This window comes from Bos indicus, chromosome 15, assembly GCF_029378745.1.
Source record: "Bos indicus isolate NIAB-ARS_2022 breed Sahiwal x Tharparkar chromosome 15, NIAB-ARS_B.indTharparkar_mat_pri_1.0, whole genome shotgun sequence".
In the NCBI taxonomy this organism is placed as follows: domain Eukaryota; kingdom Metazoa; phylum Chordata; class Mammalia; order Artiodactyla; family Bovidae; genus Bos; species Bos indicus.
In genome coordinates this window covers 30,562,193-30,704,142 of record NC_091774.1, presented here as the reverse complement: position 1 = coordinate 30,704,142, position 141,950 = coordinate 30,562,193, and the positions used below count along the sequence as shown (strand labels likewise).

Below are 141,950 nucleotides of genomic sequence, written 5' to 3'. Positions count from 1 at the left end.
AGACTGTATTTTATGTTTCTTCAGACACCCTACTATCTATTTCCACTCCGAGTACTTGACGGAATCATGGCATCTCAAAGTGGAAAGTGACTCCCTGAAGTTCTCCTGCTCAACTTCTCATCCATGCAGCATTCCCTTTTGCATCAGCCCAGCTGCAAGAATATATTCCCTTGGTCACCTCCAGTAAGGGAGAGCTCAGTACCACTTAAGTCACCTATTCCAGCATTGGATGGGCAATTCCATTAGAATAAGAGCTTTTCAATATTCTAGAACAGCTTGGGGGTGGGGGTGTGAGAGGAGGGAAAGGTGATGCAAAATAGAATGTAGGGTCATATAGGCTGAAATCTTTTATGCAAAAAGAAATATAGCACCTTCTATTTGTGGGAAACCTGAGAAAGCAAGGTTAGAGCCTTCTGGTGCTATAGAGAGGAAGCAGAAATGATCCCCCACTTTTGCAGGAGCAGGCGACAGAAGCACAGAGAACCAGTCGCCGCTGGTTACAGAGTGAAGAACAGGAGCAATGGAGCCTAAACCCAAGCTTTGGGCTCCCATGGGCTTTCTAGACCCTTGCCACCCAGCAATGAGGCCTGGGGTGGCGTGTATGCCACGTGCACTCAGATGGCCTGTTCTCAGCACTTAGAGCTGTTGAAACGTGCTGCCCACCCCACCTGGGACTACTGAGCACTGGAAATGTAACCAGTGTGAAATGAGATGTGCTCAAGGTATAAAATCTGCCACAGATTTTGAAAAGAAGAGTGTAGAATATCTAATTAATATTTTTAAATATTGAAATGATACTGTTGGGTTACATATATTATTTTTAAAAAAAGAAGAACTGCTTAAGTTGTGGCATGCCAAAATGGAACTAAGACACACACATAGAACATGAACTCCTTGTTAGTGTTAAGGGGTCCAGAGAATCAGTGGCCCAGGAATTTAGGAAAGAGAAAGCTCACTGCAGTGTGAGGAAGGGGTTAGGGAGGGGTGATGAGGTGGCCATGGAAGAATCAGAGGTGGACAGATGTTAAGAGAAAGAGACCCACATGGTGGGGAAGTGGGGTGCACTGGCAGACCAGCATGGTTGGGGAGAGAGGTTCCTTGTGAAGACAGTAGAAAATTCACCAGGGCAAGAATGATAGCTCCCAACAGAAGCCCATCCAAGGTCCTGTCTTTATGTCAGGATCCCAATCCAAACTTCACTCTCTGTGGCCTCTTTTCTCAAAACTGGGTCAATAAATTAATCACTGAAAAGTATTACCACCTGCCAGGCACTCTGTTGTGTGTTAGGGGCACAGCAGTGAACAAGATCTTCTTCTCCATTCCTGTCTTCAAGGAGTTTACAGTTGGGACATCAAACAGGCAGAGCGTGACCTCTGCAAACCCAGTTCCAGCACCTGTAGTCCTGGAAACATGTCCATGAGTCCCCCCACTGAAGGGTCAGCCCAACCCCAGCACTCCATTGCATTTGCTGACCAGTCCTAGGCAGTCAAGCTTTCTGAGAGTCCAGTCATGAAAAACCAGTTCACCCAGTATCTTCAGGCCCCAGTTCTGGATCTTCTGGGAGCTCTGAGCATTGGCACCCATAAGCACTCAACCCACAGGCCTGGTGGGGGCACCAAAGGGCATGAAGGGCCGTACTGCCTTCGCAGCCCTGCCATGAGCCCTGTCCAAGGTGCTGAATTTACTGAGCTTCTCCAAAGGGGGAAAACACTGCTTTGACTCTACTATCCAATCAGACATTCCTCAAGAAAATGGGGTATGGACTTTAGCTTATGTTCTCAGATCTGCCAGACTTGAATTCTCAGTCCTGTCTCTCCATCTCTCAGCCAAGTTCACTGAAAGACAAAGTTGCAGAAGGTAGGAAGATGAGGCCCAGGCCCAGCCCTCTCCCAAACCTTCCAGCCTGACCCAGAGGAAGCCAACAGATGCAGGAACAAAGCATTCCTTGGCTTTCCTGAGTTGGATTCTGTCACCCATTAACATGACTCATTGACTCTCCCCTGAACAAGAGGAAGTGACTATCCTAGTGTCATCCCACAGATAAGAAATTGGGCTTAGAGTTCTGCACATATACTGATACAACATGTGCACAATTAGTGTATATTCAATGGCCCTTCCTGACTCCACTCCCCTCCCCCCCCACACACACACATACATGGACACAAAGAAAAGAACTAAGAAAACAGTCCACTGGATGGAGACTGCCTCAGTGTAAAAGGCTCTGTCACATTGCTGGCCCCGTCAGTAGGCTTTTTGGCAGCCCATTCCAGTCATTATGACAAGGGCCATCACTCAAGGAAGGAGCTAGATGAAGCTGCTCAGAGGTGGAAATAGGGAGGAGCCATCCTCATGCCTTAAATCTCCTTCACCAAAGTCCTTGATCCCTCTTTACCCTTTGCCCTGCAGTTCTGAACATCTAGTGACTGTCCCTGCTTCCAGAGAATAAAAGTACAGCAGGAAAAATAGAAGCTAGATAGGAAAGCAGACAGTAGAGCAGGATCCAAGGAAGGTTAGCTTTGTATGACCTTGAATAAGTCATTTTTCCTCTGGGCCTGCATCTCACCCTTTCTAGGAAAGTGAATGATTGCAGAGGTCCCTGACAGCCTCGACATTGAAGGCTCCAGGGTTACATGGGTTTGTCCTCTGGAGCCTGGCATGCTGACAACATGCACATCAGAGCCAACATGAACAACATATGTGCCAAAGGATGGCAATTGTGTCTGTGGGAAATCAGCCTGGCACTGCCCTCTATGGGGACATGGAAAGAACACAGCCCTCCCCTGCATCCCAGGACAGCCCACAGGATCTCTCTATGTGCATTGTTAAGTAACAAATGCAAGAGCCTGGCACGGTGCCTGACCCATTGCAGCTACTGCAGAAGGGCCCAATTCCCCTTCCTTCCCCTCTCATGCCTGGAATGTTTATCTATTTTCTTAGAGGATGGTGACGACAGGGGGAAATTGGAAAAAGGAGGGGGGTGAACAAGGTCAGGGAGGCTGGGAGAGTGAGGGGGACAGCAGCTGCCATCATTAATTACCTTTCTTGGCAACCTGCATCTTGTGAATCAGCATCTGTGATACTGATAAAGGCTTCTGGAGGGATGGTGGTGACATAGTCACAGACAGGATGTGATTGCCTGGGGGAGGAGGAGGTAGGAGTGAGTCTTGCTTTCAGGGTTTAATCTCAGTTGGATACACACACACACATTGCCATTCTGCAGGCTGCAGAGCCCCCTCCTCCTGCTGCCACCCCATCTGTGCTCAGGCTGCAGCCCCTCTGTCTACTCCCCTTGGCCAAGCAGGACAAGGAAGGCAACTGCTACTTAGTATTTTACACGTAAGAATTCCAGGAAGCCAGTCCCATCAGAGGGGCAAGGACTGTGCAATGAGGCAACCTGGCATAGTGGAAAGTGCAAGAGATGGCCTAGGACACATGCGTCCCCTCCCAATCCTCACATGGAGCCTGCTGGCTGAATGAGAGGCCTTTGGTTGATTCCCAGTAAACCTTGCCACCAACTAGCTGTGTGACCTCACACAACTCACGTCTCCTCTCTGGGCCTTGGTTCCATCATCTGTGCGATGTTTGGGTTGGATTACAAGATCCCCAAAGCCCCCGCTGGCTCCAGCAGCCTGTAATCCTCTGATTCTATAAGCTATGTGTGTGTCCCAGCAGATGGCCAAAGGCAATAGTCATTGGTTGAGCCGGTTCCCACCAATTCCCTGTAAGAAATGAGCACATAGAGCAAATGCTCTTTTTGGTTCCTATCCATGTGGCAGTCACTGTTTATAATTAAAATTTTGAATTATCAACTGTTTTCATTATAAGCAAGAAAGGGGAGCACAGAGCAGAACAGAATTGCAGGTGGGGTCTGTGCAACCCTTTTGTTCTATACCTACCACTTTTTCCTATCTTTAAATATCCAATTTCTCTCTCTCAGTAAAATATTGTGATAGGCACAATTCTAAGGTAGCCCCAAGATTCCTTCCTCCTCTTGCACACACCCTATGTAATTCTCTTCCCTGCAGTGTGGGTGGGATTCATGAAGATGATGGAGTGAAGTAATTAAGGTCTCAAATCACTTCATTTTGAGTTAATTAAGTGGAAGGTTATCCTGAATGGGCCTGACTTAACCAGTGAAAGCCCTTAAACAGGGACTGGCCCTTCCTGAGCAAGGACAGTCTCCTGGTGACCTTAAAGAATGTAGCTGCCATGTGGTAAGCGAGCCTATGAGACCACTACAGGGCAGCAAACTGGGTGCTTCTAGGCGTCAAGAGAGGTCCCTGGATCGCAGCCAGCAAGAGAATGGGACTCCAATTCTACAGCTGCAAGGCACTGAATTCTGCCAACAACCACGTGAACTTAGAAGAAGATCTCACTCCACAAAGAGATCCAGGTGAGCCGACACCTAAATTTCATCTTTGTGAGGCCCTGAGAGGGGAACTAGTTAAGTTGGCCCTGGACTCCTGACTCACAGAATCTGGGACATGATAAAATGCATGTTGTTTTAAGCTGGTAGTTTAGTGATGATTTGTTACCCAGCAATTGAAAATGAATACAAATATCTAATAAATAAAACTCCACTCACTAACACTACTTAATAGGATTTTGCCTGTATCTGACTCTAATGCCAAGCAAGTGTGGCTCACCTTCTCTGCTATTTGAGAATTGATTAAGACCTTCCCTCTGACCCCAGTCACTGAGACTAGGCTGCAAAGATGGCTATGCTACCCAGGGAGATGCTGCCTTCTCCCAGATGAAGGCTATGACATCTGTCCAGTGCAGTGCCAGCACAGGATGGCAGAGACCACCCCAGGGGACAAGTGCCCTTCTATTTCTCCCAGCCAATCTGGTGATAGCATGCAAATGACTCTGTTAGCTCCCAGGGCAATTGATTGGCCATGCCATGTGTTATGTAAATTGCCTCTAGGAGGATGTCCACTTCCACCTCCCATAACATAGCACCTTGGCACCTGGTCCTGATGCCTGCCCTCTGTACTTCCTCCTCCTGTGTGCTCCCTCCTGCCCCGTGGGATACCAGTGCTCACTGCCTTTGCCTGGCACTTCTGCCTTACTGCAGCAGATGCCTTATCCAAAGTGACACCAGAGGGCAGAAGGACAGAGAACCCAGCAGAGGGTTTGGAATGTGCCATACCAAGACTCAGGGGATGAGAGTAGAGCAGAGGTTCCACCCCCCTTATCCAAGTGCCCCTCCCACCCTCCTCTTACCCCCATTACAGATGCCTTACTCCTTCCCTGATCTGCACAGGTTGAGGTTGAGCCAGGAGAACTTCTGGAAATGAGTAAGTCCTGTGGTGCAGTCCCAGGGCCCAGAGTCTCTTGATTTTCCCCATGCTTTTGCCTCAACATGCCAAAATGGCAGCTTCCCCCAAGTCACGGAATAGAAGTCCCTGTTGATTAATTCTTTCCCTGAAAAGTGCCCCCCTGAACTTCTCTGTTTCCCTATCTTCCTTCCTTCATGCCCCTGTCCCTACTTCCCCTTGGAGCAAGCAGGAGGTGAGAAATGGGGCCATGGTAGAGTTTCTAAGACTCCTCCCAGAAGAGCTTGAAAGACCCCTACAGTTTGTCATTTTATTAAAAGCAAAGAAATAGTCCCTGTCTATAGAAACTTGAGAAACATAGGAATAGAGAGAAAAGAAACTGGCTCATCAAGAAGCCATTGGCTCTGAAAAAGGACTTGCTGTGTTTGATTTAGTCCTTGGGGCTTGTTGGTACATATCTACAAAGGCCCATCCTCCAAGGCTGAGTTCCTGAACACTCAAAATTCACAACCATTCACTCTAGTGCTTCTGGGTCCATGCTGCTGCTGCTGCTAAGTCGCTTCAGTTGTGTCCAACTCTGTGTAACCCCATAGACGGCAGCCCACCATGCTCCTCCGTCCCTGGGATTCTCCAGGCAAGAACACTGGAGTGGGTTGCCATTTCCTTCTCCATTGCATGAAAGTGAAGTCGCTCAGTCGCGTCCGACTCGTAGCGACCCCATGGACTGCAGCCTACCAGGCTCCTCCATCCATGGGATTTTCTAGGCAAGAGTACTGGAGTGGCTTGCCATTAGACCAAGTAACCCCTCCTCTGAACAGAGCAGACCTTTTGCCTCTCCTACCTCTGTATAGGCTGGGTCGGAGCCTCTCCAAGTATGGGGCTTGTCCGAGCTGCAGGTTCTTGGCCTTCAGCTGCATGCACACTGAAGTTTGAGACCCACTGTCTAGTCTCTTTGCCAGCATTACTCATATCCTGGTACCAGGTGGATACCCAGGGAGAAAACTATGTAGGAACAAGATTATATTCTGGTTCATTTATTGGATTATGTGGTACGTACTGGGCACTTTACTTAATCTCTCCAAGACTCAGTTTATGCAGCTATAAAATGGGAACACCCATGTTGCAGTATTCTTACAAAGATTAAAATGACATTTACTTATTCCACCATTACGAATTAAGCCCATATTCTGTACCAAGTACAAAAATAAAATGAGAGTCTCTGTCTTTCTAGAATTTAATCTTGTAGGCAGAGACGGCTTAGATATAATACCAAAATGCATGATCCATAACAAAGGATATTAAAAAATTAGGCTTTAGCAAAATTAATAACTTTTATTCTTTGGAAGACACTAAGAGAATGAAAAGACAAACCAGAGACTGGAATAAAACATTTGTAAATCACATATATGATAAAGCACTTGTATCTAGAGTTTAAAAAGTACATTGCACTATTCAATAATAAACAACCAATTTGGAAACAACAACCCAATTTTGGAAAATGGATGTAAAATATTTAAACAGACAGTTTACCACAGAAGATCTACAAATGTCAAAGAAGAACAAGAATAATTCCTTAATATTAATTCATCATTGAAAGTGAAAGTGAAGTTGCTCAGTCGTGTCCAGCTCTTTGCGACCCCATGAACTGCAGCCCACCAGGCTCCTCCGCCCATGGGATTTTCCAGGCAATAGTACTGGAGTGGATTGCCATTAGGGAAATGCAAATTAAAACCACCATGGACAACTACTACATAGCTGTTAAAGTAGCTACAAATAAAAAGATTGACCACACCAATTTTTGTCAAGAATGTAGAAGAACTTAACTGTCATTCACTGCTGTTGGGAATGTGAAATGGTATAACTTTTTTAAAAGTTAAATATGATCCAGCCCTTTTGTTCTTGGGTATTTACAAAAGAGAAACAACTAGCACATAAATGTTCATGCAGCTGAATTTATAACAGCCAATCCCTGAAAACAACTCAAAAGTCCATCAACAGGTGAACAGATGAACTAATGGTGGCTGCCCTGTACAATGGTGTGTTACTCAGCAGTACAAAGGGATAAACCATTGATTCATGCAACATGGATAATTCTCTAAATCATCATGCTTTGTGAAAAAAGCCAGACTTTCCCCCCAAAAGAGTACATCCTATATGATTCCGTTTATATGAGATTCTTAAAAATGAAAACTAATCCACAGTGACAAAAGGCAGATCGGTGGTTGTCACCGGGTAGGAGAGAAAAGATTGGGAAGGAGAGGAGGAAGGAATTTCAAAGATACAAGAAACTCTGGGGATGATGGATACATTGACTATCTTGACAATAGTTATGGCTTCACCCATGTTACATATGTCAAAATGTATCCACTGAACATTATATCTCAGTAAAGCTGCTTTTTTAAAAATATAGTGGTAGGATGGAATATCTCATGGCTGCTAGAGATTAGCAATCACAGAAGGCTTCTCTGAGGAGGTGGTATTAAGCTGAAATCGAGTGATGAGAAGCAGCAGCAGAGCAGAGAGGTCTGGGGAAGAGCATTGTAGGCAGATGGACCAGAGCACACAGAAGCCTTGGGAGGCAGGAAGACTGGCTTGTTTGAGGAGGAGACTGGTACACTGTTGGGGAGGGGGCAAGTGATGCAAAGTAGGATCAGACAGGCAGGTAGGTCCCAAGTTAGGGAGAGCTTCATAGGTCAGGTAGAGAACTGCGGATTTGTATATGAGAAGTCAGATCACAAACAAAAGAGTGACATGACTCCCATTTTTAAAGCTAATCTATTTTGTACTAAAGGCATGTATTACCTAGTAAAGCTAAAATATATACTTAGAACAAAATCATTTTTGCTGTTACATGGAAGCTGGATTGCAAAAGGGGCCCCATTAAAAGGCAGCTGCAGCCGCCAAATGAGAGGAAGCTTGGACTAGTGTGGTGGCCATGTACATGGGGAGGATGCCTTTGGTCTGTACCCTGGAGCTCTGGTCTAGACCTTATCTGTGGGGGCAGGCGGTGGGTAGATATCAAAGGGAGTCGGTGTGAGCTGTTGGCCCTCGGGGCCCATTAGCTCTCTGATTTCCACAGACCTCCCCCATCGTCTTCTGCCCCCGGGCAGCCCCACAGCATCTGGTACAAACCTTGGCATTGCTCTGGCATGTCTTACAATGGTTGGTATGTGTCTGGCCCAGGAACTCTTCTTCCAACCTCTGCACCCAGTACAGTGCCTGGCACAAGGCTAGCACACAGCAAACACTTGTGGAATAAATAAATGAAAGAACAAATGTCTAATCAGCAAATTCGCTCATGAGAGTGGAGCGAGGAAAACACTGCAACCTGCCCTGGCCTTGGTGTCAGACCTTGTCCCCCACCCCCTGCCCCACCCATCCCAGCTTCTACCCCCACCTTCTCCAGCTGCTTCCCCGCTCTCACTCCCCAGGAGCAGCAATCACGTGGCCAGGCCGCTGGGCAGTCAGTGCTGGCCAACTCCTGCCAGCCAGCAGCAGGGCCTGACCTAGTTTGGAGCCGGCCGAGGTAGATGAGCCAGCGTGAAGAAGCTCCTCAGGGCTTAGCATGCTGAGCTCAGAGGCTGGAGTCAGCTTTGAATGTCAGATATTTGGACAGAGCAGTGTCCAGGGGGCTATCTGAGAATGAGGTGGGGGACCCGTCCAGAGGAGCCTCTTTGGAGATGCTACTCTTTTCCTGGGACCCCAGTCTTGGGTTTTCAACCCCTTTTAGGGGGTCCGGATTGTGGGCTCCGAGACTTGACTCTCCTTGTCCCATGGGGAGGACTGGGGGACACTGGGAAGGAACAGGGGGTGGAGACAACTCCTTGAGCACTTCTTCCGTGGTCCTTGTCATTGATCAACTGACTAACCCAAGCATGTTCTGAACAGTTTTTAAATGTCAGCAATGTAGGCCAAGCATAGAGCTACTGTTGAGGGTCCCGAGGTGATAAAGACATTGTCCCAGCCCTCAGTCACTCACTGTCAAGAGTCAGGCAGAGACAACAACCAATCCACATGCAGACAGATGCAGTTACAATGGAGATGTGCCCAACTGGGCAGCGTTCCAGGGGGAGCAGAGGCCAGGGGAGGCCTCTCAGTGGAGGTGGGTCTTAAAAAGAGATGCGAAGGATTGGTAGACTCTTTCTAGGTGGTGAGGTCAGTCCTGGCAGGGGTCAGCCTTTGGGATGTTTGCAGCCTGATGGATGCAATGGAGGCATAAAGGTGGTAAGGCTGCAGGCAGAGCATGGGGAAGACTTAAGACGGTGGGGCGGAGTAGTGGGGAGCACATGTGTGATGAAGCTGGAAGGGAAGGCTCAGGCCAGACCTTTAGGGGACAGTCAGGAAGGTCAGGGGAGGAGGGGAGGATGCGGCCAGCCCCAGTGCTCTGGGGCCCAGCTTGTGCCTTTTATCCCCAACTCCTCACTCCTTAGGCTGGATACCTGCAAAGCCACGTGCCCCCCAAGCAGTTCCTTCCTCAGGGATGTGGACCTGTGCCCTCTCTGCTCTCCCTTCACTGCCCATGACCCCCTCCCCATCCTCAACCTACTGCTGGGTACAGAGGGAATGGTTGAGAGTGGCAGACACAAAGCTGAAGATGGGCAAGGCAGAAGGGAAGCAGCACTGGGGGCGAGGGGCTATAGGTCTCCCTGGAAGCTCATCAGGGTACTCTCTTGGGAGAGGTAAGGTCTGAGGATCTCCTGCATCACAGGTTACCGCTGCATCCAAGAGTCTGTAGGGTACCATATCTGGGCCAAGCCCACAGAGAGGGGCTGTGGGGTCCTCAAAGCCTGGATGCTGCCCATCAAACCAGGAGCTAGGAAAAGAGCCTGCCCCTGAGGAAGGTTAGATGGAACTATTGAGGGAACAAGGCTCCCTGTCCCTTGCTGAACACTCAGACCCTAAAATGTGGCATCTCCCAAAGGCTGGGCACCCAGAAGCCCCTAACTGTATCCCAAGGGGTCAGGAATGCCACCAAGCAAGGCACCCAGGAGAAGGAAGGGAAAGAGGGCCAGGCAGCTGATCCCTTGGCTGGCAGGAGTAGGTCCTGAGTGCCTGCCTAATGTGGTGTGACACCCAGGACCCCATGGCAGCATAAATATCCATGTCATGGTAACTGAATCTGACATCTGCTCCTTGGCGCTCCTGGTGTGTGCCTTCCCCAGCCAACTCTACCCTCAGACACACCAGGGGCAGGGCCAGGCCAGGGAGGGCCCCAAGCCCCACTGTTATCACAACAGGCTTCCTCTGCAGGGCAAGCCTGCCCCTACACCAGCATGGAGGTGGATAGAAGGGGATGCTCCCTGGCCTGTGAGTCAGCTAGGATGAAACAACAGTTTAGGAGTGGAAGAGGGGCTGGGAGAAGACAGATGCGTTGGTACATCTGATGCAGGTGAATAAAGGCAGTTTGGTGTGACGGAAAGAGCCCTAGAAGTAAGACATCCAGGTCTCATCCTAGCTAGGACACTCACTTGGTCAAGTCTCTTAACCTCCCTGAATCTCAGCACCTTCATTGATAAAAGGGAGAGCAATATTTCTATTACAGAGGGATCTTGCAGAAAACAAAGTGGATACATATGGGGGAGCTCATTGAAAGGAAAATGCTGAGCAAAGATCAATCAAGGTTAAGGAAAGATGAAGCTAGATCCATTGGCAGTGAGTGCAGGGTGGGCCACCAGGCTAGGCAGGAAAGTCAAGTTCTCCCTCTTGGAAACAGAGGTGATCTTCTGCATGGGTCTGGCTCCACCCATTGCCCCAGGAAATCCTCAGGAATCAAGATTCTGAGGGTTCACCCTACCCAAGTCTTAATCAACTACCCCTTCCCACAGTCTGAAGATCAGACTGGGGACCCCCAAGAACACAGATAACCCCATCTGAGCTCACTCACCCTGGGCTTTCTGATGGGCAGCTTTAGAATCCACCTTGACCTTCAAAAACCCATGAGTTACATTGTATCAAGTGGGACAAAGTAAGAAGATATATCCCATAGTAACAGTAGCAATGTGCATGTGTGTGCATGTTCAGTCAGGCAGTTGTGTCCCAGTCTTTGCAACCCCAGGGGCTGTAGCCCATCAGGATGCTTCCTCTGTCCATGGGATTTCCCAGGCAAGAATACTGAAGTGGGTGGGTTTCCACTTCCTCCTCCAGGGGATTTTCCTGACCCATGGATGGAACCCACGTCTCCTGCATCTCCTGCCTTCGCAGGTGGTTTCTTTACCAATGAACCACCAGGGAAGCCCCAAGAGTAGCAATAGCTTCTAGCATTTGAACGGTATGGTGGAATTTACAAAGCAACTCCACTGTAATGACCTGCTTTTTAAACCTTACTGCCACCCTAGGAAGCAGGTGCGAAGTTATTATCCCCATTTGCAAGTGAGGATACTGAGGCTCTAACTCACACAGCTGTGTGGCGACAGAGCCAGGCTCTGAGCTGCTTCTCTCTCCTGACACCACACCACCAGCCAGGTGACATCACCTGAGTACCCACCACTGTGCAGGCGCTGTGAGGGCCACTGGTGATCTAAGTGCCACATGGGACCCTCAAAACCAGAGACAAAAACCATGGAGGACAGAATTCCATGACTTCACATCAGGAAGCTTTGTGGTATCTGACCCAAGCTCCTCACTCCATAGATGGAGAAAGGAAGACAGAAGTTTCTAGAACAAGGGATGGCAGACCTTTTCTATAAAACACAAGGGTAAATATTTTAGGCTCTGCAGCCACAGATGTCTCTGCAGCATATGATTCTTTGAGTTGTTTTTTTTTTTTAAGCAATTCACCCCTTAAAAAATGTAGAAACTGTTTTTAGCTTGAGGGCTATACAAAATAGCCCAGCTGTAGGCAGGATTGGACCCACAGGCTATAGTTGGCCAGTCCCTGTTCTAAGAGATCCTACAACCAGTTGCTTCCTGAGCTGGGTTTCATTCAACGAAACAATTTTTTGAGCACCTGCTAAGTTCCAAGCCCTATGCCAGGAGCTGGAGGTACAGAGAATGATGTCATATAGTCTGTGCCTTCAGGTTGCCTACAGCTGGTGGGGAGGTAGACAGGTGAGGAAATAAGGTCACCTCAAGGCCTGATGGGAGGCTATACAGGATAAGATGCTCAGAGCAGACTGAAACCCGCCACATCTTCCTGGAGTCACCCGGCTGCCACCCCTCACGATGGCAGACATCACAGTGTATTTTAATCTCTATTTACTTCTCTCTGCCCCTCCTCCTAGTCTGTATATTACTTGGGAACAATGACCTGTATCCATCCATGGTGTCCACCCTGCCAGCCCAGCACCCAGGACAATGCCTGGCAGTAGTAAGCACGCACTATGTGCTGAATGAATGAATGAGTAGTAGTAACTACAGAGCTACAGCTCTGGTGCTAGGGTGGGGTGGCTGGTGAGACTGAGGAGCGTTCACCCTGTCCCCCACAATTGTTGAACAAAGCAAGTTGATTGAGCCTAGAAATCCACCCCCGGGCACCAGCAGCCTTCTGTTCTGCTCTATCTGCATCCCCCTGGTCCTGTCTGCAACTCTGGCCCAATGCTGATTCACAGCAGCCGCTAATCACACCCCAGTCAAACATGCTTAATTAAGCCCCAGTTATCCACAGCCTCCTAGCAAGAGGAAAGGATGGGACTCCAGTTGCATGCCAGGCCAGAGGGGGCTAGGCTGGGCGTGGGAGCTGGCGGGGAGAGGCATGCAGGGGACAGTCAGCCGTTTTCTGCGGTTCTGCAGTAGCAATGGTCATGATAATAAAAACGGTGCAGCCCTCCAGACTGTGCTATGTCAGGCATGGCTCTCATACTTCCTGTGTGTTAACTGAAGCCTCCTCAGAGCAATCATGACATCGGTACTATTATCAGCTCCATTATACAGGTGAGCAGATTGAGGCTCAGAGAGGCTCTGTGACTTGTCCAAAGTCATACATACTAGTAAGTAACAGAGTTGCAAGGACTCTCCTTTTCCTGTTTTCCACTGCCCTGGGGGAGGTAGTCTTCAGGAAGAGGAAGGGCAGCCATGTCCAGAGCCCCCACCTCACTGCCCAGTGGCCTGGGCTCCTCTGGATAGTAAGGCTACCCTGACTCACACAAGGAGACGCAATTCCACTTTAAACTCAACCCACATATATCATATACCTACTATGTGCCGGCTCCTGGAGACAGGAGCTGGAGAGTCTGGAGTCTGGAGACAGGAGCTGGAGAGCTGGAGTCTGTCCTGGAGACAGACAGCGTCCCGCCCCCAAAAAGCTTGCAAACCCATTGGGTGGGCAATGTCCAACTGCGGGAGCCAGGCTACATGTACAACAATAAATATACATCCTCGTGCATGAAACTGGTGAAGAAAAGTAGCACCTACTGAATACCTCCTGGTATCAGACCCCAGAGATATCACATCCTTTACTTTTCTATCATAACCTATAATCATATATGTATTGGTGTGATTACTTATTAAATATTATTAGTGCTATTGGTGTGATGGATTATTCCACACTATACCATGTACTCCATGGTACTAGCCAAGTGTCCCAGCATCAGACACAGTGCCTAGTGTAAAGTTGGCACTCAATAAGCATTTTTAAATAAGTGAATGAGTGAAACATAGTTCCTGCCCTCACGGAACTTGCATTCTAGCCAGGGAAGTGGAGCTGTGAACCCATGGTTGCAGTGCAGTGGGATGGATGCAGGATAGGAATAAGAAGACAAAGGGGTATGGGAGCAGGAAGAACAGACACACTTGGAGCAGGGGAACTAGCAAGGTATCCCACAAAGGGAGATGCGAAAGCCCTGTGTTTTTAAAAAATATTTATTACTTTTATTTTTGGCTGTGCTGGGTCTTCATCACTGCGTGCAGGCTTTCTCTAGCTGCAGCGAACAGGGGCTGCTCTCTAGTTGCAGTGTATGGGCTTCTCATTGCGGGGGCCTCTCTGGTTGTGGAGCACAGGCTCTCGGCGTGCAGACTCAGTAGTTGTGGCACAGGGCCTCAGTTGCCCCTCGGCATGTGGGATCTTCCCAGACCAGAGATCAAACCGGTGTCCCTTGCATTGCAAGGTGGATTCTTAACCACTGTACCACCAGGGAAGCCCCCTGAAGCCTGGTCTTGAAGAAAGAGCCAGAGCTTCCCAGGGAGCTGGAGGAGAGGGAGGCAAGGTGGGGAGGTCCTTAGAGCTGAGAGCACAGCCTGGGAAAGACAGAGGTATGACCCATCAGCTTTGTTAGAGAAACTCCCAGTGGCTTCGTGAGGCTGAATTATGGGTAGGGTGTGAGTGAGAGGGAGACAAGAGACACAGCTGGGGAGGGGAATGGACCAGATCTCAGATGGTTTTGCTGCTGTGCCAAGGAGGTCGGACCTTATTCCTTAAGCAGTAAGGATTCTGGCAGGATTTAAGCAGTGGAATATGTGGTTCAATTCATTTTAGAAAATGGCCCTGGCAGGGTGTGGAGGATGTTCTGGATGGTGAGCTTGGGGGCAGGCAGCCCAGTCTCAGCCCAGAGACTGGAGAAGGACTGTGAGGGTTTAAAGTGACAGAAACAGTGGGTCTGGGCAGGGAGGCGCAAGGCATAAAAGTGAGACCAAATGAACGGACTGAGTGACCATTTGAGGAAAGAGGTCACTTAAGCTCTTAGAGTCTCAGCCTCCTCCTCCATCAAATGAGGATAAGATGATCTACCCAACAGGGTCATTGTGAGCTTTCTCGGAGCAAAGACTAAAGGCTCACACGGGGTCTGGCAGGCGGTAGAAAGCTTTCTCCTCTTTGTACCTCGCTGTTCCTTTGTGCCACGTTTTAGGCTTTTGCAGCAGAGTTCGAGGGAATGCACAATCCTGGGATAGGAGGGAGGCAGCCCTGGGCTCTGGCAGCACCGGGGCACGTGCCCCGGCAGAGGGATGGGGTGGCTTGCCCAGAACAAGGCAGCCATGGCCGTAGGCCTCCAGGTCCCAGGCCAGTCAACCCAATCGGACCTGCTGCTGGTACACAGGCTTTTCTCTGCAGGGAATACTCAGCACAGTCACTCATGTACCCTGTTCAGCTCACAGAAAGCAGCAACCACACCAGGCCTTTCAAGCAGAGGCATTTAAATTAGGGATTTAGTTGTACAGCTGGAGAATAGGTCAAAGTGAAAGTGTTAGTTGCTCAGTTGTGTCCAACTCTTTGCAACCCATGGACTGTAGCCCACCAGGCTCCTCTATCCATGGGATTCTCCAGGCAAGAGTACTGGAGTGGGTTGCCATTTCCTTCTCCAGGGGATCTTCCCAACACAGATATCGAACCTGGGTCTCCTGCATTGCAGGCAGACTCTTTACTGTCTGAGTAGGACAACCCAGAGATCAGCAAGAAACCACCACCTTCCTAGCACTGGATAGAGGGGGCAGTGTTTCAGGAGCCCAGGAGCCAAGGCCTCCAAGCAGAAACTGAACCAGCTGCTGGCCTGCCAGAAGGAGCTGGGCCATGCAAGAAGGGGTTTTTCCACAGGAGCCAAAGAAGAGACACGGATGTCACAGAGATCTGGCTGGAAACAGAGTAAGGGGCAAAATATCCTGGCTTTCCCCCTCCTCCCATGCTCTACCTTACTCCAGCACTTCCGATTGGCTGAACCCATCCAGAAACCAGCAGTTAAAGGTACATGGGAAATGTAGCTCCTTATGCCACAATTTAGGGCAGAGAAAGGCTGGACATGGGTCTGGGAACAACAAGGAAATGACCAGCATGCTCATTCATTTCTTCACTCACTCCACTTCACTTCACTCACCCAGTAGACATTTATTGAGCAGTAGGTGCTGGGGATTGAGGTGCATGCATACTCAGTCGTGTCCTACTCTTTGTGACCCCAGGCACTGTAGCCCGCCAGGCTCCTCTGGCCATGGAATTTTCCAGGCAAGAATGCTAAAGTGAGTTGCCATTTCCTTCTCCAGGGGATATTTCCAACCAAGGGATCGAACCCATGTCTCCTGCATTGGCAGGCAGGTTCTTTAGCACTGAGCCACCTGGGAATCCCTAGGTGCTGGGGAGATAATGATAAACAAGAATTCTGTGTCCTGCAACACCTGGATTGCACCCTTTTACAGCCCATACCCCACTGGCCATGGGTACCTGCTCAGCTAGGCTGCAGGATGGGGTTGGTGTGGAGTTTCTGGAATCCCTGGGAAGCTTCCAGTGTGCAGAAAAGATGGATCCAGGCTCTGCTTAGGCTCTGGATCTGGAGGAGCAAGAATCTCAGCCGACTCTGCCTCCTCCCCAGCTGAAAGCTCACAGCTCAGAATGCAATGTCTCCAAAAAGGAAAGAAAACCCTTAAATCCCACTGTTTGTCTTTGGAGCCTGGGAAGCAAGGATCTAATGAACATGAAACGTGCAGGCCGCTCAGAAGTTGCCTTTGAAACCTCCCCAGGCCGGCTTTGTCAAGGAGCGGCATTGCCTTTCAAAGCTGCCTGGCTCCAAACTCCTCTCTCCTTCCTCGGTAGCACGCAGTGGCTAATTAGCTGGAGATGTTAAATGCTCCTAAATTCACCGGAGAAGTCCCCATGCATCCGAGGAACTCGTAGCTGGGCTGGCGAGCTGAGTACTTCCACTCCCCCTACTCTCTCCCACAGGCAGTCCCCGCCCCTGCCAGCCTGGGTCCTCCAGGGTCTCCTCCATGCCTGGGCTCGCCCTCCCCACTCCTTTGCATTGGCCTGTGTCAAACACGACCTCTGTTTCCTGAAGTCTTATCTTCTGGAATCTGCCTCTTCCAAGAAGCCTCCCCAGATGTACCGCACACACGATGACCAGCCACGCCCTGAGTTTTCACCCTCAGGGGGCCCTTACCTTCACCCTTCTTCATGGGGGCAGGCCAGACTGCGCTCACTGCCTACCACTCAGCACAGTGCTCCTGCAGGAAAGAGCTCCAACCCACCCCAGGCAGGGGAGAGGCCACAAGGGAAGCGCATTCAGGGCTTCCCCACATACATGTCCACAGACTGGTCATCTGGCCAAGAGTCAACCTGACCTCATGGTACTTTCTGAGACTTTGAAAAGGATAGGCTCCTCTCTGGGCCTCTGTTCGTCGTCTACAACGAGGGGTTGTACTAGCCCAGTGCTTCTCAAACTGCAGCTGCCATAGAATCATTGGAGGGTTTAAGCGTAAATCGCTGGGCCCACCCCAGATCTCTGACTCAGCAGGATTGGGGTGGGGACTCCTGAGAACCTGCATTGCTAATAAGTCTCCAACTGTTGCTGCTGCTTCTGGTCCAAGGCCCATACTGGAGAAGCAGTGGGCTGGATGGATGGGTTTTAAGCTATATTTATCAAAGCTCCCTGGGGCTTCAGGAAGCTCGCTCGCTCAAGAGACAGTAGGAGTGGGAATGGGGGTGGGGGACGCTGAGTAGGCTGGCCCCCAGACCCCAGCCCCAGAAGTCCGACTCTAACCAGTGGTGTTTGTTTGTATGCCCAGGTAAGGTTTAGCCAGAATCAAGTTTTCATGCTTTAAGTGAAATGTTTGGAACTTGCCGACTAGACTAGTGATCAATGTGGCCCCTTCCAGCTGCGATGTTCCAGGCCCCTGTATTCACTCCACACCTCTCCTGGGCTTCTCTCACCTCTTTTTTTCTTGTTTACAGTCAAAGGGATTGGGGAGCACAGTAGGAACGAGACTGTAGATTCAGGTCTTTACTCTTGCGGGGGATGTGGGGATGAGCAGCGAGGCTGGGATCTCGAGGTCATTGTCATGGGGGGGTGCATTTCAACACAGAGATGCACCTCAAAGTGATGTGAGTGTGTGCACATGTGTGCAAGTGTGTGCATGCATGTGCATACATTTATATGCACATTCACAAGCCCACAAGCACACACACACATGCTCCTCTACTTACAACCCCCACCCTGAAAAGGAGCCTGGGGCCAGTTCCTGGAAAACACAGTGGAGCTGCTTTCGGATGGGGTACGGTGGTGCATGCGTGTATCTGCATGTTTGCATGGATGATGCCTGTGCATACAAACGAGCTACAGAGAGAGATGGGAAATGATCAGGGTGTGGACAGATTTTAAACAAAGCAGAGGTCTCCTAGAATCTCAGCCTTCCACAACTACACTGAAGACCATCAGTTCCAAACCCCTTGCATATCCGATAAGGAAACTGAGGTTCTTCTAGAGCTAGAACCAGGGTTTCCTGGCTCCTGGGTCAGTGCTCTGCACCCCACCCCACCCCCACCTACACGGTCTGCAAGGACGTCAAGCCTCTCTCAGGCACCAGGATGATGTCAGCTGAAACCAATGAAACTTCGTGGCAAATGGACAAAAATGTTCACCAAAAGGATTCCAAGGCAAACAAATCCCTTCCCAGCCCTGCCTGCCCCCACCCACATCACCATCCTTGGCCAGCTGCTCCCAGAGATGCCATTTCCAGGGGGCGACTGCCCAACCCTGCCGTGGGGCTGGGAGAGCCTTCGAGGAGAGCACAGAGGAGGAAAACACGGGAAGAAACCACCCAGGCCTTTGAAAGATTCATGGGGTTCTCTGGAACTCAGAGTTGTGTGTGGATTGGAGAGACATTAAAGATCAGCAGACAAGCAGCTAAGAAGCAGAGGAACAGAAAGAGGGTGTGTAAGTGTGTGTCTGTGTGCATGCGTGTAACGAAGACACACAACAGATTATCAGACTGTGCATATGTGTTTGTGCAAACCCAAGAGAAATCAACAGACAGCAGCACGTTCTGCAGGCTGAGGAGGAACACATATGCAAGCAGGCTCGCACACACACACCCACACACACACATAGACTGGATGTGTGTGGGGCTGGGAACAGGGGAGCTGGGGTGAGGCCAGGAGGTGAAGAGCTGTTGGAGCGAGCCAGCATGCAGGCCGTTTGTGTCCGCAATGAAGTGTGTGACACAGGATGTCAGGGCACGTCTGTACATGTGGACAGGGTGGAGCCCGCCCCAGGGACCCGGTGAGGGAGCGGGGAGGGCGGGCAGCCCACAGCACCCGACGCCCTGCACACACGTGCCCTCATACTTCTGGGGGCCAGGCAGCCCCCACATGGTGTCCCCTTCCCTGGGACCCTGCGACGGCCCCCCTCAGCTGTTGTGAATGTCCTCTCCACCTTCGCCTCCCTTTGCACCCCAGCCCTCGGCGGGGGAGTTCCCTCCTTCCGCCCCAGGAGTTAATGTCCCCGGAAAATGATAGTCTCCAGTCTGGGACAAGTCTCTGCTCTCTGCCAGCAACCATGAAATCCCTGCCCACACCCAACCCACCCCCCACTCCCACCCGCTTCTGTCTCCCAGCAGGGCAGCACAGACCTCCAGTTACACAACCTCGACTTCAGATCTTATCTCTGCCTCTTATACTGTGTGACCTTGAGCAGTATTTAGGCCTTTCTAAGTTCTAGTTTCTTCTGTTTAGAAGAGGGGAAAAAAGAATAGTGCTCTTGTGAGGATTACATGAGATAACCCATGTGAAGCCCCTTGCCTTGTGCCAACCACAAAGTACCTTCCCTTTCTAGCTTCTTAATGTATGCTCCCAGGGGTAAGGGTTTTGTTTCAAAGCCACAGGGACTTCCCAAGCAGCCCCAACACCTTGAAACCCTAAACCTGGAAGTGACCTTAGAAGTCATGTGGTCTAAGCACCTCATCCCTTGTCGTAAGTGAAAACATGAGGCTTAAAGACATGTAACTTACATCAATAATGGAACTGAGACCAGAACACAGATCCTCTGCTTGACAACCACCAACTTTCAGCTTTCTCCCTTTAGCCAGAGCCAGAGGATATTCACAGTGATGTTCTTGGAAGGTTTACACCCCCTTGGTTTGGAGGTGAGACTGAGCCCTGAGGTATGAGCTGGGACAGAGGATGAAGAGGGAGGGCTCTGCAGGACAGAGCCACGTCCCCCTCAAGTCCTTAGCAATTCAGCTCTGGCCCCAAACTTGCAATCCCCATTAGCAAAGCCAAAGCTCTGGAAAGAATTGGATCCCCTCAGCATTTCCCTCACTCCCACTTAGAAGAAGCTTTCATGATCTGTCTCATGTGGTCCCTTGAGGGGTTAACTGCCCCCATCCATTGTAAGTAATCAAAGGGTTTCTTCTACCTACACCTCCTTGAAAGGTCATGGCAGGCTTCTCCACTTCTTAATATTTCTGTAGCACAGACCCACAATGCCAGGCAGCTGCCTCTCTCTCCAGACCCCTGTTAGGTAAATTAAAGTGGAGAAAGTCTTGTCGGAGAGCAGGCCTCTAACGTGATTCTGACCTGCCTGGACACTCTCTGGATTCCATGCCTGCCTGCAAGTGCAGCAAGTTAGGCAACACTTTAGATAAGAAAGGGAATGCGTGTGTTGTAAGCCACTTCAGTCGTGTCCGACTCTGCTCGACCGCATGGACTGTAGCCCGCCAGGTTCCTCTGTCCATGGGATTCTCCAGGCAAGAATACTGGAGTGAGTTGCCATGCCTTTCTCCAGGGGATCTTCCCAGCCCAGGGGTCAAACCTGTGTCTCTTATGTCTCCTGCACTGGCGGGTGGGAGTGGATCTTAGAACTCTTGAGCCACTGAGGGTCTGGCCAAGCCCATGGGGTCTAATGAAACCCTATGATTCATGAGGTGAAACACACAACATCATTGTAAGAGAAGAGAAGAGGAGTAAAGTCGCTCAGTTGTGTCCGACTTTTTGCGACCCCGTGGACTGTAGCCCACCAGGCTCCTCCATCCATGGGATTCTCCAGGCAAGAGTACTGGAGTGGGTTGCCATTTCCTTCTCCAGGGGCTCTTCCCAACCCAGGGATCGAACCCAGGTCTCCTGCATTGCAGGCAGACACTTTAACCTCTGAGCCACCAGGGAAGCCCAAGAAGCCCTTCATTGTAAGAAGGTTCAAGTAAAACCAGAGCTACATTTTTCACACAAACTGATGATGATGTCACTTTGTAGCCTGAGATTATAAGCAGGGAGCCCCCAAAACTGCAATTTGAAGTCTCACCCGTGGGGTGGACACCCCGCCTGGGACCTCTTCCCAACTGGGACTCCAGATTGCTGTTAATGAGGGGCTTCCCAGGACACTGTTTAAGTCTGGATGTTGGTTGGCCCTATTTGGTAATGTATGTGCTGTTACTTTTCACTACTGTTTCTACATTTTTCTTCTTTTAATGACTGTATGTTGAAGTTAAGTCAATTAATCCTCTATTAAATATTGAAACTGTTTATTGTGTGTGATGAGTGGTTTCTTTTGTTAAGGAATCCTTTGAACCTGAAACGAAAGTAAAACTTTCCACACAACAGCCCCACATCTGTCTCTTTATCTGGCTCTGTGTTCTTATCATTCTTCAGTCATGATAAGGACCCCCAGAGCGGAGGAAGACAGGATGAGGCTGAAACACAGCCCCTCCCTGGAGGACAGGAGGCCCAGGGGAGGAGCTGAAGGCTGGTTCCCAAGAGGACAGCAGCAGTCATGCTCCTTGTGTTTGCTCATCACCCAGGACGGGAAGGTTCCTGGGAGAGGCTAGTGCACGGGCAGGAGGTGAGTGCAGCAAGCTGAGGTCTGTCCACAAGAAGAGCAAGGCATGCCGGAAACTAAGCAAGGGGGAAGGGGAATGCTGAAGGAGGTGCGGGGGGGATGGATGTGGCAGAAACCAGGGAAAGGAGTACAGCTGGGGAACCCACGTGGCAGGAACTTGGAACCAAAAAGTAGAAGCACTGCCAGATTCACCTTCCTCACCCCCTCCTGCAGTGACAAAGCAGTCCCCCACCCCCACCCCAACAGCAGGAGGGACACAGGAGCCCTGGGAGGAGGCGGAGGTCAGGACAGGAAATTCAGGTTCCTGAGCCCAGGTCTGTTCTTGCACTTCCTTAATCCTAGAGAGAGGCAGCCAGGAACCAGGGCAAGTTAGAGACTCCTGAGTGCACAGTCACTGCCTACCCTTCAGCAGCTGGCTGGGGAGAGGTTGAGCAATGGAAAGGAGATTTCCTCCAAGGAGTCTTTGCAGGCCATTTGTGTCCTACTCATCAGGACCATGTAGCCTAATCTTCAGCGTCACACCACTCACTCCCTTCTCCAAAACTCATTTGTCCAAATGTAGTACACATGACAAACATCTAACGTGTTTCATTCATTCTTTCCTTTAGAGAAGTAGGTAGTCGTCCTTGGAAGCAAGGACTCTGGAGCCAAACTGCCTGGCTTGATCAGCTGATGGCTGTGTGATCTTGGGCAAGTAACTCAACCCCTTTGTACCTTCATTTCCTCACCTGCAAAATAGGGATAATATTAATAACTACCTTATAGGAACACTGTGAGGTTTAAACAGGTCAATAAATGTCAAGAACTTAGGATAATGGCCAATACATAATAAAAGCTAAATAAGTACTAATTGTACTTATTTAGTACAAGTGTATTTAGTACAAAGTATTATTTATTCAAGCATCAAAAAGTCATTGAGCACTGACTGTGTACTAGATGTTAGTCTGAACTCTGGACTCCTATGATGAGCCATCCAGACGTGATCCCTACCCTCAGGAGACTACATTTTAGTGGGAAAGACAAACATTCAATAATCACTAATAAAATTTACATATTTACAAATTGTGATAAGAGCTGTTAAAGACAAAGATAGAGAGCTATGAGAGCACATAGGGGACTAACAAATTTGCTATCTGGGGTCTGATGTTCCTCTCATTCTTCCCTGCTCATTCTGACCATCCTGGGTTGGGGGGTGGTGCCATCGCCATTGGCAGGCACCCATTAAGGACAAAGGTCATCTGTGCCCTTCACGGTTCTGGCCACAATCATGCCCAGCACTCATTCTCTGCGTGAGAAGCCCAGGTAGGCTGAGAACCCATCACCCTGCCTGTCACCACCACTACCCCATTTCTGGACCTGCTTCTGAGCAGAGCCAAAGTCCTGCTCTGGGTGCTCACGGTGTCCAGTCAAGAGCAATTGCTCAGAAGGTCATGACTATCAGTCAGGGGTCCTACCCGCTAGAGAAGACTCTTGAAAGTCCCTTGGACAGCAAGGAGATCAAACCAGTCAATTCTAAAGGAAATAAACGCTGAATATTTATTGGAAGGACTGATGCTGAAGCTGAAGCTCCAGTATTTTGGTCACCTGATGTGAAGAGTCAACTCACAAAAGACCCTGATGCTGGGAAAGATTGAAGACAAAAGGAGAAGAGGGTGACAGATGAGATGGACATGAACTTGGGCAAACTCCGGGAGATAGTGAGGGACAGGAAGGCCTGGCATGCTGCAGTCCATGGGGGTCGCAAAGAGTCAAACATGACTTAGCCACTGAACAACACCTGCTCCCTTAGAAACTGTCCTAAATCTAATATCTAGTCAGGAAGATGAAGCCAAGTATTGTGCTAGGAACATTACAATTCATTTAGCAAATGTATTTCAGTTGTCTCTTTTAATTATCACAACAACTTCATGAAGTTGGTATTATTATTATTAGATCTATTTTACAGAAAAGGAAACTGAGGCTCTGAAAGGTTAAATCACTTTCCCAAGGTCACACAGCTTATTCATTGGAACAGCTAGGACCCTGACCTAAGTCTGCTTGACTCCAGATCTGAAGTCTTTAAAAAGCATAGTATGATTTTTTCAATAGCATGAGTAATAATACAATAGCTAACACTTATATAACATTTTCTATGTGATAGGTACCCTTTTATACACTGAATGTCATTACATCATTTAACCCTCACAATAACCCTATGAGGAAGATACTATGGTTATTCTCATTTTACAGGCGAGGAAACCAAGGCCCAGAGAGCTTAAGCTGTGTGCCCAGGTCCATTTAGATGAGTCATAAAGTCAAGTCAATCATGATGAGGGTCGCAGAATGGTGGAGTGTAACGAGCTTAGCAGCCTTACGCAGAGCCTGAGGGAGGAAGGGATGAGCTCACGGCTGCGGTGGAGCTGCTGCTACCTGGGCAGAGCCTGTATCTCTGCCCCCTGCAGCCTCTCTCACCCACCTGCCTCCAAGGATGCATGTCTAGGCTTCCCTTGGGACCTGGCTGTCTCCTCCCCTCTCCTTGGTTCACCCGTGTGAGCCAGGACGTGTATACCACCCCATCCAACTCTGTCTCCCTTCTGTGCACGGGACTGACCACCTGGGCCTGGGTCCCCATCACAAGGCTCTATCAGCAACTCAGTCCGGTGAGGCTGCGAGTCCAGGGCCGCTCTGCCCATAGTGATGGAAGAAGCAGAGCAGGTCAGCTGATGGCGGGCTCAGAGGCCTCAGGGCAGGATGGCCCCTCCACACCACTCTGGTCTCTTCCTCCAGAAGGTGACCTCAACCCAGTGCAATGGGCCTATACTAAAAAAACAAACCCCAGGCAGAGCAGGGGCAAAGGGTGCCCCGTGCAATGTCACAGCTCCCAGCCTGAGGAATTTCAGACAACCGGGTTTCCTATTCCTGGGTACCCCTTCCTCCATTCCAGCTAAGTCTCTGTCCTTCTCAGGCCCTTCAGGGCCAGCCCTCCCCCCGGAGAACAGGTTCACCTCCATCCTCATCACAGGATGAGCATGGGGTGATGAACCAGGGAGAGGAGAGGGCATGGATTAAAGGTACCAAGGACCTGGGGAGCTGGAGAATTCTTTTTACTTTTGTCCTTGCATCTGTGGCACCATCCTGCCAGTACCACCAGGGCCACGGGGCCCTCCTTCTTGGCTCTGCATGGCTTCTGGGAGCTCAGCCTCCTGAAGACGGAAGGGCTTGACTGGGGTTACCCCCATGGGAAAAGGGGAGCCCTGTCAGCAGGAGGGCCAGGTGATGTGGGAGCACAGAGGGAGGGGAGCAGGGGCAGGGCGGCAAACTGCCCGCAGCCCCACAAAGCCACTTGCTGCTGTTTCTCCCTCCTCCGGCCCCCAGCTTGAGTCTCCAGAGGTCTTGTGTGGAGGACAGAGCAGAGATGAAGAGGAAGGAGCCGCTGCGTGAGGCAGAGAGGACCCCATGGACTAGCTACTGACTTGAATGGCCCCCATGGACAGGAAAGCAGGGCCTGTGTGGGTTGGGGTGGGAGCTGCAGATCCTATTGAGGACCTGCCCTCCCTCCAAGTGGCTTAGAAACATCTAGATGAAGCCTTGCGCTGAGCTGGCATGTTTCTACCTCCCAGCTGGACCACAAAATAGGAGGAAACATCCATAAAGTACCCGAGCCGCCTCTGAGGCCCCAAGCCCTGCCAAGGGGCTGCTGATTCCCCTCTAATTGATCTTAATTTCCATGATTTGCAGGTCCCAGGCTTACCAAGGGCCCATTCCCCACCGTGATGGACGGCAGGAATTGTCAGCCTGGTGAGCTGGCTCCCAGGGGCTCTGGGCCAGTAGAGCAGAGTCCTTCGGGGTGCAGGACAACCCAGGCCTTCACCTGAGCCCACTCTTGCCGGGTCACTGCCGATCTGCGTGATGCCTCTGCGCAAAGGAGAAAAGAGGTGCCTCTTTCTCCAAATAGACACAGGCCCCACCCCGGTGTATGGCCGTGAGAAGGGCACAGGCTGGATTTCAGCCCCTGTCCACCTCTTAACTAAGAATCCTTGCACAGTGTACAACCTGCCCACCCGCACAGAGCTATTAGACTTCAGGGAGTACCCCCACTGAAGGAGCCTAATAGACAAGTCTTAACCTCTCATTTCACAAGTGAGGAAGTACAGACCCAGGAAGGAAGGGTCATTCAGCCAAGGTCACACACCAGGCTGGAGGCAGACCCAAGACCAAAGATCCAGGCATCCCAACTCCCAGTCTAGGGCTTCTCCCTCCCCCTACTCTATCCAGTTCTCACTCTTGAGGACAGATGGCAGAGCCGAAACAGCAGGAGAGCTCCTGAGAGCAGCGCCTGGGGAAGCCTTCTTGCACTAATTAGAGGAGAAGTGATAACCTCATCCCAAACTCTGTCTAGACATAAAATTGAACATAAAACTCTCTGAACCGTGTACCACCTAACCCTTGGCTGGTGTGCAACGTGAATATAGCTCTTCCCCAGTTATTCTCTGTCTACAACCTCATCTATCCTAGGCTACTTCACTGTCTGGGTGTCCCTGAATGTCTGTTTAGGCTAGTACATCTGTCTTAGCATGGGAACTCCCAAATGAATTTCTTGCTTCTGGAGAACTCCTATACACATACAAGGTCTCAGAAGATGACTTTTTATTTAGACCAAGGTGAAGGCAGTGGTGATAGAGGAGGAAAGGAGGAAGGGGGTTGGCAGAAGAAGAGAAAGAAAAGGATGAAGAGCAGTCCCTAATGCATTAGTTCCTTGTCCTGGGATTCCAGTTGCCTGTCATATGACTGAGCTGTGCTTCAGGGAAATGGTGGTGAGGATACACACCCCTGTGTGTGCACAGTGCACTCTCTCTCTTGCTCTCTCTCATTCCCTGGGTGCTGCCTGCAGTATAACATGGTGATTAACCTCAGCTGGAGCCAAACTTCCTGGTTCTGAATCCTGGCTTTGCCACTACCTGGCTATGAAATTTCAGGCAGAGGACTTAACTTTCCTGTGTCTCAGTTTCTTCCTCGGTAAAATGGGCTAACGACAAACATGACCTCAAAGAATTTTCTGAAGATTATAAGGGCGAATTTATGGGCAACGCTTAATGCAGTGCCTGATTGATAGCAGGTATGCAGTAAACATTGACTGTAACATATATATTGGGGTGCTGTTTCTTGACACCTTGTCTTGGCCCTGTTTTCCTACAGTGTTAGGTGGGCAGGGGTGGGAGGAGGAGATTGTCCAGGCTGCCTAGAACAATTCCCAACTCAGTATTCCAGTTGTCTAAGCAGAGATGGACTTCCTTAAGAAGTAGTGAGCTCCCTGTCACCAGGAACAATCAAGTGGAATCCAGATGAACATTTGGCATGGATGTGGCAGAAGTAGGGTGGGGGTGGAGGGGTCTCTTCCAAAGTCCCTTCCAAGCTCAAAAGACTATGAATATAAGAATAAATGTGCATCTCCTGGCACCCACATGGGCACAGCCTTGCATACAAATGAGGGCATACATTCAAGGGTGCACTCTCCACACTGACTTTGGGGACCAGAAAGAAGTATCTTACACCAGGCAAGCCAGCATCCCCAGCCAGCCCCTCCCCTAGCACCTGACCTACTCCTGTGTACACACAGCAGCCAGGTGGCAGGCAGGACCTTTCAGGGAGGCGCTGAGTGGGATTTCAACAAATCTGTTTCCTACCACTCCCAGTTGTCTTTTTACAGGCACCCACTGCCAACCTCCCCGCCCCTACAGCAGGCCAGCTCCAAGGGAGCGCGTGGGAGCAGGTGGCCAGGCATGGGACAAGGTAACTGGGTGTTGATTTTACCTCTGATGTAGGTGGACTGATTGGGAAGCTAGGGCAGTCCTGGGAACTCTGGCCTCTAAAGCACCAGGGTGTATAGAATTTGGATGCTGCAAGAGGTAGTTCAGTTCAGTTCAGTCGCTCAGTCACGTCCAACTCTTTGGAACCCCGTGGACTGCAGCACGCCAGGCCTCCCTGTCCACCACCAACTCCCGGAGTTTACTGAGTCGGTGATGCCGTCCAACCATCTCATCCTCTGTTGTCCCCTTCTCCTCCCGCTTTCAATCTTTCTCAGCATCAGGGTCTTTTCCAATGAGTCGACTCTTCGCATGAGGTGGCCAAAGTATTGGAGTTTCTGCTTTAGCATCAGTCCTTCCAATGAACACCCAGGACTGATCTCCTTTAGGATGGACTGGTTGGATCTCCTTGCAGTCCAAGGGACTCTCAACAGTTTTCTCCAACACCACAAAATTTGGATGCTACAAGAGGTAAGGACTTCCCTATTGCAGAAGGAATGAAGAAAGAATTTGTAGGAGGGTCAGATTAGAATTGGAAAAGACCCTGATGCTAGGAAAGATTGAGGGCAGGAGGAGAAGGGGGCAACAGAGGATGAAATGGTTGGATGGCATCAGTGAGTTTGAGCAAACTCCAGGAGACAGTAAAGGAGAGGGAAGCTGGTGTGCTGCAGTCCATGGGTCGCAAAGAGTCAGACACGACTGAGTGACTAAACAACAACAGATTAGCAACCCCCCTTCCAGCCAAACCTATTCTTACCCCTTCCTTGTTCTGACTAGCACCCCACCTCACACAGTCCCCCAACACTTCCCCTGGGTGCTGTGTGCCATCCATTAGCCATTCTGTGCAGAGGGCCAAGTGCAGATAAATCAGAGCAGCAGCACATTCAAACCTTCCTATCAGCCCAGGATGCACTGCTGTATATTATTTGTCTGCAGCAGCTGCAATAGTTCTTCCTTCCTAACAATCCTGGCTTCGCCTGGTATTAAAAAGGGCCCCTAAGTGCCAGGAACAGTTTGCTAGGAGAGGAGACCACACACTGGGGGGAATGAGGAACTGGGTCAGCCTGTGATGAACCTTTTGCTCCCGCCCTGGTCCTAAGGTAGATGCAAAAATTAGGTGGGGGAAGGGAGGGAGGAGAAGGCAGAGCAGGAGGGGGACAAGGAGCCTCCCAAGGATGCAGAGAGCGTTCCCTGAGGACCAGTGCACCAGTCTCCACTCTCCAGGAGGCGGAGTGGATGTGTGTGTGCACGTGTGTGTGTGTCTGCTGCACATCCCCTCCACCTTCCCTGCCACAACCCAGCTACTCTTCCCAATCAACGGCCTCTTTGTGGCTGAGAAGGTATGGGTAGGGTGTGGGTGGGGGGAAGCCACATTATATGCGCCTGGGAGCACACGACCCCAGCTTGCTACCCTCGGGTCCAGGGCTCCCAAGAAGGGTCTCCATACCTCTGGACTTACAAGATAAGGCAGTCAGGGGCAGTGGCTGGAGTTTCCCTGTCTTCCGGAGGCAGTCGTCTGTCCCACAGTCCCGGGAAGACGAGCTCTCCCTGGGCCCACGCCCGCTAGGTGGCGCTGGGCAGTCGTGCTCCTCCCATCCCCCCAGGCCACCCCAGCAGCTTTGAAAGCCCCAGGACGCCTGGAGGTGAGCAGGGGTGGCTGGTGCATCAAGGTGGGGCAGGGAGAGAGGAGCCCCATTCCCTCTCTCATTTATTCATGTCCAAGGAATTTATAAGGCCTCAGTCCTCAGGAACTGAGGATGCCCTTCTGTCTCTTTTAAATTGAAGCATAGCTGATTTACAATATGGTGCTAGTTTCAGGTATACAAACAAGTGATTTAGTCATACACATATATATGTCGGAGAAGGCAATGGCACCCCACTCTAGTACTTTTGCCTGGAAAATCCCATGGACGGAGGAGCCTGGTAGGCTGCAGTCCATGGGGTCGCTAGAGTCGGACACGACTGAGCGACTTCACTTTCACTTTTCACTTTCATGCATTGGAGAAGGAAATGGCAACCCACTCCAGTGTTCTTGCCTGGAGAATCCCAGGGACAGGGAAGCCTGGTGGGCTGCCGTCTATGGAGTCGCACAGAGTCAGACACGACTGAAGCAACTTAGCAGCAGCAGCAGCATATTATGTCTGCCTGCTCAGTGGCTCAGTCATATCTGACTCTCTGTGACCCCCTGGCCTGTAGCCTACCAGGCTCCTCTGTCCATGGGGTTTCCCAGGCAAGAATACTGGAGTGGGTTGCCATTTCCTACTGCAGGGGACTTTCCTGACCCAGGGATCAAACTCAAGTCTCTTGGGCCTTGGCAGGCAGGTTCTTTACCACTGCACCACCTGGGAAGATTCTTTACCGCTGCACCAATCTGAATATACTTCAGATTCTTTTCGTTTATAGGTTATTACAAGGTACTGAATATAGTTCCCTGTGCTACACAGTAAGTCCTTGTTTATCTGGTTTATACACTAGTATACAATAGTATGTATCTGTTAACCCCAGCTCCAAATGTATCCCTCCCCACCCTTTCCCTTTTGGTAACTATAAGTTTGTCCTTACCTCTGTGAGTGAGTTTCTGTTTTGTAAATAAGTTTCCATTGTGTCATTTTTTTTTTTTTAGATTCCGCATACAAGTGATATTTGTGATATGTGATATTTGTCTTTGATTTATTTCAGACTTAGTATGATAATCTTTAGGTCCATCCATGTTACTGAAAATAATATAATTTCACCATTTTATGACTGAATAATATTCCATTGTATGTGTGCATATATATATATATATATATATATATTTCCACATCTTTGTCCATCATCTGTCAATGGTGCATGTCCTGCTCTTGAAGTTCTAAATGCCCCACTCCTCCAGAAGCCCACAACTTCAGAGAGACAAGAGATCCAGGAAATGTGAATCCGAGGTAATCTGTGCCAAAGGCCAAACGGAAGTACAGCCCGTGATCTGAGTTCAGAAACAGCTGTGGGAGGAGACAGAACAGAGCTCTGGCAGGGGTTATCTTGACCATTCTGCTCTGGGCCAATCAGATGGGTGAGAGTCATCCATCCCTTCCAGGGCCAAGCACGGCACTAGACCCTGAGCATCTGACTGTGACCGGGTAACACAGTGCCTGTCCTCAGAAAGTGTGCAGATGTGTGAGGGAAAGAAACTCCAGGCAGATAAGCACACAAATAAGTAACTGCCATACATGATCAGGTGTGTGCTCCCAGGTGGCACTAGTGGTAAAGAACTTGCCTGCCAATGCAGGAGATGTAAGAGATGCTGGTTTGATCCCTGAGTTGGAAAGATCTCCTGCAGAAGGTCAGGGCAACCCACTCCAGTACTCTTGCCTGGAGAAGCCCCATGGACAGAGGAGCCTGGCGGGCTACAGTCCACAGGATCGCACAGAGTCAGACACAACTGAAGTGACTTGGCACGCACACACCTGTACAAGTGTATAGAGACTTAGGGGGGAAGATTACACTCTTACCCTGGGATGCCCACTCCAGTCCCAACCAGGGTTGGAAGCAGAAAGTTTACATTATAAAGAACATAAGGCCACTCCCTCTTAGCAGACAGAGGAAGCAGTTGCCTAACATCCAAAGCACAATCAAGGCTAGGGTGACGGTTTTCCTCTGGGTAAACTGGGAGAAAAACCAGTGTTTACTGTGTGCTTAGTTCCAGGTACCAGCCTGGTTGATGGCTCCTCATTTAGTCTTCACTTCACTCTGTGCAGTGGATGTTAAGCCCACTTTACAGAAAAAGAGGCTGAGGCTCAGGAAGGTTAAGGAACTGGCCCAATTTGCCAAGAGCCAGTCTGAGGAGCTAGGATTGAAATCCATAGCTACCAGGGTCCTAATTCCAGTCTTCTGCTGTAACTCGCTGCCTCTGGGGCCATGTCTGGATGCCCAGCTGGGGGCCAACAAAAAGAGTGCAGGGGAGGGGAGAGAGAGAGAAAGAAAGAAAAAGGAGCCTGGCAGGCTAGGACGTCACCAGATCAGGGCTCTTGTCACCACCTCCGGTTCACATAGCCAGCCCTTTCGCAGCATCCTGACCAAACCACCACCCGCTTAACATTCCGCTCAGTCTCCATTCCGTTCCGACTCCAAATGTTTATCAACACATGCTGTAATGTAATCAGCTCCTGGGAAAATACACACCAGGTAATGGATGCTGACAAGAGTGTCAAACAGATGTCCCCTCCCTGTCCCTCCCTCCCTCCCTCCCAGCCAGAGCCGGCACACCCAGGAGGCTGGGGAACGCCTCTTGTCACACTAACCCTCCAGCCCCGGCAAGGGAGGCCCTCCTTCCACAGTGGGGCACGGTGCCGGGGGCTCACACACCTCATCTCATCTCATCCTCATGGCAGCACCTTAAGGGTGGTCTTATGGTGCCCATTTTACAGATGCAAAAACTAAGGCAGGAACTAAGATGATGAGGCCAGAGTGAAGCAACAGCACCATCGGAAGCACAAGAAGGGAGAATCATTCTGTCTGTTCATTCACCAGGAGGCCACCTCCCCTGTGGAGCACGGGCCTTTGAAGAAAGCTGTCTCATCACTTTCAAAGTTCTTGGATCCGAGACCTCAGGGCCTGGCTTCCATGGACTTGACAGGCCAGGTGTCAGGCTGGTGGTTTGTTCTCCGTTTCTGTCCCAGCCAGGTTGGGGAGGATGCTGCACGGGTCCTAAAGGCTTAGGACAGGGCAAAAGAGACAGGCTTGGGCTGCAATGTGGCAGGAGAGAGGGGTCTGAGGGAGGCCAAGGTGGCTGCTTTGTCCTTTTCGTCTCCCTTTCTCCTAGAACCAGAGCTCAAGGACCCAAGGGCCAGCTCAGACAGAGGTGAGAGGAAGTGCGTGGAGCTGGGGACAGCCCCCCCACCCCACCCAGGACCTCTGGGCCCTCCGGGATCAGCTGTCCGTGGCTGGATAATCCTAAAGGAAATCAGCATTTGCTTTTCCCTCCAACACAGCCCTTACAGATGCTCCTTTCATCTGACAGGAGTTGTAAACGAGATTTTATGGGATTTCTAATGAAGACGGTTTCCCTTTATCAGCCTCCAATTCCCACTCCTCAGCATGGGTCATCTCCAGAAAGTGTTCCAACCAGGAATCCAGAATCTAGCACCAGGCCCCCTGCCCCGCCTCCAACCCCCCACCCTGAGTACTGCTTTCCACAGCCACAGCTAGAAGCTGTCAAACAGGCCTCAGAGGCCATGGGAAGCTCAGCTCGACGGAGAAGTCAGAGCTGGGTTCCAGGCTGCCTCCCAGATGGTGTATTTAACCTCTCTAGCTTCTGCTTCTTCAACCGTAAACCTGGGGTAATAATGCCTGTTCCACCCACATCCCTCACCAGGCCGCTGTGAGGATCATATGAGATTATAGCCCTGAAAGGCCTTTGAAAAATATAAAGCAATCACCCAGCCTGGTTTGGCTATTATTATTATTGCTGTTGTGATTGTGTGTAGGTGCAGCTGGGAAAGTCGATTATGGCAACTTGTGTGTCTCTGAGAGAGAGCTTGTTTGTGGGCACAGGGGTGTATGTACTGGGTTCGTGGAAAGATGGAGTTCTTGTGTCAGCATCTGCCTTTAAAGATGCCTACAGGCAAAGTATGTGGCTGTGAGTGTATCGATACATGGGCACTCATTCAAGTGTCTTAGTATAATATCACATCAAATGTAGCAATATAACAATCCTACGTGCCAGGCGTCTCGATGAACACTTGAGGTGGAGGTTGGGCCCATGTAGGTGTACAGGCATTGACGTGAGGCTGGGTATGCAGCAGCTGTGACATCTGCGTGTCAGTGCTGGGCGAGTGTCATGTAATGTGTACCTATTCATTTCATGCACATAGCAGGGAATCTCTCTGTGTGCTCGCCTGAGTTTCAGGGAATCTGAGTGTGTGTACACAAGTATGGGTGTGGACATACATGCTTATGGGTACACAGCCATGCTTGCACACCCAGATACACCTCCCTGTACCTGGGTCGATGGTGTTAACTGTGATTTACCACCTGGGCTGAGGGAGCCCCCCGCATGCCCTGAGCTCATTGTCATGCAGCCATCAAGCCCACACACCCATTGTGGTGACAGCAGTGTGTCTGGGAGGGGGCCACCACACTACTCTCTGGAGACCCGGTCTGTGCCAGGCAGGAGGGCCCCTGCCAGCGGAAGGTACAGATTGACTATACCATGCTTGAAGCCACAGCAGGACTCAGCAGATGGACCAGACTTGGGAGGGATGGAGGAGGAAGACAGCTGGGACTGTAGGCCCAGAAGACATGGCTGTAACAGGCCAGACCCAGTGCCTGGCCCAGAGCAACATCTTGCCATAGTAGGGGTGGGATGCTGAATGGGCTTCCCTGGTGGCTCAGACAGTAAAGACTCTGCCTGCAATGCAGTAGACCCCAGTTCGATTCCTGCGTCAGGAAGATCCCCTGGAGAAGGGATAGGCTACCCACTCCAATATTCTTGGGCTTCCCTGGTGGCTCAGAGAGTAAGAATCCTCCCGCTGCAGGAGACCTGGGTTCGATCCCTGGGTTGGGAAGATCCCCTGGAGGAGGGTATGTCAACCCACTCCAGTATTCTTGCCTGGAGAATCCCCATGGACAGAGGAGCCTAGTGGGCTACAGTCCATGGGGTTGCAAAGAGTCAGACATGGCCGTGTGTCTAAGCACAGGTAAGTGGCCAGGTGTGAAACCTCCTTGCTTTCTCTATTGCACCCACCATGGCTCCTCACTGACCTCAGGATTAAGTCCAAACTTCAGTGTTCAAGGCCCACACCAGCTGGGCACACACCTCCCAGCCTCACCCCGCCCCAGCCCTCCTCCCCTTGCACTGCACCCACCAGACTGAACTCTCAGTCCTTGGATGCACCCAGCCCCCTGGGCCATCTAACTGCCTTTCCTTCTGTCTGATTTCTCCAGGGTATCTCTGGCTAGCCTGTCCTCACCCCTCGGGGCTCAGTCACCTCCACAGGAAAGCTTCCCTAACTCTTCCTGACCTCTTAGATTAGGGAAGGGTTCCCATTCACCAGACACTCCCCTGGGGGCCTAGATTTCCTTATCTTCCCACTTCCTAGTAGAGCCATTCTTTCGCATTAGACTTTGGCCCCAGCCTCAATGGGGTGTGAACATGTACGTGGCTTTATTCCAATGCCTAGCATGGTACCTGATCATAGGTGGTGCATAAATACTTAGTGAATGGATTATTGTTAAAAGCCTTTGAGAGAGAGTGCTTGCCTCAGCGCTCCATGTCTATACATCACAATGTGTATATAATGTGTGTATAAACATGCTCCTGGGCTTTCAGATCTCAAGGCCGGGGAGAATCATCCCTTCCCCTACGGCCTCCCCCATCCCACCCCACCAATCAGCATCATCACCATCATCCCCAGTTGGGTTGAAGATGGTAGAGTTTACAAAGTGCTTTTACAAAGGTCTTGGCAGTCATCAGCATCCTTTTACACACGACGAAACTGAGCACAGAGAGATTAAAGTGCCTCATTCACAGGGGACCAGCTCACTCTGGTTTGCCCAGATCTCTCCTAGTTTTAGCACTGACAGTGTCCTGGGGACCCCCTCAGTCGTACGTAGGCAGAACACGACAGCTGGTCACGCTTCTTGTCTAGGATGTAAACCTAGGGCTCCTGACTCCAAATCACGTGACTGTTCCCTGACTGCCTCCTGAGGGTCCTTAGAATTCAATGGCCTGCCCTTTGGATGTCCCCTCCAAGCCACTTGGCACTGTCCTGGAGCACCTCTTCTCAGAAGCAGGTGCTCAAGGAGTGCAGGGCATTAATATTAACCTAAATCAAATACAATTGAGAGAGAGGCTTATTTCTGGAGGAAAAGCACTTCATGTAACATAGAAAAAATTAAATCTATTATTAAAATAACTTCATAATGATATTAAAGCAAATTTTTAGAATAAAAAAAACTTCACTAAAAAAGTTTTCATTTCTCCATATTGCCTTTGCATTTTTCTCTCGCTCGGTGTGGATTTTTTACAGAACTGAAAAGTGCAATCATCATGTTTGTTCCTTTCTTCACTTCACATTACAGAACTCGTGTTTAGATTTGCTTCCTTCTGAATCTTCCACGTCACTAACACCCATTAGCCTAGATCACAGGGAGTCTGGGCTCAGGGCTGCCTCCTTCCTGAAAAACCCCTTTCTCAGCAGGGCTTGCTAGCTCAGGGCCCCAGCTGGGCTTCTGCAGGTTGCCATGTAAACACCGTCTTTGTGCACGTGTGCTGTTTGCAGGGCAGAAGGACACAGCGTTCATCTGATCCTGAAAAGATCAGCACCCTTGAGAAGAACACTCAGACTCACATCCACTCCCAGGGCGAGTGTCCACCATGCACTTTCTCTGCAGGGCTTGGGCTGACCCAGGAACTCTGCTCCTCCCTCTGTTCCATTTCTTGGCTTCCATATGGCTCTCAAAAAAAAAAAAAAAAAAAAAAAAAACAGGTTCCTCTCAATGAGTAGTCCCTCCTGATAATTATCCTGACCCCAGATCTAAAGGGGCCTAGAGAATACTATGAACAGAGGAGCCTGGCAGGCTACAGTCCATGGGGTCGCAAAAAGTTGGACATGACTGAGCAACTGAGACTTTCTTTTTTCAGATCTAAAGGCACTGTCGAATGGGAAAAGACTGTGGGTGGGAGGTTGAGTGCCTTCTTCCTTTCCGTAAGTCTTTTTCCCTCTCACGTCTTTCTGTATCAGGAACGCTCCAGGCTGGAGTTCACCCATCCTCTTCCCGTCTCTTGGTCCATGCAGATCCTCACCGAAGCTCTCTTCTCAGCACCACAATTGAGTTTGAAGTATTCCCACCCCAAATCAGGAATGATCCTGCTGTCACATCCAGAATTCCTTAGGATTTTGGATGTGCTGATTCAGAGGAGCACTTGGATTTGCCTTCGGGAGTTCCATCTTTCTAGAGAATTGGGTGGTTCAAGAGGGAACTGGGGCCTTTCAGTCATCACTCAGAGCTCCAGCCCCAGAGCCACGGAGATCTTTGGGAAACCATGGCCCGAGAGGATAGCAGCCTGTTAGCCATCGAGGTACCACTTTGACTCAGTAGATCATGGAATCCGGGGGCAGCTGCTTTCAGCTGATCTGTCGTCTTCTAGAGCAATGGCGGCCGTGGCAATAGACAGGCTCTGCAGGGATCTCTGTAAGAATAACTATAATTAGATACTGCTAAGCACTGTGGGATACAGAGGCACCATCATAATCACCACAGCTACCAGGGTGATGATAACAGTAATTAAATGCTGTGGTTTTCCCAACCACCGCCCCCCCCCCCCCCGGGAGCACTGCCTGGGGTGAGGCTGGCCTGTCAGGTTAGGGAAGGGGGCACCCATGCCAGAGGCTCCTGTCTGGAGCTGGCTGGGGCTTGAGCCACACACTTCCTCCATGAGATTCCTCCTCCTCCTCTGTCTCCCCCTGCCCTCAGCCTCAAATGACACCAGATTGGGGACCGCGGTCACAGGACAGGGGGACTCCCATTCAGCTTTTCACTGTAATGTAGGTTCATCTCGTCATCTCAACAGATTTCAGGGGGTTGGGGGATCTTGGGGACTTCTTAATGGGACTCCCCTCACATCAAAGTGAGGTTTATTAGCCAATTACTGAAAGATAGAGAGGGGCCTGGGAGATGGATAGGAGGGCAAGTCTTTACTGTATTGACTTTGGGCCTCTCCCAAGCCCCACAGCTGTTTCTCTGCAAGAGTCCATGGAAGCCAAGGAAGGGCGGTAGGGACAGTTTCCTGGGGAGGGCAACTTCCTCTTTTCTCTGTCTAGTCCTCACCCTCAGCCGTTGAGAAGGTGGTAAAAGTGAGCCCGAGGGCCAGTTCTTTGAGGTGTTGTCATTCCAGGAGTCACTGAGTCTCAGAGTCAGGACAGAAGGTGGAATTCATCCAATCCCTCCCCACCCAGGGCAACAGTCCCATGCAGGGCACCCCTGATAAATGGACCTGGGGCTTCAGTCTGAGAAGGGATGGGGTGTTGGTTCCGTTGTTCCATTGATGGGGTTCCCTAAATAGTCTTCCTTAGACTGAGTTGAAATCTACTTCCCTGACTGCATGCGCCCACTAGCCATGATCCTTCTCAGTGAACACACGCAGGATAGGCTGCTCCTTTCCCCTTCAGGGTTTTGGAAGCTTGCTAGTCACACCTCCCTTCCACCTCCTTCTCCTTTATGAGATCCGAGGCCACCTTCCAGCCTCTCTCTCTGGTGAACTCCAACTTCTACTTTACTGCCATGACCTTATTATTAACTTCCCTGCTTTCTACTCCCGAAACTTCCATCTTCACTGCTCTCTTCACCTTCCCTCCAGGGTCAGAGAAAGATGAGTCCTCTCCTTTGCAAGACTGACCCTCCTCCACCTTAGTCCCACCAGACATGCCTCTTGCGGGACCTGCCCACGGAAGCACACCTCCTTTTGCTTCTCACACATGTTTTGCCAATCCTCGCCATCCACTAGCTCTTTCCTCCTGCCTCAAGATGCTCAGGAACTTTTGATTTCCCATCACCAAGGAGGAAACGAGCCCCTCGGTCTCTGTAGTTCTAATCCTCTCCAAGCTTCTAATCCATTTCACTGATTCCATTCACCACCAAACTTGTTAAGAGCAGGGTGGACACAGCAGCCTCTGCTTTTTCACCTTCCACCCCCTTCTCCTCCCACTTTGATATGGGTTCTGCTCTACCCCCCACACCATTCTCCCAAAGGTCACCAGTCTTTTTGCCACTGTATCCAATGACCTCCTCTGATTCCCACCTGCTCTCTGCAGCGTCAGACGCTGTTGGCAACCTCCTCTGTTAAATTCTCTCCTCACTTGGCTTCCATGACAACCCTCTCTCCTTGCTTCCCTCCTCCCTCACTGACCAATCCTCATCTGTCTGTCCTACCCACATTATTGCCAGATTCATCTCCTGGAAGCACAGTTCCGACAGCTCTATGCAACACATAATATACAAGGTAATAATATGTCTAGGGTTCAAACTTTTAAAGCAGCAGAATCCATTAACAAGAAGCTTTCTCAGAAGCCTAATATTTAAAGAGCATGATAACAGTATGCTGGGACTTCCCTGGTGGTCCAGTGGTTAAGAATCTGCCTTCCAATGCAGGGGACATGAGTTCAATCCCTGGTCAAGGAACTAAGATCTCACGTGCTGTGTGGCAACTAAGCCTGAGTGTCACAACTAGAGAGAAGCTTGCAAGCTGCAACCAAATAAGCCTGCATGCCACAACTAAGACCCAATAATAAATAAATAAATGTCATGATGTACAGAAAGAAAGAATGAAATGAAACAGTATGCTCTTTAAACATGGTTCCTATTGAAGCAGGGAATGGAGATTCTGGGAAATTCTAGGGCTTTCAAACCACAGTTGGAAAGCCACTGAAAAAGTTAAATTCCTCAGTCTTCAGAGGAGAAAACAGGCTCAGAGAGGAGAAGTGATTGGTAGAAAGTGGCACAGGATGTTAGTCAATCAACACATTTTCACTTAGTGCCTACTGAGTGCCAGGAGCATTCTAGGTGCCAACAATAAAGCTGGGACAAGACCCAGGTAGTCCTGCCCTGGAGGGGCTGACAGCCCAGTGGGGTGTGAACCACGTATCATAAACTACTGAAGTGATCACAAGTATGCAAAGGAAACTGAGGGAGCATTTAGGAAGGGACTCGCCTGGTCTGAAGGGCAGAGTGAACCACGCTGGGGAAGGGGCACATGTAAACTGAGCCCTAAAGGACACATTAGCAGCTGGTCAAAAGAAGCGGAAGAGCCTTGGAGCAGATGGAGCAGCGCAGGTGAAGGCTGAGGAAGCTAGTCTGGTGGCCAGAATCTCAGCAAAGCCCAGCAGCTCTGACTCAACACCCTGGAGCAGCATGACAGTGGATGAGAGTGCAGCCCCACCAGCCTCCCGGAGACTTGACACTAATCTCAGAGGCTGACTGGCCAAGGAAGTGTTTTCAGGCATTGGGGCCTAATAATCTGTATTAGAAGACAATTCGATGCTAAATGCAACATAGTATTGCACATTAGTGGAGGAACAAGACATCTGTAGTTGAGTTAATAGTATTATACCAATGCTTATGCCTTAGTTTTGACAAATGTACCACAGTTATGTAAAATGTTTATATTAGAGGAAGCTGGATGAAGGACATATGAGAGCTCTGTACCATTTTTGCAACTCTTCTGTAAATCCAAAACTATTTTAAAATAAAAAAGCCTTAAAAAAATATATATCCCTCTGGCACCATGGCAGAGAGCAGCAAAACTGGATGTGGGGAGAGAGGTTATAGTAATAATGATGACTAACACTGAAACTGTCCTTCCTGTTCACTAGGCATTGTTCCAAGCACTTAATGTGTTTAACTCATTTAATCCTCCCAACTCCATGAGGTAAGTACTTTATTTCCCTTTATTTTACACATGAGGAAGCTGAGAACAGACAGGTTAAGTCAGTGGCCCAAGGACACACAGCTGCTGAGTGGCAGAGCTGGGAGTTTAAGGATTCAAATCCAGGCAGTCTAGCTCCAGAGTCCCATGTGTTTGACCATTACATTGTACCCCCTCCCCTCAGTGTGCACTGGCTATACTGCCCGAGGACACTGTAAGGATCAGGGAGAAACCATGAGCATGCAGACTAGGGTGATAACAATAGAAATGGAGCCCAGTCACTAGACTTAAGACAGATATTGGAGACACACTCAGCTTCTGCTTTTGAATTGGAATATGCTAGTTGGAGAGGGGCTTCCCACATGGCCCTAGTGGTAAAGAACCTGCCTGCCAATGTAGGAGATGTAAGAGACATGGGTTCGATCCCTGGGTCAGGAAGATCCCCTGGAAGAGGGCATGGCAACCCATTCCAGTGTTCTTGCCTGGAGAATCCCATGGACTGAGGAACCTGGTGGGCTACAGTCCATGGGGTCGCAAAGAGCTGGACACAGAGTAAAGTGACTTAGCACGCACACACACCAACACTCACAGTTGGAGAAAAGGGAAGAAGCAAGAATGACTCCTGGGCTTCCTTCCAGCTAAACAATAAGGAACAGAAACTTGGTCCTGCGTTTCTTCCCACCACTGAGGGAAGCACTCCAGACCTTTCACAGTCTGTGTGTAGGGACAACCTACCTGTCACTTTCTCTTATCATCTTCAAAATACAAAGCAAACTGGACCACCTGCTGCTCCCAAACAGGCCCCGACCTCCCCCACCTCCATGTTCTTGTACAAGCTGTTTCCTCCAGCAAAATTCTCTCCTCCATCTCCCTGGGTCCAAATCTGATCCACCCTTCAGGGCCACCTCCTCCAGGAAGCCTTCCGTGCTCTCCACAATGAGAAGCATTCAGACTCTCCTCTGGATGCTGACATTTTTTTCCTTTGGTTCTCTTTGGCAGCATGCAACCTCCATCCTATAATATAGTTATTTGGGTAGGGACTTGGCTCTTGCTCACTTTGGTATCCTCACTTCACAGTATAGTAGAAGCTCAAAAAGATATCTCTTCAGTGAATCACCTATCTGAGTAAACAAGCTCTATCTTATTTCCCTTCACCCCTTCCTGGCTCCATTTTCTATCTACTGAAACCTACCACACACACACACACACACATACACACGCACTGCTGTTGGTGCTTTGACTATTTCATATTGGTGCTTTGACTGTTTCAGGGACTGGTTTAATCCACCTCCATCTTCTCCACCCAACCCATCCCTAGGCACCCATTCCAACATCCAGACACACTCTCTCTGGAAGCCCATTTAAGCGCAGGAGAAAAAAAAAAAAAAAAGCCTCACCCAAGAATGGAGAGATGGAAGAAAACAAGCAGGAAACTAGTGGGCATTGGTCCATCTGGAATTGCCCCTTTAACGTACGGGGTCCAGCTCCTATAACGTGGTCCTGTCCTGGAGGAGCTGACAGTCCAACGGTGAGTGAATCAAGTATTCAGAGGCAGAGTCTGAAAACATTGCAATGAACTCAATCCAGCCCTGTTCCTCAAAGTACTTAGGGCCAGACTGGACTACAACAAGCCAAGTTGATAAGACATTCCTCAGCTAAAACCCTCCTGGTGCCTACCCAGGGTTCACTGCAGGTCTCTCCTTTCCCCAAGTTTGGTCTCAGGCTACAGCTTAATGCCCCTCTCCTCCAGCACATGGCTCTGTCTGATAGATGACTCACTCAGTCCCTGTGTCCCTTCCACAGAGAAGCCTTCCCTGATCCCCACCCCAGGCTGAACAGGGCACTTTCTCTGAGACCCATTAAATCATGTGTGCACATCTCTGGGACACACCGCACACATTAAAAACTTGTTTATAACATCTGCTTCTGTCTGTATCGCCTCTCTGTCCCCTAACTAGATTGAGTGCTCTTAGGGCAATGACCAAGTCTCTGTATCCCCAAGCCTAATGTGATGTTTGGTACAAGAAAGCCCAATTACATTTGTTCAGTGTAAAAGATGTATTGAGGAGTGTGAATGCTCAGAGGAGCGCTTTAGTCTGCGGACTTCAGCAAGAAACCCAGAGACAGTCCAGGGCCAGATTCCAAACAGCCGGAAAGTGGTGCCCTTATTGCCCATCCTCCTGCCCCTCCTACTCCCAGGAACTAGAATTTACATTTTATCAGGATTGGGCCACTTCCCCTCTGCTTCTGCCTGCTGGGCAAAGGGCAGCAATGGGCAAAGGGAGCATTGTCTGGTCAGGCATCTGGGAAGAAATTTCTTCTCCTTAGTGGGACACTGTCTCCTCCGGGGGTGAGGATGGGGTCCAGAGGGAAGGAGCAGAGGGCAGGCATTGGGCTGCCAAGGACGGGAGGGCTCAGCCGCCTTGGCTGGAAGCCAACCGCACCCGGATGTGGTGGGTGGCCAACGGGATCTGGCGGAGAGTCCCTGCTTCTCGTGTACACTAACTGGATGGGTCCCTTTCTCGGGTACCCTGCAAATCGGTCAAAACAGAGGTTCCCCCCGCCCCCCAAGTGGGTACAGGTCGATTTCTTGCTCTATTTAGCGAGGGGAGAGGGTCTCAGTGTTTGGAAAAGGAACTGCTGAAGGGAGAGCGGGTTAGAAAAGATCAGAATCCTCAGGGGCCCCATCTCACCCCGCGAATGCGCCCACCACCGACTCCCGGAAGGTCCCCGCATAGCTGCCTCCCCGTAGAGTGTTCACATGATGCAGAGGCGTGAGAGCTCTGGTTACTGAGTTCGACTCCGAGGCCTGCCACTTTTCTGCTTGTGCCCCTAGGGAAATCGCCCTAGCCTTCCCCGGGCCTTTGTTTCCTCATCTGTAAAACGGGGCCAGGGCTGGAGGAGAGGGCCTGGAGAAGCCCTATTCAGCTCGGACACTGCGGGATCCCGGATTCTCCATACTGCACGCCCGCTCCTCCACAGCCTCCCTCCCCACCACCCCCTTCTCCGCGCACTCCGCCCACCCACCCCGTCTTAACTCCGCCCCCACCGAGCGGCTTCTCCCCCGACGCCGGCCGCTAGGGGTCACTGCCTCCCTTTGTCAGCGACTGAGAGGGGCGGCTAGCCCTCCGGCCCTCTCCCCGGCGGAAAGGCGACCGGGGGGCATCTCCCGAGCCAGTGGGCCTGAGCGCGACCCCCACGGCCCTCGCCGGGGATCCCGCCTCTGCCCTGGGCGGAGGGTGTACGGGGCGGGGCGGGGCGGAGGCCGGGGCCGGGCGCCGGCCGCGCGTGGGCAGCCAGGAGGGGGTTAATGCTAACCCCTCCCCCTCGGGCTGACATCACGGGGAGAGCGGCTGAGAGGCTGGAGCTCGGCGAGTGAGAGAAAGAGAGGGAGAGGAGCGAGCGCGGCTCGACTCGGCGCCCGGGCAGCTCCACATTGTTGCGGATCGCCGGGACGCGGCAGAGCGAGCGGCCGCGGCGCGGCGGGGGACGCGGCGCCCCCCGATCGGTCGCCTGGCGCTTAGCCGCGCCGCCCGATCGCCCCGGCTTGCCGAGTCGCGCGCCCAGCTGCCTGGGCCCCGAGCCCACCGCGCCGCCCGCCCGCCGCCCTCGCTCGTCCCGCCGCCCTCAGAGGACGGCCGGCCATGGACGCCTGCAAGTTGGAGCCGAGCGGGAGGGTGTGAGCGCGCCGGGGGCCGGGAGCCCGCGCCGGGCAGCCGGGCGCGCCGGGGGTGGGTCCCTCTCCCCTGCCCGGCTCTGCGTGGAAGAAGAGGGCGGGGACCGGCACCGGGAGAAGAGCGGAGGAGGAGAAGGGGCATGACTCGTGCAACTTGCGGCGGGCATCTGCCGAGCCTCTGAGCCGGCGGCGGCCCGGGGCCCGGATTGCGGCCGCGCGGATCCCACCCAGCCCTCCCCGCCCCGGCCGACGGCTGAGGCTGACCTGGATCCTCCGAGCGCCCGCCGGCCGGCAGGGATCGCCTTCGTCTTCCGGGCTGCTTTCTGGAGCGCGAGGAGCGCTCTCCTCGCGGCTCCTCTCGCTGGACCCCCGGCCCCCGATGGCTCGGATGGGGCTTGCGGGCGCCGCTGGACGCTGGTGGGGACTCGCTCTCGGCTTGACCGCCTTCTTCCTCCCAGGTAAGCGCGTTCCGCCCCCTGCCTCCCCACCCCCCAAGCCCCCATCCAATGTCTCCCCAGGGCTGGGAGCTGGATGGCGGGCACGTCTGGGTTGTAGGGAGTGAAAGGAGCCAGAAAAGTTGGGTCACGGCTTAGGTAAGGGGGGTGCGGGTGGTTCGGCGGAGAGAGAGGCTGAGGAGCCCAACAGCCTGCCCTGCGGGAAAGCAATCGGATGCACGTTTCTGTGTAGCAAGAAAGCACTTTCTCCGCGCAGTTTTTCACACAAAAAATAATAATATGTAATAGCGTTCTATTTATTTAATAACCAGCTCTCAGCTCGGGAAGCAGTTTGGAAACACTGAATGTTACATAAATGCAAAATAATCACCGTAATCACCGTCTCGGGGTAGGAGACAACAGCCCCAGGGGGAGGGCGTCAGTCTCGGAGCTGGTGGGCTGTGGGCTTGGCGGATGGAAGTGGGGCTTCGGATTTTTTTCCTCCAGCCCTTTCGCCAAGAGATTTCGGGCGCTCCGGCCCCCTCCCGCACCACGTCGCCCCCCTACCCGCGCGGGGAGCAGGCTCCTGCGGCAGAGGCGGCTTCTCGCTCACCTGCGGTTCTTTTCCGGGAGGGTGAGGCCCGGCGGCGCGCTATCGCAATCTCCCCGCCTAGCGCGGAGCTGGGCTTTGCCTTGGAACTCCGGTCCCAGTTTGGGGGGCTCTCCCGCAGGAGGCGCCGCGGGCTTCGTGCCAGCCAGGTGGCTGCGTGACCCACTTTCCCGAGGATGCTCGCGTGTCCTTCCTTGAGATGCTGGCGGCCGAGGGGTTAACCCGACGCCCGACCCCCGGGGTGGCCCCCGGTGGCCCCTCTGACGGATGGGGTAGGGGCGGAGGCTGGGACCGGTCCGGGCGTATTGTGCTGGGGAATGAACTGGAAAATGCGTTTAGGAGGCAAATCCGACCGAGTCCCCGCGGCTGGATTTAACCCTTTGTGTCCCTGGGGAAGCTGCCCAGCTCCCACAGTGGCTGGGGACACCGGCGCGGGTGGGGCGGAGATTGGGGGAGTTCCTCCAGCCTTCGTGGAAGAAACCTGAGACGACCTCCCGCCCTAGCTAGGTGGGGGTGGGGGGGAGGAGTTGGGGAGGGCGGGGTAGGGTGGGGGCTCGGTTGAAGCACGTGGCCCTGGCCTTAGGTGGTAAAAGAAGGTGTGAGAGTGCAGAGACCAGCTCTGCGTGGGGCAAGAATGTTGGGTCTGGACTCCGCTCGCTGCTAGCGGAGGGGATATGGAGGAGATATGTTCGATGCCGCAGACACAAACGGCAGTTTGTTGCCTAGACGTGGGGCTGGGGTGCGCTCCTGGAAGGCGGGAGCCTGGCCTCATTCACTTCTATACCCCGTCTGCCGCCAGCTCCCGGCCAGGGCTCAGCAAATGTCTCGGAATGGCCCATGGCTCCAAAGTGGTTTGTGAAAGGCGCACCAGGGTCCCAGCCCTGCAGCCTGCAGGTGCTGCCCTGCTAGGTCGGTGGGGGTAAATTCCAGGGCACACAGGTGTCACTGCCCATTTCAAAGGTGCATGATTGAGTCCCTCGCAGCAAGGGTGGTTCCGGTGAGAATGAAAGGTCTTCATCTTACACTGGACCTCCTGGGAAACCAACGGGAGATGCTGGAAGCTCGGGTTCTAACATTTGTCTGACCACCGGGGTTCTGGAACCCTTCAATTCCATATTGCCCACACTCAGAACCCAGCAAAAGGCCAACTTTCCTGGGGCCTGACTAGTCCAGCATACTAGGGGTTAATCTAATCCTGGGTCAGACAAAGAGCAGGAAGATTTGGGGAGGGGGAGTGAACTCACCCCCTTCCTTTTGTCACTCTCTCTCCCAGCTTTGTGATGCTGTCCCTGTAGTTAATTCCATCTTTGGAGGGGTGGAGGCCTGCGCTGCTCCATCCCACTTGGGGAGTGGGGGCAGGGAGGTGATCCTCTCACCTGGTTCAAGTGTAGACACCGGCACCCCCAACCAAAACTCCAGATTGAGGGAGTGGGATGCAGATAAGGAATCACAGCTCAGATGGGCACTTCATAAGCATTCCTTGGTTGATCCTAATTGTCATGGCTGGGTAGCATCAGCGGGGCAGCCAGAGTTCCCTGACCAGCCAGCCTCCTCTACCTGGTGCCCACGCCCCTGGTGCCTCTGTGAAAAGACAGGTGGATGTGGTGGTGCCCACATGACACTTGGACAGAGGCTGGGGGAAGTCACCCTCCAAAACCCATCTACCGTCACCCTCAGGCAATCTCCTTCTCCCTGGGGACCTGCCAGCCTGATTCTCTTTTCTGGGTTCCTCTGGGCTGTGGCAAGGAGTATAGAGGGATGAGGAGAGGAGCCTGATGAGATGGGAGAGGGGACCTCCCACCCCGGGGGTGTGTGTGGTGGCTCCCTGACTTCAAAACACTCCGAATCTGGCTCTTAGTGTGTAAACACAGAAGTGTGTTTTCAACAACACAGACTTTACCAGGCAGGGTGGTGAAGCCCCATCAGCCTCTGAGATGAGTCTGGGGTTTCTGCCTGATCACTCAGAGGAGAGAGCCAGTGGGACCCGGGAGCTGCATCCGAGAGGAATAGGGGGAGCCCAGGAGAGGAGGCAGAGAATCTGCCTTAGAAGCAGGTGTGCTGAGCTGGTGTCCCACCTACACCACACCCTCCCTAATTGGCTTCCCCAAACCTTTTGTCTGGGAAGAGAACACACACCCCAGGTGTCGTGCACACCCTTGGAAGACCTGTCAGGCCACAGCAGCACCCTCTTCTCTGCAGCCTATGCAGAACTCGCCGTCATGATGGTTTTCTTTGAAACCCAGGGAGTCAGAACTGTTGAGTTATCTTCCTGTCTCCCCATCACTCACAGACAGTGGTGTGTCCAGGCTTGCTGGGCAGGACATTATGGCAAAACTGATTCCGCTGGCTTGGGGTTTGCAAGCGAGTATAAGCAAGAATCCCAGTGCCCATGTCAGAGAAGTATCTCCGAATCAGATTCAAGGCCAAATAGTCAAGGCTGGAAGGGAGGAGGAGGAGATATTTCAGTGCCTGGGCCCAGCACCTGGGGCTGAGTGGTCTAGAAGGTGTTTCTGAGCCTGACTCTCTGTGTTTATGGGACAGGCAGCCCCTGGTTGCCTGATGCTGGCCGAGACTATGATGTCCATTCCCTTCTCGGCCGTTCAATTTTGCACAATGAATCCACCTCGTTGGCCTGATCCGGGACCCAGTTGTATGCTGCCAGGATGGTCTCGGGCCAGAACCCTAGTGCTGATGACTGAGCAAGTGGGCCAGGCTGGGGAGGGTGGGGGACCGGGGGGCAGCCCCAGTTGCTGTGCCTCTGGTAACTGCCATTGTTTAGCAGCTGACTAATGTTCATTGTTCAGCACAAACAGAAAATACCCAAGGGAGGTGTAAATTTACCTTCAATTTTCCTGATTGTATCTTTCCTTGTTAACCTGGTAAATCAAATGGCTCCTACCTGCTGTGGGGACAGAAAGGGTATCTATATATATTTACCTGTTTTGCTGATTTTTTTTTTTTTTTTTTTTTTTTTTAACTTTGAATGTCAGCCTGTGGGCCCGGCTAGAAGGAGTAATAGCCAGCTCTGGGACTTAGGCTATAACGTTTCTGATAATTTGCTTACGGCCTCACCATCAGTATAGAGTGGGTGCACACACATGTGTGCAAGACTGTGTGCTTGTGTTGACCATCTACAATTCACTGTGCACATACAGAGCCACGGGGAGTAGGACAAGGAAGTGTGTGCACTGGGATTGTGGGTCACCGTGGGACAGGGGCATAAATATACATCAAATGCATCATCACCTGCAATTGATTTCTTATGGCTTCTGACTGGGATTTTGTGAGAGGCCTGTGTTTATATCAGAGTGTCAGTGAGGGTAACTTTGGAGGAGACCTAGGATTTGCCCTTAGCCAGCTCCTTCTAAGACTGAGCTACCACATCCTTTGGGGGTAAGAAGCCTGGACACCCCTTTCTTTTTCTGCTCTGCCCTTGACCTCAGGCTGGGCCTCTGCATCCTCAGAGGAAGATGCTCACCTGGAGAGATTTTCCTCTGCTTCTCAGGATTCCCGGGCAGCCAGGAGGGGCCGCAGGAAATAGGTTTTCAGCTACTACTTTGGCGTCTCTGCTTTCTGCATGAATACTTGAGGAAAAGGGTCATCTGGGGAAAGGTGATGTACTCTGGGCATTTAAAAAGGAGCTCTGAGTCCTCGGCTCTGAAAAACCCTGTAGAACCATACGTGTGGCCAGTTCAGCAGCATACATGTGCCTGGAGCACCCCAGTTCACAGAGCAGAAAGCAGTAGCCCCCTTGTTGGAAAGGCAAGTGGGAATGAAGGGCAAGCATTGGGGAAGAGGGCAGTCCTGGGAGCCCAGGTCCCCATGCCCAAGTCAGGCTGGCAAGTGTTTCTGCCCTGTGGTGTCCGCCCCTCTCCATAGAGACCACGTCTGTAGAGCCAGCAGCAGATGTGCTGGCTGGGGCTGGAGGTAACTTAAGATCTGAGCAGGGATCACCTTGCACAGGGAAAGCCCTGAGCTGGAGATAACACTCCTTAGCCTAGTTAACCCTTTAAGCTCTGGATTCTCCTGTGCTGTTTGGAACTGGAAAATAGGGAGAGGGGAAAGATGGGTGAAAACACATCAGACCTAGTATCTGAACCCTGACAAGGAACGATTAACTCACTGCCACAGGAGAAACCTAAGGACACAGAGAAAGCCTTCCTGATCACAGACTGTATGTAGGCTGTTCAGGGCAATAGGTAATCCCAAGGGTTATCCTGAGGTGGGGGAGGGGCAGTAGGTATGTATTCTCAGAGGCTCATGAGATCTGTGCCTTTCACAGTCTTTTAGGGGCAGAGCAGCTGTGGTCCCAGGGCCCAGTTCAGAGGGAGCAGCAGATAGCTCAGTCCCTCTCCCCACAACCTGGAGATCACCCCATCTTGACTGCCCAGCAAAGTGAGAAAGCAAAGCGAGACCAGCTGGACTGTATTTGAATCCCAGCTCTACCAATTGCTAGCTGGGTGGGCCTGGTTAAATTGCTTTGTAGGCCTCAGTTTTCCCATCTGTAAAATGGGTTTCTGCTACTACGCTTTCAAAGGTTTGTGAAAATTAGAGCAACAGTAATGTATGAAAAGTGTTCAGTGCATTGCCCAGCTCGTGGTAAATGTGCAGTAGTGGCAGCTATTCCTGTGTTCTATGCCTTTCCTCTGAGTGGTCCTGGCTCCCTCTGTGTCTGCCAGCTGGGTACTGCCAACTGCACACTCTCTTGAGAAAGAGCCACTCATTTGCCTGCCCACTGCTGACCTCGCTTCCCCACCTGGAAATGATGGCAAGGGCTGCAGCAGCCGTGGGGGACTCAGGTGGCCTGGCTGGGTGCAGGCACCTACCTGAGCCCAGCCTGGTCGTGCACTGCACGAGCAGCAGGTGCTGTGTGGCCTCTGTTCTGCAGCCTGTTGCCAAGGGCTCTCCCCAGCACCCGCCTCACTCCCTGGCTACAACCCAGCTGGGCACTGCGGCCCATCTGGAACACTGGCTGGGGTGGCAGCCTGAGGCTGGCATGGAGAACCCGGGACTCAGCCCCTGCAAACTTCTACGGGCCACAGGCCCCTCTCCCAGCAGTCCATGCACCAGCTCTTCAGGCAAGATGGTTAGCCGGAGAGGTAGAGATCCCTCCCGAGGTCATGCCCTTCTCACTGACAGAAAGTCCTTCAGTTTCTCCTGCTGCAGATTGAATGCTTTCACCAATAATAATAAAGATATTTGTGATACTCTTTTCAGCTCATAATTTCAGCTGATCCACTCAATAACCCCACGTAAAGGGTATCAGTAGTTCTCCCATTTTACAGGTGAGAAAAGTGAGGTGTAGATCTAGTACCTTGCTGCCCATCTCAGATTAGACACCAGGTTTTCTGACTCCAAATCCAGTAGATGAGGAAAGATGAGATGGACTGGGATGGACAGATGCAGAAGAGGCTGAGCCAGATCATGATAGAATGTGTCCAGGGGGGTGGTCATTTGCTTTGCTGGCAACCACCAGCTTGTACTGTCCCCCACCTGGTGAAGCGAGGTATACATGGAGATAGAGGTTAGAGGGCGGCCCTGCTGGAGCTTCCCACAGTTCACGTTGACACAAAGCACAAGATGCCCAATAACAGAACAGCTAGGGGAATGGGACAAAGGGAGCATATCCTTCCAAATGCTAGAGCATCACTCCCAGGATCTGACCCGAAACGTGGGCATGGCCCCAAGGTGTGAGCACAGAGCTCCAAGACACAGGCAGGCACACTGCCAGTGTGCTGGCAATGCTCAGAAAGCTTTGTGGACTTGACTGGAGCAGTGGAGGACAGGAGGGGCTGAGATTTGGTAGGCAGAGTTGAGTCCCTCTCCTGGGCTACCCCCACCCCTCTCTGGTCCATGCAGATCCCGGTTTCATTCCCAGTTTATGAGGAGTCTCATTACCTAGCCACAGACAATAAAACCCGCCCGGCCACTCTGGCCCGGATCTCATTAGAGGACATTAGTTCCGCTGGCTTGGTGGCCCCACTGGGACACAGCTGCAGGCGTGGCCCAGGCAGCAAAACAGGCCAGTGGCTGTGGGCACAGGAATGTCCCATTGGGAGTTGAGTTTGATCTATGGGCTTGAGTAGGGTCCTCCCTCCCCACCGCCATCCGTGCATTCTTGGAATGCATGTTCCCCAAAGCTGGAAACATGGGGTCCCTCCTGCCCACTTGGACGCTCAGTTCTATCCCCCCTCCACTGCCCCCTCCCTTCAGGAGATAAGGACACAGTTCCTTCCAGAACGGGGCAGGGGAGTCCACCTTCTGAGAAACTCAGCAAAACACTGTCATTCCATGGAAGAGGGCCTTTGGGGACAGGGACAACAAGCCCACTCACAGCCACAGGTCTGGGGACAACCTGGAGAGACACGTCTGAATCGTAGCCCACCTTTCTGTCCGAAAAGTGGGGATAGAGACCTCGGGGCCCCATGTCAGAAGCATTTTTCATCCCCTATAGATGCAGTTTCACCATCTGGCGGCCTTGGGGTGGTGGAGGGTGGGAGGGGGAGCTTCCTGGTCCCACTCCTCTCCCCGAGGTAGATTAACTGGCCCACAATGGCTGTGATGGAGCCCTGGTTGCATCTTGGGGTTCTTCCCACCAAAGACAGGATTATTCCTTTCTTAGCAAATTCTGGTGCCTGTTGACAGCCAGCTTCTCTACCCTCCCCTCCCCTTCTGCTTTATCTCCCTTCCCACCTGCAGACCAGCCCTTCACCAAAACATCGCCAGGGCCCAGTGGATGTAGCCATGAAAAACAAGATGAGGGCAAAGAAAACCTTGCCCCGTCTTAGTGCCTCAGTCTTCTAGAGGAAAGAGAGTGCCAGGCCGGAGTAACTGGTTTTTAGTGCTCCATGCAGGGGTCACGCAGGCCAGCCCACACTTCATTCAGGTCAGGAGCGCCCGCCAAATGAGTCAGCAGAGATGGGAGCGCCGATCTGTTTGGGCAAATGTCGGCAAGTCAGCCCTGTTCTGGAGAAAAGGGGGCTGGAGACTTGTACCAGCCCCTGGTGGATGCTCCCCTGTAAGGCCCTTCAGCTTGTTTGGAATTTGAGCCCCAAGTGGGATTGGTCGGCTGCCCCCATGGGGTCCATTCTCTGGCCCCTGAGCAGCACCCCAGGTATCCCCTCCCTTAGTCCTGGTCTCTCTTGGGGAAATGCTCTCAGCTGCTGGGACAAAGCGAGTAGACAAGGTGCCTCAGAGCCAAGCCGGCCTTGCTGCAGCTTGATGAGGGTCCCACTGCAGGAGAGGCTGGAAGCAGTATCCTCACTCGGGGGACCGCTGCAGCAGCCCCTGGCTCACCTCTGTCCCCGACTCCTGACTCTCCAGCTCCAAACTGCCTGTACTGCCTCTTGGATGAATATACTTAATCCGTGCCTGAAAAGGAGGCTCACAAGCATAGAAGCACCTGATGGCTGCCCCCTCCCTGGCTCAGCTCCAGCCGCCACTCCCAGCCAGCCACACAGCCTGTGCACTTTCTCACCTCAGTGCCTTTGCACGCGCCATCCCCCCACCCCTCCCCTAGTTCCCATATCCAAGAACTGAAGTTGAGAGTATTTCTATCATGAAGCCCCCCGCTGGAGATGACCTCTTTCACTCAGAGAACCACCCCCTTGTTGCAGCACCTCATCCATGCCACCCATGGCAATAGCCACTCTACATCTTGCTATTAGTTATTTGGGCCTGGGTTTATCTTCATAAGACTGAGAGCTCCAAACGGACAGGGTCCATTGCTGAGAGGGCTTGGACTCCCCAGGGCATTGCACAGGGTGGGCCACTCTGTGGGCTGATTACACGGTAGGCGGATACTTCATTACATCGTCCAATGTTAGGTGGATACATCATTGTTTGGACAGTGATGATGGTAACAACAGCAAACTGTTATCAAGACTTTTTAGACACTCAGACACTATTACGAACATCTTACCCATAATAACTTATTCAATCTCCATAACAATACTTACTTCTTGTGGAGGATTATTCTCCTCATTTTTAACATACGAACAAATGAGGCCCGAGCGGAGGTTAGGTAACTGGCCTCTGGTCGCAAAGCTATTTAGTGGCAGAGCCAGGATTTGGATCTGGGAAATCAGGCCCAGTGTCCATGATCCTTACTAAGCCTGGGGTAACATAGGACCTTGCTTCCAGAATGCCTATCACCCCTATGTAGCATCGTAGAGCCTACCCACCTGCTCCCTTTGATGATGCAGGAATGACCTGGGGCCTTCCTGGAGCGTTGGGGGCTTATTAATGCTCATCATCAGAAATTTTCAGCGGTTGTTACTACTTTACCTCCTGGATCCCCTGTAAGTACTAGAAGTGCAGTTGTTACACTCCTGGTGCATCCTGCCAGTCACTGTTGTGTCTTGGGAGTGCTAACGTGCCTCTGCTGGAGGGAGATGTCTTGACATTATTGCTCTTTCATCCCCTGAGCCTTTGAGCATCACTGATGCCATCTGAGGGCCTCCCACCATGTTTCCCTGTGAGACCAGAGGAAGGTATAATAGCGCCCCTTGGAGAATCTGCCTGGAATTGCCCCCAGCAGGTGTTTCCAGGCTGGTTCCACATCCTGGGTGGGTCCACGGCTCAGCAAACTGATCCCATGCCAGCGCCTATCCTAAGCTTCTGGAAGGTCCCCCTCTCTATTGCCCTCACCCAGAGATCCCAAAAGATGGCAAGGGAGGGGCCCCTACCTGGGGAGCGGGGCAGGGAGAGGATTTAGGGTGTTCACCTGTGCCAGCTGCTTTGATCTCCTGGGATGAAAGGGCCTGGTGCTTCCTATGCCCCAGGCAGGTTCAGGATGGGGAACCAGGGGACAGAGGCATTGGCCACCACCTCACAGCTGGGGTAGCGAACTTCCCAGGAAGGACGATCATGGGAGCAGAAAAATCAACACCCTTTCCCAGTGTTGTGGCCGAGGACCAAGAGTGGAGTCCAGATGGCCCACCTGTGGACTGTCCTCTCGAGGGTCACCTGGGGCCAGTGCCCTGCCCCACACCCTGACCCTGCAGGTCACCACGTGCTCTCAGGCCTCACAAACTCCCTTGCTTAATTAGGAAGGTAACTCGGCTGCAAAACAGTCATCTGATACATTTCGACGCCAAAGAGAAATTCCTCCCAGACTCTCTGCTGTTCTAGATTATCCATGCTCCGTTAGCTTGAATTACAGAGTGGCCTCTGTGGCCCAGACCCAGGCCAGAGCTGCGGGATCGGTTCCTGGGACTGGAATCTGCCCCCTACCCTCCCTGGGAAGGACTTGGAAGTGATAGGGGGAAGGGGGCCTTAAGACCTGTATGACCTCCATGCAGACCTAAGGATTGACTCATCAGCATGAAGGAGCCAGCTCTGCCCTGCGCCTTCCTTCCCTGGGGCCTGCGATGCCCACGGGTGCTTTTGAGTCAAGCCACTTGGATGCTCCTCTTGTGTCCCCTCTGGGCCAGGCCTCCTTTGAGGGCTTTAAGTCAGTGGCAGAAGCTTCTGCAGTGGCTCCTGAGTGAAAAATTGGAGCAGGGGCAGGGACAGGCTTCTCCTCGAGTGTAAATGAGACCAGAGCAGAGCAGCCACACTGCACTGTAGATTATTTTATGATGATTGCCCACCTCCCCCACCCCCAAACAACCTGATCTCATTGGCCTAGATTGCTGCATCTCTCAGAATGATGGATGGGCCACCTCTCACTTCCCAGGCAGGGTGGTCAGCCTTGCTACCGAGACACCGCCTCCCCAGCCCCTTGCCAGATTTATTCCCTGTGTTTGTGGTGCCCAGAGAGTAATCAGCATCCTGGGCCGGCTGCGCACTCTGATTATCTCTGCTCGGTTGATGGATGAGCCTTTGGGGAACTTAGATGACAGCCCCCGGCCCCTGCTCCCCTGTGCCCACCCCCGCCTGGGCCTCAGCACCCTTCCCAACCCTCGTCACCTCCCAGGAGTCAGATAGTGGGCCTCCAGGTTGGATCTGAAGCGGGGGGCAGGGGGTGGGGGGTGGAGGGGGTGGAGTGGGGGTGGGTGGGTGGTGTTAGTCATGGGAGGAGGGAAGGCAACACCGTTTGGCCCCCACCTCTCAGCACTGCTGTGGGATAACTGGGAAGGGTGTTGGTGGCTCCCCTTCCCTCCTGGGAGCTTGGGACAGGGGACAGACAATGCCACCAGGGAGCTTCTCTGCAGGTCACCCCTCCACACACACATACACCCCAGCTCTGCGTAGAAACACCCTTGCTAGGAAAGAGCTCCATTATCCTCTCCTGTCTCCATCACACCATTACTCCTGCCCCCTCGGCACTTGTGTACACAGTTTGCACGTAATGATAATTTGTGCTGGTTTCTGTGTTTCTTTACAAGTGTTTTTATGTCTTCTGTGTGTGTATGAGAGGTTTATGGCTTGTGTGTGTGCGTGTGCCCGCACATGAGGTCATGTGCTTTGTGTGTGTGTGTGTGTGTGTGTGTGTGTGTGTGTGTGTGTCTGCTCCCGATCAGCCTCTGATAGCCATCTTCTCCCCCGTGGAGGTGGGGGGCTCTCATCTAGCTCCCTGTTGGGAGAAGGGCAGAATCTGGATCCTGAGGGTGAGGGGAAGAAGGGGGGAAGGGCAGGCAATCAAAGATGATGACTGCTGAGGCAGCGTTTTGCACTGCCCCCCAGCCGCCACTTGGAGAATGCAGAAGGTCAATCTTAGATAATTGTTTTGTCTATAGGATCACAAACAACTGGTTGGACTATTTTTTTCCCAGCAAATTGACTGAACCCACTGGTTGTTTTGGAGCCAAGTGGTCTCTGCCTTTTGTTGCTCACACGTGGCCAAGTATATATCTGTGTCTTGTCTTCGCTAAACTTGAGTTTTCTCCACTGGAAAATGGGGGTGCGATCCTGGGAGGTTTAGAAGAGCTAAACAATGCCTGTAACGTGATTAGCACAGTGCCTGGTACAGAGCAAGTCTTTACACCACTTGGCTGTTATTAGCTGCTGCCTGCCCAAGGACCCTGGGTCTGGAGGGAGGTCCCTTCCCCAGGGCTGGAAGCCAGGCCCAGGAGCCTCCCAGCAGTTCATGACCCAGCACGCTGGCAGGGGGAGGGGATCCCTTGCAGCGTTGCTATGACCTCTCTAGGGTGATCAATTCAGGAAGGGTCAAGTATTCAGGCCCCTGGGCTCCTGGAACACCACCCACATGGTCACCTGGGAAGGTATCTGGTGACCCATGCCATCCTGTGCTCCCTTCTTAAAGGGTTGTTGTTGTTTAAGTCGCTAAGTCATGTCTGACTCTTTGTGACCCGGTGGACTGTTGCCCACCAGGCTCCTCTGTCCATGGGATTTCCCAGGCAAGAATACTGAAGCAGGTTGCCATTGCCTTCTCCAGGGGATCTTCCCAACCCAAAGATCAAACCCACTTCTCCTGCATTGGAAGTCAGGTTCTTTACCACTGAGCCACCAGGAAAGCTCTTCTTAGAGGGTAGTTAGAAGCAACAGTTACATGCTCTCAACCAAGCTACTCCAGGTGCAGGAGTCTAGCTGCCCTGAGAGCCCAGAGCCAGCACTTATGGGGCTCCCACTGCCCTGGGTATACAATGGGAGAGGGGTGGTGGATCTGTTCCTACACCCATTCAACCTCGTGTGCACTCGTGCCTCCTGGAGCTTCTAGTCCAGCATGGGACAGCACCCACCCTCTGACCTCCCAACACAGCAGGTGACACCTCAGGGTGCCACCTCTTCATGCCCATAGGGCAGGCGCCTGACTGGGAGATGGCGGAGGAGCTGGGCCTCATGTGGTTATTACCGAAGCCTGTCCTCTCCCTAAACTCTCCCTCTTGGGACATGAAGGGACAGAGGTGACTAGGCAGGAGGTTGAGTGCTCCTTCACCCTTCAAGCCAGGTTACACATCTGAGCCCACTTGTTCCCTCCCAGCCCCAAGTCTGGAAAGAGCCTTCCAGCCGGACTCTCAGCTGAGGGTACCCACTGCCCTGCAGGGGAAGGGAAGACCAGAAGGGTAGGTCACAGAATACCCAGAGTCTCGGCATTAGAAGGGGAGTCAAATAATATAACACCCAGTCACTTCTTAAAACCCCTCAAACACATCCGACCTGTAGGTTGATCATCCAGCTTCAGCATGGATACCTGCAGTGACAGGGAGCTCACCACCCCACATGGAAGCCAATACAGCTGTGACTACCCCAAATTCTTCCTTATGCTGAGCTGAAATCTGTTTCCCTGAAGCCCCCACCAGTTACTCCTGTTTCTACCCCAGTGGAATTGTGTGGAACACATTTGATTCTGCACAGGGGGTCCTTCAGGCATTTAAAGACAGCCTCTGGCACCCAGGGTCTTCTCTCCCATGAGCTCATCCAGCCAAGTCTGACACCCCCTCCATCTCAGATGCTTTCCTGGGAAGCAAGTTGTCTAGATCCCCAGTAACAGGTGTGATGCTCCAAACACAGGCTTCCTGACCCAGGGATTTCAGCCTAGGAGTCCCCAGCCACAGCCACTGTCCCAGGGCCAAAAGGAGGCGAAGTGGATTGGCTGCCTTCACCCTTCCCCACCTCCTCCAAACCCCTTCCCCACCTCCACCCCACCCCTTCCCCACCTCCACCTCACCCGTTCCCAACCCCTGTTTTCCTTTGGATTAACGATAAATTGCAGTGAGAGATCCGTTTATCTCCTGTGGGAATTAAGGAATTAAGCTGGTGAGGGGCCTGCGAGAGGGACCATATTGCAGAGATTCAGGGCATAAGGAGGACAGTGGGGAGGGCAGGGGACCCTCTGCCTGCAGTCGCTTCACCAGGAGGCAGTGCAGGCAGCCCCCAAATTCTCCCAGCAGCCTGTGTCCTCGTGGGCATGGGTGGGGACCGGTTGGAATGGGTGTGGTCACTGGTGCACAGAAGGATGCCACCAGTGGGATGACCTCCCTGCAGCTTCTTCTGTCGCCTGGCGCTTCATGCCATGGTGCAGCCGCTCTATGGCATGTCCCAGGGCTGGGAGAGCAAGCCACGGCATGTGGTAGGGTGTGGCACCTCACCATCTGACCTTGTGATGTACAGTCTGCGATACAGATTCTGCAGCCGCAAGTCCACCACCCCACCCCCAACAGGCAGTCCATCAGTTCCGACCAGGCACTGATCACCCCCTACCGCCCCACCCTACAGACCATTGTGGGTTTCTTAGTGGTGAATTCCCGGGACCAGTGTTGAAATGAGTCTTTGGCCACTGGAGAGTCTGAGCTTCCCTTTATCCTAAGGATAAACCAGAAATCTCCTTCCTGAACCCCCAGAGGAGGTTAATCAGGACCCATTCCCCCAAGACTCCACCCTATTCATCTCCAGTACCCCGTCCCTGGAACCCAGGAGGCATGGCTTGGAGACCCTTCTCCCCCTTCTCACAGGCTTACTGCTCCTTGCCAACTGCCCTACTCCCTCCTGCATGAGACCCTGGTCCCCTCACCAAACCCTGCAGCTCAGCAGGGGGAGATAAGGCGCTGAGCTACCCTTGGAGTGTGGAAGTGAGGAGGTGGGAAGTGAAGAGGGGATGGCTTCTCCCCCCGGCTGCCCCCTAGGTCACCCAGTCATGTCCCCAAATAACAGTTACAATTACTGTCATCCCTCTCTCTCCAGACACCCCACCAGAGCAGGGAGTAGGAGTTGATATTCAATGGCAGCGACCACCAGGAAGGGCAGGGAGAGATAAAAAGCAAGGCTGGGCTGGAGATAGCCTGCGGGGGGGTGGGACAGCAGGCAGTGTGGAGGTGGGGAGTCCCAGAGGTGCTTGGGATGCAACCCTGGTGAAGGGGGAAAGCCAGAAATTGGGCCCTCCAATCCAAGAGTCTAGCTGGTTAATAATTAGTAACTTGGGTTAATAAATGATTAGTGTTTTCTTCCCACTTTCAGTTCCCCCACCTCCAACCTGGAGATCCTTCTAGGCTCTTCCCTGGGCCTCTGAAAAGAAGCCCCACCTTCCCCACCCCCACACCCCCCACCCCCCGCCCCCGCCTGGTTTCTGGTCTCTTAAGCCAGCATGGTGTTTAATCTCCAAGAGAGCTTAGGGACTGACTGCAGGCCTGCCCCACAGGCCCTTTGGATGCACCTAGATATTTCCTTCTGGGAGGGCAGGCCCTTGGACCACCCCAGAGCATCCCTGTAATCACTCTCCTTGGTGCCCGCTGACTCACTTGGTTGGCCCCGTTCCGCTGGCCAGATGGGGTCCTGGGGTGATCCTGTGGGTAGCTCTTCCCTAATCCTTTAGGTGAGGTCAGTTAGTCAACAGATGCTCTTTGAGCATCTTTTAAGTACCAGGTACCTCTTGGCAAGAAAAAGTACTTTTAGCCATTTAAATGGAGGTTAAAGACTTGATTCAAAGGCTGGTGTGTTGGGGGGTGGAATGGGATGGGGAGAAGGGAGGCGCATGTCCTTGGGGTTTGGCCTTTGGGTGGCATTTTTGATTTGTAATTGCTGGAAAACTTCCCATTGGCAGTTTGTGCAGATTTCCAAGCCTTCTCCTGGACTCTCGGTGCCAGCCCATCCTGGTGGCTCTCAGAACATTTCTTTTGTAAGCTGTGTGGCCAGGGGAGCAGGAGCCAGTGAGGACAGGGCGGGATATGAACAAGGCAATGGGCTGGCGCCAGGGACCTTGGAGCCTCCCCTGCCCGTTTCAGTCCTTGGCAAGAGCTGGGGCTAAGCCAAGTCATGAGCTACTGTCTGAAAACAGGTGTTTGCCCGCTCTGAGCATTACTTAAGTGATTAAAGTCCACACAGGGTTGCGAGGAAGACACCTGGGCCCTAACCTAGGGGAGGCTTCCCTGGGGATATGACCTTGATGCTAAGACCTGGAGTCCAAGTGGCAGTGGTGAGGAAACACCAGGATAGAGTGACCAGGGCAGCCTGAGAGGCCACCCGTGACTGGAGCCTTCTGGCATGTCTTCGGGATGGGGGGCCATGGAAGGGGCTGGGAAGGCTGTGGGGAGGATTTGGGGCCTCAGAGAACAGTCTCCTCTACCTGCTGTGTCCACTTTCAGCCTGCCCTGTACCCCGTGTCAGCTCCTTGGACTGCCAGCTGGACAGTCCCAGCCTTCTATTCCCAGGATGCAGCCCTCACTGGGCTCTCGCCATTTCTGTGCTCGGAACCCCAATTCTGCCTTCACTAGAGCTGGGCCCTTTCTCCTCCGTCCTCTGCGTCTGATTTGTTGTCAGCTCTTACTGGTCCCATTTCTACAGGACCCCCATCCCCACCCCAGTCTCAACACTGCCACCCTCTGAGACATGCGAGTGCGGGGGGCTCTCCCTATTCCCTTGTGGCCTGCACACACAGAGCAAGGAGATACTGGGGCACATCACACTCCTGCTCTGCCTGAAACCCTCATGCCTGCCCCCTCCCCTGCCAGTGCTGCTTCTTAAGCACACACTCTGTGACTGAGGCCAGGGCTCTCACCCGCAGTTGGCACTGTTGACGTCCTGGGCCAGGTGATTCCATGCATAATAGAATGTTCAGCACCATCTCTGGCTTCCATCCAGGTAGATGCCAGTGGCGTCCTCCCACCATCTCCCTCCATGGGACAGTAAAAAATGTCCTCAGATATTGCTAAATGTTCCCTGGGACAAAGATACCCCCAGTTAGGAACCACTGGCCTAGGCTTTTGCTGTAGCCAGAAGATACTTTTCAAAGCTATCTCCCCCAGCCTGCCATGGGCACATTCAAGGTTCCATGTCTTCAATCTTCCTAACCCAGGGATCGAACCCAAGTCTCCTGCATTGCAGGCAGATGCTTTACCCTCTGAGCCACCAGGGAAGCCCATTCAAGGTTCCAGCAGGAATTAACTGCTCCCTCTCAGCTCCTCCTCCTCCTGCTCCTGCTGCTGGGTCAGTCCAAAGCCCCCCATGTGAAAATTGCTGTGAAATGCTTGGTTGCCAAAGGGCCCCATCCCCTGAGTTCTTTGCCAGCCTCTGGGACTGCATTGTCTGGAACTTTCTCTCTGCCCCTCACCCTAGACCCTGAGTCTTTGAAGGGGAGGACTGAACCTTACAATGTCTTCAGGCTCCAGCTCAGTGCTTTGAACACAGTAGGTGCTCCATAAATGTGCAGTACACCAAGGGGAGCTGCTGGCTTGCCCTCCTTCTCAAGCCCAGTAAGCTCTGAGAATTCCTTCCTCTGTATACCTCTCTGTTTTCCTGGCCCTTCGTCTAACCCTATAACCAAGGCAGGAGAAAAGGGCAACAGAGGACGAGATGGTTAGATAGAATCACTGATTCAATGGACATGAACTTGAGCAAGCTCAGGGAGATGGTGAGAGACAGGGAGGCCTGGCATGCTGCAGTCTATGGAGTTGGAAAGAGTTGGACATGACTTGGTGACTGAACAGCAACAACATAACCAAGATGCTAAAACTTCTGATATTTCCCTCTCTCCTGACACTTCCCATACTCCCCTCGTGCTGTTTGCTGCAAACAAAAGCATCTTTTTCCCACTAAGTCAACATTTACTAAGTACCTTCCGTGCACGGAGCCCTGGGGAGCAGGGGACTCTGATTTTCATGTGTGTGTGAAGGTGTTCCTGGCTATGTGGTTTCCCAGCGTGTGAGCTGGTGCATCACTAGGCATGTTTGTGTTTGAGTGCAAGTTTGTGGGGGGTCTGCTCCTCCACTAGCTGCTGCACCCTGGGCTCACCCCCTCTACTCACCATCCCTCACCTTTCATTCCTCCCGGCCTTTGATCACACTGTCTTCTCTATTTAGGGGTCCTACTTCACTGCCTGGCAAAGTCCCACTCATCCTTCAAGGCCCTTTCTTCTCTAAACACCCCTCCCCAAGTTCATCATTTCCTCCCTGTTACTGTCATGGCACTTGTAAACATTCCTGCCATGGCACCTGATCGCAATATTAGTCCATCGTCCCTTGACCCCAGGACCATATCACTCTTTTACTCGTGTGTGTGTGTGTGTGTGTGTGTGAAAGAGAGTGTGTATATAATTCCTTCTCTCAGTCACTTGATAGATTCTTAATACATGTTTATTAAGTAAATTGAAATAAATTGCTTATTTCATCTCCTAAAGCATTTTCCTTGTACGGTTCTAAGAATGTGTCTCTGATTAATGACTTTGCTTAACCTTTTTGCGTGTGCCCTATGTGTTTCTGTGCCTGCAAACATGCACAAACACACACGTCTGTATGTATACAGCAATGTTTAATTGCACATGTGTGCTTGGTCATATACACAGGCAGGCATGTGTTTCGTTTCGGTGTTTCTGTAGGTTTAAATGTGTGTTCCCCCCAATGCAGCCACTCTCCAAGCCGCTCACATTTGGGAACTGAGAGAGTGAGGGTGAAGGAGACAGGGGATGACTCCCTCCAGGTGGGTTTCTCCGCCCCTTCTGAGAGGCTCCTTCCAGAATTCCCTTCTGACCCTGCCCCTGGTCTGCTGAAAGTGACCAGGGACTTCCTGTCCATCCTGTGGCAGCCCAGCATGGGCAGGTGGGGTTGGAGGGCAGAGCCTTCTGTGGCCCAGTCACATCACACCCCCTTTCTGATCCATCTCTGCCCTGTTTAATTGGAATTTGGCTAGTGGAGACCATCTGTTCTATTCCGTCCTGTTTCCATGACAACCAAGTGGCTTGAGACTGAGGTTTGTGGTTAGAGAAGTGGCCTGGGGGATGCTGGGAAAAATCAGCGAGGTCCTCCCCCTCAGACCGGCTCCACCTCGCCTTTTCCTCTCTGCCCTGCCCTCACCCCCAAGCCCAGAGTAAAAATAAAGTGATTGCTTGCCAGGGCATGAAGTCCCCCAGCAACGCTCTGCCCGCCCGGCCGGCCTGCTCTCTCCCAGGCTGCTCTGGGCTCCCCACACACGGCTCCCTCCTGCTTCCATTCATAAGCTCCGGCTAGAGAGATAGCCCTGCCCTTTTACCCACATATGGGGCTGAAAGGGAAATCTAGGGGCTTGAAAGTCTGTAGCTTTTGCGTGTGCTTTTCAGTCTCAGCCACCCTTGCCTCCAAACCGCTGCCTCACCCCATCCAGGCATCCTAAAATGTCCTGCAACCAGGGATCAAACACAGGCACCCCCCCTCCAAATTTACAAGCATCAGAACATTCAACCCCCTTTGATGGCCAGTACATTTCCCCTCCCTGGCCCGTGAGGGAACCTCAGTCCCCATGAACCTTCCAGATGACAGGACTTTGAGAATAGAATCCCTTACTTCCCTCCCAAGGGGATGGGTGCTCCCTCAGCCACCTTAGAAACACTCAGGGCCCCCACACAAAGGACTCTGTTAGAGCCCATGTGCCCAGGGCTCTCCCATCCCCCCACCCCCCCAACCCTGATGAGTGGGGTGGCCCCAGCAAGTGCATGGCAGACAGAAAATCTCTAAGCCTAGTGCGGATGGGGGTGGGGGGATGGCCCCAGGGTTCCCAGGAGCTCAGACAGGCTCTGACACACGGGGATGGGGGGTGAGGCTTTCTTCTCTCCTATTTCTGGACAGATAGTTCTGTTTTCACGGTGTTATTTTCTGCCCTAATTTCCCCGTCTGCAGCAAAGCTGCTTCCGTGCCTGCTCTATTCCCAGGGGACCCGCCTGTCTTCAAAACTCAGAGGTGTGGCTTGTCAGGTGCCCTGTCTGCCACTCTGGTCCCAGGTGTAACGTGCTGGGCCAGCACAGCTCCTGGATGCGGGGCGGGCACACGGGGTGGGAGCCTGTCCAGAGGTGGAGTCCCAGGGTCTCTAGTGCCCCCCAACCCCAGCACAATCAGCCCAGGGCAGGAAAGGAAGAGACCTCAGCAAGTCGATGCTTAGAGAAGCAGGGCTGAGCCAGGGACCCCCACGTTTGGGGGATGCTGCAGTCCTGCAGAGGTCTAGTTGCCAGCCTTCCTCTATCCAAGTGAGGTCTAGCTCCCTGCCACGCATCATTCCTCATGTGCCTCATCTTTTATTATTGAGATGTAATTCACCTACCATAAAATTCACCCTCTTAAAGTGTATGATGCGGTGGGGTTAGTATATTCACAAAGTTGTGCAGCCATCACCACTCCCTAACACAGAACAATTTTGTCACCCCAAAAAGAAGCCCTGTGCCCATGTGCCATTCCCCATGATCCCAGCCACCCCCCAACCCCTTTAAATCACTGTCTACTTCTGTGTCTGGATTCACCTGTTCACCACAGTTAGTGTAAGCAGAAGCACACTCGGGGTGGCCTTTGTGGTGGCGCCCTGCACTGAGCAGCTCTCATGCCTCTTTCCATGTCACCCCCCGGCTTCAGCAGCACCAGTGGCTCTCAGTTGCGGCTGACTGGAGGGCAGACCCTTGTCTGGAACAGAGCCGTCTATAAACTGGTGCTCACTTCCCTTTCCTGTCACCTCTGCAGCACACAGCCAGCGCCCACAGCCAGGCTTTTAAAGATCCTCTTCCCTCATCCCGTTCCCTCTTCTCTCTCTGAGGGGCTCCTGCTTATCCTGTAAGACCCAGCTAAACAATCTCACTTCTTCCATGATCCTCCACCATCCTCAGAATCGCTCCTCGTATGAGCTCCTGTGGATTTTGGTTCATACTTTAAAAAACAAACAAACAAAACACAGCGCTTATCACTCAGTAATTATTTGTTTTCATGTCTGGTCTCCTGCTTGGCAGAAAGCGAAGGAGAACTAAAGAGCCACCTGATGAAAGTGGAAGAGGAGAGTGAAAAAGTTGGCTTAAAACTCAACATTCAGAAAACGAAGATCATGGCATCTGGTACCATCACTTCATAGCAAATAGATGGGGAAACAATGGAAACAGTGAGAGACTATATTTGGGGGCTCCAAAATCACTGCAGATGGCAACTGCAGCCATTAAATTAAAAGATGCTTGCTCCTTGGAAGAAATGCTATGACCAACCTAGACAGCATATTGAAAAGCAGGGACATTACTTTGCCAACAAAGGTCTGTCTAGTCAAAGCTATGGTTTTTCCAGTGGTCATGTATGGATGTGAGAGTTGGACTATAAAGAAAGCTGAGCACTGAAGAATTGATGCTTTTGAACTGTGGTGTTGGAGAAGACTCTTGAGAGTCACTTGGACTGCAAGGAGATCCAACCAGTCCATCCTAAAGGAAATCAGTCCTGAATATTCATTGGAAGGACTGATGTTGAAGCTGAAATTCCAATACTTTGGCCACCTGATGTGAAGAACTGACTCCTTGGTAAAGACCCTGATGCTGGGAAAGATTGAAGCCAAGAGGAGAATGGGCTGACAGAGGATGAGATGGTTGAATGGCATCACTGACTCGATGGACATGAGTTTGAATAAGCTCCAGGAGTTGGTGATGGACAGGAAAGCCTGGCATGCTGCAGTCCATAGGGTTGCAAAGAGCTGGACACAACTGAGTGACTGAACTGAACTGGTCCCCTGCTAGACTGAACTTGCACAGAAAAAGAAAATGTCTTATTCTCCTCTCTTATCCTTCTACCTTCCTGCCTCTTGCCACTATCACCATGGCAGTGAACTAGCACAGAGCTTGGCACACACGATGTGCTCGGTAACGCTTCACAGGCACATAAGGGCCAGTGCCTAAAATATCCTGGAGGAGAGAACCTGGTGCAGGAAGAGGGAGGGCAGCATGAGGCTTAGGCTGGTGGGGTGAGTAGGAACCCCATTGCCCAGGAATATTTGTGACAAGGTAAGGATGGTAGCCTTTACACCTGTGTCTGATGAAAACCTCCCCATCCTTCAAGGGTCCCTTCAGGATGGAGGAACTCTCCCTGACCACCTCAGCCTGCAGGGGTATCAGTGGTCCTATGGTCCTGGTCAGACAGAAACTACTAGATAGAAATTCAGTTCAGTCACTCAGTTGTGTCCAACTCTTTGCAACCCCATGGATTGCAGCGTGCCAAGCTTCCCTGTCCTTCACCAACTCCTGGAGCTTACTCAAACTCATGTCCATTGAGTCGGTGATGCCATCCAGCCATCTCTTCCTCTGTTGTCCCCTTCTCCTCCTGCCCTCAATCTTTCCCAGCATCAGGGTCTTTTGAAATGAGTCAGCTCTTTGCATCAGGTGGCCAAAGTATTGGAGTTTCAGCTTCAACATCAGTCCTTCCAATGAACACCCAGGACTGATTTCCTTTAGGATGGACTGGTTGGATCTCCTTGCAGTCCAAGGGACTCAAGAGTCTTCTCCAACACTATAGTTCAAAAGCATCAATTCTTCAGTGATCAGCTTTCTTTATGGTCCAACTCTCACATCCATACATGACTACTGGAAAAACCATAGCTTTGACTATGCAGACCTTTGTCAGTTAAGGAATGTCTCTGCTTTCTAATATGCTGTCTAGGTTTGTCATAGTAGATGTAAATTACTAGAAGGCAAATGATGATTCTAAAACCTCTCGCTCCTCACCAGTGTCATGGGAAAGAATTGAAAGTCCTCTCCTTTTTTTTTTTGCCAAACCACGGGGCATGGGGAGTCTATAGCTCCCCAGCCAGGGACTGAACCTCTGCCCGATGCAGTGGAAGCACAGGGTCCTAGCCACTGGACTGCCAGGGAAGTCCCTTGAGGGTCCTCTCTGACCTTCTCTCCTCCTATAGATATTATTGGTCAAGTGAGTATAAAAGCGGGATCATAATAGTATGGAACTTCGAGAGTTTAACTGAGGATTAAATGAGAGGGGACAAACAAATGCTCTGAAAGGTCTGGGGTGGGGGAGCGCATTTATTTATTCTCAAGGGTGCTATCAGCACAGATTAACTGAGAGAAGGAAGTGGAGGCCCAGGGTCTCTGGTTTGAAGGAATCATTAAGGCCCCTTCTCTTTGCTTGTCTTTTATGCCCTTTCCAAGAGATTAGAAACCTTGATGGAGCAGTTCCATGCTGTTTATTATTATTTGAAATAGGCTGGAAAGCAATCAGAATTGGATTTTCTTGAAGGGAGGGTGGTGAAAGAGACAAATTAAGCCTTCACCCCTACTCCGAGGGTTGGGTTTGTAGGAAAAAGAGAATGGGCTGGACTTGGGGGGGGTCCCTTCCAGGGGGGATCCCTCCCTCTTCTTGGACACCAGCAACTGAGGGAAGACGGTCCTTCCTGCTGCTGAGGGAACAATGAGGGGCTGGTAGCCGAGGTGGGCTGGGACCTAGCAAGACTCACAGCCTTCTCCACAGGGAGTCACCAGAGCCGCTGGCCCTCCTCACGGTGGGATCTAGTTCCCAAGGAGGGTGCCAGGCAGACCTTCTGCCCCTGCAAAAACAAAGCTGCCTAATTGCCTTTTAATCTGGGGATGTCGGTCTGCTGGTGTCAGTACTGAATTGTAAGGGGAGATAGTATCTTTCCCTTTGAGTGAGAAGTTATTTGATCTCTGCGTCAGAGGAAGGCCTGTGCCCAGGGAAGAGGTGGGACGGAAGGGAAGGTGGAAGGAGAGAGAAGAGTGAGGGCCTGGCTCCCGGCCGACCTGAGGCTTTATTTCTCCCCATAACAATCATAAATAAAGGGAAACAAGCATCGCTCTTGTCTTGGCTGAAGGCCATTGTTTGGTGCAGGCTTCCTCCTCACCCCTGCCCCTCCTGGCCTCCGTTTCAGGCCCAGGAAGGGGAAGACAGCTTGTCTACAAGAAGAGGGAGTGGGCTGCCAGCTGTCTCACCTGGAGAGGTGGGAGGGGGGCTCCCAACACCTGAGTGCACCCCACCCCGCCCCACACTGCCTCTGGTCTCAGCTCTCCCCATCTTTGCAGAGGCCCCTAAGAGGTCTCAGGTGATTGCAGGAGGCTCCTAACCAGTGCCTCAGCCTGCGCGCCCTACTGAATCAGCAACCTTGCCCTAATTCATGTGTCCCCCCAGCCCCTCCCGCTCATACTCCCCAGCAGCTCCCATCTCGCTTGGAAGGGAGGCCTGGGCCCTCCATCATCCAGCCCCTGCACCTCTCCTCTCCAGACACGCCCGCCAAGCTTACCAGACCCATGCCCACCTCAGGGTCTTTGCAACTCTCCTCCCACCTGAAATGCTCTTCTCCCAGCTGGCCACACGGTCGGTCGGTGGGCTTGCCTCCTTGGTTCTTTCCTCAGCTGCCCCCTGTCTCAGTGAGGCCTTCACTGGCCACCGTTTATCTCAACTTAAGCAGCCGTCGCATACACCCACACAGATACACCCACACTGTCACCTTGAAAGTCCTTTCGCCACAACCTGCTCCAAGAGCTGTCCCTGACCTGTGTATCCCTGCCCCTCTGACAGTGCCCCGCTTCCTGCAGGGTTTTATAGCGTCTACAGAGTGCTTGCGCCTTATTCTCCCAGCATCCTCTGCGGGTCAAGGTGGTGTATCATTGAGGGTTCTGAGAGGCCCAGGACTCACTGGAGAACCCCACTTGTGAGTGGCAGGCTCTCAGCCAGAGCCATGCACATTCTTCATAGAAGCTTCTGCTGGGCTGCGTGGAAGAAGATCCGAGCCCTCCCCCAGCCTCAGGCCTAACAAGTGGCCTAGGAAGCAGGCTGTCTGTCCTGGGAGCGGCTCAGCGCCTGCTGCCCCAGGACCCAGCTCATCTGGGTTCCCTCCTGCCTCCTCCCCTCACTCTCTGGTGTGCGCACAGGCCCAAATGGTCCTTCTGCCATTTTTCTGCACCTATCTGCCTGGCTGGAGAGACCTTCCTGGGAGGGGACAGCGTGGCCTGTCTCCACCCCAGGGAGGAAAGTCAGGCACCCTCTGAGCCTTCACTGTGCTTAGTACTCGAAGTTATAGATGGAGAGGCGGACGCTGGGAGGGCCCCGGGGGACCTCTTCCTAGGCTCAGGTCAGCTCTCTGCCTCCAGAAGCCCTTCTCTCTCAGCTCTGGGCTCTCTGCATCTCAAGAAACACTGGGGGAGCCCTGGGAAAGACCCAGGAGGAGGAGGGAGGGAGACAGCCAGCCCTGCACAAGCAGGGACATAGGGACACCCTCTGTGTGGCCTTGGGTAAGGCACTCCTCCCACCACAGATCCACATCCCTGGTGCTAAGGTGGGTCCTTGAGCTGGGCGCTTGACAGGCTCATGGGAGCAGGTTCCTGACGGATCTGAGCCCAGAGGGTTGAAAAGAGTGGTGACTGGTCCTGGAGAAGAGGCACAGTGGAGTAGAGTGGACAGTCTGGAAGGACCGAGCACGCATTAGATTAAGCTGGCAGCAGGCTACCTTGCATCGTGTGTAATTGATCCTTTGGGAATCTTACTTGGAGCGTTAAAGGCAGGAGTTACTTTGGCAATAATGCAGGGTGACAGGAATCAAATTTGGAAGTCTCACCGGAAGTGGCTTTGTTGACGTGGGCTGTGAACTTTCAGGGAAAGAGCACCAGCCTCTGGTATAAGAGTCCTGCTCAGCCACTTGCTGGCTGAGTCACCCAGGGCACTCTCTGACCTCAGTTTCCCCACCTGTACAAGAGGGTTGAGCTTCCCTAATGGCTCAGCGGTAAAGAACCCATCTGCTAATGCAGGAAATGCAGGTCAATCCCTGGGTCCAGAAGACCCCCAGAGAAGGAAATGGTGACCCACTCCAGTATTCTTGCCTGGAGAATTTTCTGGACAGAGGAGCCTGGTAGGCTACAGTCCATGGGGTCACAAAGGGTCTGACACAACTTAAAGACTAACCCACCACCACCACAGCAAGAGGGTTAGACTAGGTGTCCCTGTGAGTCCCTGCTGGCCCATACTCGGTGGCCAGTGAACCAGTGTGTGCGACCAGTGACTGGACTTCACCACTTGGGGAAGTCCATGGCACTCAGAGACCGAGAAGGGCTTGGGAGGATGTGGTGCTGGGGATACCCAGAGGCCAGCTGGTCCCTGAGCCCTGGAGATGTCCAAATGCCTTTTCTATCAGACGTCTCTCTGTCCCTTTGGCAGCTGGCATGAAGGCCCTTCCTGACTACCGTTGGGCCTCAGAATAGAGCCAGGCAGGACCAGGCCCCCTCTGTCTCTGCCAGAATTTCTCAAACCTGCTGGGTCCCAGACTCTTTCCACTGGGGTGGGGGAAGTTCAGCACCTTGGCTCCCTCTGTTCATGTCAGGCATCGGTCAGCTCTCGATGACCAATCACTGAGGCCCACACGCAGGTCTTGGCAGGTCCAGCCTTGAGCAGTTGGGTGCCATCTGTGTTCTCATGGAGCGTATGGTCTAGTGGGAAACAGACAGTGAACAGGTCACTGTGGATGTGGAAGTGGCCAAATGGGATGGCCCAGCTGGAGCACACAGAAAGGGGGGACCTGAAGGATGAACACCAGAGAAAGGGGAAAAGAGGAGGGAAGAACACATGTGGGGGCCCTGCATCTAGAGCAGGCGTAGTGCCCTGGGGGACCAGTCGGCATGATGGGCAGCAGCACCGCGCCAGGCTCTGCTCTCAGGGCTCTGCTTATAGAAATCCATTTCATCTTCCCAACAACCTATGAGGAAGTCAGTGGCATTTGCTCCTTGTATGATCTGCTGATCATACATGAATGTCTTCTGCTTTGTTAAACACCCACACAGAGGATGACCTCCCTGAGGACACATTACCGTGTTTTTTTGTCCTCACAGTAGCCAAATCCCCTTGTCAGTTGCTGAGTTCCCCCTCCCCAGCCTTTTAACGGCAAGTGTTGTGTCTTTGGGGCTTCCCAGGTAGCTCAGTGGTAAAGAACCCACCTACCAACACAGGAGACGTGAGTTCGATCCCTGGGTGAGGAAGATCCCCTGGAGGAGGAAATGGCAATCCACTCCAGCATTCTTGACTGGAAAATCCCATGGACCAAGGAGCCTGGTGGGCTACAGTCCATCGGGTCGCAGAGAGTCAGACATGAATTAGCGACTGCTAGCAGCAGCTCTATCTTTATAGATGTATACAAGTACAATCCAGAAAGCATGTAATCACACAGCGAGCCAGAGGCAGAGCTGAGATTTGAACCCAGGATCCTGAAGCCAGAGCCTCTCTGCTGTTCAACTCGAGAGAACCTGGGGTCCCCAGCAGATGCCCCTGATGAGGTAGGACAAGAACGGGGGCTGGTGGCAGGCCCAGCCCAGCCAGAATCAAAAGGGAAGACACGTTTTCTCTCAGCACAGAGCTGGCTCTGCAGTCTACAGACAGCCTCTTTTCCCCAACCCAGGACTGGCCTGGATGAGGTCTGGCAGAGGCTGACCCTCTCCCAGGCTCTGTATCAGAAGGCATGGGGAAATGCCCTTGCTGTTTAGTGAAAGGGATCAAGAGGAAACAGCAGGAAGAATTTCCCAGCTGTCATGAGCGTACACTATGAAAACAGGCAGCTGAGGGAGGTGGAGGCCCCTGGTGGAGAAGGTCAGTGTCTTGGTCACTCAGAGCTGCGGAAGAGAGGAGTGGAGGCAGGGGAGGTATGGGATGACCCCTCCCGCTGGGTCTCGGCTCGGCTGGAAGGTGAGATGATGTCAGACAAGTTGCAGGCGCTGTCCCACAGAAAGAGGCTATCCGCCGTCACCAAGCTGGTGCCACCCCCTTTCCGGGGACCCTGTCTGCCCCAGTCCTGCCATTGGACTTCATTAAATTGCATTTTCCCAGAGCAGGGCAGGCCGGTGACAGAATGAGTCAACGCCAGCTTGCTACAACTGTCGCCCCTGGAGCCGGCGGGCACGGAGGGAGATAATTGGGAGTGGTTTGACAGCTTAATGTCTGGGGTTGGCTTCCCGGAGCATTGAAGGGGCGGGGCGGGGTGGGCGCGGGCAGCCCGCCCTGAGGAGGCGGCAGGGTGATGGGGCTGCGTCCATTCAGACTGACCCCACCAGCCAGCACCTTTCCCCTCCATTTCCCTAGCAGCAGCTTGTTGGGCAGGAAAATAAAGCACAGGGAAGGAAATTAGATCTGGAGAATAAATGAGGCTTTCTTTATTAATTTGTCAGAACTAATTAACGTCTCGCCCAGATTCATCTCCTCTCTAGCTGCCCCCCTGAGCAGGAGGGAGGGAGGAGTCTGGGAGAGGCCAGATCTGGGCTTCAGGGTCCTATTCTAGGGGCTTCAGGCTGAAAGGCACCCCATCAAGTTCTCTGGTCCACTTACTTGGGGTGCTGAGTCCCACTGTGGGTGATAAAGCTCAGGGGGTGGAGCCCCAGAAAAACCCCCTGCACCAGGTCTCAGCTACTTCCCCTCTCTGAGCTTCTACCAGTTCATCTGAGAAACTGAGTCAGCGCCTCAGGGCTGTTGGGAGGATATGAAGCAGCCAGTACCTTCCTGGTGCAAAGTCAGCTCTCCATGTCACTCTGGGAGACGGAACTTAAGTACAGTACTGGAAGGAACTCCCGAGTTCCTTCATTTTCACAAAGTCATTTTTAGTTTGACCCTAACAGCAACCTCAAGAGGTGTTAACAAACAGTTAATTGGTGTTCCCATGTCACAGATGTCCAAAAGGGAGCACAGAGTGGTTAAGAACTTTATGGAAACCACCCAGTGAATTGCTGCAGACACAGGACTAGAACTCAGCTGGGGACCTGCTCTGCTTGCCGACCTGTCTCATCCCCCCACTCCCACCCCTGACCTCTGCAGAGACCTGACTCACCGCCGGAGTCTCACTTACTAATAGCTGCCTCACTTCCTGGGTTTGAGCTCAAGGTCTTCAGCCCAGGAGCCCCCCACTCCTGCCAGGGAGCTCCTTCAGGCTGGCCCTCGACTTGGGTGAGAGCTGGCATTTGTCTGACAGAGTTGAGTGCCTTCCCTTGCCTCCCGTCCCCATCCCAGAACTGGGCCCAGCCCTGCCGTTTCAGAGAATAACCAGCTCTGAGAAATGCCTCTCCACAACCAGGCAGAGGAGAAGCCCTTGAGTACCAGCCACGCCTGGGTTGCAAAATCCAGTCTGTTCTCTCGCCTGCCATGCTGTGGTCGCGTCCTAGACATTCCGTTTCTGCCAATCGGCAGCTCCCTGGGGCCTGGGAACATGTGGAGTGAATGCCTCCCACCCCGTAGCATCTCCCCTGCGGCCCCGGAGCTTGCTGCCTTCTGCACATGGAACGGGGTGGGAGCTGGCTATGGAGCAGAGACTCCCTGACTGGCCGGGCCAGGGTGAGGGTCGGCGTGGGGGCGTGTCGGGCGGTGGGTACCTGAAGGAAGCATGGAATGTCCAGCTCCTGTGTTTGAACTGAGGAAACTGAGGCCTCGAAAAGAAAGTCACAAGTTTCACGGGCTCATGGCAGCACCGGGGTCCGCCCCTGGGTTTCTCCTGACCCCCAGCCCCGGCTCTTTCAGGAGCTAGGTGTTAGCGCTTGGTAAATGGCATCACAAAAAGATGAATGTATTACATCAGGGACCCTCAGAGCCAAGAACAGGCTGAGGGCTGGTGGCAGTGGGACACGGCAGCATGCCTGAGGTTGGGGGGTGAGGGGACATCTGCCCTGTGGGCCAGACCACAGGGCCCGGGTCCAAGGGCAAGGTCACTACCACTACCCCCTCTGGGCCTCCTGGCAGAGCTCTCAGGAGCAGCCTCACCCCTGCAGGGCACACGGCCACGCTCCCTGCCCTTAGATCATGGCCCCACAGTAGCCAGACACCTCTGTCACAGCAGCACCGGTCTCTGCAGAGCTTGTCCATTTGCTGCCCTCAGCTGACCCACCAGTGCCGGCATTGTGGTGGTTGGAATTCCCACTGTACAGACGGGAACAGAGATTCAGAGAGGAGCTGGGTTTCCCCGTCTTCGTGAGCCTGAAAAGCAGTGTCTTCATTCTGCCTTGAGAGGAGGAGGTTTCATCCACGCCCCCCTGCCCACCGACTGGTGGTCCGAGCATCTGTGAGCCTCAGTTTCCCTGCCTATCTCCCAACACCTGCTCTGGAAGGCAGTGCCCAGGCCCCGTGAGTCCACTAATGTCTTTCCAAAGGCCTTACGCCAGGCCCCTGCCACTGTCCCTCACACATATGTGAGTGGCGAGGGAGCCCAGAGAGGTGTCAGAAAGGGCCCTAGCAGCCCTCCCCGTGACTCCAGCCCCGAGGCCCGAGGTGCCAGAGTGCAGGGGTGTGGCGGGCAGCTGGACAGGGGCCTCTGCTCTCCAGGACTTGGGCTGGGCCCTGACCGCGCTGGGTGCGGCCTGCCTGGGGTGGTGGGAGAAGGACGCGGGGAGAGGGCGGGGCTGGCGGAGTTGGCGTTGGCCGGCCGGACCTGGGAAGGAGTCCCAGAGTTCCCGTGAGGACACAGAACTTCCTTAGGCTCCCGGCATGGAGTTTGGGAAAAGCCCCTGAGCCCAAGTCGAACCTCTGGCCCCTCTGGTCCTGCTTTCTTCTGCATCTTGAGAGCCCACGGTGTGAGTACAGGTCGGTGCTGGCACCCCACCCCCCCGACCTCAGAGGCCCCTTACCCTCTGTGGGAGCATCCTCCAAGCTCTCCTGGGTCCCCAGCCCAGTCACCCTAGGACTCCAAGGCCAAGCTATGCACCAAACTGAAGATGCCAATTTGGAGGGGGGGAAATAACTGAGTCATCTGAGATCTGTCATAGAGCATTAGGACTGCCCATTCTTCTGCAGAAGGGCACGGGGCAGCTTCTAGAATCCAGACGAATGGGAGTAACCTTGGTCTTTGGGGAGGGTCTAGAGTCTACTTTGGGGTGCTAGAAAGAGCCTGCTGCAACCCCAGGGGACAATTTCAGCCTATCGGCTCTGTCTGTGACCCTAAAGTACCTACAGACCAGCGGCTGCCTCCTGAGCAATTACTCTTTGTCACACTATCCACAAACATACATTATTTTATTGAATCCTTGTAGCCCATTTTGTGATAAGATATTAATCATTTTACAGATAAGGAAACTGAGGCTCATGAGGACTCACCACCAGTGAGTGGAAGAGCTCAAGCCAGGTCTGTCTGCTTCCTGCATCCCCTCCCTACCTCTCATGTTCTCTCCTTAAGAGGAGGACCTGCCTGATCTCCAGCTCTGGTCCCAGATCCAGCAGGCCCCAGCCACTGAGGGACAGAGTATACTTCCTCCGTAGTAAGAGGGATTAAGGACAGACTTCACAAAGAACTTCCCTGTCAACAAAGTGTCGAGTACATTTTAGCAGTTTCCCAGGGAAAATGTAGGACCTCCTCGAATGAAGACCTTGAAAGAATGGGAAGAAATTTATTGGGTCACCTGGGCAGAGTTTTGGCGGGGGTCAAGGTTTGTCAGTGCAGAGGGTAGTTGACCTCTGACCTCTGGTTGGGCAGTTCAGAAGTTCAGGCTTCCGCCTCTGTCTGCTGACTGCCCTCTGCTGCTGCCACCTGGCCCAGAGGGTCAGGCATGGATGTCACCTTTCCCAGGACATGCTTTCTTGCCCAAGTCCACTTGGAGCCCTTGCCAACCGGCGCCTGAGGCGGCAGGCGGGGATGGGCAGGGTAGGGCCTGGGTAGGTGTGGCACTCAGCTAAACGGAACCCGTTTAGTTCCATGGGGAGAGCTCAGCCACTCCAAAACGCCGGTCTCTGCTCCTTTTCCCTCCCCTGCTCCCAGAACTGGGCTGGCAGGGGCCATGGACTGGGCACGTTACCAAAGGCTTCAGCCTCCGATGCCCGCCCTGTCCTTTGGGAAAGTCCATTGTATTAATTTCAGCAAATCTGCAGAAAACCTCTGCATGTCAGCCAGTGAGTTGAGCACTGCCCTCCTAGAAAGCTGGAATCTAGTCTTGGGAGAGGTTCTAATTGAACAGATAGAAAAACAGAGGGCGGTCTCATTCTGAAAGTGCACAGAAACCAGCAGACAGCAGCTCAGTTCTGGACCCGCCACTTTTTGGCAATGCAACTTGGCAAATTTCTCAACCACTGGACCTCAGTTTCCTCCTCTGTAAAATGGGTATGTCAATACTTGCTCCAAAGGACAAAAGTGAGAATGATATGAGATCCTAGGTGGAAAATACTTCCCAGTACAAAGGAGGGGTTCAGTCAGTATTGGAGGAAATAACTTGCTGCAAGAATCCTGGGAGGCAGGAAGCAAATACCAGTATTTATTTTCAGGTGTGAGGGAGTCTGCAAAGGAGGGGGACTGGGCCTCATGAAAACTTAGGGACACATGCAATCTGTCTAATCACTTGGAGAATGAAAAGTTGCCGGGAAATGCCAACCATTCTGATGGGACGAGGGCTGAAGCAAAGATGAAGAGACACAGCAAGGCAGGTCATGTAAAATAAAATGCATATTTTTAATTGCTTAAGTTCACATCTCATAAAAGAAAAAAAAAAAAAAAAAAGCACAAGCCCTGGCCATCCCCTGCTTTCTCTGCTGTGAGTCAAGAACCAGTTCCCACCAGTCTGTCCTGGGTTCAAAGCGTCTCCCCGCCCTAATTCTCACCCCAACTTCCAACCCCCTACGACTACTGTAGGTGACGAGGCCCTTCCCCTGAGCAGCGTGGGCACTGCCCCTCCCCAGGCCACCCCCTGCCCGCTGCGGATGGCAGCACCCAGTTGTCAGGCCTGATGGGAGAATGGGCGGGGGTAGGGGGCGGTAGAGATGGAAGATAGGAGATAAAGGCAGCTTCCCCCACCTCTGCCTGCTAGCCTCCTGTTGATTGTAGCTCACTGTCAAAGTGAAGTGGCACAGCTATCTCACTATCAGGCCTCACCAGATTCTTCCCCAGACAATGGCGGCTAGATGTTGCTTCCTACCTGGCCCTCCAGCCAGCAGTCCTGCTCCCCGGGCCTGTCCGAGCCTGTAACAGGGAAGCAGGCACCTTGGGCCAAACCCCACTGAGCCAGCTCTGTTTCCTTCCCACCCTAGAAACCCACCCTTCCCCTGGTTCCTGCCAGTTCCTAGTCCGAGTGTCTTCCGAGATGGGACAGACCTCCCAGCCCCCTGCCTGTCCCTCTGTTTTTCCCTTGGTTCTCCCCTCCTCCCTGTCTCCTCCCCCTTCCCCTCGCCCTGACTCACTGCCTCACTTCCCACTCAAGCTGTTCTCTGGGACGTGTTGGGACAGGGCACCTGGGTTCTGGTCCTACAGGCTCCAACTCTGCCTGCTCTCAGTGGGGGTGGGGCACGTGGGGAGGATCTGCTTTGACCTGCTTCTTCAGGCTTCCTCCCCGCTCCATCCCCACCCTGAGGGGGCAGGCTGGGGGTGAACTCCAGAACACCTCCCGACTGCAGCCTTAAGGGGCCCAGCCTAGAGCCACCGAGGGGAATAGGGGGGACGCCCACCTTCACCTTGATCTGGGCCAGCCTAGGTCTCTGAAAACAGGTCATGGGATTCCAGCCTGCCCACCAATGACTCCTACCCAGACGCCTTCACTCAGCCAGGCACTGTGTCTATGCCATTTCTCTTCCTCATCCCTTTGGGACCCAGATAATAAAAGGAACATCAAGAGACTTGGATTCACTCTCTGCTCTCAGTTAATTTATTGTACTCATGCATGCATGTGCATGCTAAGTCGCTTCAGTCATGTCTGACTCTTTGCGACACTATGGACTATAGCCCACCAGGCTCCTCTGTCCATGTTATTCTCCAGGCAAGAATACTAGAGTGGGTTGCTGTGCCCTCCTCCAGGGGATCTTCCTGACCCAGGGATCGAACTCAAGTCTCTTACATCTCCTGCATTGGCAGGCAGGTTCTTTACCACTAGCACCACCTGGGAAGCCCAATTTATTGTATAGCCTCAAGGAATCACCTCACCCTTCTGGGTCTCAATTTCAACATCTACTAAATGGGCAGCACCTTCCTCTGGATCATTCCAGAATCTAGGATCATCAGGGGTCTGGAATGGGTCTGAATGGGTCTGAAAGCAAAGTGATAGGATTAGCCCTGGCAGGCTGAACTGGATTGCAAAGGAAGGGTGGGGGGCAGGGGGGCCAGTTATACAGTTTGATGTTGTTTACAGGGCCTCTGAAGAGCTCCAGTACCACAGTCCTTTATGTCTCCGCACAGAAAGAATTCGGTGAGAGGCAAAGTGATAGATAAGGAATGATTCATTAGAATAGGATACTTGTAAGGCTTATAAGCAGGCAGGCAAGATGATGCCTCACTCAAAAACTTAGTGGACTACAGCTTTATAATCAAAGGAAAAGTGGGGAGGGAGAGAAGAACTGTCATTCTTAAGTGGATGTCATGCTTCTAGCATCGGCTCCTCCAAGTTGGGCAGGGGAGTTTTCTTGTCCTTACCTGGTCAAGCTGGGTCCACAGATTGTTGTTGTTTATGTGTGCAGAGAGGATGAGGTGGTTCCATAGCATCATTAACTCAAAGGACACGAATTTGAGCAAACTCCGGGAGAGAGTGGAGGACAGGGAAGCCCGGTGTGCTGCAGACCATGGGGTGCAAAGAACTGGACATGACTTAGCAGCTGAACAACGACAACAATGTATGCAGAGAGCATGTCCTACGGATCATTAATTTACTGAGTTCACTGGCAGCGTGTGGGTCTCGTGTCACCATTGTTTTATTGTTTGGAGGGCAGGTCTTGTGCGTCTGTTGCATGGTTTTTTCCTAAGCAAGCCTGCCTTGTTTTGCGGTTAAGCAAACCTGCTCTCTCGAGTAATCATTAACTTTCAGGGGTCTTCCACACTTTTTCTATTTACAGTCCCCTAGTGGGATGAACTATTTAATCACCTACTTTGTCCTTTAACTCTGTCCCTACCAGGGGGCCTCCCACCCTCCCACTGGGGCCTGGATTTCGGTGCATCTCTCACATACGGGGCCTCTCGGCCTTTCTCTTAAAGAGAATTCTTCCTTTTTATACATAATCATGGCATTCTCCAGGGGTTCTGCTCCTCCTTTGATCATGAGCTCCCTAAGAATTCTTGATTAAAAGATCTTGGTGACCAGAGCAGTCAGCAGAGCACCCTGTCCCAGAGTCTGTTGTCTGAGATTTGATGCTAGCCGGGCTCACAGCTCATGAAGCAAATGCAGATGGGGGTCCTGCTTTATGCGGGTGCAGGGGCTTCAGAGTGACTCAGAGATAACCAGTACTGCCTCCCCCTCCCCAGGGAGAGCAGGTGCTATGGGCCCTGGGGCACCGGGGACCTGGCTGTTGCCAGTGTTGGGGACACTGGAGAGCTGGAGAAGGAGCTGGGAATACAGGCAGGGACAGATTGTGGAGGCTGATAAGCAGCTCAGATTTGCTCTAGATTTCCCCCGAGGCAGTGGAGGATAGGGGGAGACCAGCGTGCCGAGATCTGCTTTGTGTTCAGATCCACTTGTGGATTAGACAGACCACTTCACCAGCCTGAGCCTGTTTCCCAGTGTGAATGGGAAGACTTTGGGAGGAATTTTGTGAGGATGAGATGAGATTCACCGCCTAACAATACCTCTTAGGTAGTGAGCAGTCACTAAAGGCGGGCTGTTTTTAGTGTAATCTGTGCCAGGACTCCAAATTAGAAATGCCAGAGGCCTAAATTCCCAACGGAGCTGCAATAAGCATCACAAGGGCTCCCCAAGTGGCGCTGGTGGTAAAGAACGCACCTGCCAAAGCAGGAGACATAAGAGACAGGTTTGATCCCTGAGTCAGAAAGATCCCCTGGAGGAGGGCATGGCCACCCACTCCAGTAGTCTTGCCTGGGAAATCCAATAGACAGAGGAGCCTGGTGGGCCACAGTCCATGGGGTCACACAGAGTTGGACATGACTGAGCGACTGAGCACGAGGATCAGAAGGTCAAGGGCTCTACTCTAGGAAATCAGAGGAAGGTATAATGAGGTGACTGATGTGGTGGGGGGGCCTGGGAAGGGCGGAGCAGCTGGAGAGAAGGGTTCAGCTGGCAGGTGGATGCTGGGGGCCCTCTACACAGAGGCATCACCAAGGCTACAGAGGCGCGTGGGCCCACATAGAATGGACCGAACAACCACTGCCAGGCAGCTGGCCTCTCCCCTCCCATCACCTCATGCTCCTTCCTCCAGCCTTCTCCCTCCCCAGAAACAAAACATCCAGGTCACCGTGAGGTTCCAGGGGCAAGTGTCTTATCCACCTCACCATCCTCCCATCACGTCCAGATGAGGCTGGTGAGTGTGAGCCAAGTAGGAAAGACACAGGAGATGCCTTAAGAGGTGGCTGGGGAGACGCCCACCCAGCCTTTTCCATATGAACCAGAGGGGAGAGAGAACCCAGCTAGAGGAGATGCGAAGGTGGCAGCCTTCCACTGACGCCCACCACTCTTTCTACACCTGACTGCCTCCTGGCTTGATGAGCTGTTTGCTTATCTAAGGACCCAGAGGCAGGGCCCTTGTAACCACAACAAGAGAAACACCCACAGTACATCGCTATGGGCTGGTGTCTGGCTGATAACCGTCCCCAGGTGCTCTCACGGCCATTGTCACAGTATTGAGCTCAGGCTGCTAAAGTCACACCTTCCCACTGCTCTTCCAGGGCCCAGCTTTGTCAATTCCTCCTTCCCCCAGTCCCACCAACTTCTTGGCCACTTCAGATAAGTTGCTCTTCTCCATACCTCCCTTTCCTCACCTATAACTGGGGAGGTTAGGCCAGATGGTCCCCAGTGAAGGGACCCACCACAGCTGAAGGACTCTCAGACTGGTCCTTCCTCCCTGTGTCTGTCTGAATTCTCTGTCCCTTTGACTTTCTTTCTATTTATACACAAAATTCACCCACAACATTTCAGTTTTCCAATAGCATCATTAATTACCCCAGTAATTAAACTCAATTAGCTAGTGTAGGGGCCTTTCTGAGTGAGGAGCCATTAGCCAGGGTAAAAATGCATGGGAATGAGAGAGAAAGAAAATCCACCCTTTCCCAGCATTAAAAATGAAAGCCTGAGACGGCACAGCAGAGCAGAGGGCCCCAATTAAAACTGGGGCCTCACTCATTAAGCTAATTTGACCTGCCATCCCACCCAGCAGCCTCTGATGGGAAGCCCGCAGGAGGAGCTGGCTGAGAGATGTGTCCAAGCTTCTTGCTCATCTTGGGGACTGAGCTGGGCCCCCCAGCACCCCCTCCAGCTGCCTGCTTGGGAAAGGACATGAAGAGTCTGCCCATTTTTCATTAGCACCTGCTGCCCACTTCTTGGGCTTCAGGGCAGAGAATAACCCAGAGTGGGTAGGGCTCAGCTGGGGGGTGGTGCAGGACGCATGGGAGGAGCAGAGATGAAAAACGGGAAGGAAAAGAAAAACTCTGCATTTCTGGGGCCTTGGGAAAAGCCCAAGTTAGCAGTCACTCTCCTCTCTGGGCCCAACGCTGGGGAGACCCCACCGCCACCCCAGGATGGCTGTGAAGACTGAGATTATATATGTCAATGCCTGACACATCACAGGTGCTTAATTAATGGTGACCAGCATTAGCTCTTTGCAGGCCTGGTCCTCCCGGCCCCACAGCTGCAGAGGCAATGGAGGAAGAGGTGGCCACCAGCCTTTCACAGGTAGGGAGTCCCAGGGACAGAAAGAGGAAGATCCACAGCCAGAGATCAGACTGGAAGTCAAGTATCTTAGCTCCTGGACTGGGAGGAAAAGAGTGCAGGGGAAGAATGTGTTTGAAGTGCGTGGAATTATCCCTTTGGCCAGAGCTGCCCTGGGCCTAGCCGGCCCTGTGGTCCGGACAGCAGTGGGATTGGGGGTTCAGCCTCACCCAGAGCCTGGAGGAGAGGAGGAGAGGAGATGGCGTCTGCCCTCCCAGCCCCATCACCGTGGCTGCCAGCAGGCAAGGGCCCCATGTGTCATGTGTGCCCTTGCCCATTATTCTGGGCCTCGGTATCTGTGTGCTGGCCGCTGGTCTCTTCATGCAGCGGGGAGGAGGAGGCCACGAGCAGCCGGTGTAGTGGCGAGGAGCCTCTGGAGCCAGACTGCCACACCAAACAGGCTTCACCCACCGTATGACCTTGGGCAGGTTACTTGACCTCCCTCTTTCCTCATCTCTAAGAGATAACAATTGTATGGAGCTACCGGAGTTGTGAGGATTAAGTGAGTTAATATCTGTAAACATTCAGACCTGGGCCTGGCACAGACGGGTAATATACATGTGTTACCTGCTCTTGCTCTTGGCGGGGAACGTCGTGCTTTTGTCCTTTCGGTCCTCGGGAGGTGGGGAGCACACGGGACCCCAGGCTTCAGCTGCTAAGGGAGGGGCTCAGTCTTGGAGAGGCAGCAGGTCAGAGCAACACCCTTCCCAGACTTAGCAGAATGTGGGGGCCGGCCCCTTCCCCATGCGCATACCTGCTCCCTCCGGGGGCCCCTGCTGGGCTTTCAGGGACCACGCCTGGCAGAGCTGTGGGCAGGGCAAGGAGGGCATGGGAATGGGAAGGAGAGGGAGGGAGGGAAAGGGAAGGGAGGCAGGTGGCCGCAGAGGCTGGGCTGCATCCTCGCAGCTGGGCACCGTGCCCTGCCGCCTACGTGCTCGCTTTCTCCACAAGGCAGGACGAGAAGCAGGTCCCGGCATGCCAGCCCCTACCCAGCGACTCCTGAAACCCCAACAAGTCTGAGCTGGAAGTGGGACTGGGCGAGGTTCCTGATAGATTCATGTTGGGCAGAGGGATGGCAGGGAAGACAGGTGGGGAGAATGGGAAGGAAGACCCCACACACACACTCTAAACTCTGGCATTGCCAATAGCAGGGGAGAGTGCACAGGGCTGGGGTGGGGGGGCAATGACCAGGGCTTGGTGCTTTCTCCTCCTTCCTCTCAAGGCCCCTCTCACCCCACCTGCCTGCTAGGGTGGAGAAAGGATGGGCTATGACAGTGGCAGGGACCTGTCCTCTCAGCGTTTTGCCAAGAAGAGGGAGATGACTTCAGTGCGGCCAGGAAAAGGAGCTAAAGAGAAGGGCAAGGGAAGGCAGATGGCAGCCCAGTGCTGGGAGCACTGCAGGGCAAGCAGGAGGAATCCCAAGACCCTGGGACCACGGAGGTCATTTTACACAGAGGCCCTCACTCCATCCTTACTCCAGCCGAAGGGGTGTATGCGCTTAAGCCCATTTTACGGGTAAAAGATGCTGGGCTTCGGGAAGGTTGTAGGACACGATCGTAGGTCCCTCTGCTGGTGACCGCTGATGCTAAAATTGCAGCAGGAAAAATTGGGTAGCATGTATCACTCCTTTCAGCCTCCTGGGTGCTGGGGAAAGGACCAACCCAGGGACTGGGTGTATCCACAAGGTCCTGGGCCATGGGGTGGCGTGGGGAGAAAACAGAATGAGCCACCAGTCAGACACAGACCCACCCCACAGGGAGGCCTTCAAGCTCAGCTGGCCTCCCCCTGAAACTCAATTGTCAGTTTAGAAGACCCCCCTTTCTTTGGCCACCCCAAGGGGGAACTATTGGGTAGGAAGAAAACCATGAGCCGTGACTGCCTGCCTTCCTGGACACCACAGAACTGAGACTGAGTTCAGACCTGAGGTTAGAATCACATGTAGGATTCTGCTTCATTCTGTGGTTAAAACCAGGAAGAGGTTAGCACACGTGTTAGGGTTGTGACCCAGGTCTTGTGGTCTAGGTTGGCACCGACATGGAGACTTGGCTGGGGCTGGTATTGGGGTTCACGTTGGTGGTTGAGGAGGATGCTATTCTGGGTTAACCCTGAGGTGGGTACGATAAATTTGGGGTTTCACAGCTAAGGGGTATTATCAGAGAGGATGAGGATCCAGCACCGACGGCTTACGTTTGGAGGAGAAATGGTCGCTTTCACTTGAGCCTTGGACTGGGGAGAGGAGCAGTGTTGAGGGTGGTAGCTGAACCAGATCAGGTTGAGTGTAGGGATATGAAAAAGGGAGGGTGTCTGAATGTAATGGAAGGACCATTAAAAGACTCTCCCTTCCCTTTGCCCGAAGCTCTGCTCACCTGTCCCATCCTGTGACCCAGGCCATCTCAGGTGTCATCCAGCATGCTACCCAGACCTCAGCCTGAATTCCTGAAGTATCAAGAAGTCTCTCCTCTGTGGGGATTGGGTTCTCCCATGAAACAAGGGAGCACAAGGACTGGGCTTCTCCTTCTCCTCTCTACCCCAGCAGGTCCTTAGATGCTTCCTGGCCTGCCTCGAGCCACCCTCTCTTCCGCTCCCCCGCTGGAGACCCTTTGGGGAAGCTCCTGAGACAACACTACCTGCAGGTCAATCAGAGAGAAACTGCAACCCGGGCATTCGCTGGTTCCCTGCTTCCTGCCTCCCTGTCTTGTCTGCACACTAGACCCTGCCCAGTAAGGAAGTTTAAGGCTGCCCAGAGTGGGTCAGGTCAAGTCTTCTCCCTGCCCGCCTGGAGCCTGGGAGCAGATCTCATAGGCTGGCAGGAAAGTCTCTTGGGGGGATGAAGGCAATTCTGAACCAGGAGGTGTGGAAAGAGAGGCTGACCTGCTGGAGTCTGGGGCCAGGTTGCGGCAACCAGACATCCAGGAGTGATTATTCAGGGAGGGGCCCTCCTGCTGCACCCAAGACCCTTTCCCTGAACCCAAGGCCAGGTTCAGGGGAGGCCCCATCAGAACACCCTATTCCCATCCCCTGCCCCCATGATCTGCAGAAAGTGTCCCAGGAGACCCCCCTCCCAAGACCTGGTTCCGTCCTTGTACCCATGAGTACAGTGAGGGGGCCCCTCGTGCCCTACCTGGAAACGTTACATCTGAGCTAAACCTCGGACTGCAATGTGGCTATAGTATCATTCATTTGGTCTGAACCACTACTTCCTGCCCAGAGATGAAATAGCAGGTTTGGTGGTGCCTGCAGTAGCCACCCTTCCCTTCTCAGGCCCCTTTTCCTTTTAAGGCTCATCAGAAGCAGGTGGAGGGGAAGAAGTTGCCCTGGGCCCTGATTTCTGACCCTCACACCTTGTCCATGAGTCCAGGGTCGCCACTGTGTCTTGGCCACAAAGCGTCTTCCTAGGGGCTACTGCATTTCAGCGCTAGACGGTTGAGATCCAGGACTTCCTGCGGGGCAGGGTCAAGAGCCCATCTTCCCTGCCCCCACCCCAGCATGCTTCCCAGGACCCTCACCACTGCACAGGCAGGGCGAGTCCAGAACAGTCCTGCCCCCTTGTTGGGCGTGTAGCCCTGGAATAAGTGGACATGGCCTCCTGAGTGGCAGGGCCACCGCCTCCTCACTGTCCCGTGAGCAGCAGTGCCCCAGCCCCCACCCTGCAGCCTGAATGGGTGAACCCTCTCACTCCAGCCCTAGAGTCCCTCCCAGCAGGAAGAATTCTGACCCTAAAGCCTTTCCTAAGAGGAGCCCCCGGAGACGGGGGCTGGGGGGTGGGGTAGGACTCAGAGCTGCCCGCCCACGTGGAGGAGCCTGGGGTGTGGACAGAGATGCTGGGAGCCACAAATGCCAGCCCAGGGTGGGACAGGCACAAGGGCTGGTGCTGGAGGGTCTAAATGCCACAGGGAGGGGTGGTGAGTGTGTGTGTATGTGTGTGTGTGTATGTGTGTGTACGTAAGTGTGTATGTGTGTGTGTACATGTGTGTATGTGTACATAAGCGTGTGTGTGTACATAAGTGTGTGTGTGTACATGTGTGCGTGTGTACGTAAGCGTGTGTGTGTATACGTAAGCGTGTGTGTACATGTGTGTGCGTGTGTACATGTGTGCATGTGTGTGTGTATACGTAAGTGTGTACATGAGCTCATCTCCTGAGCCCTCGAGGCTGAACAACCTGCATGGCAGCACTCAGGCTGCCTGCGTTAAAAGGAGAGACAGAGGCGAGCCAGGCCTGGGGTGAGAAGAGCAAACAGCAAAATGTAATGACTTTAATATGAAAGAATTTGCCACTAATTAAGCACAAACACTCCACTAATGCAGAGAACACATGTTGTGGATTTCACTTAAGCAGGAATCAAATGAGGTGAAAATCCTTCTGAAATGATAGCAGTTTACCCGCCGAAGGAGGATGCTGCCGACCACGTTCCTGCTCTTAGAAACACAGCCCTCTTGTCTCCATGGCCTCTCTGCACATGTCCCCCTGTCTGCATCTCTTTCCCCGACTCTCCCTTCTCCATGCTTTCCTGTCCTCTTAGGACCGCGTGCCGCTCTGTCACCCACGTTCTGACAGCAAACAGCAGTCGGATCCAAACTCCCTGGGCCTCTGGTTCTCTCCACCTATGCCCCCAAACATGTACCTCCTCTCCAGACTGGAGCCTAAAGTTCTCTGCCCCGGACAGATGCGGACACATCCCCTCCAGAGTGCCCCCAGCCCTGTCCCCCTGCCCCTGCTCGCCCAGCAGGCTCTGCCCTGGACATCCATCCCACACTCCAGCACCCCTGCCTGAGCTCCATGCCCCTTCCCCTAAGCGAGTGGTCTTAACTGGAGGCAGGTTTGCCCCTCAGGGAACACTTGGCAATGTCTTGGGATGTTTTTGGCTGTCACACCTGAGGGCAGCTGCTACTGCATGGAGCAGATAGAGGCTAGTGATGCTGCTAAATGCCCTAACGGTGCACAGAACAGCCAGCACCACCAGGTGTTATCAGCCCCCAAGTGTCAGCAGTGTCGACGCTGAGGGCCCAGGCTCTGGGACAATGGTCTTGCCACGACAGGGACCCACTCAGGGATGGGCTGGTAGAGCTGGGATGGAACCAGCCACCCGACTGCTCCGCAGCTCCTCTCCCCAAGACCACAATACTGACAATAATACAACCGTTTGTGTAGTCACACACTGTGCTAAGAGCTGATGTGAACTCTTTAATTTTCAAATCCACCCCAGGAGACAGTCCTATATGCTTCCCCCTCCTTTTTTTATTTTTATTTTATTTATTTATGGTTTATTTATTTTTTTGCTGCACTGGGTCTTCTTAGTTGCCCTGCGACATGTGGGATCTTAGTTCCTCAACCAGGAATCGAACCCACAGCCCCTGCAATGGAAGGCAGATTCTTAACCACTGGACCCCCAAAGAAGTCCTGAGTTTATGTGTGAGAAAACTGAAGCACAGAGTGGTTGATGCAACTTGCTCGGTCACCCAGCAAATAAGGAGCAGACAGAAGCCTGGGTCTATCTGAGTCCAAAGTCAGTGCTCATGGACGAGTGAACTACTTGTATACTCCACCCCCATATCCTCTTAACCCCTCCCCTATCAGTCTCCCTAACCCTGCCCTTTTAGAATGAACCTTCCCTGAAGCTAGCAGTATAAACCCACCTGACTGCCTTCCCTCCCCGCACAGGCCCAGCCCCCAGCCACTGGGGCAGGCAGCTGCCTAGAGCTAGACAGGGCTTGTGCAGAGCTTGGCAGAGCTGGGCCCTGGGGTGGTCCGAAAGGCCTTTCCCGGTAAGAGGCAGACCAAGAGACCTCTACTTCTATTCAGGTGGTGACCATTGGCATGGAAGCCAAGGGCTGGCCCAATGCATCTGTCACCCCTTAGCTTTTAGAAGGTTCTCCTTGGGAGGCCTGGGGATTCTCCCTGTGTTTTATCGCAGCCCCCAGCCTCTCCCACCCCCACACTAGCCTTCCAAGGAGGCTGCTGCCTACACTTCCCAAGATGTGTCATTAAAAACACACTTGCTGAGGGGAATCCAGGCTGCCATGTGTCTGCTGGGAGACGTGTCGTCTGCAGCAACTGGGGTGGAGAGGGCTGGTGTCAGCCGCAGAGAAGGGACCTGTCCGAATGCCGGCCTGAGAGCCAGGTGGTTCCAGGTCCTTGGAGCCTGAAAAAGCCTGGCCAGGTGGGGAGAAATCCAGGCTGTAGAGGAAGTGGTGTGGAGCTGGGGAGCATGCCGGCTTAGCAGGGCTGAGACCTGGGGAGCAGGCCCTTGGGGCCTCAGGGCCATAGGTCACTGGGGTGAGAAGAACATTTTTCACCTTATGGTCTGGAGTGAGGAAGGAAGTGGGACTGGGTGCTAGGAACTGGGGCTGAGGACAGAGGGAAGAATCTGGAAGTGGCAAGCAGGGAGCAAGCAGAGGACGTGGGGTTGAGGGACCTATGAGAGGTCAGACAGACCTGCACTCTTTATGGTGTGGCTTCCTGGTTGCCTCTAGAAGGAGGAGATTCACACCCTCACCTGCGTCCCTTCTGGGCAGATGCAAGGCCTCACCTTCTGCCTCTGTCCTCCGCCCCTACCTGGCCACACCATACTGTGTCTTCCCATACAGGCCCCGCCCCTCAGCTAAAGTAGAATTTGCAGGAAGCCGCAGTCAGACCTGAGAAATGGCGAAGCCTGGCCCGGGACCCTAGCTGGCTCACAGTCTTCTCCAGCAACCCCTTGAGGCCCCTTATGCTTTCTAGACCCCAGGCACAGGGCTGAAGTCCTGGTCTTTCCACTCAGTAGGGGAAATACCATGACCGGTGAAAGCTGAGATTCTAGGGCCCTCAGGGTGCAGGAACACCTCACTCGTGGGATCTGGGGGAGAAGGCTTCCCCAGAAGTCATGGCTAAGGGCTTTCAGGAAGGATGAAGAGGTGTGGGCAGGTAGTAGGGCATGTGTTCTGTTTGTTTTTTATTTATTTGACTGCATCAAGTCTTAGTTGCACATTACATTATCTTTAGTTGTGGCATCAAAACTCTTGGGTTTCCCTGATAGCTCAGTTGGTAAAGGATCCGTCTGCAATGGCTCACTTTCCAGGAAGATTCACTGGAGAAGGGATAGACTACTCACTTCAGTATTCTTGGGCTTCCCTTGTGGCTCAGCTGGTAAAGAATCCGCCCGCAATGCAGGAGACCTGGGTTCGATCGCTGGGTTGGAAAGATCCCCTGGAAAAGGGAAAGGCCACCCACTCCAGTATTCTGGCCTGGAGAATTCCATGGACTGTATAGTCCACGGGGTTACAAAGAGTTGGACACTACTGAATGACTTCCACTTTCACTTTTGAAAACTCTTAGTTGAGGCATGTGGGATCTAGTTCCCTGACCAGGGATTAAACCCGGGCCCCCTGCCTTGGGAGCGGGGAGACTTAGCCACTGGACTACCAGGGAAGTCCCTAGGGCATGTGTTTAACAGAGGGAAGAACATGGCAGGGAACTGGTGCTCTTGTCCCACGTGGTGGGAGAGAAAGAGCAGGAGGAGGCTGCTGGAGGCTGGAATGCCCAGGATGAGACCCAGAGCCCAAAAGGACTTTGGACTTGATCTTCAGGGCTGCAGGAAGCCATGGAAGGATTTTAAACCATGATTTTATGTTTTAAAGAGCGGAAAATGGGTTAAACGGGCAAGCCTGGAGGCAGGTATGTATCTGTGTCACAACAGTACAGTAGGCAGCGTGGGAGGTGACTGTGGCCTGCCCCAGGGGCAAGGCCTGGGGAGAAGGGGTCAAGGCAACCGGATGAGATAGCAGGTGCTGGGTTCAAAGGAAAGGGGTTGGGGCTTACTTAACTGGGATTTCCCAGCCCAGGAATGTTGAGAAAATAAGGAAGTGAGACTCTGCTGGAGGTGGAGAGGCAGGGAAGGGGCTGAACTGGGGTGAGGAGATTTAGGAGAAGTCTGGATTGGGGCCAGAGGGGATGGAGAACAAGGATGAAATCAAAGGCATTTAGGAACTAGTATCAACTGAGCTTGGTGATTATGTGTCCCTGGAAGAGCCCTGTGCACCCCAGCTCTGCTGTTGTGCAGCCTGGATGTTCCTGGCTTGCCACTTAATCAGTCTTCCTGGAAGAGCTGGGCAGTATACAGAGGTAGAGCAGCTGCTGGGTAGAGAAGTTCCAGAGGCTGATCCAAGGCCAAGTGCAGAGCTGGGGCAGAGAGAGCTGGACAGGTGACATCCAAAGTCGAGTCCTCCAGGGTCAGGGGGTCCAACTCTTATTTTACAGAAAAGGAAACTGAGGTCAGAAAAGTAAACCGCCCTACCTAAGGCCATACAGAATAAAGGTGCCAAGTAATGGGGACCAGAGCCTGCCTCTCCCAACGTCCAGTTAGGAACCCTCTCTTCCCACCACCTGGTCAGAGAAGAGGTGGCAGGTACACGATGAGCAGAAGAGAGAGGACCGAGAGGTGGACCCTGGAGGCTGGCGATGGAAGGAGGGGACAGAACTGAGAGAGGCTCCTGTTCCCGGGATGCTGAGGGGAGTCAGGAGCCGCTTGGGACCAGGCTGCCCTGGGCTTTGGGGATGGGCAGCTAGCATGAATCAGGCCTGTAGGAGAGCCGTCCAGGTGTCCCTGGGCACTTGCTCCTCAGAGGGAGAAGGCAAAGCCTCGCTCCCAGGTTCATCCCTGTCCCCCAACCCGTCCTGCTGGGTTTCAGGGAGAGATAGGACTTGCTGGAGCAGCCCCCACCACCACCACTCCCCCGGGGCTTCCACACTGCCAGAGAGCAGGGCTGGCCCAGCCTGCCTGGAAGATCCTGGGCTCCCATTCCGGCTCCTTCTGGGGCTTTTCCCAGGCTGCCGCGCCCCCTCCTCTCCCACGCACTGTGCTGACCCGCCCGAGGCGCCAGGCGCCAGCTCCACAGCCCATCATTAGCCAGCCCTGTGTGGGGAGTTGAGGGTTGGGGGGTGCATCAGCCAAGAAGAAAACATCGGCAGTTTCTGTGACCCCAAATGAGGGTGGAGGCGCCTGGATTCGGACAGTAGCAATTAGCCACCGACTGTGGGATCATGGGATGTTATCACCTCTGCTGGCAAGGTGGATGTGGAGGGGACTCAAGGACCCAGGACAGCCTGAGGCCACCCCAGGAGGCACTGCTCCCAGAGAGAAGCCCACCAGACAAAGGCCACGTGCTGCAGGAGGCAAGGGAAGCCTTCGTGCTGAGCTAACAGGGGCGTGGGGCAGACTTGGGCCCTCACACCCCCAGACCAGGTGAGGGGTGCTAGGGGTTGCAGGCACAAGAGCTGGGCCAGCTGCTGTTCATTTTCCTCGCCAAGCCCTCTGCCCTCGTCACCCTGGGCCCCATCCTAGATGTAGCAGGGAGACTGGAGGCTGGAGGTGTAGCCTGGGCTCTTGGAAAGTTCCTGAACCAACAGGGAAACATGCCCAGGGTGTAGATGCAAGATAGGACAAGTTCAAAGGACTTCAGTGAGAGCCTTGCTCATGCGGGTTCCTGCTGACAGAACGACTGCGTCCAGGTGACACTGATTGGCAAGACTTTCCCAGAGAAGATGACCCCAGAATGGGGCTTGCTTTCACATCTCCCCCTCTGCCTCACCAGCCTGTCCTCCAGGAGGCCAGGTTGTGACACGAGAAAGAGAAGAGCCAGCCAGCCAGCCAGCCCTGGGAGCTGACATTTGGAAAATGTAGCAGGGCTGGGAGGAGGGCACCTATAACCTTTAGGTCACTGTGCTGACTCAGCAAGGTTTCATCTGGCGGCCCTTCCCCACCCCCCACAGTGGGTGAGTCATCCCCACTTACCACTTAGCTGGTTTCTCACCGGATGTCCTGTTCCTTTCTGCCAGTTCCAGGGCAGGGAGCAAGGGAGCATCCCTGGAAAGCCCTAGAGATGGATCCCAAAGGATGCTGGTTTCAGAGAGGCCTTGTTGGGAAGCCCAGCGTCTCTACCCAGGCCTGCCACTTCTGCCCACCCGACTGAGGGCACCAGGGCAGAGACTCTGGAAAAGAGTGGGGAACAGAAGAAGAGGCAGTCCATGTCCGAATGCTCTGAATGCCCCTCCCCGGCCTTCACCCACCACACGGGCCCAGTCCCACCTGCTAAGCTAGGGAGAAGAGGGGTCTGAGGTTTCAAAGCTTAGGAGGAGAAACTGGTCCAGGTGGTATGGGTAGGAAAGCGCCTCTCCCCGCTCCCTCTACCTGTCCGCGTGCACACGCACACACACACACTCTGAGACACACCCAACTGCGTGGGAACCTGTGGCCCCAGCCTTGGATTAGCTCAATGGCAGGCAGGGCAGGGCCTTGGGGAGCAGGTTTGTCGGCCACAACTGAAGAGCCTTTGTGTTTTGTTGCTGAGCTGGGGCTTTTGCAGGTCCATGACGTCTCGGAGGCCGGCCCGACGCCTGCCTTGTTGGCTCAGCACTTCTGAGAAGCCATGAAGGAGGCCCAAACTGCCCAGTCTCAGCACCAGTGGGGAAACTGAGGCACAGATGCAGACCTGGATCCCAGACCCTAGACTCATATGATGACCAGGGACAAAATAAGCAGTGCTCAAGGTCGGAAAAGCAACGGACTCATTCTTTGACATCCCCTGGATGCAAGAACCCCTCTGCCGAGGACACGGGCACTCTCCCCCCTCACTCCCCACCTCCCTGGCTTTTCCCTGCTCTGCACATAGCAGCCCCCTGCAGGTGCCCCCAACCTGGGTTCCTGAAAGTCCCTGTTCCTAACCTAGCACCTGACACCCAGTCACTGGACTCCAACAGGGCCTCCATCCCTGCCCCCAGTCCCTTGACCTACCTGCCCACCAAGCCCAGTGTAGGCTAGCCCACAGGCCCTGTGATCGCAGCACTGTAACTGGTGTTTGTGTGCCAGTGGAGACGCTGAGGTTACACTACAGGAGGGACACCACCGAGAAAGTTAGCTGAGAACCTGGGTTTATTTTTACGGCAGAGTGCCAAGACACTGGGGCGGGTGCTACTGTCTGTATCCCTGCGTGAGTGACCCAGCCACTCTGGACCTTCATCTCCTATGTAAACGATGCGTTGCATGGTCCTTTGAGCTCCACCGTGGTACCTTTTTGGTGGTCCTGATTCCCACATCTGGGGCAGCCTCTACTTCTCATGTACACACTACTGTCTTTAAAATGGATAACCAACAGGGACCTACTGTATGGCACAGGGAACGTTGTTCGATGTTAGGTGGCAGGCTGGATGGGCAGGGAATCAGGGGAAGAATGGATACCTGTATACGTATGGCTGAATCCCTCCGCTGTTCACCAGAAACTATCACAACATTGTTAATCGGCTGCATCCCAACACAAAATAAAAAGTTCATAGAAGAAAAGAAGGGAGCCTGTGGGGAAGAAGGGATAGTGCCTTCTGCCCACCAGACAGCTGAAGAACCTGCCCTAGCTGTTCAGGGAACCAGACAGAGTCTGTAGGGTATTCTGCCGGCATCAGCCATGACATGATCAGCTCAACCCAAGGCCAAACCCGGCTCCTTCCCTCTCCCACAAGGACTGTGGTCTGTTTAGAGACAGTGGGGATACAATAGAAAACATGCTAAACACACATGTCAGGAAACAGAAAAGGGTGCAGACTCAAGTAATATGCAGTTGGGCAATAGAATAGAGGTGTCGGCTGAGTGAGAGGTGATGAGAGTCCAGAAGGGCTTCCTGGAAGAGGGGAACTAGGGGCACCCCAGATGATGCCTAATACTCGGTAGGGGTCCAATAAGCATTTGTTGAGTGAAGTTCCAGGAAGGGAGGCCTCCTTCTTCATAAATGAGAAATGATGATGATGGTGATGGTGATGAAACCCAGAGAAGGCTTCCGACCCACCTCTTCTGCACAGGCCCCACCTGTTCCTAGGCCCCACCCCCATCTAGCCCTTTCTTCTCCCTTTTGGTGGTGCCTGCAGCTATCAGAGTCGCTGGGGTGGGGTGTGCCCCCTCTCTGAAAACCTCCCAATCCACCCAATCTAAAGAACGAGGGATATTCTACCCCACCTGCATCCCGCGGATGGGGTGGGGGAGCAGATTGGGTTCTGAGTCCCTGAGTCTAGTGTGGGGGGAAGGTAAGGGAGGGTCTTCAACCCTTATCAGTCTTCCCAGCCCCTCCCAATTTCACACCTCTGGGATCCTTGTCCTCAGTGGCCCCAAACCCCGAACTCCAAGGGTTCCCCTTATGCCCTACCTGACCCTGCTAACAATAGCAGTTCTAGGTACTTTCACTGAAAGCATTTTTACTGCAAACATTTGGCCACATGACGAATTGGCTATGAGGCAATTTTGCCGTGAAAGATGAAATAACTGGTTGACAGTTTGGTTTCATCTGGTTGAGATGCTTTTCTTCCAGTTAGTGATATTACTGGTGGCTTTATTGAGCTGACAGAAGATAACAGTTTGCCCTAAGAGTTAGTTTTATGTTTTTAAACACACTACATTGGAAAAGAAAGAGGCCAAGGAGAAAGAGGCCAAGGAGAAAGAGGCCAAGAGCCTCCAAGGCACAGAGTTGAGCCTGTATTTCCCATAAAACTTTTCTGAGTCTATCAGCAGACATGAGATGATGTGCTAAGAACACACTACAGTGTGGAGGCTTTCCCAATGCGACTCAAGGGTCAGTTACAAACACGTACCCTAATGTTTGGAAACTGATGCCTCTCTCAATGAAGGAAGAAACTTCAGTAAAAAAAGAAAAAGTTCAATGCCAGATGAGGAGATGAATCAACAAGCAAAAAAAAAGTATAAAATACTATGAATGAAAGACTTGGTAGGCAAGTGCTTACTGCTTACACAAGGACAACCCACAAAACAAAATCAATTCTCAGTACAGTATTGCCATGCATTCACACACACCTTCTCCGGTGGCTCAGTGGTAAAGAACCCACCTGCCAATGCAGGAGACGCGGGTTCGAGCCCTAGAGAAGGAAATGGCAACCCACTCCAATATTCTGGCCTGGGAAATCCCATGGACGGAGGAGCCTGTCCATGAGGTCGCAAAAGAGTCAGACGCAACTTAGCGACTAAACAACAATTTTCTTTCTCCTTTCTCCTGTTTCACTATGTCCTTTTTCATGTCTCTCTTATTTTTTTATTATTTTATCTTTTTCAGCAAAATTGCCTTAAGGACAATTAGTTACTCAGCAAAAATGTGGCAAAGATGGTTAAGGTGGAAATAGCGGACAAAGTTAACAGTGGGCCGTGGGCAGAGAGGCCCAAGTCAGGATGCCCCTGCCAGCTCCTTGGAAGTCCTCCCACCTGCCTGTCTGCTCATCACCGAGTAGAGGGGCAAGGGCCCAGGCCACCCACTTAAGTGTCCAGTGAGCGGGCACTCAGGCACCTTCCTCACTGCCCCACCTGCTGTGGGGTTGCTTCTGGGGGAGTCACACAGGACAGGAGGCAGCAGCCTCATCCCGAAACCTCAGCCTAGTGAGGCGATAATGGGTGAGAGGCAGCACCCCTGGGGCACCTGAGCCCCTTGCAGCGGCCTCCGCTCCCCATGCCCAGGCCGCTGTCCGCCTTCTCCCCTCCTGGCACTCTGCAGGTCGCTGCTGAAAATGTGATAAATGAATGTCAGTCTGTGTCCAGGCGCTGAACACCACGTGGCCCCTCACCCCAGACGGTGGAAGGAGCAGGGTTGCTGCGGGCTTGGCAGGCTGTGTCCTACTCTAGGCCCCACCATGCCCTGGCACCAATCCCAGGATGGATCCTGGTGTCTACACGCCTCCTGCCCCCACCATCCCCACCCTGCCTACCCGCCTCCCCCGGTGGCCAGAGCCCTCCCAACTGGCTTTTCCTGTTCCCAGCTTTGTGTGGTGAAAGTTCCCCAATTATACCCACATTATCTCAGCTGCTGGGCAGCCTCCAGCAGGCTTGGGGAGTGGAGGCTGGGCGTTGGGGGAGGGAGCACCCACTTACTCTGCTGGGAGGGCCTAGGGCTTAGGTCCTTGCCAACTGGCCAGTCAGCAGGAGTACCAGGCTGACTGGCCCACTGACCTCACTGTGGGACGGTGTCTGGGGTGGGGCACAACTGGGCTGGGCTGTGGCTCAGAGAATCATAGACAGTGGAGGCCAGAAGGGACCAAGGAGATGGTGAAGTCCAGTCTGCTCCCTCCGGTGGGAGGAGAATAGGGCTCAGAAAGGGGAAGTGACCTGCCAAGGTGCCAAGGCAAGCTCTAGACGGAGGTGGACTAGAAGCCAGCACCCCCAGCCCGCTGCTCAGTGTCACCTCCACAATTCCCCACCAACCCACAGTGTTCTCTGCTGGGGACACATCAGAACCCCACAGACTGGCCAAGGGGACAGCTGGAGAGATGGCATGATGGCATCCCAGGTGGACCTTGAAGGGCTGTGTGGATGTGAGCGGATGCAGAGGAGGGGAGCATAGGGAAGCTTTCAGTATGTGGCAACGGCCTGGCTTTGAGGGCCAAAGATATGTTTACTCAGCAGGCATGTCCTGAGTGCCGGCTGTGTGCCAAACATGGGAATACCGCTCTGACCTAGAGAGACCAGGCTGGTACCTTCTTAGGGGAGGTGTGAAGGGCAGCATCCTTCACTGACCATAGTCATAGGAGCCTTCAGAGGAATATGCTCTGCTCCCACCTCCATCATGCAGAGGCGAGTGTACCCCAAGTTCCCACTCTGGAAAGCAGACTCCCTTGGGGGCCCATTTAGGCCCTCCCCTGCCTCGGGGTCAGTCCAGGGCCTGATGTTGATCTTAACTGATGGTGCTCAATAAAGTAACTGAGTGAAATAAGAAAGCAAGGATGGCTGATGACAGAACTCAGGAGTGAGCCCACTGGAGGGCATGGCAGGCCCAGGTAGATTAGGGGACTGAGCCAAGTTCAGAGTTAAGGAAAAGCTCAGACAAAAGCCATTCGAGAGGGAACAAAGCAAAATCGGCAGGGAGACTAGAGGGCGTTCATTCATCCACTCAATGCCACTGATCACTCCTGCCTGCAAGTCTCTCCTCTCCATCTTCCACTGCCATTTGTCTGGCCACAAATGTTTACTGAGCACCTACTATGACCAGAGGCTGGGCCCGGCAGGGGGGATACAGGGATGGAAAAGACTCAGAGGCTGCTCTGGGAAGGTCATCATCTGGCAGAGGAGAAGCCAGAGGTGTAAACAACCACATTCCCAGGCAGCAAAGAGCCACAATAGGGTTGAGAGGATTGGGGAAGTTTCCCGAAGGAGGTGGCCTGAGTGGGACAGCTATAGGTGGAAAAGGGCCTGGGCCTTCTGGGGAACTGCAGGAACAGGAGTCTAGACGTGTAGCATCAGGCACTCCCTGGGGGCCCAGTGGTTAGGACTCTGTGTTCTTACTGCCAAGGGCCCCAATTTGATCTCACACGTCTCACTGTGTGGCCCCCCTCCCCCCCAAAATTAGATGTGTAGTTTCTATAGCTCTGTGCTCCTTGGAGGCTGGGACTGAATCCCTCATTGATGTGACTCCAGTGCTGATAGCAGATTCAAAAAGTGGCACAAAAACAGGAGGAGGGGGGAAGGAAACTCAGAAACATGGCATATTCCGTGGAACGGTCCGGTCGGATGTGGCTGGAAAGCCTCATGTACAGAGGGATGTGGACAGAATGGCAGGGCCCAGATGATGAGGACGCCAAATGCCAAGTTATGACAGCCAGACGTGACTGAGAAGGTGAACGTGAGCCAGAGAGGCTGAGCCTCATGCAGTGCCTGCCTCTCTCAGCCCGGTTGGGTAGGGGGGCCAAGCCAGTGCACTCCAGGGCCCAGGCACTCAGCCCTTTGTGGGGAGAAGACAGTGAGGGTGGCCTTACTGATGGGGCCCCTGGGGCTCCCCTAGTGCTTCCTGCCTCCTGACATGTACTCATCCATCATAGCATTTGGTTCTCTTAGCAATCTGTGAGCTACAGAGGACTGGATTATCCACCCCGTTTATCAGACGAGGGAGCTGAGGCCCAGAAAGGTGAAGAAGCTGGTGGCTCCTCAGCTGGTCCTCTGCCCAAAAAGCAGCACATTCAACCCTCATCAAAAATAAGGGTGCGGAGGGATATTTACTGCCATGGAGCAACATTGATAATATATCACTCAGTGAAAATACAGCTTAAGGAATAGTATGTACAGTATGACTCTGATTTTGTTTAAAAAAAAAACATGGTTACCAAGATATATGGAGAAGAATGTAAAAGAGGTTGTGCGTGCATGCTAAGTCACTTTAATCGTGTCTGACTCTGCAGCACTATGGACTATAGCCCGCCAGGCTTCTCTGTCTATGGGATTCTCCAGGCAAGCATACTGGAGTGTGTTGCCATTATCTTCTCCAGGGGATCTTCCCAACCCAGGATCTAACCCGCATCTCTTCTGTGTCCTGCACTGACCAGCGGGTTCTTTCACCACTAGCGCTGCCTGAAAAGCCCGAACAAGAGGTTACTTCCCGTCAGGTGATCAGTGATACGTCCGAGTGGTGAAATCATCGGTTGTCATTTTCTTCTCAGGATTTTTCAATATCCCCCACAGTTCTTCTAAAAACAGATAATTATTATTTTTATAGTCAGAATTTGTAAAATAATGACTGCTGGAAAATAAAAGACCAGCACACAGGGAGTCAGGGTAGGGGCTCTGGCTGACCCTGACCACCCTCTGCCCTCTCTCTCGACCAGGCGCCCAGGCCCAGATGGTCCAGGTGAACGACTCCATGTACGGTTTCATCGGCACGGACGTGGTGCTTCACTGCAGCTTCGCCAACCCGCTGCCGGGCGTGAAGATCACCCAGGTCACATGGCAGAAAGCCACCAATGGCTCCAAGCAGAACGTGGCCATCTACAACCCAGCCATGGGCGTCTCGGTGCTGGCCCCATACCGCGAGCGCGTGGAGTTCCTGCGGCCCTCCTTCACAGATGGTACCATCCGCCTCTCCCGCCTGGAGCTGGAGGACGAGGGCGTCTACATCTGCGAGTTTGCCACCTTCCCTGCGGGCAACAGAGAGAGCCAGCTCAATCTCACTGTGATGGGTAAGCTGACCTGACCGTGCCTCTCTGCTTGGGCACGTCCTGGGGGCTGGGCCATCTTCAGTGGATGCAGAGGTTCTCCTTGGGTTGGCATGCTCCCAAGCTCTGGACGTGGTACCTTCAGTCCCTTCTCGCCACGCTGTCCCCATTCACTAGGGATGGGGGCTGGCCTTAGCTGTGGGCAGAGTTGAGGATCAGTATTCAGGTTGAAGCCCCACTGTGGGGCACTTTCCGGGTGGCCAGGAAGCAGGAAGACACCATGGTAGGAGAGCATGCCAAGACTCCAGGAAGACTTGTGCTTGACAAAAGCTCATACAAAGAACAGAGCAGGAAGGCCATGGGTGAGACCCAAGGAGGTCCCTGTGAGAAGTGCTGGGAGGGGCCTTGGTGAAGCACAGCTGAGAGGCAAGCATGCCCAGGGTGACCTTGAAGCAAGGCCTGGCAGGCGCCTGCCCTCCCAGCCTGTGCGTCCTTGATAAGGCAGCAGAGCCAGACCCATGGCGCTCTCTTGTTCCCGGCAGCCAAACCCACCAACTGGATAGAGGGCACCCATGCAGTGCTTCGAGCCAGGAAGGGGCAGGATGAAAAGGTCCTGGTGGCCACCTGCACGTCAGCCAATGGGAAGCCTCCCAGTGTGGTGTCCTGGGAAACGCGGCTGAAGGGCGAGGCGGAGTACCAGGAGATCCGGAACCCCAACGGCACGGTGACCGTCATCAGCCGCTACCGCCTGGTGCCCAGCCGAGAAGCCCACCGGCAGTCCCTGGCCTGCATAGTCAACTACCACATGGACCGCTTCTGGGAAAGCCTCACCCTCAACGTGCAGTGTGAGTGCGGCAGGGCGTTGGGGGCGGGGCCTCCGGGCGGGGGCGGAGCGCGTACTGTTCCCTCCCACCACCCACCCACCCCCGCCCCTCCCCCACCAGCCCTCCCTGCTTTTCTTCCCACCTCCTGCCGCTCTCCCCGCCCCTTCTTCCCTCACCGGTTTATGCCTCCTTCCTCTTTCCTCTTTTCCTTCCACCTCCCTTTCTGGGGGCACTTTGTCTTCCCGTCCTCTCTTGCCCTGTCTTCTCGCTTTGCCCGTCCTCTCCCCGCTGCCTTGTTCCCCTGCTGCTTCTGCTCTGAGGGTCTGTGACCTCCCAACCCCTGTCACTCTTCCCCCGTCCTCTGGCTTTTTCCTTGTCTTTTCCCCTTCTGAGGGTCATCACCCTCTGAGGCTCCCCACCCCCCCACCTACAGGACCGCCCCAAGTCCTGTTCTCCTGACCTCACCCTTTACAAACATCACCCCTTGTCTCACAGACGAGCCCGAGGTGACCATCGAGGGGTTTGATGGCAACTGGTACCTGCAGCGGATGGATGTGAAGCTCACGTGCAAAGCCGATGCCAACCCCCCAGCCACTGAGTACCACTGGACCACGTAAGTGCTGCGGGGCTGGCTGGTCGCCTTGCAAGGAACCTTGCTGCACCCACTCCACCTCCAGAAACCTTGGGCAGGGAGGAAATGAAGGTCTAGATTCAGGTTTCTCCGTGAAAAGGAGAGAGGCCGTGAGAGACACACACACACACATACACCCTCCCATGTTTGACTGCATCAGGGTCAGCAGGACATACCGTTCTGCCAGGGGTCTTCCCTCGTGATCTGCCTCCTTTCTGCTCCCTAATCAAGAACGTTGTCATTCTCCTTTGGTGATTCAGTCTGAGTCACTCCCATCCCAGCCCCCAGTATTTATTTTTATCGAGGTATCCCCAGGGAGGCTGGCTTTCTGGAGCATCTCAGATCTCTCTTTGTTCCTTTTCCTTTTCTCCAGCACCCCCAGATTCTCAGGGAGAGGCAGCAGTCAGCCCAGAATGCCTGTGTTCATGGAGTGCTTGCCCCAAGGCCAATCCCATTCTTGGCTTTGTGGTTTTGGGGCTTAAACCTTTCAGGGTTTAGTCTCCCCCTCCAGCCAGCTGTGACAGCCCGAGCCAAGGTTCTTCCCAGAGAACAGCTGGATGGAACACACAGAAGGAGAAGGGCATGGGGAAGCCAAGAAGTAGGTTGGCTTGAGTGGCCAGAGGATGGCTGCCCAGACTGTGTCTGCGTTCTTTTTCCAGGAAGTACAGGGCACTGGCACACCCTAGCTGTTTGTTACCATCCACTTCCTGGGACCAGGAGTGGCTCTGAAGGTGTGAGTGGGCAGGGCCTCCCTGCCAGTTTCAGTTCTGGGTCCAAAAGTTTTGTGGCACTGAGGATCAAGAGGAAGGAAAAGGGTCTTCTGGGTACAGGAAACTTCTGGAACTCTCTCGGCATAAAAAAGACTTGTGACATGCCCAGCAAGGAAAGGAGATGGTGAAATGGAACACAGTTCCTAAACACGGGTCACGTCTCATTACCCGAGTAGCCTGTTAAAATTCTAGGCCAGGACCCCAGCCTTAGTAGATTTGAGGTTGTTGTTTAGTCGCTAAGTCATGTCCAACTCCCCACAACTCCATGAACTGTAGCCCACCAGGTTCCTCTGTCCATGGGATTTCCTAGGCAAAAGTACTGGAGTGGGTTGCCATTTCCTAACCCAGATTCGGGGTTAGGACTTTAAATTACTAACCAACTGCCTAGGAAACCAAGAACTAACTACCAAGAACCAGTGTAGTAAAAAGAACACTGTGCTGAGAGTCCGAAGATCTGGTGAGATCCCCAGTTGTCACTTTCTAGCTATGCTTCCTTGGCCTTGAACCTGGTTTCTCTTACATAGTATCTCTTGGATGCTGTGGGGCCAGTATCTACCTGTGCCATCTACATTTCAGTGCTGTGATGAGCAAATTTGAGACACCGAATAATGTAAAACTGCCACATGCAAGAGATTATTGTTGCTTTTATTGTTTTTACTCCTTCCAAGACAGATGCTGCTTATTAACGCAGCCAAAGGGCTGAGGTCTTGGAGTCAGGTGGGTGACACAGGGGTAGCTTCGTGGGGCTGGAGAATCATAACCCTCTGCCTGTCTCCCAACCCCTGCAGGCTGAATGGCTCCCTCCCCAAGGGCGTGGAGGCCCAGAACAGAACTCTCTTCTTCAGGGGACCCATCAACTACAGCCTGGCAGGAACCTATGTCTGTGAGGCCACCAACCCCATCGGCACCCGCTCAGCCCAGGTGGAGGTCAACATCACAGGTAGGAAGTTGCCTTCTTCCCTGCCCCTCCCCACCCACTGCTTCCTCTGCTGCCAGCGTCCCCTTCCTTACGGCTGGGTCACGGGAGGAAGTTTGCTTCTCTTGTTCCTACTTCTCTGCTTCTCCTTTGAGCTCTGGCCGTTGGCCTCACTTTACTTTTCTCTTTCCTCTATGAAGGCTGTGTGTGAAACAGGGTGACCCTGCTCAGCCAGAATGGGCAGGACAGAGTCTTCAGGAGGGAGGGAGGCAGTGCTGTTTACAGCAGTGCTGGGGGTGGTGGGGGCTGGTAGAGCCTTCTCCTGGATCTGTGACAACACGCCTGTGATGCTGGCTTGGTGGGGTGGGCTGGAGGGAGGACCTTATCTCTTCTGAGTTCTGCTCCTGCAGTTCAGAAAATCGTCATGGACTGGAGGGTGGGGCTTACCTCAAGCAGGGATACAGAGGGGAAGGCCAGGAGGGAGCCCAAAGTCACGGTGGGCTGTGTGTGCTGTGAGTGGATTGCTGTTTTCCCTGCATTTTTCTCTGTCAGGGCAGATGGGAGGGAGATTCAGCCTCCTGACCTCTCAGGGCAAAGAGAACACATGGGTTGGGATGTTCTGGGGGAGATATCACATGAGACGTGAAAAGAGTGTGGGCTTCAGTGTCAGACAGCTGCACACAAGCCCTCATCTGTAAAATGGGCATAATATGACGCGCCTGGAAGACTTGTTGTCAGAATTTATATATGTAGGCCAAGCACCTAGCACAGACCAGTCTGTCAATAAATGGCCCACGTTCTATGGTTATTATCTTGACTCTGTCATTATCATTATTAATGGAAGAATCAAAACAAGCTGATAGAGGGGTAAATTGCCATCACAACTTTCCAACCAGGGTGTCTTTAACCTGTACCTGAGCTAGCTTCAGGGTGAGAAAGTGACAGGAAGAAACTCTTAGGACGGGAAGTGACCTGTGAGGGTGTCATGCTGCTACAGAGCTGGACAGGAAGTGACCTCATGGAGACCTGAGCGAGGCTCAGGGATACAGGAAGTTGTGTGGTGGTTACTGGGCTCCAGGAGCAGAGCTTGGGCAAGTCCTGAGGATTCATTGGCTCTGAACCTGTTTCTCAGAAGTGGGAGACCTCATCTAGGGGTACATACAAGGCTCAGCTGATGATTGAACATCCCAAAGCTGTCCAGGGGCTGTACCTACCTGTCTTCGGGGCTGTTCTGTCACCTCTCTAGCCAGGGGTCGGGAGGGTGGAGTCACTTGTCACTTGCTTTTTTCTTCAACTCCCTGCCTTTGGCTCTCGGACTGGTTAAGGTGGTAGAAGTGTCAGAGGGACACAGAGTTTTTAAGGGCATGAGCCCGCTGTGTCCTCCTTTGCTTGGCAAAGTAATAAACCTATTCTTTTCGACTTTACCCCCTCCCCCAAAAAAGAGGTATCAGAGGTGGAGCCTGGGGAAAGCTGAGACAATCTGGGATTTGGGGGGTTCCCGTAAGTTGGCAAGGATGGAAAGGCCAGAGTAACACACTTCTTACCCCCTGGAGAAAGTCTGAGCAAAGGAAAGCTCAGGAAGAGCCTCCTGGGGGCATGAGCTCTGGCCCTGGGGCCATGTGGCACAGAAGGGAGAACACTGGTCGTAAGGGAACATGCTCCCCTCGGGGAGGCAGGTCGTGTGAGGGACAGCACAGACATGGCCTGACTGTGTTTGCATGCGGGCTCTTCCCGGGTCTGTGTGCCCTTCACCTTGTAGAGCCTCAGCTTCATATGGAGATCAGCATATTTATCTCAGTCTTCTCCTACTCATGCCAAGTCCACTTTCCACATCCCAGCACACAGCGTGGGTGCCCTGCATGGGGATAGCTTCCCCCAGCAGAGGACCACTGACACAGTCACTGCATCCCCCTCAAGCAGGCAGGCTTTCTGGGGAAACTGCTGACTGGGAAATCAGGGGCAGAGGCCAAGAAACCCCAGAGCAATGACATCCCATTGATCCTATTCCCCAGCATGAGCGGACTGACCAGAGGCCTCAGGGCCAAATGGTGTGCCCTACCCCAGAGGCACGGCCAGGACAGGAAAGTCAGGGCCTCCCTTCTCCCAAAGTCCAGGGAGATGCAGGACCACCGTGAAGGCAGGGCTGCTCATCAGAGTCATCAGATCCAGGAGCAAGGGGGAAGGAAAGAGGGCAACTTCCCAGATCCAGGCTGGGAACAGAGAGGAAGGAAGGGAAACCAGCGTGAAGGGGAACCATCTCCTAGGGCATGATCGCACCAGTGGCGCCCTCCGTGGGGTCTGTGGTCAGGCCGAGGTGGTCTTTAGGGAAAAAATGGACGGGGCGGGGGGTCACACAGGGCTCTAGCTGGAAGAGGCGCACAGCATGTCCTCTCCTACTCCCTGAGTGCAGAGCAGGATGGGGGTGGCCACCAAAGATTCACACATCGGGGGTGAGAAGGGCCTTGTATAAGGGGACTCTGTTGTTGATAGCCCAGTTAAGCAGGAGCCAGGGAGGTGTGATGCTCGCAGAATCATTAATGGGCCCAGGAGCTGTGTAGCTAGCCGTCCCCGAGGGAAGGTCTCTCAGCCCCTCAGGAAGACTCAACCAGGCAGCCTGAGCCTTTTCAGAGCTGTTTGTTCTCATACTCAAGGGCAATATCCACGCAGCCGCAAACCCCACCCGCCTTCATCCCTGTCGACTGGTCTCTGTGGGGAACACAGCCTTGCCCTGTGCTCCAAGCCCTGCTGATCTGGAGGGAATGCATGAACTAGATGGATAAGTGGAAATTTAATTTTTCATTCTGGCCATCCGTCCAGGTAATAGTTCTGCCCTGGGCTCATCTGGAGAGGGAGAGACGAAGAGCAGGGCGGGGAAAGACGTGCAGTAGAGTGTGTGCCGGAGACACATGTGTGTGCAGGGTTGCCACATCGCCTGTACAGACCCACTTTTTCCCTGACTTCTTGGGGGAGTCCCGGATCCTGGGAAAGGTTGTCTCTGAGTCGTTCCTCCAAGGATGAGTGGTGGGCGGTGATGGGGAAAGTAGGGGTTCCCCGGCAGGGGGAGCATGTGGAAAGACAGTGGCTGAGCAAGTAGGCAGAAACAGAGGAGCGGGGCTTCCTCTCTCTTGGCCACAGGGAGCCTCTGAAGGGTGCTCAGCAGAGAAGCAGCGAGATGAGGAGGGTGACTAAGACCGAGCGCCTGGGGGGCTGTGTGGATGGCACTTGGGAACTAGTTAGGGGTTGTGTGCACAATGAGGGTTTTTCTAGAGGGAAACCACAGGCCAGGCTGTGGCCGTGCAGCTGAGAGCAGAGGAGACAGACCCACCAGAGTTTGCAGGTATGCTTCATGGGGCCCTCAGGGAAGCCCATTTCCCAAGAGCAATTTCATGGGTCTGGCCCCATAGCCATAAAACAAAGCTGTGAGTTCTCCTTCCTCCACCCTCTAGGGGCAATGCTGGGGGCAGAAAAGGAGCCCAGGGTATGGCCTTGACCAAACTAAAGAGGCCAAAGGAGGCGACGTCAGTCCTGTCCATGGAACAGGGGTGCCCTGAGAAGAGTGTCCAGAGCCCTCCCAGGAGCCGGCAGGGAAGCCCCTGGAGTGCAGGGGTCCCCAATTTCCAATTCCGGTGCAGAGCTCGCTCAGCCATCAGGGTAGGGAGAGGGGGTGAGGCAACAGGGTCTGTACCTTAGGCTGGGAGTCCTTCCGACCAAGGTTTGTGGGGCTTGGAGGTCCCTCTGCAGGAGAGGGCTGTGTGAGCCTGTGAGTAGGCGTGTGCCTTTGAGCGTGTAAACGTGCATGGGCAAGCAGGAGAGCGCTGTCTGAGTGCTGAGAGTGCAGAGGGCTGAGGACCTTCGTACCCTGCTCCGGGCCACGCATGGCAGCCCGTTGGGGAGCCTGTAGGGTGGGCAGCTGCGTCTGCACCCCTGGGAGGATTCAGTTCTCCTCCAGCGCCGCCGTGATGAGGCCCTGCCCGCTGCTCTGCGCGGTGCACAGCTGCTGCAGCTGCAGAAGGGCTTCCCAGAGCTTGACCTCAGGCCTCCCCACCCCCGCCCCCGGGCCTGCAGCGCTGCGTGATGGGAGGTGTAGTTCTCGCAGCCTCCCTGGCCCAGGCTTCTGGAGCCCGCGCTCTGCCTGCCTGCCTGCCTGACTGAAGAAGCAGCGGGCGTTGAGAAGCCCAGACATTGATCCCAAACCTCCTCTGGATCCCAGAACCAGACTGTAAACCCTAACCTCACTCCACCTCTGAGCCATCCAAGGCCCCCAGATACCAGCCCACCCACCTCAGTCGGGAAACCCCTAGCCCCAAGGGAATGTGGAGTCCCCACTGCCCCGGGGTCCCAGCCAGCCTGTGATCCCAGAGGGGAGGCTGCCGACCTTCAGCAACAGGGCCCGGCTGCCCCTTTGTTAGCGGAAGTGAGGGGAGCCGGCGGGGGCCCCCACCAGGAAGCGCACAAGACCCCCACGGCCCAACTCCTCTCCCCCGCCAGCTGCGGCCTTTGAGGCTCTGCTCCTGGCACGAAGACAGGAGCTACTGGCTGAATGTGACAGCTGGAGGGGTGGAAGGGGAGGGCGCTCCATTCCACGCCAGGCAGCCACCTCTGCTTACAAATGAGTTAGGTCCCCACATCCACTCCTTCCACACCCTCACTCGGCATCTTCACATCGAAGTTTGCGAGGCTGGAAGGTCATCCTAACCAGTCCTCTGCCTCTAGGCAGGCTGACCCTCAAGTTGGCAAAATAGCCAAGGTTCCCTTTGGTCCCAAAAATCTCCAGGGAAGAATAAGCTGGCTTAGGACCTAGGGCATGCTTGCATGCATGCACTCATGCTGCTAAGTCGCCTCAGTCGTGTCTGACTTTCTGTGACTCTATGGACTGTAGCCCACCAGGCTCCTCTGTCCATGGAATTCTCTAGGCAAGGAGTAGGACTTAGGGCAGGGGGGATTATATGAAGGCTCTAGAAGGGAAAGAGGCCTACAGACTCACCTCTAAGACATGACCTTGCCTTTGTAGTATTCACTCACCAAATGTTCTTGAACCCTGACCATGTGCCAAGCAGCCTATGTGCCTCGGGGTACGTCGGTGAGCCAAAGCCGCCGTCCCCATGGAGCTTATGCTCTAGCTTAAGAGGACTGACAACAAATAACAGATAAAATACATTTGAAAAATTATGTGGTCATTTTGAAGGTGATATGGAAAAAAGAAAAAAACAGGGTAAGGGATTCACAGTGCTAAGGGCATGCTGTGATTTGCAATAAGTTAGTCAAGGAAGGTCTCTGTGAGAAGGTGACCTCAATGAGAAGGAGGCAGGGGAGCAAGGCTAGGACCCCTGGGGCAGGAGCCTTCCAGGGTACAGAGCTGCCAGTGCAAAGGCCCTGAGGAAGCTGGGAGCAGAGCGAGCTGGGAGGAAAGCAAGAGATGAAGGCAGAGGCACAGATCATAGAGAGTGTCTTCAACTCTCAGAGTTCATGGCCTCTCTGTGGCTGCCGTGTTGAGAATAGTCTATAGAGGAAAGGGAATTGGGGAAGCCAGTTAAGCAGCAATTGCAATAATCCAGGTGAAAGATGACAGTGGCTGGGATCAGGGTAGTAGTGATGAAGAAGGTGAGAAGAGGTCAGGTTCAAGATTTACTTTGAATTTGGATTTACAGCTAGTTTGGGACACCAGCTACTCATGAAATGGGTAATACAGTTAACCTTACCAGACCATAATGAGTAGGCCCTCCAAAATTCAATGTAGTCAAGTGAAAAGTAGGAGGGATTTGCTTTTCTTGGGTTTCTGTTTCTACAGAGAGCATAAAAGTAAATACAGTGGAACTAATGTTGTACACGACTGTAACACATTGAATTGTCAGTCCCCAATTATCATGATGCTGCCACCTCCTCCACCCCTTTCCCTGTTCCTGCAGAAGAGAATTTTAGCCTCTTGAAAACTGGCAGAAGGACCAGAGCCAATCATGGTAGATCCTAATTTGCATTTATTGCAAGTTGTTCTATCAGGCTTACTGTAATATGTTGCTGCTGCTGCCAAGTCACCTCAGTCGTGTCCGACTCTGTGCAACCCCATAGATGGCAGCCCACCAGGCCTCTCCGTCCCTGGGATTCTCCAGGCAAGAACACTGGAGTGGGTTGCCATTTCCTTCTCCAATGCATGAAAGTGAAAAGTGAAAGTGAAGTCGCTCAGTCGTGTCCGACTCTTAGCGACCCCATGGACTGCAGCCTACCAGGCTCCTCCATCCATGGGATTTTCCAGGCAAGAGTACTGGAGTGGGGTGCCATTGCCTTTTCCGAATGTGTTAGTATATGATTAACAAAATAGAATGCTGCTACTGCTACTGCTAAGTCGCTTCAGTCGTGTCCGACTCTGTGCGACCCCATAGACAGAAGCCCACCAGGCTCCCCCGTCCCTGGGACTCTCCAGGCAAGAACACTGGAGTGGGTTTCCATTTCCTTCTCTAATGCATGAAAGTGAAAAGTGAAAGTGAAGTTGCTCAGTCGTGTCTGACTCTTAGCGACCCCATGGACTACAGCCTACCAAGCTCCTCCATCCATGGGATTTTCCAGGCAAGAGTACTGGAGTGGGGTGCCATTGCCTTCTCTGAACAAAATAGAATGAACTATTGTTTATACAAGAATGAGAGCTACAGACCACTGGTACGTAACAATTCTGAAGAAAAAAAGAGAAGTGTGAGCTGGAGATGAAAAAGCAAAACAAGAGACAGAAGCACTAAAATAGGCAGAAGGGGATGAGGTAGGGCAATTCCTGGCAGGGGAATTAGCAAGAACAAAGATCTGCAGTAAAGAATGACCTTGGACAGCAAGTTGGCCAGACCCAAGAGGAAGTTTTGAAAACCAGACTGGCGTGGTCCAACAGGCAATGGGGACGTCATTGTGAGTCTTTGAGAAAGGGAGTGATAGTGTCTACACAGTGAAAATTAGCCTGGTGACTGTGGATGGAGTGACTAAAGCGGGGCAGAGACCAAATGAAGGTGGGAGATTCAGGGATCCACTGTAACAGTAAAACATGGTGTCAGGAGAGAAGCTGCTCAGTAGGAAGAGTCAACAAGATTTGATGGCAGATTTTGACCCAAGAGATGAAGAAGGAATAGTCAAAGATCAATGAAATTCCAAGCCAGAAGAGTAGACAAATGGTGGAGGAGTTGTGGTGTTGAATGGAGGGGGTTTGAGGGAAGATGGTGGATACGTTGTGGGAGGATGGGGGTGGAGAGGATTCCAAAGGAGGATGTGCTAAACAGAAGAACGTTCAAAGCATGTCCCCAAATACTTGTCCCGTGAATGCTCCTTGAGTCACAAAGGGTGGGGTTTGTGTTCCAATAGGCTAGGAAGCACTGCGTGTTCCTTACAGTTCACAGTGTGCGTGAGAAGATGGGCTCTGATGCTTTGTCTGCAGTACATTTCCCAAAGCATTTGACCCCAGTATTTTTGCCCACCCTCTGAGCCGATGGCTCAAGGTTCCATAGCCACACCTGGGAAATGGTGGTCTGTGAGGCCTTTGGAGTTAAAGCCTCAGAGTTGCAGGCAGAGCTAGCTACCCAAGATGGTTTGGAGAGCCAGCAGGATCGAGGTAACTCATAACCCTGAGGCCAGGTCTTCCCCAAGGACAGAGAGCAGAGAGTAAGGTCCGAGGATAGAGCCCCCAGCCAGGCTTCTGGAGCAGAGAGAAGGCCCCGCAGTGCAGTCTGCACACAGAACTCTCCAAAAAGAAAGCCGAGGGTCAAGGACTCCTTGTATTTTTCGGAAGGCAAAGGAAGCAAGTCAGAAAGGAAGGGTAGGTCTCTCTACCTGATGCCTTCCTTATTCTTCTGGCCTTTCCCAGTCCTCATCATCTTTCAAGGCTTGGCCTCAGTCTTCTCTCCTCCAAAAAAGCCTTTCCAAGCACCAGGCCACAATGCTCTCTTGCTCTGCATTCCTGAAACCCCTAACCACCAGCACTCTTGATGTCTGCATGCTGCTTTGCCTAAGAGTGTCATTTGGTTCCTCAGCTGGGTCCTGAGTTGTTGGTATCCTGTGACTAGTGAAATAAATAGATGGTCAGTACGTGTTTGTTGAGTGGATGGGTGAGTCGGTGGGTGGGTGGAGCGATGATGAGGCAGGTGGCAAGAGGCAAGAGCATGCAGGTATGGGATGAGAACTGAAGAGGGAGCTGGCAGGTTGAAAGTACAGAGGTGGTCAGGTTCCTGCCAGCTGCCTCTTGGGCATTTCTTGTGGCGGCAGCTCCCACCTCACAGGCAGCAGGTGTGCAGCCCTTTTCAAGGCAGTAGACAGATGGGACCTGGTGAACCAGGAGAAGACGCTTGAGCTTCAGGGACATTGTTCTGGAAGTGGGCGGTGAGGACAAATATTCCATAAACATTTATTGGGCAGCCACTCGGTGACCCGTGGAAGGTCACGGTGACAAGTGGGAAGCTGAGTCTTCAGGGGGTGCACTTCTTTCTACCAACTCCCCCTGTGAGAGGCCAGGAGCAGGAGCCTCTGGGTGGCTCTGAAACCATCGAGGGCTCTGAAGAGCTCTGGTACCATAGGTCTCAGCGCAGCAACAAATCGGCGAGAAGCAAAATGATAGATAAGAAGTGATTGATTAGAATAGGATGCTTGTGAGGCTTATAGGCAGGTGGGCAAGGGGGTGCCACACCCCAAGAACTTACTGGGCTACAGTTTTATAATTAAAAAAAAAAAAAAAGTGGGAAGGGAGAGAAGACATCTTTTGTCATTCTTAAGTAGACATCATGCTTCCATCATCAGCTCCTCCTCCAGGTTGAGCAGGGAAGTTTCCATGTCCCTACATGGTCAAGCTAGGTTCACAAGTTGCTGTTTTTTATGTGTGCAGAGACCATGTCCTAGGGATCATTAATTTACTGAGTTCACTGGTCAGGATGTGGGTCTCCTGTCACCATTGTTTTATTGCCTGGAGGCAGGTCTTGTGCTTCTGTCGCAGGGATTTTTTGCTAAGCAAGCCTGCTTGGTTTTGTGGTTAAGCAAACTTGCTTTCTTGAGTAATCATTAGCTTACAGGGGTCTCCCACATTTTTTCTACTTACGATCCCCTCGTGGGATTAACTACTTAATCACCCACTTTGCTTTGTCTTTACGCAAACGGACCCCTTCACTTGGTCCCCATGTTTTCACTAGCCCTTCTAGCGTGAGCTCCTGGACAGCCCTTCATCTTCTCTTCTAGAATCCCTGCCCTGCTCCCGCCGCCGCAGACAGCACAGCACACACTCACACACCCCAGACCAGCTCCACTTCTGGGAGGAGGGACTGGCCTCATAGGAGGAACAGGATTCCCACGGAGTGAGTGATGCTGAATCAGGGAGTGAGCTGGCAGAAACCGATTCCCAGAGGCCAAAACATAGGCCCACATCGACCCTCTCCCTTGGCCCGAAGAGAGGAGGGCTGAGAGCAGCCAAGGTCAGCCGCCCAGGCCTGCCCCAGACCTGCCCACCGGCTCCTCCTGTCCAAGGCCAGCCGCGGTCTCCAGTGCCACCCTGTGGCGGTGCTGGGCACCGCCTCCCTCAGCCTCACCTGGGGACCCCTTCGGCCTCTGGCCTGGCCCCAGGGGCACCCACCCGGCCTTTCTTCCCCACCCACCCTCTTCCTTTCTCGTTTCACTTTTTCTGCCTTCTAGTTTCTCCTCCGTCCTTAGCGTGCACATATTTGTATACACACATTCATCACAGCAACACAGGTATGTGGGCTGGTGTGACAGCAAGGGCGTGTGCCCGCACACGTGCTCTCCTGTGTATACTTGTCATCTTTGCTACTCACGTGCTCTCACGCCCCCTTTCTGCACGGTCATGCTGTGTCTTCTGCTCGTAGCCCACGTTGGCTGCACACCCGGCCCCCACCTTGCCCTGAAGGGCCAGACCGCAGCCAAGAACCACAGCCCAGGTTTCTGGCACACACAGGGCATCTACAGGGCCAGCACTGGGGCTCCCATCCTCCTCTCTGTACCCTGGGAGCAGACGAAGTCAGGCGTGGGGCACCCAGTCTGCTCTAGGCTCGGCGTCTCAGAAGCCAAGGTGTGGTACTAGGGCACAGTGACCGGCAGGTGTCAGGCAGAGGGGCAGTGGTGACCTCCGCACAGGCTTTCCGTGCAAGAGAACCAACAATGTGTCATTGGCTGGTGGCCTCGGGAAAATTACTTAATCTCTGTAATCCCTGTCTCGTCGTATGCCGGATGGAAATGAATAGCATACCACTGTATGGGGTGTCAGGGACACTGAGTGTCATGCGACTGGCATGGACACCGGGTCGTGGCTGGACTGGCTCCACCTTCAAGGAGAAAGTCAGTGTGGAGGCTCTGGGGCCACGGGACTGTCTCTTCCTCTGTCTTCTCCGGCTCCAGCTACCAGCGCCGCTTGCTGGTCTCCTGGATTTGGGGGAGGGGGTTGCCAGGGGCACCTCTAGAACAAGAGCTGGCCTTGGGCTCACTTCCTGCCTTCGCCTCCCCATCTCCCTCTCGTCTTCCTTCCCTGCCACCCCTGCTGACTCAGCCACCGGAGCAGACACTGACACTGTCCCCCTCCTTCTCTTTTCCTCACCCAGAGTTCCCCTACACCCCGTCTCCTCCCGAACACGGGCGGCGCGCGGGGCCAGTGCCCACGGCCATCATTGGGGGCGTGGTGGGGAGCATCCTGCTGGTGCTGATTGTGGTCGGCGGGATCGTGGTGGCCCTGCGCCGGCGCCGGCACACCTTCAAGGGCGACTACAGCACCAAGAAGCATGTGTACGGCAACGGCTACAGCAAGGCGGGCATCCCCCAGCACCACCCGCCCATGGCCCAGAACCTGCAGTACCCGGAGGACTCGGACGACGACAAGAAAGCCGGCCCCCTGGGTGGGAGCAGCTACGAGGAGGAAGAGGACGAGGAGGGTGGAGGGGGCGAGCGCAAGGTGGGCGGCCCCCACTCCAAGTACGACGAGGACGCCAAGCGGCCCTACTTCACCGTGGACGAGGCCGAGGCCCGTCAGGACGGCTACGGGGACCGGACTCTGGGCTACCAGTATGACCCTGAGCAGCTGGACTTGGCCGAGAACATGGTCTCTCAGAACGACGGGTCTTTCATTTCCAAGAAGGAGTGGTACGTGTAGACCCCTGTCCAGAGCCTCCGTCCCAGCCCCCACCCGCACGCCCCCTGCCCGGCCCCACCGCCCACTGCTCCAGGAGCTCGCCAGAGACTCACGCAGCTGCCCGGGGAACCTGGGAGCCCAGGGCACACGACCTGGCTTTGTTTTGATTTCCTCCCTGCCCCCTGCCCTGCCCCATGGTGTTGTGTTCACTGTGGCTTCGGTGTTGCTGTACCTTTCCTTCCCAAACCACCCCCTTCCTGCCGCCCTCTGCAGGGAGCCCTGCTCTTGTCTTGTGTACCTGGGCGTCCCTCCAGGGTTTGGGGAGCCAGCCCTCCCCTGCCCCCAACACTGGAATTTGTTCGTGTCCTTCCCCTTGCTGGTGGACGGCTGAAGGGGCTCCAAGAGGAACAGCCCCCTCCCTGGACCCCAGATGCTGCTCGTTTTTCCCTGGGAGAGGGAACCCAGCAACCTCCCCATCCCACCATAAGCTGACACAGTGGGAGTTTGGACCCCTGGTCTAGGCAGCAATGGCACGCAAGAGGTAGGGGGTGGGGACGGCTTTTCCAAAGCACCCAGGGCTGTCTTTGTTCATTAAGTGAATCAAGTTGAGGTCCCCACCTGGAGCCTTGGGCAGTGTGTTTTCTTGAAGGCTGGTTTTACTTTTTTTTTTCCCTCATCAGCCTCCCAAGAGTTAAGTTGGCACAGTTCTGGTGGTTCCTGTTCGCCTGTCTGCACCCCACATAGCAGGACTCCAGGTCACTCTGGCCCACACTTCCCATCACCTCTACCAACACATACCCACACCTACATGCACACACAGGTCATTCGTGTCTACCCCTGTACTCCCCCTGGGGTCACATGCCTTACCCAGGCTGGACACTGCCCAAGGCCCGCCTCTCTGCTCCATCTTGCCCCTCCTTCCAGCGGAGAATGGGACAGGGGCGGGGGTCGGCCTTCAGAAGCTTCCAGGGAGAGCTGAGGCAAGCCCCCTAGGTGCCTCCACCCTAGCATCTCAGGCCGGCCCTTAACCACTTCCTACAGCATGGAAGTTTCTTGAGTTTCTCCCTACCTATCAAGTGCTAGCAACTCTTGATTCTCTTGGGGAGTCCGAGCTGGGATCCCAGAAAAGAGTGACCTCCGGGAGTGGAGGAGGATCCACGCAGAGGGCACTGGAGAAGTCAGCAAGCACAGTTGGAGCTCTGCCATCACGGGCTGATGAGACTCTAGAGTGCAGGGAGCTCCTCGCCCACCCAAGAGAAGGACAGCATGAGGGGAGGCAGGGTCAAGGATCCTGAGTCAGCCGTTCCTGCAAACCACCCGCCCCGTCCTGCTCAGTTCTCCCTGGTCATCATTCTGGATGGGGTGGCGGGGGAACCCTGGAGATGCTTTCCCTTTGAGTTGTAGATTCCCTTCTTGAATGGGGCTCTGGGTTCCTGTCAATCACCCAAGACCGATGGTCTTCCCATGGACACCCTGGAGGAAGGCCCCTCCCGGGCCCCCTCTTCGTTCCCCCGGCTCAAAGTGCCTCAGTCCCTCCATCTGCCCAGCCCATCCCCCTCAGCACTCTGGATGGGAGAGACCCTGGGATGGGAGAGGCAGGTTCGTGTCTGCCCGCGAGGATTCTGGTGAACTCAGCCCAGGGTGCAGAGGCTCTGTGGGATGGCAAGTGTTGAGGGGAGGGAGGCAGACCACTCTGTGCCCCACGGGCACCAACCTACCCTTGCCATAGGCTTCCCAAGGGAGCCTCCAATCCCCTCTCCTACTCCTCCCCTCCTGGGTGCTGCTATTGAACCCCTAGCCAGCTCCATCTCTGCCCTGGCAACCCTGGACCCACCAGCTGGGTCACCCTTCTCACCCAGCCCCTGCTGCCCTAGCCCTAGTCCAGTCCACCCAGTAGCCATGTAGCAGAAGTCTGAAGCCATGCCAGCCCTGGGGCGGTGCTCCCCTCTCTTGGCATTGGGGGTACTGGATGGGGTGGAGTTGGGAAAAAATTCTGGGGTCTTTCTAGCCACAGGGCAGAGAGGGTGGAGGAGCTGGGCTGCATTTCCCAGCAGTATTATGTCCCCTCACCCCAGGGCAGAGGAGCTTTTCCATGTTACATCACTGCCCCATCCCACCTCATACCACTCTGGCCCCTCTGCTTGGCCCCTGTGCCCCCTAGCAGGAGGAAATCCCAGGGGCCTGCCAGATAGAGGCATTCTCCACCCCCTTGAAATCACAAGACTGAAAGGACTCCTCTTGTGTCTCCCTTATCCTGCAGTGCCACCCTCTCTTCCTCTTTCTGTGATGGACTTAGGAGGCCCCCAGGCCTAGCCAAAGCACTGAGTCCCCCTTAAGGCAACTCCCAGCCTTCCCCTCCAGCAAAGCACAAATTTGGGGGTCCGTGCCACATGTGTGGGCCACGTGGGAGGCTCCAGATTTGCCAGAGGCCCATCAGCAGCGTGCCCAGCTGGGGTGCTGCTACCTGGGGCCAAGAGCGGGTGTGAGGCCGGGGTCAGCACTTGGGCCTGCAGAGATGGGGTTTTGTGTGCCCTGCAAGTTTGTGGGGAGGTGGCTACTACTGCTGGACCCGCAGGCAGCTGGCATGGGGAGTGGGGGAGGGGGTCTGGCCCAACAGAGACCAGGACGTCTTGCTTCTCCTCCATGCCCCCAGCATGAACTGAGCTTCTGCCTTTTGCTGGAAATGAAATAAACTTGGTCTGCATTGTGCCAAGGCCTCCCCACTTGTCATCCTGCCTCTGTGACCCTCACGGTCCTTGCCCGCCCTCTCCCCTACTCCACCGATACCCCTCCTTTCCTTAAGATTTTGATATTGTTCTAATGTGTAACAACCCTCCGAGTCCCCTTTGATCAGAAGGATCTGAAGAGCAGCAGCACAGAATCGGGGAACGCAGGCACGTGCAGCCACGTCAGGCCCAGTCCATGCGTGCACGAGTTTGCACAGGTGCCCGGCACATACACGGGCGCTCACCCCCAGCCCCGCAGACACACCAGGGGGCTGGCCTGGACCTGCTGAAAGCCCTTCAGGAAAAATGGATATCCCAGCACTCGGGCCATAAGAAAGACTCACCCGGGCCCTGTGTCCCAGGCACGTGCCCCCCGCCCTCCCCCCGCACCCGCCAACCCCTGCCATGTGCCCGAGTCACTGGTGCAATAAATCTTCTGCCATCCTCCGGAGCAGAGGGATTGGGGATCGAGTGAGGTGATACGGGCAGCTCGCCTGGAAGGAGGGGAGGGCTGCCAGGCCTCCCAGAGGCCACACAGAGACCTCCTAGGCCTGACTGCCCCCAGGAGCCTGCAGGTGGGCCCCCCAGGCCCCAGGCCCACGGGGAGATGTGCCAGGGGTCTCTGGCATAAGGCAGTTCTGGGACCTCGCTGCTGCTGCTGCCGCCCCCCCAAGTGTGAGGCCAGAGGAGCCCCCATCCCACCGGTGCTGCTGCTCTTTCGACTCCTGCTGTGAGGAATGGGATTCTTGGCCAGGAAAACAAAAGTGATTTTCTTTTTTTTTTTTTGTATAAATGGAAAGAAAATCCAGGAGAAGCTGCCCCCCCCCTCCCCCCAAAGTGTGATGCACTACCGTTGCTTCAGTTTCTTAGTCACTGTTTTCGTCTTTGGTCCAGGGACCACCCCGCAGATTCTCCTGGTTCTAACCCAGGGGGTGTTTGCGTCACCCCCTTTTACTTGTATAAGAAAAAAAAAAAAATGATGGGTTGAAAAATGTACTGAGGAAAAAAAATGTACTTTTTTATAAATAAAGTCTTTAAAACAACTCTGGTTCCCTGGTTGCCTCGCATCACTCAGGAGCTGGGCCCTTCCCCAAGGCTGTTGGGGCGGGGCAGGGTACAGCTGGATTGAGGCCGGAGCCCCAGAGCAAGGAAGGCAGATCCCACCCCATGCCCCAGGTCCTGTGGTTCTGAGACAGTGACTCATACCCCAAAGGACCCCCTGCACCAGGCAGAGGAGCCCCCTCCCCTACCCTCTTGCAGGAGCCCCAAAAGCGAACGTGCAAGTCCCACCTGGGTCCTCACCACCGCTCACAGGCCGCTTCTGAACCATCTTCCACACAAGGGGGGCAACCGTGGCCTGTACCCTCGGGATGGCTTGGCTGTTCAGGCACAAGCAGTGAGGACCTGCAGGTTGAAATACTGGGGAGACCAATCGTGCAGAGGGAGGGGCCTGTGCTGGCTGGATCCCCTGTCCTCCTGCCCCAGAGCTCCCACTCAGGCTCCTTCAACACTCCTCCTCACCCCACCTCCCCACTGTCCTGCTCCTTCCTTCCGAGTCCCCTCCTGTGGCTGTTAGGAGAAACAAACCAGCAGTGTCACACCTGTCGTGTAAGACAGATCCCCAGGGACAGGACAGAGACAAGAGCTTTATCCTTTCATCTTTGGGGAGGATCCTGCCGGCTGCATCCCCTGCGAGCTCTGAGACCCCATCGCACCGCCCCCCTCCCCCCCACCAGGAGGTTGGTTGGAAGAAGGTCTGCTTCCTTGGTTACCTCCCCCTCCCCATCCAGTACCATCTGCTTCCCATCTCCTGGGCTGGAATGCAGGACAAATCGATCCTGGGGTGGGAGTGGCAGGGGCTTCAGTGACTGCCCCCCTGCCAGCCACACCAGCGGCATCTCCTTTCAGTGAAATCCACACCATACCCACCCTGAGAAAAGCGGGTGGGGACTCTGGAAGCCTACACGGAGGCCCAGCAGCAAGCCCTCCAGCTCCTCTGGGGCAAGACCACGCCCTCCACACCTAGGAATGGGGCTGGAAGAGTTAGAGGCGGGAGTAGGAGAAGCCAGCAGCTGCTGGCAGCTGGCTGGGCCCCTCACTCAAAGGCCAAACCCAGCACCCCAGACTGTGTTTGGATATTGATACTTGAATGAGATGCAAATTGGTCGCTTAAGCGGTCACTTCCTCAGTTTTCCAGGCTGTCCATTTAAGTTAATTTTTAATTTGTGCAGGCAATAAATGCTTAATTACATTATTAATACATTGGAAGAGAGCAATGGACAGGATGTCCTAATTGGCATTTAACTAGAACGTTCCGGCAAATTAGCCAAGACTTTCTCCGGCAGTGGAAGGAGGGCAAGCCGATTAGTCCCAGGCACAGCCTCTCCAGGTTGGAGAAGCCAGACCCAGCCCCATCCCCCAGGGTACCAGAAGGCTGGAACATACCTAGCTTTCTAGTTGAGCTAGGCTTTGGAAGAATATCCAGCTAGTTAGGGTACTTCCGCCCAAACCTCAACCCTTGCCCTCATCCCCTACCCCATCCCCACCTTCAGCAGAGCAGAGGACCAGACCCTGGATGGCTTGGAGACAGGATTCATCTGAGAGGCTAAGGTCCCCCTGGGGTGTGCCCATTGGTGCTCTACCTCAACTATGGGACTAGAACTTAGATAGCTGGGTGGCCAGAGCTCTTCTCTGGAAGTCATGGCAGCCCCTCTCCCATCCTCCTTACCTTACCCTCTGCAGATGGTTAAGGGAAAGAACTTGATGAATTGAAGGATTCATTTACCCTCTCATGAAACCCATTCATTTGGCCACCCTGAGCCAGGCACTGTTCCAAACTATGATAGTCCCACCCAGAATCCCTGTTTTCAAAGACTTCAGATCCTCCAGGGTCTTAAACCCCCAAACAATGCCATGCTAGCCACGGACTGAAGCAAAGCTGTGTGCAAAGTGCCATGGTTGCACTGAACAGGAAAGTCTAATTTTGTCTGGGAAGGTCTGAAAGGCTTGTAGATGATGGTCACATGTCCCTGGGCCTTGAAGGATGTATAGGAGTTCTCCAGACCAGAGGTATACTAAGAGTATTCCAGGCCAACTTGGGATTTAGCATCTTATATTCAGTTCAGTTCAGTTCAGTTCAGTCGCTCAGTCGTGTCCGACTCTTTGAGACCCCATGAATCGCAGCACGCCAGGCCTCCCTGTCCATCACCAACTCCCGGAGTTCACTCAAACTCATGTCCATCAAGTCGGTGATGCCATCCAGCCATCTCATCCTCTGTCGTCCCCTTCTCCTCCTGCCCCCAATCCCTCCCAGCATCAGGGTCTTTTCCAATGAGTCAACTCTTCACATGAGGTGGCCAAAGTATTGGAGTTTCAGCCTTAGCATCAGTCCTTCCAATGAACACCCAGGACCGATCTCCTTGAGAATGGACTGGTTGGATCTCCTTGCAGGTCAAGGGACTCTCAAGAGTCTTCTCCAACACCACAGTTCAAAAGCATCAATTCTTTGGCACTCAGCCTTCTTCACAGTCCAACTCTCACATCCATACATGACCACTGGAAAAACCATAGCCTTGACTAGACGGACCTTTGTTGGCAAAGTAATGTCTCTGCTTTTGAATATGCTATCTAGGTTGGTCATAACTTTCCTTTCAAGGAGCAAGTGTCTTTTAATTTCATGGCTGCAATCACCATCTGCAGTGATCTTATATTAATTGTTCTAAAAGAGATCGTTCTAGTTCAATAAGCTCATTTGGCACATGGAGAACTGAAGCCTAGAAAGGAAACTAAAGTTTGGCAACCAGACCGTCAGAAAGCATGTGCTGAATATGCTAAAGGGCAAGACCATGTCCAGTAGGAGCAGGAGGAGTCCAGGGGAAGGAGTAACACCAGGCGCTAGTGTCTCAGTTCCCTGCCGCCGGTGTAGTGTGAACACCCACGGGGCATAAACAGGGCTTTCAGAAGCCACGCTTGGTGTCGAGTGGAGCCGCCAAAGCCCAATAGAGCCCATGGGGACGACTTCCTAGAAGAGGCAAAGTGACTCTGGTCCCAATTCTGATGTAGTTTTTTTTTCCGACACCACAAAGCAAGCAACTTGACTCTAACAGAACCTACCCAGAGGCAGTATCAGATCTCACAAGCTGAGGGCTCAGCCTCAGAAGACTTCTCCTGCTTCAGGTGCCAATCACAAGTCCAGATGGTTTCCCTGTGCTTTTGACCTACTGGCTGAGAAATCAGAGGTTCCCATGATTCCCTCCCTACCTTTGATTAATTTGCTAGAGCAGCTCATAGAATTTAGGAAACCGGTTTATTCGCTAGATGACTGGTTTAGTGTAAAAGGATCCAAACCAGGAACAGCCAGACGGAAGAGATGCAGTGGGCAAGGTATACAGGAAGGGACATGGGTCCTCCATGCCCTCTCCAGGAAGTACCCTCTCCCTGCACAAAAAGTCCCTCCAAACCTGTCCTTTTGCGGTTTTATGGAGGCTTCATCACATAGGCATGATCAATTAACTTATTAGCCATTGGTGACTGAACTCAATTTTCAGCCCCTCTCCCCTCCCCAGAGGTCAGGGATGGGGCTGAAAATTCCCAGCCTCTAATCGCGTGGTTGGTTCACCTGGCAATCAATCCAGATCCTAGGTGCTTTCCCAAAGTCAACTCATTAACACAGACTCAAGTGTGGTTGAAAGGGGTGTCTTAAGAAAATCAAGACACTTTTATCACTCCTATTCCTTAGGGAATTCCAACAGTTTTAGGATTTGTACCAGGAACAGGATGAAGGTCAAATATATACTCCCTGTTATAAGTTACAATATCACAGTTGGTATCTGTGGTGGTTTTGTGGGAAGAGAGGCACACGGGTGGGTGGGAACGTGGAGGAGAAAAGGGCTCTGGGAAAGCTTGAGGAGACCATTCCCAGCCAGACTCTTCAACAACCCCCTCTGCCCTGTCCCCATAGCCAGAGTCTTCTGGGGAGCAGCTCTTGGGCTCCACCTTGGTCCTGGCTTATAGGATCCCCAAACCTTACCTTCTCTGTTGATTGACAGTCCTGATGTCAGACCCTTGGTCAAATCCCACTCCCCCCAACCCCCACCATCAACTCCCAGATGAGAAACTGCAGGCACCTCTCCCTCCCCTCCTCTCTGCCAGCCACTCCTTCCACAGCTGGAGGGTGCCCTCCCTTCATTCCCTGGGGCCTCATCTACGCTGGCCCCACTGGCCCTGCTGTATCCAAGCTCCTCTTGAGCTGGGAAACATCTCGGAATGGACTTGCTTGGCTCAAGAATCAGCTCCAGGGCATCATCAACACACAAAATACAGGCTCCATTGAGCCAGAGAACTCAACCCTGGACACACAACCCAAATCACCTAGGGATTTTAAATATCAAATTTCCAGGCCCCACCCCAGGCCAGTAGGATCAGAGCTCTGGAGTGGGGCCCAGACAGGTATATTTTCAACAAACACCCAGGAGGTCCAATGGACAGCCAGATTCAGAGCCCCTAGTGTAGAAGCAGAGGTCGTCTGAAGTGTCAATCTTGAGGAAGAGGCAAATCTTAAAAAACTGGGACTGAAGGGTGGGGAGGTGGGCACATTGGTGCGTTAAGGCACAGAAGAGTTTGGGTACCAAATATGCTATGTACCATCATCATCATCAATCATCATCATCCTCATCCCGCCTGAGATGGGATCCAGGTGACAGTGACTGCAATAGAGGCCAGTCCCTGGAGGAAACTGAGAAGCCAGGATGGAGCTGTGCTTGTAATGCTAACAAAGCAGATTTTCTTGTTTTAGAGCATTTCTGAGCCCTTGGCCTCTGGGCACCTGTCAGAAAGCAAAGTGGCATCCTGAAAGCCCAGGCCGGCAGTCCTGCAGGTCCATCCCGAATGGAGACCATGCTCCATAGTGTTACCACCTTAGAAGAAGTGAATGAAGTTTATGAAGAAAAGTGACAGTCCCCTTAGGGCCCTGTGAACAGATGAGGGAGGGCCCTCCAGGAGAGATGGGAGGGAGGTGGCACACCTGTACCCCAGGAGCCCTTTCCTCTCTGCCCAAGGCCTGGCTGGAGGACCGCCCCCCCTCCAGAGCCTGCTCTGAGCAAGGTGTTCTATTCCACAAGGAACACAGACCTTGGGGGGATGACTGACTCAGAGCCCTGCAGGCTGGGGTGCCCTCAGCCTGAACTCCTCACACACACTGTCCCCTCAGTTAGTGGCCAGCTCATCTCCATGGGACCTTCAGCTGCAAGAGAGCCTCCATGGATGAGAAAAGAGTCAGCAAGTGATGGAACCACACCAGCTGCCTCCCCACCAGGCTGCACACCCTTGGGGGCAGGCATCCTGACTTATCCATCCCTAGCACCCATCCCAGGGAGGGCAGAGCAGGTGGCCCATAAACATTCAACAAACTGAACTCATCCAAGTGAGAGTCAAGAGACTGCAGGGGGCGGGGCCCAAACTCTGAGGCAGGGCCGTCCCCAAGCATCCCTGATGGCTCTAAAGATGGGCAGCTCACTACCTCTGGAGCTAAGCCCCACCATCAGAGGGCAACTTCTCTATTCAGACGAAATTTCCCTCCCCTAAGTTTCACCCATTAGTCTAGGTATTTCCCGGAGAAGGTACACGGCCTAGCCTTCCTAGGACAGTCCTTCACTTCTCAGTTGGCTCAGAGGTAAACAACTCACCTGCCGATGCAGGAGACCCAGGTTCAATCCCTGGGTTGGGAAGATCCCCTGGAGGAGGGCATGGCAACCCACTCCAATATTCTTGCCAGAGAAATCCCTTGGACAGAGGAACTTGGCAGGCTATAGTCCATGGGGTTGCAAAGATTTGCACACGACTGACTGACTAACCTCAGATATGCAGATGACACCACCCTTAAAGAAAGTGAAGAGGAACTAAAAAGCCTCTTGATGAAAGTGAAAGAGGAGAGTGAAAAAGTTGGCTTAAAGCTCAACATTCAGAAAACAAAGATCATGGAATCCGGTCCCATCGCTTCATGGGAAATAGATGGGGAAACAGTGGAAACAGTGTCAGACTTTATTTTTTGGGGCTCCAAAATCACTGCAGATGGTGACTGCAGCCATGAAATTAAAAGACGCTTACTCCTTGGAATGAAAGTTATGACCAACCTAGATAGCATATTCAAAAGCAGAGACATTACTTTGCCAACAAAGGTCCGTCTAGTCAAGGCTATGGTTTTTCCAGTGGTCATGTATGGATGTGAGAGTGGGACTGTGAAGAAGGCTGAGCACTGAAGAATTGATGCTTTTGAACTGTGGTGTTGGAGAAGACTCTTGAGAGTCCCTTGGACTGCAAGGAGATCCAACGAGTCCATTCTGAAGGAGATCAGCCCTGGGATTTCTTTGGAAGGAATGATGCTAAAGCTGAAACTCCAATACTTTGGCCACCTCATGTGAAGAGTTGACTCATTGGAAAAGACTCTGATGCTGGGAGGGATTGGGGGCAGGAGGAGAAGGGGACGACAGAGGATGAGATGGCTGGATGGCATCACTGACTCGATGGACGTGAGTCTGAGTGAACTCTGGGAGTTGGTGATGGACAGGAAGGCCTGGTGTGCTGCAATTCATGGGGTCGCAAAGAGTCGGACATGACTGAGCGACTGAACTGAACTGAACTGAGCGACTAAACAACAACTCCTGGCCAAACCTCTTTTTCGTAGGTTTCTTCCCCTGCTCTAGTCATCAGGCCACTTCGCAACAGATCTGTTAGGAACCCGGACTCAGGAGTCAGGCAAACCTGGGTTCAAGTCTTGGCTGAGTTGACCAACAGCTGTGGGAAAGCATTATCTCAACGCCCAGCACAGAGAAAGTCTCAAACCTGCATCAAAAATGCCTGTGATCTTTGAAACTTGGGTGGTCATAGCATATCTATCTATAAAAGTTCATTGATTGTAACAAATACACAACTCTGGTGTGGGATTTAGGTAGTAGTGGCTGTGAATATTTGAGGGGCAGGGGGATATATGGGAAGTTTCTGTATCTTTCACTCAATTTTGCCAGAAACCTAAAACTGCTCTAAAAAATAGCCTTTAAAAAAAAAAAAAAATCCCAGTGACTCCAGCTGTTCCTTAAAAAAAAAAAAAAAAAACCCCATTACGGGCTCCCTCCCATTCTGAGGGCCAGGGAATAAATACGGTTTCCTGGAACTGATCTGACCAGCAGGGGATGGGGGTGGAGGAGTAGAGGATTATCTGCATGTCTTCCCTGAACCTGGTCTACTCTCTCTTGCTCTGTGGGCACAGCCAACCCAGCTGACCTCATGGTGGTGGCATGGACCACAGAGGGGCTGCATTCTGGTGGTTAAATCTCTGGATGGATGGTGGGTAGAAGGATGAGTAAACCTGTGAGTCTTTTTTGGTGTGCTGCCTCTAAGCAGATCTCTCTCCCCCTGTGCTTGGGCTGTGTATTTTGTTTCCCCTAAATGTGGTGATTTTCATGTATCTCTGCTGTGTTTTATCTTAATGACAGAGGCAGCATTTCAGCCTGTTGTGATCCTTTCAGATGCTGGCCTATCATCAGTTTAGTTCACAGCAGACATTTATTGAAAGCCTGGTGAAAGGAAAGAGGCAGGGCTTTAAGGTCCGCTGACCTCAATTCAATCCCTAGTTCTACCGCTCGTGGGCTGTGTGGGCCTTGGGCAAGTCGCTTGCCTTCCCTGGGCTTTATTTCTCAATCCAGGTGAAAAGAATTCTGTGATGAATAAAGATAGCTGTATATAGAGAAAGTTCATTGTAAAGTAGATAACAGTGGCACCCACCAGAGAGGGCTGCTGTAGGGATTAAAGGAGAATCATCCTGTGGGTTTCCCTGGTGGCTCAGATGGTGAAGTATCTGCCTACAGTGCAGGAGACCCAGGTTTGATCCCTGGATCGGGAAGATCCCCTGGAGAAGGTCCTGACAAGTATTCTTGCCTGGATAATTCCATGGACAGAGGAGCCTTGCAGGGTGATCTATGGGGTCGCAAAGAGTCAGACACAGCTAAGCAATTAACACTTTCACATCCTTTGTAAAGTACTTAACAAAATGCCAGGAACAGAGTGAGTGCTCAGTTAAGCTGCTGCTGCTAAGTCACTTCAGTTGTGTCCGACTCTGTGCGACCCCATAGACGGAAGCCCACCAGGCTCCCCGGTCCCTGGGATTCTCCAGGCAAGAATACTGGAGTGGGTTGCCATTTCCTTCTCCAATGCGTGAAAGTGAAGTGAAAGGGAAGTTGCTCACTTGTGTCCGACTCTTAGCGACCCCATGGACTGCAGCCTATCAGGCTCCGCCGTCCATGGGATTTTCCAGGCAAAAGTACTGGAGTAGGGTGCCATCACCTTCTCTGTCAGTTAAGCTAAGATAATATTAGCTCTTACTATTATTTTTACCACTGAACGTCTTCCCTAAGCAGCAGCAAACTGCAGCAGGGGAACAGAACCTGTCATGGAAACTTCAGGCATTAGGATTCTCACCAAATCCAAGTAGAATCGCAGCTATACACCTTCCTGGCTATGGGGTGACCACCATCCACTGAGTTCTTCCTCCCTGATTTGCATCATCTGACATGACTAGCCGCTAGCTGGTGGGAGGGGCACAGGCATGGAGGGACTGTGATGTGTCCCTCACAACCATGGCCTTGGTGGGGACCCCTGTGCTAAGACATCTCTTGGTGGTGGGGAACTGGGCCCAGCTGTGGGAACATGAGGCCACATTTTCTCCAGAGCAGGCTCTTTGATCCCTGGGTCAGGAAGACTCCCCTGGAGGAGGACATGGCAACCAACCCACTCCAGTGCTCTTGCCTGGGAAATCCCGTGAACAGAGGAGCCTGGCAGGGTGTAGTCCATGGGGTCGCAAAAGACCGGGAACAACTTAGTGATCAAACAACAACAAATTCTTAGCTTTAAAAAATGTTTATTGAAGATTACAAGCAGTATACTGTCAAATCTTTTTTTTTTTTTAAGCCTGGTCTGGAAGGAACCAGCAAGGTGGTGTCTGGGGTTGAGCCTGGGTGTACCCTATTTTCTTTGAGCTCTTCATATTATTTTATGTATTTATTTATTTTTGGACACAAACCCTGCAGTGGAAGCATGGAGTCCTAACCACTGGAATTCCCACCAGGGAGTTCCCAAAGTGTCAAATATTAAGGAAACAGCTTTATATGTATACATTCATGTCATATATGGGCTTGCCTGGTGGCTCAGAAGGTAAAGCATCTGCCTGCAATGCGGGAGGCCTGGGTTTGATTCCCATGTTGAGAAGATTCCCTGGAGGAGGGCATGGCAACCCACTCCAGTATTCTTGCCTGGAAGAATCTCATGGACAGAGGAGCCTGGCAGGCAGCAGTCCATAGGGTTGCAAAGAGACAGACATGACTGAGTGACTAAGCACACATATCATATCTAAACACCCTTGTCATCAGCCCCGGATCAAGTCACAGAGGCTTGCTCAAACTCCCTCCCAGGCAGCACCCCTGTTCTGGAACTTGACATAAATGGAAGCATACAGAGTGTGTACTTACTTGTGTGTCTGGGTTCCTTCACTCAGTCCAATGTCTGTGAGATGTGTCTGTGTGGTGTGTCTTTCCTGGCTGTGTAATATTCCATTGTGTGAATGTGCCACAAGGCAGCCCTCTATTCTGACATTAGTGGGTATACATGTGGTTTCCAGTTTGGGGCAATTAGGAGTAAAATTACTGCAAAGAATCTTGTATGTAACTTTGGGGCACTTACTCATTTCTCTTTTGTGTGTATGCAAGGGCGGAATTAGGATTAGTACGTGCACGTGTGCCAAGTCACGTCAGTTGTGTCCGACTCTTTCCAACCCAAAGGTCTGTAGCCCATGGATCCTCTGTCCATGGGATTCTCCAGGCAAGAATACTGGAGTGGGTTGCCATGCCCTCCTCCAGGGGATCTTCCCAACCCAAGGATTTAATCTGTGTCTCCTGAGGCTCCTGCATTGCAGGCAGTGTCTTTCCCCCTGAGCCACCGGGGAAGCCCACTAGGATTAGTGGATATAGCCAGCTTTCCAAAATGGTTGTGCCAATGTATGCTCCAGTGTAAGAGGGTTCTGATGTCCCCACCTTCTTGCCCACACTTGATATCATCTTGTCCTTCTAGATTTAGCTATCTGCCAAGGGCATAGTGGTATCTCATTGTGATTTGAATTTTAATTTCCCTGAAGACTAAGGATGTCGACACTTCCATATGACTATCAACGATTTGGAGTTTTGTAAGGAACCTTGACTTAAAAAAAATTGTTTTAATAAATTGTCATGCATTCTCTGGAGGGTCCATCCTGCCACACTATGGTCCTCTGAGGTCAGGTCCCTGTTTTGGGTTCCTAGGAGGCATTGGGGAGTGAGGACAGGATGAGTAGAACCAGAGGAGGAGGAAGAAAGGAGAAGTCCCAGAGCAGCAGGGGAAAGGGCCAAGAATCAGGAATTCTGACACAAGACACAAAGCAACGCCCTGTGACTGAAATGAGCTGTTGAAGGGTCGTGATGATGATGCCAGGTGGAATGAGTTGAGAGGCCTTCCTTTGCTCCACACAATCGATTCATAAGCAATGCAGATTTCCTGGAGTTTCACCAAAAAAGGAGGCAGGGGACCGTGAGCCACACCCAGATGGGCTTTTCACTGATGACTATAATGGGTTGGCAGGGAAGTGCAGGTGGTCAGGGCTGGACCACAAGCAGGAGGCAGGGAACCTGCTAGAAAGATGCCTGGACTAGGAGCCAGGAGGCTGAGTTCTGCTTCCTCTTTCTGCCGCTTCTCACAGAGTGACCTTGAGCAACACCCTTCACCTCTCTGACTCCATGACTTTATACACATGGAACAAGGAGCCGGGGAGATGGGAGCTTGGTGGCCTCTCCTGGGCAATCCCTGCAGATAAAGCCAGGCTGGGGTGACAGGTCCCCAACAGCCCCAACAGTGGTGAATCACCGTGCCCCATTCCATAGCCTCTATCCACTGTAACTGATCCTGAGGCCAGGTGTCTGGGGTGGTATTGGGCAGGGGCAGCTTCCAAAGGAGTCTGGCTCACTGTGGCAGGGGGAACATGGAGGAGTGTAGGCACTAGCCCCCTCACTGGTGAGAATAACCCCTGCCACTCTCTTCTGCAGAGAAGTGACAGATCTGCTCTGCTAGTAGAGCAGAGATCCAAGCCTCCACAAGAGCTGAGTAGAGAAGGGGTCCCCACTGGGAATAACACGGTGGGAGTGGGCTCCCCGTGTCTCCTCTGACAGCACACTTAGGGAGTACCAGCTGCTATCTCTATCTCCAGGGTTTTCCTACGAAGTTCACCCTAGGAAGATTTGGAGTTTTGATCAATGGTAAGTGTGAGTCCCTTATATTCAGATCTTTCAGGAGACACCGCAGGATTGCAAGGGAACTGCAGTCCAAGGCTGGTTGGGACTGTTCCTCCTACAGGCGCTGGGGAACAGTGGCGCACAGGGCCTCCCTGCCTGGGAAGGCTCACCCTCCAACACCCGCTGCCTCCTCTTGCACGTTTCCTGCCATCACATCCCAGGGACCAGCCTCTCCCTTCCTGAGCCTGGGTCCCGGAGTGCCCCGCCATGTGCCTATCCCTCTGCCCCTACAGCACAACGTGTGCTGATTCCAAGCAAGACATCTATCTACCTACCTGCTTGAGAATTACAGACCATGAGAACCAGAGCAACCTCAAAGATTATTTGCCCCAACCCACAAATGGCTATACTAAGTCCCAGAAAGTTAACAACAGTAAGAATTCTTTACATTTATATAATCTTTGGAAATTACAAAGTAAATGGAGATCTTTTAATAATAGCTAAGACTTATCACTCAGTGAGTGCCAGGCACTATTTAAATTACTTTATGGTATTAAATCCTTACCTCAGATTTAGAATTACTATTACAATTACTACCAGGGAAATGAAGAGAGTTACCGAAAGTCATAGAACTTGCTGGTGGGGAGCTGGGCTTCACATCCAGTCAGTCTGGCCTCAGAGGCCACTGAACTATCCTGCCCACAGTCTCTCCTAAAGGGCAGTGCCATGTCCTGACCACAGAGCACAGAAGGGGTCCACAAGCCTAACTTCTGGGGAGATTGTGGGCCTGACACAGGTTTCAGTACACAAAGCAGCAAGAGTCCCAGGTGGGGTCCACCAAGCTTGCAGGAACCATGCTTGGTAGCAGATGGAGTCATCAGAGGCAGGCAGGGCTCATGTGAAAAGATTTCCTAGAAAAGATGGTATCAGAGACAACATCGTAAAATGGAAGTGACCTGGCAAAGTTGTAGAATATCCGGCATAGGGAGGATCTCCAGATAAATGTTTGTAGCAAGAATCAACTAGACTAGACCAAGAGCTTTGGGCAGCTGGAAGGAAGTTGGCATCCCAGGATCCTTGCAGCCAGCTGGGGAGATAAGCAAGTGGCTTCATTTAGCTAATGATTAACCAGATGCCCAGAGAGGCCAAATGTCTGCCCCACAGTCACACAGGTGGTAGGTAGTGGACTCATAACTTGGACCTAAGCCTTCTGACTCCAAGTCAAGTGCTGTTTGCTCTTTACTGAACCTCCCCTTAATAAGAAACAAAATCAGGATTTCCCTGGTGGTCCAGTGGTTAAGAATCCGCCTTGCAAAGCAGGGACACGGGTTTCATCCCTGGTCAGGGAGCCACGATCCCACCTGCCTCAGGGAAACTAAGCCCATGAGGCACAACTAGAGAGAAGCCTGCGTGACACAGCTACTGAGCCTGCAGGCCACAACTAGAGAGTCACAGCCGGAGAGTCCACGTGCCGCAGTGAAAGATTCCACATGCTACAACTAAGACCTGACCCAGCCGAATAAATACATAAAGAGAGAGAGGAGACAAAACGCCACCAGGGTCATAGTTTTAAGCCGGCTTATGATTTACAAAATGCTGGAACATATATGATCCTCTTTGAGGTTATTCTGGATTCCTGAAGCCCAGCCTAGGTGCAAGCAAACATAAGTGGATGGGCCCAGTTTGGGAGTCATGTAGGCCCAGGTTCAGTCACCAAGCCTGTCTCAAGAGCTTGGTGATTTGGGGCAAGTGGAATGAAAGGGGGACAATAAGACCTACCATGAGGGCAGGTGCTGGGATGCCTGTGGCCCATGCACAGGAAATCCCATGCCCCCAACCCACGCCCCCCATGCCCCCACCCAGATGCCCACGCCCCATCCAAGTCTGACTTCTTCCAATATTTCACCCAAGAAGGACCCAGAGTGCCGGTGTAACCATTTTTTTTTTTTCTCGAGATTGTTTTCCCCTCAACTTGAGAGATGTGAACAAATTAAATCTTCTCTCTGAGTCTTCCCATAGTGCTACTCAGAGACCTTGCCAGAACTAAGCTACCCTACTCCTTCTCTGGCTTCCCAGGTGGCGCTAGTACTAAAGAACCCACCTGCCAAAGCAGGAGACATATAGGTTCAGTCTCTGAGTTGAGTAGATCCCCTGGAGGAGGGCATGGCAACCCACTCCAGTATTCTTGCCTGGAGAAGCCCCATGGACAGAGGAGCCTGGTGGGCTACAGTTTATAAGGTCAAACAGAGTCAGACATGAAAAGCAGCTTTGCACACACCCACTTACTCCTTCGACCCTCTGCAGAGGTGTCCAGATCCCAACACCCTCCAGATTTCCAAAGCCTTCAGCACCACGACTCCCAACCCCAGGGCACTGGAGCTCATCCTCTCCCCTGCCCAATGCACACCCTCTGAGAACCTGAGCTCCTCCTAAGCAGGTGCAATTGTGCCTTCCACCTTGAGGAGACCCAGAGAAGCACCACTGAATTTCATGGCATTTTAGCATAAGAATTTCCATATCTAAATCCCCTGATTTCAATGACTGCAGACAGCGCTGGGATTACTGTCAATACACACTTGATTTTGGGGATTTGCCACAAGGAGAGGGCCATTGCCTGGGATGGACAAACAGCTAGACCATCAATACTCCTGACTCCCAGGGAGACAGAGATAGCCCCTTAGCTTCTGGTTCTTTTGCTTCCAGAATTCTAGCCTTTTCAGGTCCCCTTCCCCTTGCAGCCCCACCTGGCAGCTGCCAGCACCCCCAGTCTATCTGGCTAAGGTGTCCCTGTAGAGATGCTTCTGCTTGCCCTGCTGAGTCCCCATGAACTCCAGAATCACCTCCAGCTATCTCCTATGTACCCTGCAAATGTGGTCCTACCTAGAGGGAGATGCAGGTGGGCGGGATAGAAACCTCTGAGAGGCTAAATCGGGAAGGAACCACAGGCAGATCAGCTCTGCCCCCGTGGCTCAAAACGTGGATCCCAGCAAATGTGGTCACCACCTCCCTGTGACTTTGGGAAAAGCCACTTCTCTCCAGCCTCTCAGTTTTCTCATCTATAAAGCTGTGATGTCCATCCTTGCTCTATTTCCTAAGACTACATGAAAGACACGAAAATGCAAGCGAAAGCCCTTTTGTAAACCATGAAGTTCTGGGCCGAAGTGAAGGATCACCATTATGTATTGAGCTTTCAAGGTCATTCCCCATGGAGGAGGCATCAAGGCCCTGCTAGAATACCTCCAGTGACAGACCTCACTTCCTCCCAGGGCAGCCCAAGTCTCCTGCTAGCAGCGCTGACCTTCAGAGATTTCTGGCAGATCTGTGGCTAGATTGTAAATTACACTAGGAAAAGTAGTAGGTCCTCCATGATCTCGACCACCCTGTGTTTTTATATTTCCTGTTCTTCTAATTTTCCTAGTAGCACTCCTTTTGAAAATTGCTCATCTTGTCCCAGATGAAATAGAGTGGAAGGAGTCTTTCTTCATAGGTAGTGACTGTTGTGGCGGGAAATTTAGGCTTTGGGGAGGGGGTTTAGGCTGTGAGGACCCCTCTCCCAAAAAGAGTCAGAGCATGTTGAGAGGGAGACCAGGAGGGGAAGAACTTGAAAGGGTTGGAGGGGCAAGCCCTTCCCCAGCCAACCCTCAAATCATGCAGGCGAAGTCCTGAGCTTTGTAGGCAGATAAGGGTCCTTTTCCCTGGAGAAGGGCATGGCAGCCCACACCAGTATTCTTGCCTGGAGAATCTCATGGACAGAGGAGCCTGGTGGGCTACAGCCCATGGTGTGGCAAAGAATTGACCATGACTGAAGAGACTTAGCATGCACGTATGCAAGTGTCCCTTTGGGCACCCACCAAGACTGGGAGGAGAGATGGGTCCCCAAAACAGAGCAAGGGCTTGGACAAGAGGCTGTCTCTGAGACCTGGGTCAGTGTGTATGTTAGGGTGGGGGAGGGGCAGTCAGGCTTCGGCTCCACCCACCACTGGCACCCTGACCATGCCTTGTGGCTCAGCCTGCTCTGGAATCCACAGGCTATTGTAGCCTTCAGTCCAACCCCCGGTTCCCTAGGGATTGTCTCAACTGCCCTTGACCTCACATTTTTCTGTTCCATGCAGAGATCTGATATCACTGTGCCACAGTGGGGCAGGGTCAGACTTGGCTGCTTTAATGGTGTCACTGGCACCATCTCACCCCAAGCCAGGGAGGCAGGCCATAGATGTAAGGGCTGCAAGCAGACTAGAAGAGAGAGGAGGCTCCCTTGGGGCCACCCTGACCCACTGGATCGCCCCTCACCTGAACGAACAACAGAGGCTCCATCAGTGCAGGAAGTCAGGTGGCTGGGGAGCCTGGCTGAGACCTCAGGTGACCCCAACCCCAAGCCAGTGAGGTTTGGTTTCCCTGTGAACAAAGCCTGGTGGGGGGGTGGCCTTACTCTACCCAGCTCTCCTGCTGCTGGACGCTGGACTGGGGCTTCAGAGGGCAGCAGTCAGGGGATGATGGACGAGGATCTACTGGGGCTGGAAGAATCCGGAGCTCACCTCAGGCAGCCGGTCCCTCCAGTGCCATCCAGACAAAGGAGAGAACCAACATTGTGCTTCAGAGCTGGAAGACTGAGGACACTACTGATGCTACAACACTAGATTCGTACGGGTCGCTCCACTCCAGGAGTTCCGTGTGCGCTATCTCGTGTGTTTCCACCATTTCCCCATTTCACAGAGGAAAAAACTGAGGCTCAGAACAGCATTAGAAACATTGGAGCATCCAGGCCACTATTTTCCCTACTGCACGGTCAGCCTTCTCAGACGTGGCCCTTCTTTCTCTTTCAAAGCAGCCCTTTGTGAGAAGGGGAGGGAGGGAGGAGTTAGGAGCTGGTGGGTGAGGGGAGAAGGCACCAGGGAGTTGGGAGGGAGTGTCCCCATAAAGTGTGTGTGACAGACAAATTGCTTCCCTGTGCCCCTCAGCCCTCCCCACCTGGCTGGGCAATAGCCGTGCTCATCTTCCTCCCTCTGCGAGGGCTGGGGGTCAGCTCCCTGCCTGTCAGGGTCCCCAACAAGGAGATAGTCCCTCTCCCCACAGGAATGTGTGTGAAATCCCAGTAACTCTCTCCAGCTGGGCCTGACTTTGGAGGGGGCTTCAGGAGAAAACCCTGTGGTGAGGGGTGGGCTCCTGGGAAAGTTAGCTGCCCCCACCTTCCCCCGCCCCCACCCCGCTCCTTTCTCCTCCTAATGAAAACTCAAGGTGTGCAGGGCTGGGTGGGAGGGGCCGGGAGCATGCAGACACTGAGAATGTTTCAGATGGCAGGAAGCCTGTGTGCAACGTGGGAAGTGACTGTCCTCAACCCTCCCCAAGGAGTGTCAAGTCTCTCTCACACACAGACACATATGTTGATATATATACACACATATACCCATACATATACACACACACGTGCACACACATGTGCACACCCACATATGTACAAACATACACACACACACACACACACACACAATGTCCTAAGGTCCTCACAGACCTAGACAAGTAGAATTTACAGATCATGACCAACAAGGGACTAAGGAAAGTTAAAGGTAAGGAAGAGAGAGGCCACAGGCAGGATTAAATCAGGGTTCCCAGCCTCAGCTGCCTGGGAGCTGCCCAAGGAGCAGACACACCCCCTGCCTTCCTTGAACCAATGCTTATTAAGCACTGAATGGGCACAGGCCTTCTGCTGAGGACTCTGACATGAATTAGCTCATCCGTCCCTAACAACCCTGTTGTGAGTCTCATTTTAGAGATGAGAACACTGAGGCTCAGAGAATTTGAATGACTTGCCCAAGATTCTACAGCTATGTAAGTGACAAACTCAAGAGAGGGCTGACGTGTCTTCCTCTGTAGAAGACCCTCATCAAGGCCACTCAGAGCTCTGTGCTGAGGACCTGGACCCCTGGGTGCCTACCTCACTTTCACTGTCTGTGAGAGGTGTGAACTTGGGCATTTTATTAAACTTCTCTGAGCCTCCAGTTAGCCATCTGTCAACAGAGGCAAAGGCATCAAAAGAGGTAATTTAAGTAAAAGCATATGTAAGATATGCTTCCCTGGTGGCTCAGATGATAAAGAATCTACCTGCAATGTGGGAGACCCAGGTTCAATCCCTGGGTTGGGAAGATCCCCTGGAGAAGGAAATGGCAACCCACTCCAGTATTCTTGCCTGGGAAATCCCACGGACAGATGATCCTGGAGGGCTACAGTCCATGGGGTCACAAAGAGCTGGACACAACTGAGTGGCTAACACTTTCACTTCCATATTATATATGATAACTTACTGAGGTGGCCACAAGTGTAATCTGGCCCAGCATGCTAGCTTAGGGAAGAAGCCAGGACTCCAGGGAGGGGAGAAGCACCAATATCATCATCACTGTCCTCATCACCACCATCCTCACCATCACCACCATCCACATCATCACCACCATCATCACCACCATCATCACCACCATCCTCATTATCACCAACGTCATCAACATCATTACAATCAATATGCATTTATTGAGTAGCTCATAACAAAATAGCAGCCATTTATTACGTATTGACTATGTGCCAGACACTGTGCCAAACACTTTTCATAATTCATGTGTGCTCCAGACAAACAGCATGGGAGTCGGACGCAAGGGATAAAAGAGGATGGGGTTGCAGAGCTCAGAGCCCCCAGCCTCCACCCAGAGGCGCTAAAGAAAGTGATTGCAAACTGATCTTCACTTGAGTGCAGAACCACAGCAAATTCTGTGGGCAAATATAAAAGACTTTTTCTCTAATACCAACACACCAGGGCAGAGGCAAAGATGAAGTACAATCCAAGCCCAGGGCAGAGGGAGAAATCAGGAGCCTACCCAGGGAAGAGGCAGGCAGGTCTCCTAGCAGCTCCAACTCCTAAGGTCAGCCTCCTAGATCTGTAGCCCAAGGCAAGGAGAAGGCGGAGGCCTGGCTGAGTTCAAGTCATGATGACCAGGTGGTCATGCTGGCTGTATGGGGCTCTGTAAGAGTAGAGGGCTCTGTAACTCTCTCAGTTCCAGGCCTCTGAGTGGACTTCCTCACCACCTGGGTCACAAGCAAGCACCTGAAAGGGTTCTCTTCTGTAAGGATCGAGTCGGGGGGTAGACTGGATATGTCCCCCCTCCTTGGCAAGGAGAGAGTATATTCCCAAGACCCGCCAGGGTGATGGTAGAGCAGCCGCTCAGCCTGGGATCCTGGGAAAAAAGCATTGAAATGAGAGAGACAGGGAGACAGAGCTAGAGCAAGCTGAACACAGAGTTCTGGCACTCGTTTCTGGCCAACAGGAAGAAGCCACTCCAGCAGCCCTGGGCTGGAGAAAGGGCCAGGGGTACTCTGACCCTGTGGGCGGGCCCTCAGCGCTGTAATCAGCCCCGCCCCCAGTCATTCCTACATGCTAGCATCCACACCAATCCAGACACCCACTTCCTCTGAGCTCCTGGTCCCCCAGAAACACCTGTTCTGCCTGTGCCACAGAGGCAAGCAGAAGGCAGCCAGACCCAGGACAGCTTCGTGGGCAGGGTGGCCAAGTGCTCTCTGAAGAGTCCTGGAAGGGCAGCCCACAGGAGGGCCCAGGTCAGTCCAGCTCCTGATAAAGCAGTGTCTCTGTCCACAGGCAGGGGCAGCAGGAGAGAGGGTGGACCTCTGAGCCAGGTCCGCCTGCTATGTACCTCTCCCCAGACTCATGCCCTGTCTATCCCCTCTTGCACCCCATTTCCAAGCCATAGCCAATGCTTGGAATTTCCTTTATATATCTCACTTCTGATATATATGTCCCTGCAACACTGCGTATCCTGCCTACCTTGTCCTTCTGCCTTTATTCTCCTGGAGAGCTCCTATTGAGCTTTCAAAACCCTATTCAGAAGGTCCCTCAAATATGAAGCCATGAATTCCCAGAGCTAATCATTCTCTTCCCTACACCTGCCCTGGACCTTGGACAGACTTCTCTTGAGGAATGAATCATAAAATAGAGTGTTTATTTGTGTACAGGTCTGATTCCCCCATTAGCCAGGGGGCAGGCACATGGCATATAGAAGGTGTCAGGATGTATTTACGGAACTGAGCGAAGGGCAACGGGCAGACAAGTGCATCCTGTGAAGCAGATGTCTGGGTCCACTTTCCACCACCACGCAAAGGCTGGGGCTCAGGCCCACTGGGGCCTGACTGAAAAGGGGGTGCAGGGAGAAGCAGACTGAGACTGTTGGACACTTGGGTGGGATCCAAAGCCCCTCCCACCCCCCACAGTGGGGCCTCAGTGCAGCAGGCAGATGTGGTTCCAAGAAGAACCAAGTCCTGGTCTGCCTTTGGCCTGCAGGCCCCTTGGCTAAACCTAGGTCTGTGTTTATCTCCAGGCTGGGGATTTCAGTTTCCCAGTCTGAGACCCAAGAACCAGGAATGACAGGCGAGCACATTAAGGCTTAGGGGATGCCCCTGGTGTAACCCCAGAGACAGGTAAGGAGGCGTTGGTTGGTGGCATCCTTGGGGCATGAGCCGGGATAGATGCTGACTCTGCCTGGGGCGGGGAGGTTCTGGGATACACTGACCAGGCCTTGCTGACACAGTTGTTGTTGTTTAGTTGCTAATTTGTGTCCAACTCTTTGTGACCCCACGGACTGCAGCATACCAGGCTCCCCTGTTTTTCACTATCTCCCGGAGTTTGCAAATCCATATCCATTGAGTTGGTGATGTCGTCCAACCATCTCATCTTCTGTTGCCTCCTTCTTGTCCTACCCTCAATCTTTCCCAGCATCAGGGTCTTTTCCAATGAACAGGCTCTTCTCATCAGGTGGCCCAAGTGTTGGAACTTCAACTTCAGCATCAGTCCTTCCAATGAATATTCAGGACTGATTTCCTTTAGGATTGACTGATTTTATCTCCTTGCTGTCCAAGGGACTCTCAAGAATCTTCTACAGTACCACAATTCAAAAGCATCAATTCTTCAGCATTCAGCCTTCTCTATGGTCCAACTCTCACATCCATATATGACTACTGGAAAAAACATAGCTTTGATTATACAGACCTTTGTCACCAAAGTGATATCACTGGTTTTTAATACGCTATCTGGGTTTGTCATAGCTTTTCTTCAAAGGAGCAAGCATCTTTTAATTTCATGGCTGCAGTCACCATCTGCAGTGATTTTGAAGCCCAAGAAAATGGTGACTCAGATCGTGGTGCTGACACAGGAGGAAAAGACTCCAGAAGTCGACTTGGATCCAATTTCAGCTCTTAAGTTCCTAGCTGTGGGACTCTGGACAACTGACTTAACCTCTCTGAGCCTTCTCAGTAGAATAAAGCCTATACGACCAACCTCGGTCCAGCACCCAGCCTGGCTCACAGGAGATGCTCTCTGGAGGCCCCTCGTCCCCCTCCCTCACACCCTGATTCCCAACTCTCCCAGCCTCTAAGCTCCAGCCCTGGCCAGCCCGCTTGTTTGCAGGTGATGGTCCTGCCCTAAAGCCTGTGGAGCTGGGGGCCGGGGCTAGGGGGATGCTTGTCCCAGTGTAACCAGAGAGTGTCTGGGGGCACAGTGCCAGGGCTCCAGCTGGGGCCAGCACCAGGCCCCCACCTCCCAGCTGTCAAGGGGAGGAGTCCCAGAGACAAAGCAATTGGGGGCAAGGGGGTACAGGGTGTCTGGTGAGGGAGAGGGGATGGCGGCTCCATGTGTGTGAGGGACTAGGATGGCTGGGAAGACCCCGTGGACCGATCAGGTAACGTTACACAGATGCAGGTTCCAGTGCCCAGTCTGCCACTGACTGGCTGGGTGACCTTGGGAGAAGCACTTAACCTCTCTGAGCCTCATTTTGCTCACTGGGAACAGCATGATCTAATTTTGCAGGCTTAATGTGAGGATCAGATCAACCCCAAGTCAGCCAAGGCACCGGGCAGCGCCTGGCATGCCGGAGACTTCAGGTCGATCCTCCTCTTTGCCTACTCCTTTTCCCATCCCCATCTCTCATTTTCCCTCCACTATTATTTCCCCTTCCAGGGTGATGCCCTCCAGGTAAAGCAGGCAGGGCCCAGGGGCTCAAAGAGAACTTGCACTTATATTTTCAGAGAGTGGGACATGGACAGAGGGCAATTTGAAGAGACAAAGTCAGAGTTTTCCACTCTGGCCCTGGTACCCTTGAGGCCCTCTCTGCAGCGTCCCACTCTTTTAGGCCCTTCATTTCTGTAATGACCGCCTTTAGCGCCTTTACAAACTCATTTGCCTGTGCTATTGTTTGCTCTGTCAGCATGTTATAAGGCCCCTTAGAAGGACAGCTGCCTCCCTTGCTCAAGTGGCCCCAGAGTCACTGAGAAGGTGTTGGGTGAGAGGCCCTGGGAGAGGGAACTGGGAAGCAGGGAGTGAGGCCAGGGCTGACATGAAGCTGTCTCTCCCTCGAGCCTGGATCCCACACAGGCCTGGTCCACCCAGCTGAGCTGACTGTGGCAGGGGTAAAAACCTGAACTTGGTGAGCCAGGCAGGGTATCTTCACTTTCACACCTCTGTTGCCCAGGGTCAGAATAGTGCTTGGGAACACAGTAGATGCTCAACAAATGCTTGCTAAACCAAAAGAGACGCACAGCCAGAAGGTGCAGGAGTGAAGGCAGGAAGGCTTGAGGATAAAGAAGAGGGACCAGGGAGGAGATGATGGTGAGTGCTAAGAAGCTAAAGCTAAGAGGAAAGGAGATAAGGTTTGTTTAATGGATTGCAATGCCCCAGCCCGAGAGTCCAAGAAAGGAGAGGAGAGACAGTGCTGGGGGAACTTAAGGGTCCGTGGAGGAGTCTGGGGCTCCCAAGTCCCTGTAATACACACACAGAGGCAGACGCTGCCCTCCCAACAGGACCACAGCCCACCAGCTGTGGATGGACGGATGCTGCACCAGAGCTTCTGCAAAGTGTCTGCCTTCCAATTACTTTCAGGAGCCCGGCCAGAGGGGCTGCAGATTCACTGGGAGCCAATCTGGTACCAAGGGCTCTGCCAGACACCTCCTCCTTCAGGGCATTGGGATGGAGCAGAGAGACAGAGAGGCAGGTGCTTGTCAATCCCGCTTCAGGGAATTAATTGGCTCCATGATGTTTATTGCAAACTGCAATTTAGCATCTCTATTCAGGTGCTCTCCTGTTTAATTACATATAGGATGGTGCGGGGAGGAAGGAAGGAAGTGTGTGTGATTTTCTCCTTAGTCCCTTCCTCTCTGGCGTTGGGAGGGTCAGAGGTGAGAAATGGAGCCCAGCAGAGGGAGGGAAGAGAAAGGCCTGGCACTGTGCTTGGCTTCCCACACCAAGCCTGAGCCAGCAGGGCCAGCCAGAAAGCAGCACATGCCCCTGGCCCCGGGCTTAGTCCCAACAGATTCATGGTGTCCTCATCTTTAGGGACCACAGTGGCCCCTGCTCAGGCTGAGAAATCCTTCAATAGACCTTCACAACCTCCCAGGCCCTTCTCTTTCTGAGGCTCAGAGAGGCTGGGTCACTTGCCCAGGTCATCACAGAGCAAGTTGAGAGGGACTGCAGCCTGCCCCAACCCTACTTCCCACCCATGGGACCAGCGCTCCCTGGGCAATGGCCATGTAGGTCCAGACAGTGGGCGGCTTAATCCCCCTCACCTTTGACCCCGGCCCTGTGGGTTTTTCACCTCAGTACCCGACAGACTAGATTTCCCCTGAGGATCCCCATCAACCTCAAGCTCCCATCTTCCCTCTCTGAATCCTCATGCTTTCTCCAGAGCTGGGAGGGCAGAGCACCAATTAGTTTATTTGCTTGTTTAATTGGGTAGGAAGGGGAAGGAAATTAAACTCCTCAACAGGGATCTTCCCAGCAGGGCCCGAGATGGAAGGAGGGGTGAGGACCCCCACCTCTGAGCACCCCTTTGCCTTCCCTATGTTCCCCGCCCCTATTCCTACCTCCCTGCCCCAGATCCCAAGATCAGAGAAGAGCTGGAATTCTAGGGCCTTTGAGAGCCAGACATGAGGTCTGTCCTGCCCTAACTGGGACAGCCCCTCCTGGAACTCGAGCATGATGGGGAGGGGAGACGCTGAGGAGAGCAGTCAGGGCAGGACACTGCCTCCGGCTCCGATGCTGTTGCTTCTTGCCCGCCTCTCTGCCTCTAGTAGTTTTCTTTCTCTCCCCCTCTTCTCGCTCTGTCTCTCTGTGCCCCACTCTCTCATTCTCCACTTTGGTCTCTTGGTTCCAGAAAAGCCCCTCCCCCGGGGGGGCCCAGGAATTATGGCGAGGCTCCTGGGGTGTGCCGTGGCCGTGGCCCTCATCCTCAGTGTGGCTTCCACTGTCTTTCTGTATCACTGGCAGCAGAAGAACCGGCTGGAGATGGATGGGGGCAGGTGAGTGTGGACAAGCCCATCCTCTGCCCACCCAACACTGCCCCCTCATGCTCCCCACCCGCACAGGCTGCTGCTGAAGCCCCTGCCCTTGTAAGGGGCTCAGGGCTACCTCACTGACCCACCGCAAGGCCTCATTCCCTCCTCCTGATTTCCCTTGTGGTTCAAACGGTAAAGACTCTGCCTGCAGTGCAGGAGACCTGGGTTCGATCCCTGGGTTGGGAAGATCCCCTGGAAGAGGGCATGGCAACCCACTCCAGTATTCTTGCCTGGAGAATCCCCATGGACAGAGGAGCCTGGTGGGCTACAGTCCAGGGGGTCGCAAAGAGTGAGACACAACTGAGCGACTAAGCACATCACTGTCACCTGTGAGCTGGGAGGGGCCCTAACCCTCCTTCAGTGGAGCTAAGCCTTTAGAGGGCTGGCTATGGGCAGGCACCACCCAACATTTACGCTGGGTTACAAAGATGTATTTTATCCTCTCAGCAACTCTGAGAAGTTTGTATGTGATTATAATCCACCATTTACAGCGAGGAAACTGAGGCATAGAGGCGAAATACAACGTACAAGTTCACCTTCTCGTGACCTGGACCAGGGTGAACTGAGTGGGGTCCTTGCCTCTGATATCAAGTTCAATGAGGCACCAAAAACCTGCATCATCATGAGAAATAATTTTTAATGCAATATTCTTAAAAATCAAAATGAATGCCCAAAATCTACAATGAACAAAATATCAACACTTTAAAGACAAGCTCAGTATTACTGATTTTTCTTTTTGCCTCAGGCTCTTATATGGCTTGGCATAGCCCTCTTACTGATCTTGTCTTTACTTAAAATGTTGATATATTGTTCATCATGGATTTTTGCATTCTTTTTGATTTTTTAAATGTTACATTGAAATATTCTTTATTGTGATGACTAAGACTTATGATGCCCCCAGAGGCTTTGCACCTGATCAGGCCCCTTGCTTCCTGGCTCCCAGTTGAGGGCCCGTGTGAATTTCCCACTGTCCTTCAAGCCAGGGCACGTGAGACTTACTTGGTTCCTAGGCCCAGGCTGGAGGGAGGGCTAGCCTAGGCTGGACTGGGCTGGGCTGGGGGCAGAGACACCTGGGAAGATGGAGGGTCTCTCTCAGCCTCCACTCCACCATGCTCTGGCTACTCAGGAGGCCACCTGGGAGCAGAGCCCAGGCCACCCTTGTGAGTGGGGCTCAGGGACCAGTAACGGCCAGGGGGCCTGACTGGGACAGAGACCTCATGTGAGCCTCATTCTGTGCCCCCCAGGACTGCCCTGCCTCTCTCCCAGGAGCCAGAACCTTCTCCCAGCAGGCAGAGCCACCTTGCACTTGAGAACATCCAGGTGGGCCTGGGTCCCTACAGTGAGGGGGCGGGGAGAACAAATGGGAGATGGACCTCAGGGAGCGGGCCCAACCTGAAGGCAGAGCCCTCCCAACCTGAAGGCAGAGCCCTCCCAACCTGAAGGCAGAGCCCTCCCAACTCCCCGAACTCCTGAACGGTCCCCAGCACACCACTAGCCCTGGCCAGTTCCCACAAGGCCAGGTTCAGGTAGAGACCATGGTTGGAGCCTTCCTCTCTCCCACCATGAGAAGTAAGAAGCCAGGGCTTTTCCTACCCAACACCCCTGCTTTCCAGGGGAACCTCTTTCTCCACCTCTCAGATCATTCATTAAAAAATCCATTGATGCTACGGCTGAGTCCCTTTGCTGTCCACCTGAAACTACCACAACATTTTTAATTGGTTATATTTCAATATAAAATTTAGTTGTTGTTTTTTTTAAACTGATGCCTGGCCCATGGCTGGCCACAGGGAGCCCACAAAGCAAAAGGCTCAGGCTGCCGTCATGCCTCCCGGATGCCACCAAAGTGCTGAATACAGGACGGGGAAGCATGGGAACCTAGGGAAGAATCTACAACCCACTAGGGGCCAAGAGGGCCGCCTGGCACAGGGCCGTGCTAGAGTCTGTGCCGCCACTCACCCGCCTTCTCTTCCAGATTCTTGGCCTAGAGCTGGAGAAGCAGCAGCTACAGCAGGAAGAGGATGAACTGCAGAAGCTGCCCCCACAGCCCCCCTACTACGATCTGGGGGCCTCCCCCTCCTACCACCCCTTGGTAAGGACCCCTGAGCCTTGAGGATGCTGATCCCAGGCCAGCTCCACCCAGCCCGGCCACGAGCCCAGCTGCCTGAGACAGAAGGGGGACAGAGGAGGTCCCTCACAGTTACACCCCCGCAGGCACTCAGGGCAAAGCGGGTGCTGGACACTGCGGACCAGGGCAGGAGGGTGGCGCCTCCAGTGAGGACACAGCCCAGCCTGGTGCTCAGCTCTCCCTCCCACAGCCCTGCCCGCCCCCCAGCTCTGTACCCTGCACCCCAGTCCCTGGACCTGCCAGTGACCACCAGAAAGCCAGCCGCAGCCCCTCCTCCTGGCCCTGCTCCGAGCCGCTCCAAGGGCCAGCGTCCACTTGAATGCCTGCCACCTCTGCCCAGAGCCCACTCCTTTCAGCAGACTTGGGGGCCGGGGTGGTACCCGTTACAGTGCCAGCCCACAGACCCGGGGCAGACCGCCTGGGCCC

The 141,950-nt window shown here is 53.1% G+C and overlaps 1 protein-coding gene across 2 annotated transcripts; it reads left to right on the top strand.

The window, feature by feature from the left end:
- Positions 1-43,290: 43,290 nt before the first annotated feature.
- On the top strand, positions 43,291-141,524 carry NECTIN1 (nectin cell adhesion molecule 1). Of its 2 annotated transcripts, XM_019974191.2 has the most exons (8): positions 43,291-44,056; positions 97,440-97,790; positions 98,309-98,611; positions 99,086-99,203; positions 100,780-100,931; positions 139,219-139,363; positions 140,644-140,719; positions 141,372-141,524. In XM_019974191.2, the coding sequence occupies exons 1-8, from the start codon at positions 43,978-43,980 to the stop codon at positions 141,507-141,509; spliced, it is 1,362 nt and encodes a 453-aa protein (XP_019829750.2). In that variant the 5' UTR covers positions 43,291-43,977; the 3' UTR covers positions 141,510-141,524. The 2 variants fall into 2 exon arrangements, with proteins under 2 accessions (XP_019829750.2, XP_070659643.1); XM_070803542.1 differs by lacking the exons at positions 139,219-139,363; positions 140,644-140,719; positions 141,372-141,524 and adding an exon at positions 111,470-115,762 and having other exon boundaries at positions 43,295-44,056.
- The last annotated feature ends 426 nt before the right edge of the window (positions 141,525-141,950 follow it).

Excerpts from the sequence above, each read along its gene's own strand:
- NECTIN1 (XM_070803542.1), top strand. The coding sequence starts at position 43,978 with ATGGCTCGGATGGGGCTTGCGGGCGCCGCTGGACGCTGGTGGGGACTC. Across the intron at positions 44,057-97,439 it reads GACCGCCTTCTTCCTCCCAG|GCGCCCAGGCCCAGATGGTC; the intron begins GTAAGCGCGTTC and ends TCTCTCGACCAG. Across the intron at positions 97,791-98,308 it reads GCTCAATCTCACTGTGATGG|CCAAACCCACCAACTGGATA; the intron begins GTAAGCTGACCT and ends TGTTCCCGGCAG.